Raw genomic sequence first — 144,179 nt, 5'->3', positions numbered from 1 at the left:
GATGAGTTTGTGTCGTTTGTAGGGACATGGATGAATCTGGAAAACATCATCCTCAGCAAACTGACACAAGAACAGAAAATGAAACACCGCATATTCTCACTCATAGGCGGGTGATGAAAAATGAGAACACATGGACACAGAAAGGGGAGTACTAAACACAGGGGTCTATTGGGGGGGAAAGGGGAGGACCAGTGGGAGGGGGAGGTAGGGAGGGATAGCCTGGGGAGAAATGCCAAATGTGGGTGAAGGGGAGAAGAAAAGCAAAGCACACTGCCAAGTGTGTTCCTACGCAACTGTCCTGCATGCTCTGCTCATGTACCCCAAAACCTAAAATCCAATAAAAAATTTAAAAAATAAATAAATAAAATAAAATAAAATTTTCTGAAAATTGAGTTTATGAAGGAAAATATTCTTTCTGAAAATAAACATTGAGATAAAATAAATGTGCAAACATCTAAATAAATATAAACTAATTAACACTGTGTCAAATTATATACAATGTGTGATATATCCATATGAAGCACACTTATGGATGAATAAAAGCAAATGTTATCCCAAGGGTTATTTTAAATAAAAGAAAAAATTTGGTAATAGATGAGCAACTTATTTTATGTCACTAGAATGTGTATTTAAGGGATTTCTGTCACTGAATTCTTAAATATTTAGTGTATATTCAATATACTGTTTGAGCAATACTGACTGTCATTTCATCAGCAAAGATCGGCATTGAAAAATTGAATCTTGCATAGCCACTGATAACAGCTCCTGGAACAACAGGAGTATTGAATTATTAATCCTGTATATGGCCAATGATCACAGGAGGAGGAAATCTACCCAGTACATCACCAAAAAGCAACTCACCAGCAGCTTATTTCTCTGGAGAGACTCTTAAGAGAGTGGCCGCTGCTATAGAGATGCTGAGACCGCCTTTTGTGCCAGAAGGAGAGAATTAATACATGTGCATTTGAGAGTATCACTGTTCCTCCAAAGAAGACATTTCTAAATGCTGCTAGTGTGAAAAACAAGCTTATGTTTACATAACCCCTGGGGGAAGAAAAACAGTAATAAATAAGAATAATAATTCTGGCCCAGGTTACATTTTGTTTAGCTTCAGTGGGTTAAAGCCAGTCACTACTAATACAGAAGTTGAGAATCCATGAGAGGAAGACAAAATATAGTGTATAATTTAGGTAGGTGAGTTTGAAATTCGCTGACCATTAGGATCTGGGATTAATGACAATAGCCTGTAATATACTCAAAGTGCAGGTCGTGCATGTGAAGAAACTGCTCATTATCCTGTTAAGGTAGACAGCAGGCTTCTATTTGAGGACACTCTAGAGAACATCTTCCCAATATGTGTCTGAAGAGAACAAGTTTGCATGGTAGGAGCATCACTGTGTAGATGAAAGTCAAGTTACTAATGCTCAGGTCACAGGACCTGGGCCTGTAATCTAAAAATACAGAAGACAGGAAGGAAGATGACAGAGATTCCAATGCCAGCTCTGGATTATAAAGCACTTTTATGTCACTATTATTTAAAGATGTGCTCTCTATCAAAAAAGTTAACACATATACAGGAAAACAAACAAGAGAAAAAACAAAGTCTCTTCTTAGGAAATCTTCTCTGTGATTATGCCAACCATGACCACCACTCTCTTCAGTGATTTCCATCATTGGACCTCAATCAGAAAGTCCTGATTCATCCCTAGCTATCCCATAAGCACCATCCCCTTTCGTTCACTTCCCATAAGCACCAAATCATAAGCAATGATGCCACGGAAGCTTCCTCTTTTTGTGCTCTTATTGTCTTCACACTTTCTGAACAATTATAAGTTCCATGTGTCCTGGAAGTTTTTAGTTTATTTGTATATCTTCCCTTAAATTCCACAAGATAATGAACAACGACTTATGAACATTTGTGTCTGCACACCTGGTACAGTGCTAGGTTAATGTTTTTAAAATAAAGGTTAAGGACTGGAGATAAGCAGACAATCAGTTGATCAGCTTGTTTCATTCTAATAATTAATATGAAGTGGAGGGAAGTTATAATGTGTAATTGACCAAATTTTCTTCATCAATCTTTTTAATAAAAGCAGTAATCTATTTATGAGGATAGAGAGCTCTCCTGATCTAAACACATCGCAAAAGACCACATCTCCCAATTCTGTTGTTTGGAAATTAAGTTTTGACATAATTTTCTAAGAAAAACAAAAACATAAAAACCATGCCTCGTGTTGCCAATTTATTTTTTCTCTCACACTAAATATAATCACTCCATCTATTAGTTTCTATAATTTTTAGCTTATCTCAGAATAAACTTTAAAATCTAACTCCAAAGTCTTATTAAAAGCTCATTTTAGCTGTGCTTCTATGGCATCTATCATGTTATGGTTTTGCTTTGTTATTTTTATTTTGAGATGGGGTCTCACTCTGTAGCCCAGGCTGAAGTGCAGTGGCATGATCTTGGCTCACTACAATCTTAGCCTCTCAGATTCAAGTGATTCTTCCATGTCAGCCTCCTGAGTAGCTGGGATTACAGGCATGCACCACCACACCCAGCTAATTTTTGTATATTCAGTAAGACAGGATTTTACTATGTTGGCCAGGCTGATTTCGAACTCCTGACCTCATGATCTACCCACCTTGTTCTCTTAAAGGACTTGGATTACAGGCGCGAGCCGCAGCACCCAGCCCATGTTATGTGTTCTTGAAATACAACGGTAGGAAAGGCAAAGGACAGACGTTGCTGTTTCAAAAGGGAGAAATAGGCAAGAAAAAAATAAATAACAAGTCTCAAGTATGTTAAAGAAACAACAAGGTAGGACAGGAGTGGTAGCTGACAACTATAATCCCAGCACCTTGGGAGGCCAAGGCAGGTGGATCACTTGAGGTCAAGAGTTCAAGATCAGCCCAGAAACATAGTGAAACCCTGTCTCTACTAAAAAAAAAATTATAAAAGTTAACCAGGCATGGTTGTGCACATCTTTGGTCCCAGCTCCTTGGGAAGCTGAGGCAAGAGAATCAGTTGAGCTCAAGAAGCAGAGGTTGCAGTGACCTGAGATTGCACCACTGCACTTGAGCCTGGACAACAGTGGGAATCCATCTCAAATAAATAAATAAACAAACAAAATGGGTAATAACTGCTCAAATATGAAGAAAGAAATAAACAAGCAAACCTGAGAAATTCAATGGACTTCAACCAGTATAAATTTCAAGAAAACAAAAGTGAGACACATTATAAAACTGTTACATATCTCATAGAAAAAATTTAAGAAAAAAGATTAAACACATACAATTTAGTCTCGCTAGTATTATCTACAGATATCTTTAAAAATATTTTGCAATTCGGAGTGTGGGATGGTAAAGTACAAAAAGAAAAAAAACTACCAGTTGGGGTGGGGGGGTGCACCAAGATGGCCATGAAGAGGCAACACCACAGTGAAGCTCCCAGTGAATGAAACACAGAGGACTAGAGGACTTCACAATTCCAAGCAAGGTGCTGGGTTCATTTCAGTGGGACTGGTAGGACACTGAATAGCCCAGGGATGGCAAGCCAAAGCAGGGCAAGAGCAGCCCAAGGAGGGCAAACCAAGATAGGGTGAAGCACGTCCCCACCTGGAATGTGCAGCTGTCTCAAAGGGTTGGGAATTTCACCCATTTGGTGCTCCAGTTTGGATCCCCTGTTTCTCTTATCCCTCCTGAGACCCACAGTCCACGAGAGCCCCACCAAACTGAGGTTTGCTATGGATTGTTGATACAAATCTGAGCTATGGCTCTTGCTTGGTGCCACAACTTGTTGGCAGGGACCTGGGGGGAAGTTTGGACTAATGCCAGCAGGATAGAACTACTTGTTCCACAGAAAGAGGCAGAGTTGAAAGCAGTGAAACAAGCCATACAGCCTGGCAAGACCCACCCCCAACAAAACTCAAACTGAAGCCCACACACTAGAGAGCTTCACAGCAAATACACCAGTTTAACCCCAACCAGAAAGATCAAGTTCAAGGAAGGAAAGATGCCATTGGGAAGGTGGGGCTAATCTCACCTGCATAAACAAACTCCAAGGAGGACCACCCACCAAGAAGCCTGACTGAATCTGACGCAGCCTAGGAGCACCTCTACAGGCCAATAATGATATAGCTCCAATCTCAACAGAAAGGACGTCCACTCAGAGATTCCTCCCGAAATCACCAACTTCAAAGATCAAAGGGAGATAAATCCATGAAGATGGGAATAAACTAGCACAAAAAAGATGAAACCATCGAAGATGAGAACACCTCTTCTCCTACCAGGGATCACAACTCCTCACCACCAAGGGAACAAAACAGGACAGAGACTGAGTGACAAATTGACAGAAGCAGACTTCAGAAGGTGGGTAATAACAAACTTCTCCAAGTTAAAAGACCATGTTCTAACCCAATGCAAAGAAACTAAGAACCTTGAAAAAAGGTTAGATGAAATGCTAACTAGAATAACCAGCTTAGAGAATAACATAAATGATGGAGCTGAAAAACACAAAATGAGAAATTAGGGAAGCATACACAAGTTTCAATAACCAAATTGATCAAGCAGAAGAAATGATATCAGAGATTGAACATCAAATTGATGAAATAAAACAAGAAGGCAAGATTAGAGAAAAAAGAGTGAAAAGAAATGAACAACGCCTCCAAGAAATATGGTATTATGTGAAAAGACTTAATCTATGCTTGATCGGCATACCGGAATGTGATGAGGAGAATTAATCCAAGCTGGAAAACACTCTTCAGGATATTATCCAAGAGAACTTTCTGAACCTAACAAGACAGTCCAATATTCAAATCCAGAAAACAGAGAACACCACAAAGACACTCTTCAAGAAGAGCAACCCCAAGACACATAATTGTCAGATTCACCAGGGTTAAAATGAGGAAAAAATTCTAAGGGCAGACAGAGAGAAAGGTCGAGTCACCCACAAAGGAAAGACCATCTGACTCACAGCAGATCTCTCAGCAGAAAACCTACAAGCTGGAAGGAAATGGGCGCCAATATTTAACATTTTTAAAGAAAAGAACTTTCAACCCAGAATTTTATATCCAGGCAAACTAAGCTTCATAAGTGACGGAGAAATAAAATCTTTTATGGACAAGCAATTGCTGAGAGATTTCATTGCTACAAGACCTGCCTTACAAGAGCTCCTAAAGGAAGTACTAAACATAGAAAGGAACAATCAGTACTAGCCACTGCAAAAATGTACCAAATGTTAAAGATCAATGATGCAATGAAGAATCCACATTAACTAACAAGGAAAACAACCAACCACTAACAAAATGGCAGAATCAAACTCAAACATAACAATATTAATGTTGAAGGTAAATAGACTAAATGCTCCCAATCAAAAGACACGAACTGGGAAACTGGATAAAAAATTAAGACCCATCAGTGTGCTGTGTTCAGGAGACCCATCTCAAGTGCAAAGACTAACATAGACTCAAAATATAGGGAAGGAAAAAGATTTACCAAGCAAATGGAAAGGAAAAAAAAAAAAAGAATAGCAGAGGTAGCAATCCGAGTGTCTGATAAAACAGACATTAAGGTGCCCGCGCCGCCGCCACCGTGCCTCGGCCTCAGCCTCAGCCTCAGCCTCATCCCGCCATGGAGGTACATGAATCCCGACACCAAGCCCTGCTCGCGCACCTGCTGGGCCGACCTGGACGAGCGTGAGGTGTTCTGAGAGAGCGAATTCGGAAGCAGGTATATTGTGATGGGCCACATCTACCATAAGAGATGGCAGCTCCCTGCAGCTCTGCTCCAGGTCCTGAGAGGGCGCCTCCATCCAGGGGATGGACTGCTGAGGAGCAGCAGCAGCTATGTGAAAAGGTTTAACCAAAAAAGAAAAGGGCAAGTTCAAGGTGCAATTCATACCCAATGCATTTGAAAAAACTCTCCTGGCATTTCTAGATCACAAGAGACTCGGACATCAGCAACGACATGAAAGGTACATCTTCATGTAATGGGTCCACCTTTAGAAGAGAGCCCACAGCTACTCTATGAATGACTTGCATAGTTCCAACTGTAATCTCCAAGGTGTCACTTTGTTATTTACAAGATGCTTCTTAAATGGGCTGCTCCTGAGCTCACTGTCAAGGTTATTCAACTGTAGTGCCAGATAGTGATTTACGCAGCTCAGATAATTGACCTGTCCAGTTAACAGATCACTGCTTCATGTTAAGTTTTTAAATTATTTTAATTTAATACATTCTTTAGTAGAAATAGTCCACAAAAACATACACTTAAATTTAAATATACAACTTTTATATCATGTATCAAACCAGATTTTATATGCAAACTATTACATTTTAAATTATGTACATAACAGTAAGTGCACTCGTCAAAAGACATTTATGTATGAAATGTCATTTAGATCAAACACAAGTGTCAAAGCCTAGGACAAGTATTAAAATTTTACACCTCAAGAGTATTAAAGGGCCAGTGTGCAGATGGTGGATTAAAAAAATAAATAAAATTTAAAGATCATGCTAAAGGGCTTACTGGCAAAAGTGTTCCTGATGAACCAAAAAGTAAAATATAGTTTGTTTTCATTGCCTCCCTGCTCCTAATAGTGTATGTTTTATGCTGAACTGGCAGCTATCCCAATGCGAAATGTATTCTGGGTGTATCTGATGTCATTTTTCTATTAAGACCAAGTGTAATGTTTGTTCGTAAAGCAATACATCTTGCCTTGAAATCAGAAAAAAAAACAGACATTAAACCAACAAAGATCAAAAGAGATGAAGAAAGGCATTACATAATGATAAAAGGATCAATGCAACAAGAAGGGGTAACTATCCTAAATATATATGTACCCAATGCAGGAACACCCAGATACATAAAGCAAGTTCTTAACGACCTACAAAGAGACTTAGACCTCCACACAATAATAGTGGGAGACTTTAACACTCTACTGACAACACTGGGCAGATCAACAAGACAAAAAGTCAACAAGGATATCCTGGACTTGAATGCAGACCTGGACCAAGTGGACCAAATAGACATTTACAGAACACTCCCCCAAAATCCACAGAATACACATTCCTCTCAGCACCACATCACACCTACTCTAAAATTGATCACATAATTGGGAGTAAATAACTCCTCAGCAAATGCATAAAAATGGAAATCATAACAAACAGTCTCTCAGACCACAGTGCCATCAAATTAGTACTCAGGATCAAGAAAAGCACTCAAAACTGTACAGTCACATGGAAGCTGAACAACTTGCTCCTGAATGATGAATAGAGAAACAATAAAATGAAGGGAGAAATAAAAATGTTCCTCAAAACCAACGAGAATGGAGACACAAAGGACCAGAATCTCTGGAACACATTTAAAACAGTGTCTAGAGAGAAATTTATAGCAATAAATGCCAACATGAGAAACAAGAAAAGATCTAAAATTGACACCCTATCACCAAAATTTAAAGAGCTAGAGGAGCAAGATCAAAAAAACTGAAAAGCAAGCAGAAGACAAGAAAAAACTAAGATCAGAGCAGAACTGAAGGAGATAGACACACACACACACACACACACACACACACACAAACACTTCAAAAAATAAGTAAATCCAGGAGCAGGATTGTTTTGAAAAGATCAACAAAATAGAAAGACTGCTAGCTAGACTAATAAAAAAGAAAAGAGAGATGAATCTAACAGATGCAATAAAAAATGATAAAGGGGAGATCACCATCAATTCCGCAGAAATACAAACTACCATCAGAGATTACTACAAACAGCTCTATGCACATAAATCAGTAAATCTGGAAGAAATGGATAAATTCCTGGACACTTACACCCTCCCAAGACTAAGCAAGAAGGAAGTTGAAACCCTGAATAAACTAATAACAAGGTTTGAAATTGAGGCAGCAATTAATAGCCTACCAACTAATAAAAGTCCAGCTCCAGACAAGTTCACAGCTGAAATCTACCAGTTGTACAAAGAGGAGCTGGTACCATTCCTTTCGAAAGTATTCCAAACAATATAAAAAGAGAGAATTCTCCCTAACTCTTTCTGTGAGACCAACATCATCCTGATACCAAAACCTGGTAGAGACACAACTGAAAAAGACAACTACAGGCCAATATCCATGAAGAAAATTGATATAAAAATCTTCAGCCAGATACTGGCAAACCAAATCCAAGAGCACATCAAAAATCGTATCCACCATGATCAAGTAGGCTTCATCCCAGAAACGCAAGGCTGGTTCAACATACACAAATCTATAATCCACCACATAAACAGAACCAAAGACAAAAACCACATGATTATCTCAATAGATGCAGAGAAGGCCTTCAACAAAATTTCTCAGCCTTTAATGCTAAAAACTCTCAATAAACTAGGTTTTGATGGAATGGACCTCGAAATAATATAAGCTATTTATGACAACCCACAGCCAAAATCATACTGAATGGGCAAAAACTAGAAGTATTTCCTTTAAAAATTGGCTCTAGACATTGATGCCCTCTCTTACCATTTCTAGTCAACATAGTATTGGAAGTTCTAGCCACAGCAATTAGGCAAGAAAAAGAAATAAAGAGCATTCAATTAGGAAAAAAACGGTCAAATTGTCTCTATTTGCAGATGACATTATCATATATTTAGAAGACCCAATCGTCTCAGCCCAAAACCTCCATAAGCTGATAAGCAACTTTGGCAAAGTTTCAGGATACAAAATCAGTGTGCAGAAATCACAACCATTCCTATATACAAATAACAGGCTTAAAAAGAGCCAAATCAAGAATGAACTGCCATTCACAATTCCTACAAAGAGAACAAAATACCTAGGAATACAACTAACAAAGGATGTAAAAGAACTCTTCAAGGAGAACTACATACCACTGATCAAGGAAATAAGAGAAGACACAAAGAGATAGAAAAACATTCCATGCTTATGGTTAGGAAGAATCAATATTGTGAAAATGGCCATACTGCATAAAGTAATTTATATATTCAAAGCCATCCCCATCAAGCTACCATTGACCTTCTTCACAGAATGGGGAAAAACCACTTTAAACTTCATATGGAACCAAAAGAGACCTTTTGTAGGCAAGACAATCCTAAGCACAAAGAACAAAGCCAGAGGCATCATGCTACCTGACTTCAAACTATACTACAAGTCTACAGTAATCAAAACAGCATGGTACTGGTACCACAACAGAGATATAGACCAATGGAACAAAACAGAGTCCTCAGAAGCAATGCCACACATCTATGACCATCTGATCTTTGACAAACCTGACTAAAACTAGCAATGGGGAATATATCTCCTGTTTAATAAATGGTGTTGGGGAAACTGGCTAGCCATATGCAGGAAGCTGAGATTGGACCCCTTCCTTACACTTTATACAAAAGTCAACTCCAGCTAGAATAAAGACAAACATAAGACCTAACACCATAAAATCTCTAGAAGAAAACCTAGGCAAAACCATTCAGGACATAGGCATAGACAAGGACTTCATGACTGAAACACCAAAAGCATTGGCAATGAAATCCAAAATAGACAAATGGGACCTAATCAAACTCCACAGCTTCTGCACAGCAAAGAAATAGCCATTAGAGTGAACTCGCAACCAACAGAATGGGGAAAAATTTTGCAATCTACCCATCTGACAAAGGGCTAATATCCAGAATCTACAAAGAACGAAAACAGATTTACAAGAAAAAACAAACAAACCCATTTAAAAGTGGGTGAAGGAAACGAACAGACATTTTTCAAAAGAAGACATATATGAGGCCAATGAACATGAAAAAAATGCTCACCATCACTAGTCATTAGAGAAATGCAAATCAAAACCACATTGAGATACCATCTCACACCAGTTAGAATGGCCATCATTAAAAAATGTGGAGACAACAGATGCTGGAGAGAATGTGGAGAAAAAGGAGCACTTTTACACTGTTGGTGAGGGTGTAAATTAGTTCAATTATTATGGAAGACAATGTGGCAATTCATCGATGATCTAGAAATAGAAATTCCATTTGACCCTGCAATCCCATTACTGGGTATATACCCAAAGGCTTATAAATTGTTTTATTATAAAGACACATGCACACATATGTTCCTTGTGGAGCTGTTTACAATAGCAAAGACCTGGAACCAACCTGAATGCCCATCAGTGATAGACTGGACAAAGAAAATGTGGCACATGAACACCATGGAATACTATGCAGCCATAAAAAATGACACGTTCATGTCCTTTCTAGAGACATGGATGAATCTAGAAGCCATCATTCTCAGCAAACTGCCAAAAGAACATGAAACCAAACACTGCATGTTTTCACTCATAGGTGGGTGATGAAAAATGAGAACACTTGGACACAGGGAAGGGTACAACAGTCACTGGGCTAGGTGGGGTGTGTAGAGGAGGCAGGAGGATGGCTTGAGCTCAGGGTTTGAGATTAACCTGGGCAAGATAAAAAGATTTCTTCTCTATCATATATATATATATGTAAAAATAAAGGGAGAAATGTACACCACCACGAAAATGATAGGAGACTGAAATACTCATCTTTAATAATGGAGAGGACAACCTGACAGACCATCATGAAGACAGAGGATTGAGCAAGGATTGTATCAACCAAATCCAATGGACTTACAGAAACAGTTGCCCACTGTGGTGGCTCATGCCTGTAATCCCAGCACTTTGGGAGGCCGAGGCGGGTGGATCACAAGGTCAAGAGATTGAGACCATCCTGGTCAACATGGCGAAACCCCATTTCTACTAAAAATACAAAAATTAGCTGGGCATCTGGGCAGGTGCCTGTAGTCCCAGCTACTTGGAAGGCTGAGGCAGAAAAATCTCTTGGATCCGCAAGGCAGGGGTTGCACTCCAGCCTGGCGATAGAGCAAATCTTTATCTAAAATTAAGAAAGAAAGAAAAAAGAAAAAAAGAAACAATCTATTCAAAAAAATATCCACGTTTCTCAAACGCACATGGAGCATTGTTTACACAATATCACATATCAGACCACAAAGAAATAAACTCAAGAAAATTAAAATCATACAAAGTATTATTTGCAACTAGAAATTAATAGCAGTAGAAAAGTTTAAAAATTAACAAATACATAAAAATCAAGTAACATGCTTCTACACAACATTTATGGGTTAAAGAAAAAAATCACAGTAAAAATTTCAACATAACTGGAGAAAAAAGCATATTGAATGCATCTGGAGCCTGTATTCAATTGCAGTAGTAAATGTGTACATTAAAAATCTATCTCAATTAACTACTAAATGTTATCAAACATAAGAAAAGAATAAGGAATTCAGCAGTTATAAATAAATAGCAAACGCCATAGAAAAAGCAAATAAAATTGTTTTATTAAAAAGATTAAGAAAATTAAGTTAGATTTAAAAAAGAAAATAAGATATCTCAAATAATTAAATTCAGAAATAAAAAAGGACCTATTACTACTGATACCACGAAAATAGGGAAAGAAAAGATTATAAAAGTTTAAGTCCAAGTATGTATAAAAAAATGTGATAAGTTAAAAGAAATAGACAAATGTCTAAAAATATAGAATATATTAAAAATAAACCTAACAACTTCCCCTCAAAAATCCCAGGCCCAAGTCACTTCACTAAATATATATTTTTTCAAAATGTTAGTTAACACCAATTATTCTAAAACTACTTCAGAAAAATAAAAAAGAAAAAACCATTTTCAACTTATTTTATAAGCCCAGCATTAACATAACACTAAAACTCACAAAAAGAAAATAAAACTAGAGACCAATTTTTCTGAAGACTTTTGATGGAAAATTTCTCCTTGAAACATTAGGACACATAATTCAATAACATATTGCAAGGATTATACACCATGACCAAGAGGGAGTTATCTCTTTAATTAAGTGTTGTTCGACACATGTAAATCAATCAATTTAATATATTAGATAAACAGACTAAAAGATACAAGCCATACAATCATCTCAAATAATGCAGGAATGTCCATTGACAAAATTAGCCATTTTTTGTAAGAAAAAAAAACACTCAGCAAACTAGAAACAAAAGGAAAGTACTTTAACATAATCAAAGACATATAAAAAATTCATCACCAATCAGGTGCAAAAGCTCATGCCTCTAGCCCCAGAACTTTGGGAAAATAAGAGGTGAGTAGATGATTTGAGACCAGGAGTTCCAGACCAGCCTGACCAACATGGTGAAGTCCCGTCTCTACTAAAAATAATGAAATTAAATCCCAGCACTTTGGCTGGGAGGCTGAGGCAGGTGGATCACAAGGTCAAGAGATTGAGACCATCCTGGTCAACATGGTGAAAACCCATCTCTACTAAAAATACAAAAATTAGCGGGGCATGGTGGTACACACCCATAGTCTCAGCTACTTGGGAGGCTGAGGCAGGAGAACTGCTTGAACCCAGGAGGTAGAGGTTGCGGTGAGCCAAGATCGTGCCATTGCACTCCAGCCTGGGTAACAAGAGCAAAACTCCATCTCAAAATAATAATAATAACAATAATAATGAAATTAGCTGCTCATTGTGGCATATGCCTGTAATCCCAGCCACTAGGGAGGCTGAGGCATGAGAATAGCTTGAACCTGGGAGGCAGATGTTGGAGTGAGCCCAGATCATGCCACTGGACTCCAGCCTGGGCTACAGAGCAAGATCCTGTCTTGAAACAAACAAACAAACAAACAAACAAGAAACAACTCATTCCTAACATTATACTGAAGTGCTAAAAGTTTATCCTCTAAGGTTAATAATAAGGCAAGATATTCACTGTTCCCCCATCTATTCAAAAATAGCAGTGAAAGTCCTAGCAAAAGAAATTAGGCAACAACAGAAAGAAGAAAGAAAGAAGGAAAGAAAGAAAGAAAGAAAGAAAGAAAGAAAGAAAGAGAAAGAAAGAAAGAAGGAAAGAAAGAAAAATCCAGATTATAAAGAAAGAAGTAAAATTATCTGTTATGATATTATATATATACATATACATATAAAATCCTAAATGCTGAACACAATACATTTTAGAACTAATAGTTGCATTTAGAAAAATTGAGAATGCAAAACTTAAGTGTTTTTCTCTTCAGTACAATGCACAATCCAAGTTTTAAATATTCCATTTAAAACAGCATTAAAAAGAGTATACTTTGGAATCAACAAGCAAAGAGATGTAAGACTTGTACAATAGAAATTACAAGATGTTGCTGAAATAAATTGTCACAATTCAAAGAATATTCTATATTTGTAGATTAGAAAATTGAACAGATATCTCATATTCATAGATTAGAAGACAATATTCTTGTCTATACTAATGAAATAAAAAACAGATTCAATGCAATAGCTATGTAAATCATAATATTTATTTTCAGAAATAAAAAATTCTAAAACCTATGGAATCTCAAGACTAAAAATACCCAATTAAACATGCAAAAGAATGTCAAATGTGGAGCCCTTACAATTTTTAAATTGAAAACTAATTGCAGTAATGTATAACTATTTTTAAATGTGGTATTTTGAGGTTAGGTTCTATGGCTCACATCTGTACCCTCACTGCTTTGAAAGGCTGAGGTAGGAAAATTCCTTGAACTCAGGAGTTCAAACCAGCCTGGACATTATAGTGAGGAATCCTCATCTCTACAAAAGAAAAAAAATAGATTGAAGCTCTTGCTGGATCCGCAAAGAGGGTGAGTCGGGGATGCATTTCCAGATGGATCTTAGTTGCCCACAGAACGGGGAAATTCCCAGGTACAAAAAAGACGCAGGATGCCAGGCAGAGGTCGCGGCTGGTGTAGCTGGCAGCTGGTGCGGCTCCGGACTGCACCGAAGTGCAGAGGCGCTCCACAGCACTCCATACAAAAGCGCACTGTTACGGGTGCCCTGTTGAACTGGAAAACTGAGACGTGAGAGGGCTGAACTTGAGACTAAATGGGATTTGGGCAGTGAGCCAGCCCAGGAAATCCCAGGGACAAAGCTTTTGGGCTAGCGCAGTGCTACAAACAAAACGGTGATTCCAAACGCTTCCAGTGACGAGGTTTTCTTAAAGTGCAGCTCCGCAGGGGAGGGGCGTCCGCCATTAACAAGGCAATCAGCCCCCACTGAGGTACACGCCCATTGCTGACGTAGCCTGCAATTGCCGAAGCAACCCGGTACAACAGAGAGACTCCGCTTCAGGGTGTAGCCCGTGGCAACAGGGCGGAGACTGCAGCAGAAGGGCAGAGCCTGCAGCAACAGGGCAAACCTCACACCAGCAGGGCGGAGCCTCGGCAGCCAAATAGTGAGTTGACTGCCTCCTACCTGGGCAGGACAGCAAGGCGGACACTCACAAGGAAAGCCTCAACCTCCCCCCCAGACAGAGCATCTGAGAAATAAAGGGTTTTTTTCAGCCTAACAGCCGTGAATGAACAAAAGAGCTCACAGTTCAACACTTCAGCTCCTACAAAGTACAGACTGTCTCCTCAAGCAGCTCCCCGACCCCTCTATATTCAAAAGACAGACATTTGGCAGGCATTGTTCAGGGACAAAGATAGCAGAAAAAGAAACTGGTAGCATCCCTTGCTTTTCAGCAGCTGCTAGAGGTGCACCCCAGACAAGCAGGGCGTGGAGTGGACCTCAGCAGTCATACAGCGAAGGGGCTAGACTGGTAGAAAAAAAACCAAGTAACAGAAATACTTCATCACCAACAATCTGGGTGTCCACTCAGAGACCAAATCGAAAAGTCAGCAACTACACAGACGACAAGTGGATAAATCCACAAAGATGGGAAAAAAACAGCGCAAAAAAAAGGAAAACACCTGAAACCATAACACCTCGCCTCCTAGAAAGAACCAAAACTCCTCACCAGCAAGGGAACAAAACTGGATGGAGAATGACTGTGATGAAATGACGGAATTAGACTTCAGAAGGTGGATAATGAGAAACTTTCGTGAGCTAAAAGAACATGTATTAAATCAATGCAAAGAAACTAAGAACCTTGAAAAAAGATATGAAAAAAGATTTGAGGAAATGATAACAAGAATGGATACCTTAGAGAGGAATATGAATGAATTAAAGGAGCTGAAAAACACAATACGAGAACTTCGCGAAGCATGCACAAGTGTCAATGCCGAATTGACCAAGCAGAAGAAAGAATATCTAAAGTTGAAGATCAACTCAATGAAATAAAATGAGAAACCAAGATCAGAGAAAAAAGTGCAAAAAGGAATGAACAAAGTCTCCAAGAAATGTGGGACTATGTGAAAAGACCTAACCTACGTTTGATAGGTGTACCAGAAGGGGACGAAGAGAATGAATCCAAGCTGGAAAATACTCTTCAGGACATCAAGAAGAAAAATTTCCCCCACCTAGAAAGACAGGCCAACACTCAAATGCAGGAAATACAGAGAACACCACAAAGATATTCCGCAAGAAGAGCAACCCCAAGGCACATAATCGTCAGATTCAACAAGGTTGAAATAAAGGAGAAAATACTAAGGGCAGCCAGAGAGAAAGGCTGGGTCACCCACAAAGGGAAGCCTATCAGACTCACAGCAGATCTCTCGGCAGAAACTCTACAAGCCAGAAGAGAGTGGGGGCCAATATTCAACATTCTTAAAGAAAAGAACTTTCAACCCAGAATTTCATATCCAGCCAAACTGAGCTTCAGAAGTGAAGGAAAAATAAAATCCTTTGCGAACAAGCAAGTACTCAGAGATTTTGTCACCACCAGGCCTGCTTTACAAGAGCTCCTGAAAGAGGCACTACACATAGAAAGGAACAACCAGCACCAGCCATTCCAAAATCACACTAAATGCTAAAGAACATCAATGTAATGAAGAATCTACAACAACTAAAGGGCAAAACAATCACTTAGCATCAAACTGGAAGTATCAAATTTACACATAACAATATTAACCCTAAATGTAAATGGACTAAATGCACCAATCAAAAGACACAGACTGGCAAATTGGATAAAAACCCAATACCCATCAGCGTGCTGTATCCAGGAAACCCATCTTACATGAAAGGATACACAAAGGCTCAAAATAAAGGGATGGAGGAAGATTTACCAAGTAAATGGAGAGCAAAAAAAAGCAGGAGTTGCAAATGTCATCTCTGATAAAATAGACTTTAAAGCAACAAAGATCAAAAGAGACAAAGAAGGCCATTACATAATGCTACAAGGATCGATACAATCAGAAGAGCTAACAATCATAAACATATATGGGCCCAATGCAGGAGCACCCAGATACATAAGGCAAGTTCTTAATGACTTACAAAGAGACTTAGACTCCCACACAATAATAGTGGGAGACTTTAACATTCCACTGTCAATATTAGACAGATCAACCAGACAGAAAATCAACAAGGACATCCAGGGCTTGAACTCAGACCTGGAGCAAGCAAACCTGATAGACATTTACAGAACTCTCCACCCCAAATCCACAGAATACACATTCTTCTCAGCACCACATCACACCTACTCTAAAATTGACCACATAATTGGAAGTAAAGCACTGCTCAGCAAATGCAAAACAACTGAAATCATAAAAAACAGCCTCTCAGATCATAGTGCAATCAAGTTAGAACTCAGAATTCAGAAACCAACCCAGAACCGCACAACTCCATGGAAACTGAACAACTGGCTCTTGAATGTTGACTGGGTAAACAATGAAATGAAGGCAGAAATAAAGAAGGTCTTCAAAACCAATGAGAACAAAGACACAACATGCCAGAATCTCTGGAACACATTTAAAGCAGGCTCTAGAGGAAAGTATATAGCAATAAGTTCCTATATGAGGAGAATGGAGAGATCCAAAATTGACACCCTATCGTCAAAATTGAAAGAGCTAGAAGATCAAGATCAAAAAAACTCAAAGCCCTGCAGAAGATAAGCAATAACTAAGATCAGAGCTGAACTGAAGGAGATTGAGACACAAAAAAACCCTTCAAAAATCAATAAATCCAAGAGCTGGTGTTTTGAAAAGATCAACAAAATAGACAGACCACTAGCCAGATTGATTAAAAATAAAAGAGAGAACAACCAAATAGATGCAATAAAAAATGATAAAGGGGAAATCACCACGGATTCCACAGAAATTCAAACCATCATCAGAGAATATTACAAACAACTCTATGTACATAAACTAGGAAACCTGGAAGAAATGGATAAATTCCTGGACTCCTGTGTCCTCCCAAGCCTAAATCAGGAGGAAGCTGAAACTATGAATAGACCAACAACAAGGGAAGAAGTCGAGGCAGCAATTAAGAGCCTACCACTCAAAAAAAGCCCAGGTCCAGAGGGGTTCACAGCAGAATTCTACCAGACACACAAAGAGGAGCTGTGACCATTTCTTCTGAAACTATTCCGAATAATCCAAAAAGAGGGAATCCTTCCCAAATCATTTTATGAGACCAACATCATCCTGATACCGAAACCCAGCAGAGACCCAACAAGAAAAGAAAACTTCAGGCCAATATCCATGATGAACATAGATGCAAAAATCTTCAATAAAATATTGGCAAGCCGATTGCAACAGCAAATCAAAAAACTTATTCATCATGATCAAGTAGGATTCATCCCAAGGATGCAAGTATGGTTCAACATACGCGTCTATAAACGTAATTTACCACATAAACAGAACCAAAAACAAAAACCACATGATTATCTCAATTGACACAGAGAAGGAATTGGACAACATTCAACAGCCCTTTATGCTAAAAACCCTCAATAAACTCGGTATCGATGGAACGTATCTCAAAGTAATAAAAGCTATTTATGACAAACCAACAGCCAATATCATACTGAATGGGCAAAAACTGGAAGCATTCCCTTTGAAATTCGGCACTAGACAAGGATGCCCTCTCTCACCACTCCTATTCAATATAGTAATGGAAGTTCTAGCCAGAGCAATCAGGCAAGAAAAAGAAATAAAGTGTAATCAAATAAGAAAGGTGAAAGCCAAATTGTCTCTATTTGCAGACGACATGATAGTATACCTAGAAGACCCCATCGCCTCAGCCCAAAAACTCCTGAAACTGATAAGCAATCAGCAAAGTCTCAGGATATAAAATCAACGTGCAAAAATCACAAGCATTCGTCTACACCAATAAGAGACTTAAAGAAAGCCAAATCAAGAACGATCTGCCATTCACAATTGCTACGAAAAGAATAAAATACCTTGGAAGACAACTCACAAGGAACGTAAGGGACCTCTTCAAGGAGAACTACAAACCACTGCTCAACTAAATCAGAGAGAACACAAACAGATGGAGAAACATTCCATGTTCATGGTTAGGAAGAATTAATATCATGAAAATGGCTATACTGCCCAAAGTAATTTACAGAATCAACGCTATCCCCATCAAGCTACCATTGACTTTCTTCACAGAACTGGAAAAAACCACCATGAACTTCATATGGAACCAAAAGAGAGCCCGCATAGCCAAGTCAATTCTAAGCAAAAAGAACACAGCGGGGGGCATCACACTACCGGATTTCAAACTATACTACAAGGCTACAGTAATCAAAACAGCATGGTACTGGTACCAAAACAGAGATATAGACCAATGGAACAGAACAGAGGCAGCGGAGGAAACACAACATATCTACAACTACACAATCTTTGATAAACCTGACAAAAACAAGCAATGGGGAAAGGATTCCCTGTTTAACAAATGGTGTTGGGAAAACTGGCTAGCCATGTGCAGAAAGCAGAAACTGGACCCCTTCCTGACACCTTACACTAAAATTAACTCCAGATGGATTAAAGACTTAAACATAAGACCTGGCACCATAAAAACCCTAGAAGGAAATCTAGGCAAAACTCTCCAGGACATAGGAGTAGGCAAGGACTTCATGAACAAAACACCAAAAGCATTGGCAACAAAAGCCAAAATAGACAAATGGGACCTAATGAAACTCCACAGCTCCTGCACGGCAAAAGAAACAGTCACTAGAGTGGATCGGCAACCAACAGAATGGGAAAAAATTTTTGCAGTTTACCCATCTGACAAAGGGCTGATATCCAGAATTTACAAAGAACTCAAATGGATTTACAGGAAAAAAACAAACAAGCCCATTCAAAAGTGGGCAAAGGATATGAACAGACACTTTATGAAAGAAGACATATATGAGGCCAACGATCATATGAAAAAATGCTCATCGTCACTGGTCATCAGAGAGATGCAAATCAAAACCACATTGAGATACCATCTCACGCCAGTTAGAATGGCGATCATTAAAAAATCTGGAGACAACAGATGCTGGAGAGGATGTGGAGAAAAAGGAACACTTTTACACTGTTGGTGGGAGTGTAAATTAGTTCAATCATTGTGGAAGACGGTGTGGCGATTCCTCAAGGCCTTAGAAATAGAAATTCCATTTGACCCAGCAATCCCATTACTGCGTATATATCCAAAGGACTATAAATCGTTCTACTATAAGGACACATGTACAGGAATGTTCGTTGCAGCACTGTTTACAATAGCAAAGACCTGGAATCAACCCAAATGCCCATTGATAATAGACTGGATTGGAAAAATGTGGCACATATACACCATGGAATATTATGCAGCAATCAGAAATGATGAGTTTGTGTCGTTTGTAGGGACATGGATGAATCTGGAGAACATCATCCTCAGCAAACTGACACAAGAACAGAAAATGAAACACCGCATATTCTCACTCACAGGCGGGTGATGAAAAATGAGAACACATGGACACAGGGAGGGGAATACTAAACACTGGAGTCTATTGTGGGGAAAGGGGGAGGGCCAGTGGGAGAGGGAGGTGGGGAGGGATAGCCTGGGGAGAGATGCCAAATGTGGGTGAAGGGGAGAAAGGAAGCAAAGCACACTGCCATGTGTGCACCTACGCAACCGTCTTACAGGTTCTGCTCATGTACCCCAAAACCTAAAATGCAATAGAAAATTTAAAAAAGAAAAAAAAAATAGTTTTAATTAACCAGGCATTGTGACATGCATCTGTAGTCTCAGCTGTTCCCAGCCTGGATGACAGAGAATCTGCCTCAAAAAACAAAAAGGAGTAAATCAAAAAAGAAACGTATTAAATAAAGACATGTAGACATAGTAAATAATAGAGACCCCCCTCCACAAAAGTCTTGTATATATGGTCAAAATTATCTTCAACAAGGGTGCAAAGGCCAAAATATGGAGAGTGAACAGCCCTTTTAACAAGCAATGGTGGGAAGACTTATAATCAACAAGTAAAATATAGAAGTCATAATTGTAGTTTATACCATATTTCTAAAAACTCAAAATTATTAAAGACCTCAATGTAAGGCCAAAAGCTGTAAAACTCCTACACAAAAATATAGGGGAAAAAAATCCAACATCATGCCACTGAATTTGGCAAAGGGTTCTTGACTGCCAGTGGCCCCACCTCCCTGGGGCATCCATCCACTCATGGCTGCCTGGTGCTGGGTCCCTGCACACCTGCTGCGCTGCTTCCTGTGGGCCCCGAGGGGCACCAGCCAGGACACCACGCTGAGCACAGGGCGTAGGCCAGTGTTCTTGAGCTATTCGCTTGCAGGCTGTCCCCACTCCCGCCTCGGGCAGGAGGGAGGACAGTCCACTTGGTGTCTGCAGAAGGAGGAATAAGCTTGTTACCTGAGCCGGCCAGGACATAGTGGGAGATTTGGGAAAGGCCAGGCTCCTGATCTCGGACTTCTCTGGTCTCCAACCGCCCCTCCCTCACCATCAAGAGCTAATGGGCCACCTGGCCCAGACTGCATTCCCTCATCCCTCTGCTTTCCCACCCAGCTCCAGCAGTGCCCTCCTGAGACAGGGGTGGAGGGACGCTCCCTCTCCTGAGGTAGCATTGCTCTGCCCTTCTCTGCACCTGCCCAGCCCCTTGAGAAGGACGCGCCTGAGCCTGCCCTCCCCCGTTCCCCAACTCCTACCCTGTCCTTGAACCTGTGATGCTGCCAACAAGAGGTGCCAGAGGCAGCAGCACAACCCGCCCAGAAGGCACCATTTCCATTCACCTGGGAGCAGGGATGCGTACCTCCTGGTAGGTAGGAGGGGTAAGATTTTTTCCTTATTTATTTACTTAAAACTGGTAGAATCTTACTATTGTGTGATGTATCCATTATTCTTTCAGTAAATTTGAGCATACGTTTAACAGTTTTTATCAGTTTAACTAGTTCTTTTGTTTGTTTATATTGTTAAGGTGAAATTTAATTTCTATCTGACATTAGTAAGATGCTTACAGAGAGGTTTTAATGGCAAGTGAGTATTTTTTGTCAGAAGGAACTAATATCTTTGAATATTTTTGTCCTCTTGCTGAGGTTTGGAAGTCAGTTATTTTATTAAAGTTTAATTTCATTGTGATAGTTAACAACTATTAATAATTCCCTGTAGTCATTGGAATGATAAATTTTGGTGCAGCGTCAGTATAACAATCTTTGGGATTTTTGAATATTCTAATTTTTCAAATTGCAGTCATGGTTTAAAAATATATGCCATAGAAATTATGTTATTTTAAAATGACATTCTTCACTATGTGAAGAAGCAGTAAATTTAGCAGCCTGGATAGCTGGCTAAAACACCCTTTAAAGGTTAAATTTTAATGACGTAGATCATCAGTGCAAAAAAAAAAACAAGTTTTTTTTTTTTTTAGTTTTTTCACTACCTGTACAAATGTTATTAGAAGAATGTTCAGAAATTAAAATTTGTGTTTGTTAAGACTTCATTCTGTTAGGGGGTTTAAAATGTAATATAAACTCAGAATAAAATTCTAAGCCCCCTAGCAACTGAACTTATTTCCTCTTGACAAGGTGACCCCAGAAAAAACTTAAAAACTGAATTCCTGGCTATGACAGTAAGAGAGGTGTTCTGTGCAGGAGACACTCAATGGGAGAAAAAAAGACACAATAACTTTATCCCATGTAAATGACAATGAAGATATAATAAGCAAATGATATAATAAGCAAATTGATAACAGTTGTTTGGCATGAGGCCCACTCATGAGAGCACTTTGCAACTGGTCTCAAGGAACACAATCAGGTCAATTTGTTTTTACAATTGTCTGTTAGTTTTCAATAACTAACGTATCAGAATAGACTGTCATAGAGATTTCTTTGAAACAGAGCTGGATAAATGCCTTAAGGGGCTCACACAACCTGTTCCAGGACTTGGTAACCATTGTTTGTGTCTATGTTCAATTGAGTTCGAATTTAATATTTAACTTTTCCTCCATATTCAGCCCCAATTTGATACTCAACTGTAGGAAAATACCCCTACAGATATATGGAGAATACACAATTGGTAAAGGTTACATAAACAGGGCAAGCAGAGGAGAATTAAAAGCACGATGAATAGAAACCACACCCACCATGGCCAACACCAATGCCAGCTGAACAGCCAATTCATGATGGCATCCTGATATTTAGATTCTGTTTTACTTGTCCTTGAATGATTTGGGCAAGGGGAGTAATATTGTGAGAACTTTCAGGGATGTACACATAATATTCAGTATTCAGCAAGGTGCAGACCCCTCCTTGGGCTGTGGTAAGCATATCTAATACTATTTGATTTTGCAACACAATGGTACACAGCTGAGCAAATTGATCTGATAACAACCTAAGTCCAGTGCTACTAGCACGAAGAGCTTTTTCCACATGTAAGCTTAATATTTTAATTTGTTGCTGAAGGAGAATTGTACCAGCAGAAGGGGAGAATACTGTGATAGGGTAACACCACCAAGGAGTCCAGCTCATTCACAAGCAACAATGTGTGTAAGCATCTAGATTGAGGAAAGAGACTGTGTTTCTCTGGGGGCAGAATAACATTAAAGGAGCCATTTACGGCCTCCAGACACAAAAAGGGCAATACAGATTTCAGCTACCAGTACAGCAGATTCCCAGTATATGCTATTCCAGGCACACTGGGTAGGATACAAAGGCCTTTGACCCATTGCAAGAGTGGATTTTGTCTTGTCAGACTTGGGCAAAATAGTCTGTTTGGTTTGTGGGGGAGGCCATTTATTTCCTGCTTAATGTTTGCTGCTAAAAGAAGTAAAATAGCAAAAAGCTGAAGTCAGGATTCAGGTGAGATGCTAAATTCACTGGCCTGGCCAAGGTGGGGCCCAAAGGCTGAGAAAATAACTCCCCTCTCTGTAACTGGTGCCTATGTTATCTATAAGTCTTGAAAATGTTGAAAAGAATGTTTTTCCTGCCCAAGGACCCTCCCTGAATTAGTACTCCATGTTTGCACAAACTAGACCCCACCTTAGGAATGTCTCTGTCACTAAGTGATTTACTGCCTTTTTTTCAACTTCTGTAACTCTTCCTCTTTTCTCCTTCCCAGGTGCTAAATGTAAATTAGCAAATCAATGAAAGCCAAAGACTGTAAGGTCAAATGTCTAGCCAATGGACAATGACTCAGTTTCATTTGTTTCCCTTCAGAGTTATATGTCTTTATAAAGGGGGGAAGTACTGCTTTTTGGGGAGCTCAGCTTTTGGTCACAAGTCTACCGGTGCTCCACAGCTGAATAAAGTCTCTTCCTTCCTCACTAAAGTGTCTCGGTTGGGGGTGGTTAGTTAAAAGAAGTACAGGTTGGATTACAGGTGCTGTATTCCTGACCTCATTGGTAATGACATAACAACTTGGAAATGTTGGTGGAGACAATTTTTCAAGGTAACTTATTCCATGAGGTCTCTGGCAATACAATGCATAGCCAGCACTGACTGCAGGTGACTTCTTTTGCAGTGGTGGCTACCCAGTTAAATTTATTCTCAACTTCAGACACAAAGATACAGGTGCTGATCATCAGTAGATAGATTATTCCCTGTAATGACAAAAAATGGAGGCGAACATGATATTGTTTCTAAACTTGTAATTTCCCCTACATTTTCTGCTTTCATATTTTGGCCCCAGGATTTAAGCTACCCACTCCAGTAGACCCAAATCCTCCAGTTCTATATGCTGTTTCTATTAGGGCAGAAATTTTCTCAAGGGTTAATTACGGACAGGTTACTACCAGCATCAGGGCGATTTTCATCCGAAGTCTTGGGTGGTATTGTGTAAAATGATTTTGAACTCTCTTTGGTAATCACTATCAATTATACCACCATACAGTATAATGCTTCTCATTGCAAGGCTTGGACATGTTGTAACCCATTTATTTAAATTTGAGTTTGTGGTTATGGTGGAAATTTTGGCCTGTTAATCTGTCTGCTGATAAAATAGTCTGTCGAGAGAGCAGAGATGCATGAGCATCAGCATAACAGTGATAATGGTAGTGTGCACCAGGATTCAGTTATCTTCCCAGTATTGTTTTTCTCAAACCTCTTAATTCTAAATTAACCATTTGTTTCATTGCCATTGAGGCATCCAAGTAGAAAGACCATTTGCTTTGGTCTTTCTGACCAAGAGTTATTATACAAGTGACAAATTTCTCTGGCCTCCTCCGGAATAGCTGGGAAGATGGCTACTAATTTAGTCAGCTGGCTGCTCCCCTCTTCCTTTGTAACAAAATTATAAGCCATGGCCTTCCAGCATTGGGTCCCACCAATGTATTTGGGGGATTCATCAGTAAACCAAGCACATTCCTGATTCTCTGGACTTAGTTCTTTAAAGGATTTGCCTGATTGGATGGGACAGCCTTCTTTCCCTATTTGCAGGACTTCCTCAGTGGCTTCCTGAGTTAACAAATTTTGTAAAAATGGTATTCTCTTTGGTCCTGGCTTAGGCCTATATGGTATATATTTTTTTCATTGTATGATGCTACTTTCTTGAGCATGCCCTATTTGGTGGGTTTTGGGGAAGCTCATGACCCAAGTCATAATAGAAATTTCAGGCTTCATAAAGACATCATGATAGTAGCAGAGGTGCCTCATTTCTAGCAAAGGCCTATTGTAAGCTAACAGTTGCTTTTTGAAAGGATTATGAGCTTTGCCAGACTCTGGCAGCTTCTGGGTTCAACACTACAAGGGTACCCACTTTCCATCTTGTTTCTGCCAAAGGCTCCAATTAGCATCCTAATCTAAGACAGGTATTTGAAGTTCTACTGGCCCATCTTGTGTGGGCTATAGATTCAGCATCAGTTGCACTGCTTGTTTATCTTGTTCAAAGGCTATATTCTCTTTCTCTATCCAGTGAAAGTTACAATGTTTTCAAGTTACTGCATACAGAGGTTGTAAGGTGTTACTCAAATGGGGAATATGATGTCTACAGACTCCAAACAAGCCAATAAATTTCTGTGCCTCCTTTTTAGTGGTATGGGTTGCAAATTCTAGTATTTTAGCCTTAGTCTTTGGTAAAATGGACTATTTCTCTGCATTCCATAGGATGCCAAGGAATTTTACATTTTGTTCAAGTCCTTAAATTTTATCAAGGTTAATTTTCCATCCCTGAGATAGGAGCTGGGTTTTTACCTGCTCCAAGCCCCAACTGACTAGTTTTTTGTTTTACCCTGACTGCATCACTCAGACAGCTGATTTTCTTTAGCAATAGGCTGTTACCTTTGAGCCTGATCAGTCAAGACATAGACCTGGCATTGGGCCAGGGATAGTCAAGAAGTCAGATTAGCATTCTTCTTTCCCAGCTTACATTTCTCTTGCAGCAACTTATCGCTATCCTTTCACATTAAATTATATGCAGTAAGCAAGGACCATCCAAACCAGGAGATCCCCTTGGCATCTCTTGCCAACTGAAATTCCCTGCAGCAATTCCCACACAGTCAAAGGTTCAAACTGCACTAATTTAGATTTTTAATTCTCACAAAGGCCAGTTCCCTGGACCATTTAATTGCCAAGGGGAGAACTGGGGGAGTTTCCATTTCTGGATGCGGGAAGTTTTCAACCTTCCAGACCTGTCCTTGCAGCTGAACAGCAAATGCTCCATAGGCTGATGAGTGTACTGTCAGACTCTGAAGCCCAGGCTGTTTCTTTCCTGTCTGGTGATGAGTCCTCCATAGTCTGGTACTTGTGTATATATATATATATATATATATATATATATATATATATATATACACATATAATCTGCATTTCCGTTTATGTGGGATAAAAGTTGCTTAACCCGTGAAGGTATCTTGTGTGTCTTTTTTTCTCCTTTCAAGCATCTCCCATGCAGAACAAGAGGTCAAACAGGCCTGTTATACTCCTTTGATTTGGTGTTTAGGCACAACAAATCACCAGCACTAATGTGAAAATAGAGATCATAAGACTGACAAAACTGACTCTGTGGCAATATGATACCAAACTATAGGCAAGTTTTAAGGCCATGAAAAGTAAGTGTTAAGCCATGCCTGAAGGTCAGTAATCTTGCTACATATCATTCCTATCACCATTTGAGTTTTAAAACTTTTATTTCTGCTAACCCCAAGCTTTAGAGAGAGCCCTACTCTAAGGGTTAACCAAGAAGTAACTAAAGCTGATCTCAGTTGATAGAGGTCTATTTGGCCAAAGCTGATTATATGCCCAGGAAAATATACAACTCAAACAAAAGACCTGTGTTTTTTCCAAAGGGGTTGTGGGAGCTTCAGTATTTAAGGAAAAATAAGAAAGCAGGCAGAAAAAAATGGAGGGTTAGTAAGCAGCAAAGCAAATTGTTACATCTTTTTGATGCTCTCATTAGCCCCATTAAATCTATATTTCACATGTGAAAATAGAGTATAGAAAAAAAGTGAATTATGCAAGCATCTCAGAGGCAGGTGGAGAGATGGTTCCTGGGTCTTCTTGTCTTTGTTCTGTGAAGATAAGCTGGTAATTAGCATTGTCAGGTGAGATTAAACAGGACTTGATTTTAGGGCTACTTTATTGAAGGGATATGTATCCTGAAAGATTTAGGAGCTCAGAAAGAATTTTCTAGTAAGCAATGTATGAGGGAGACTAGCCAGGGTGATACATGGCCTTCTATCATTGCAGGAACCAGATTTATGGATGAAGCTATGACAGAGTTGAAAATTACAACTATCTGTTTGGAAATAATCAAACAAAAACTATTGAGTTACTCAGTTCCAAAGCTTAACTTTCCCTTTGACATAGTGAGTCTGAAGGTCCCAAAATTCTATTTTGTTTTCCAACCCAATTTCAAATTCAACAATCTTTGAATCTACCTATAATCTGTAAGCCACTGCTTCAAGGTATTTCACCTCTTTGGATCAAACCAATGTATACCTGCTATGTATTAATTTATGTATTCCTCTGTAATATCTGTCTCTCTAAAAGGTATAAAATCAAGTGTAACTCAACTGCTTTGCATGCACTTTCTCAGGACTCCTTTAACCTGTAATTCCTTGTGCCACAGTGGGGGTTTATTCTAAAATTATGTAATGTAAATTATATTTAAAACATGCTAGTTGGCATTTTACCATGCATCAGTAAGTTGTCTGACAGTGATCAATGTAATTTGGACAAAATAATTGGATATTATCTTCAAAATAATAAATGTTCTTTATCCAGCACAGATTTAATACCTAAGAGATAATATTTAACATAAACATTTATTAATTATGTCATCTTCTCTACCATTATTTATGATAATCACATACTTTGAGACTTATTCTATGGAAAATAGCTTAAGGTGAAGTCACATTGATCTGCATTATCTATCTTTTTCTTCTTCTTCTTTTTTTTTGAGGCAGGGTCTTGCTCTTGTTCCCCAGGATGGAGTGCAATGGTGTAAGCTCAGCGTATTGCAACCTCTGCCTCTGGGGTTCAAGTGATTCTCCTGCATCAGTCTCTTGAGTAGCTGGGACTACAGGCACAGGCCACAACACCTGGCTAATTTTTGTATTTTTAGTAGAGACGGTGGTTTTGCCATGTTGGCCAGGCTGGTCTTGTTGCATTATGTATCTTCATAGAGTAGTCAGGGGATTCACCCTAACTTAGTTGACACTTCTTGTAGTGAGTGCTGAGGTTTCTATTCAGACTTTTACATTTGAACGTATCCATTAACACCTGATTACACTCTTTTAGACTCTAACCAAACTATATGACTTCTATAAATTTTAATTCTATCTTATTTCTTCAGGTACATACCATATTTTCCAAGACTCATAATTATTTTCATGTTGGGGCTACAATATCCAACATATAGTCATAAAGAATATACTTAAGTTCAAGATTCTGAAAAAAAGTAATAACTTTCTAATGATGTCTGCATATGTCCATGCAATATGTGTATGCAATTCTTTAAATATAAATACACTAAATTACTATCTATCATGTTTCTGAAGTTCAAATATAACTAATTGTCTTTTGTTATTTCTCAGCTTTAATCTATACAAATGCTGGTGCTCTTCTGTCCAAGCTTAGCTCCAATTACCTCCAGAGACCCAATAAAGAAAGACACCAGTTTTTGAGCTAACTACTACAATCCTAAAAATATAGATACCATTGTGTATCTTAAAGTCAATTTTTTTCTTACTATTTCTCAGTCAAAATTGACAGTAAAACACAAACAATTTGACTGTGCTGAGATACATTGGTGGCACCCATCAAATTCTTGGTTCTGGCATTGAAGACAAATATATCTATTTATGAGATTAATATTTTAGATCAAGAATAACGAAGAACGATCCAAGATGGCTGATCACTAACATCTCAGGATTGCAGCTCCAAATGAAAGTGCAGAGAACGAGAAAACACCACACTTTCAGACAAATTTTTGTCGCTCACGGAGCAGAAGATTCCCAGTGGAGGAACCCCACGGGTCGCCAGCATGACTCTTGTGGCCAGCGCAGCAGTTTTGCCTGCACCACAGTGCGGCAGCTCTTGGTGCAGAGTAAACAGGACTGGTTCCCCTTCTGACCGACGTTTGGAGCTCCGGGAAGGCAGAGTCGCCTATTACGGACTCAAGAAGGAAGCCAGACTGGAGATTCCTGGGCAGAAAAGCACCATCAGTCTTAACGCCACTGTTTTGGCTGGCGCAGTGGGTTGCTCATATTTCAGCCCTGGGAATTAACAACTTGGACGTCCACTCAGAGACCTAATTTGAAAGTTGGTCATTACAAAGATGACAGGTAGATAAATTTACAATGATGGGAAGAAACCAGCGTAAAAAGGCTGAGAATACTCAAAATCAGAATGCCTCTCCCTCTAAAGAGGATCACAGTTCCTCATCAACAAGGGAACAGGGCTTGATGGAGAACGAGTGCATCCCATTAACAGAATCAGGCTTCAGAAGATGGATAATAAGAAACTTCTGTGAGTTAAAAGAACATGTTGTAGCCCAATGCAAAGAAACTAAGAACTTTGAAAAAAGGTTTGACAAAATCCTAATGAGAATAGACAATTTAGAGAGGAATATAAGTGGATTAATGGAACTGAAGGATACAATACGGGAACTCCGAGAAGTATGCACAGGTTTAAACACTCGAATTGATCAAGCAGAAGAAAGGATATCAGAGGTCGAAGTCCAACTTAATGAAATAAAATGAGAAGACAAGATTACAGAAAAAAGGATAAAAAGGAATGAGCAAAGTCTCCAAGAAATGTGGGACTATGTGAAAAGACCTAATTTACGTTTGATAGGTGTACCTAAATGCGACGGAGACAATGAATCAAAGCTGGAAAATATTCTTCAGGATATTATTCAGGAAAATTTTCCTAACCTAGCAAAGCAGGACAATATTCAACCCCAGGTAATACAGAGAACACCACAAAGATATTCCTCAAGAAGAGCAACCCCAAGGCACATAATCGTTAGATTCACCAGGGTTGAAATGAAGGAGAAAATACTAAGGGCAGCCAGAGAGAAAGGTCAGGTTACCCACAAAGGCAAGCTTATCAGACTTACAGCAGATCTCTCAGCAGAAACTCTACAAGCCAGAAGAGAGTGGGGGCCGATATTCAACATCCTCAAAGAACAGAACCTTCAGCCCAGAATTTCATATCCAGCCAAACTAAGCTTCACAACTGAAGGAAAAATAAAATCTTTTATGAACAAGCAAGAACTCAGAGATTTTATTACCATCAGGCCTGCTTTACAAGAGCTTCTGAAAGAAGAATTACACATGGAAAGAAACAACCAGTATTAGCCTTTCTAAAAATATACCAAAAAGTAAAGAGCATCAACATAAAGAAGAATTTACGTCAACGAATGGATAAAACAGCCAGTTAACATCAAATGGCAGTAATCCTAAATTTAAATCGACTAAATCCCCCAATCAAAAGATACAGCCAAAACCCAACGGTATGCTACATCCAGACCCATTTCACATGTAAGGATACACAAAGACTCAAACCAAAGGGATGGAGAAAGATTTACCAACCAAATGGAGAGCATAAATAAATAAATAAATAAAAAGCAGGAGTTGCAATTCTCGCATCTGATAAAATAGATTTTAAAGCAACAAAGATATAGTGGTAAAAGGCTCAATGCAACAATAAGAGCTAACGATCCTAATACCCAGATACATAGAGACTTAGACTCCATGAGACAGAAATTTAATAAGGATATCCAGGACTCAAACTCAGATCCAGAACAAGTAAACTTAATAAATATTTATAGAGCTCTCCACTTAAATACACAAAATATACATTTTTGTCAATACCACATCACACCTACTCATAGGTCTAAATGAAATATTGATTGGCCATTATTAATACCCATTTTTTAGAAGAAAGCAACATTTCCATTCTCTCTCCCTCTTTTTCTTCCTCTTTCTTCCTCTCCTTCACTCCTTTTTTTCTTTCCTTCTCTCAAAAAATAAAATAAAAGTCACAAATCAACACATTCCAAATGATCTCTTTTCAAAAACAAAAAAAGAATAACAACCATTTAATCAAATATACAATTTTTATTTTATAAACTCAAATTTAGATAAAATTATTTTTTTCAAGATGGTGGACTACAGACTTTTAGCATGCCTCAGCCATGTGGACATAGCACAATATTGCATAAATGTCAATGAGCTTTAATTTAAAAAGAAGAATGGCAGTCTACCAGAATAATGAAGGACACATTAGATCCCTGTAAAAAGAATGCAAGCAACTGCTCCCATGATGGTATCCAGCTACTAAAAGTGAGTGAAGCAGCATTAAGTAAAAGAAGTAGAAAGGACCCCCTCTGTGACTCCTATTCCATTGGGATTTCAGCAATCCAGGTTGAGGAAGAGCATTTTGTTTCTCCCAAAATCAGGAACTATTTTAGGGAAAGAGGCTTAAAGATGCTGAGAGGGAAAGACATCAAAAAAAGCTGCAGACATTTTTCCAGACCTGAGATCAAGAGTAAAATGTCATTTTCAGTCCAGGCACATACAGAGTCAGCCATTATATTGTCACCCAGCAGCATGCCTATGGAGATATTTTTGTCTCCGGCCAGAGATTAAAGTATTTGCTCTTAAGCGATTTAGTATTATCCACAGCAGAATTGTGGAAAGCACTTAAGCAGTAAATACTAGAATTGTTCACTTTCCCATCCCAGTCCTGGGTCAGGAGGACAGCTGCAAAAGCTGCAGTTTCTCCTGCATGCTTACACTTTGGCAGCTAGGGCTAGATTGGTGACCTGGAACCACTCTGCATGTATCATTTCTGGGTGCCCAAGACTGTTCCTCTGAGATCATGGTACAAAAGGGCTCTTTCTACTCCACCTCCAGGCAGAACTCCAGCCATTCAGAATACATGCTTGCCTGGATCAGCAGCCTGAGCTTCCTAACATGTCCTGGGCATAGATCATTTTGCTGAGTGGTCCCCTCTACTCTATATGCAGGCAGGTCCCCTCTACTTTATATCCAGGCAGATCTCCAGGCATTCAGGGCACTAATTTCTCTGGATTCCCAGCCTGTGCTGCCCCCGAGACAGATCTACACATGCCTGGAGCATGCATCCTTCTGCATTAGAAATTTAGGCTGCCCCCTTGCTCATGCAGAGAAGGTGGGGCTGAGAGGGTTTTGCAGATCCACACCTAGGCACACCTCTGGGCACTGGTGGCCATCCACTAGATTCCACCTCAGCACTAGTGCTTGTGTCTGTCATAACAGAATCTACAGGTGGCCCTACCCAGTCTGGTCCCACTCATCTCCCAGGGATGAGAATTGAGTTTAGTTCACTGTGCACTCCATGGATCATCAGCCCATTGCCTGAGGCGACAGCAAGCTTCTGCCGGTAAACAAGGATCAAGTACGTACCTAGCCATACTGACCACAGCCAGCTCTTATCAATAAGCACCATTTACTGGCTTATGAGTCAAACTACACAGCTCAAAATGAAGCCTGCTGAAGAAAGTGCACCGGACTATATAACCAAAGCCAAAAAATCTGATACAATGTCCTCTACAGTCACATCCACTAGGAAGGGGGAAAAGGGAAGGGAGAATAAAACAATTATATTACAAGGAAAAGAGAAGAAAACAAAATTTTACCCATACACAAAAAATTACCGAAATTAGAAGTGCCACTGTCTCCAGATGAGAAGAAACCTGTTCAAGAATTCCAGCACCATGGAAAATCTGAATGTAGTGACACAATGAGAGGATGACATTAGATCTTGTATAGATCAAGATATTATGCAAAATAAAGAGCATTAAGGTATATAGTCACCAAACTGTCCAAGAACAGCAATGGCCCCTAACCAGAAAGGAAATTTAAAAGTGACAGATAAAAAAAATTCAAAGATTGTAAGAAAACTCCATTATATCAAAGACAGGGTTGAAAATCAACACACAGAAAAACTTCTAAATCAATCCAGAAAATTAGACAAAAGATAAATGTCTTTAAAAAAAACAATCAGAGCTTTTAGAATTTAAAAACTTACTCAAGAAATCTTAAAATAAAAAAACTTTATCAATAGACTGGACCAGCAGAAGAAATAATTTCAGAACTCAAAATTTTAGTCTTTCAAACTAACCTAGTCAGGCAAAATTAAACAAAAAGAATTTTTAAAAATGAACAAAGTCTTTGAAAAATATGAGATTATGTAAAGCAACTAAACCTATGAATTATTGGCATTCCTGGGAGAGCAAGAGAAAAAGTAAACAATGTGGAAAACACATTTAAGGAAATAATTTGAGAATTTTTTTCTAATCTTGCTACAGAGGTATTCATGCAGACATAAGAAACACAAAGAATACCTGCAAGTTACTATACAAAATAAACATAATCAAGGCGTAAAGTCACCAAACTGTCCAATAACAGCATTAAAAATAAAATTACAAAGGCTGCTAGAGAAGAAGGTGAGATCACAGGCAAAGAGAACCCCATTAGACTAACAGGGGACTTCATAGCAGTAACTATACAATCTAGGAGAGATTAGGGACCTCATTTCAGCATTCTGAAAGTAACCAATCTTTATAGGATATAAAAAGATATCCAGTATTTGACAGGATAAGAAATACTTGGTTAGAATCTCAAATTCTAACCAAGTTCTAAATGTTCTAAACAAGAAGCTCTAAACATGAAAAGAAACAAAAGCCTGCTACCACAGAAAATACACTTAAGTAAATTGCCCATACACACTACAATAAACCCACACAACGGAAACTACAAAGCAATGAGCTGACAACTTTATGATAGGATAAAAATCCTATGTATCAATATTTACCTTGAATGTAAATGGTCTAAATACTACACTCATTAAAAAGAACAGACTTGCAAGTTGGATTAAAAAAAAACCCAAGAGGCAGATGGGCAAGGTAGCTCACACCTGCAATCCCAGCATTTTGAGAGTCTGAGGCAGGTAGATCACTTGATGCTAGGAGTTCAAGACCAGCTTGGTCAACATGGCAAAAACCTATCACTACTAAAAACACAAAAAAGTTAGCCAGATGCTGCAGTCACACTTGCCTGTAGTCCCAGCTACTTGGGAGGTTGAGGCATGAGAATTACTTGAGCCAGGGAGGGAGAGGTTGAAGTAAGCTGAGTTTGCACCACTGCACTCCAGCCTGGATGACAGAAAGAGACCCTGTCTCAAAAGCAAACAACAAAACAAGGTGCACATATTGCTGTCCTTAAGATACTTATCTCATGTGTAATGACACCCAGTAGTACAAAATAAAGGGTTAGAGAAGGATCTATAATGCAAATAAAAAAAAAGCAAGGGTCACTGTCCTTTTGGCAGATAAAACAGACTTTAAATTAACATCTGTAAAAACAAAGAAGGGAATGACACAATGACAAAGTATTTAACTCAATAAAAGACTAAACTATTCTAAATATATATGCACCCAACAATGGAGCACAAGGATTTTTAAAACAACCACTTTTAGACCTCTGAGAAGATTTTAAATAGCCACACAATAATAGTAAGTAACTTTAACACCCCAGTGACGCTATTAGACAGATCATTGAAGCAGAAAACTAATTTTAAACGTCTGCATTTAAAGTCAGTGCTTGACCATTTGGACCTACAAAACACTTCACTCATCAACCACTGAACATACATTGGGGTATGTGCAGATGAGTATACTGCCCAAAGCAACTTAGAGATTCAAAGCTTTTCCTATCAAACTACTAATGTCATTTTTCACAGAATAGAAAAAAAATCTAAAATTTATGTGGAACATAAAAGGCGTCTGAATAGCCAAGCCAAAGCAATACTAAGCAAAACAAAAACAAAAACAAAATAAGCAAAAAAACCCACAAGGCTAGAGACATTATATCACATGACTTCAAACTATAGTAGAAGACTAAAGTAATCCAAACAACATGGTACTGGTAGAAAAACACATAGACCAATGAAACCAAATACAGAACGAGGAACTAAGGCCACATGCCTGAAACCACCTCATTGTTAACCAAGTTAACTAAGGTAAGAAATGAGGAAACGACTTTTTATTTAATAAATAATGCAGGGATAACTGGCTCCCCATATTTCACCATATACAAAAATTAATTTAGGAGGGATTAGTTAAATGTACAATCTCAATCTATAAAAAGCCTAGAAAAAAACTTAGAAAATACCCTTCTTGATAATAATAATTTATGTCTAAGTCCTCAAAAGCAATTGCAACCAAAACAAGATTTGACACGTGGGATTTAATAAAAATTAAAAGCCTCTGCACAGTAAGAGAAACTATCAAGGGAGTAAACAGATAACCCACAGAATAAGAGAAAAGATTTACAAACTAGGCATCTGACATCTATTATTCAGATTCTATAAGGAACCTAAACAAATCAACAAGCAAACAGCAAGTGACTTTATTAAAAAGTGGGCAAAGGACATGAAGAGACACTTCTCAAAAGAAGACATGGGGCTGGGCGTGGTGGCTCACTCCTGTAATCCCAGCACTTTGGGAGGCCGAGGAGGGTGGATCACGAGGTCAAGAGATTGAGACCATCCTGGTCAACATGGTGAAACCCCGTCTCTACTAAAAATACAAAAAATTAGCTGGGCATGGTGGTGTGGGCCTGTAATCCCAGCTACTCAGGAGGCTGAGGCAGGAGAATTGCCTGAGCCCAGGAGGCGGAGGTTGCGGTGAGCCAAGATTGCGTCATTGCACTCCAGCCTGGGTAACAAGAGCGAAACTCCATCTCAAAAAAAAAAAAGAAAACATGGATACAAGCACGCAAAAAAGACATGTAAAAGTGCTCATCATTATTAGTTATTAGAGAAATGTAAATCCAAACCAAAATGAAATACCATTTCACAACAGTCAGAATGGCTTTTGTTGAAAAGTCAAAAAGGAAACAAATATGGGTGAGGCTGTAGAGAAAAGAGAAAACTTACACACTTTCTGAGGGAATGTAAATTAGTTCAACCACTGTGGAAAGCAGGCTGCGGGATTTCTTTTTCTTTGTTTTTTTTTTTTGTTTTGTTTTGTTTTTAAGACAGAGTTTTGCTCTTGTTACCCAGGCTGGAGTGCAATGGCACAATCTCGGCTCACCACAACCTCAGTCTCCTGGGTTCAGGCAATTCTCTTGCCTCAGCCTACTGAGTAGCTGGGATTACAGGCACACACCACCATGCCCAGCTAATTTTTTGTATTTTTAGTACAGACGGGGTTTCACCATGCTGACCAAGATGGTCTTGATCTCTTTGACCTCGTGATCCACCCGCCTCGGCCTCCCAAAGTGCTGGGACCACAAGCGTGAGCCACCGCGCCCAGCTGGGATTTCTTAAAGAACTGAGAGTTGAACTACCATTCAACGCAGTAATTCCATTAATGGGTATATACTCAAAAGAAAATAAATATCTGACAAAAAAAGACAGATGTAGCTATATTTTTATCACAGCAGTGTTCATAATAGCAAATACATGGACTTAATCCAGGTGCTCATCAGTGGTATTCTGGATAAAGACCCATGGAATACTATACAGCCATTAAAAAAACAAAAATTATGCCATTTAAAGCAACATGAGGGCATTGTTCTCAGCAAACTAATGCAAAAACAGAAAATCAAATATAGCATGTTCTCACCCATAAGCGGGAGCTAAATGCTGGGTACATATGGCCATAATACAAAGAGTAGCCATATGTATCCAGCCTGGGAGGGGCCAGGCACAGTGGCTGACACCTGTAATTCCAGCACTTTGAGAGGCTGAGGCAGGTGGATCACCTGAGGTAGGAGTTCGAGACCAATCTGACCAACATGGTAAAATACTGCCTCTACTAAAACACAAAAATTGGCTGGGCATGGTGGCTGGTGCTGTTATCCCAGCTACTCAGGAGGCTGATTCAGGAGAATCCCTTGAACCCAGAAGGTGGAGATTGCAGTAAGCCAAGATCACACCACGTCACTCCAGCCTGGGCGACAGAGCAAAACTCCATCTCAGAAACAAACAAAAAAAAAGAGAGAGGAAGGAGGAAAAACTGATTAATAAAAACTATCAATAGGTTAATGTGGTCTCTTCCTTGGTAATGAATTTATTTATACTCCAATTTACAGCATCATACAGATAAGTGAACATAAATAATGTTACATAAGTTTATTAGAAATTTTGACTAATAACCATATAAATAAAAGCATTTTGACCAGTAAGTGGAGGTCAACCAGTAATTGATTTTCCAATATCAAATAAAAATACATTAAATGAGAAGATTTGAATGCCACTGAATTTATAAAGCAGACATTCATCAGGTTACACTTTTAAGAACTATAACGTAATAAGAGCAAATATCAATTAAAGTGCAACTAGGGTTCAGAGTACTCACCATGACACACACATGCAAAAATCCTATCAGAACTAATGAACTAATGTAGTGAAGTTGCAGGATACAATATTATCATATAAAAATTTATGTAGTAAAAAATGTAACTGAAAAAGAAAACATTTCATTTACAATAGCATTAAAAGGAATCAAATAATTAGGAATAAATTAAATGGAGAAAGTGAAAGCTTTGTATACTAAAAACTGTAAAACATTGAAAGAAATTGAAGAAGACACAAAATAAATAAGAAAATAAAAATTAATTTAAAATGAGTTAAAGACTTAAACATAAGAATTAAAATGGTGAGTCTTCTAGAAGAAAATGCAGGAGAAAAACTCTTTGACTGTATTTTGGTGATTTTTTTTAAATTGACATCAAAAGCACACGCCAAAAAAGCAAACATAATGTAGTGAGACTACATCAAATTATAAAGTTTTGCACAAAATGAAAGAAAACATTCAACAAAATAAAAAGGCATATTATGGAATAAGGGAAAATATTTGTAAACCATGTATTCAATAAGGAGTTAATATTCAAAATATATTAGGAAGTCATACTACTCAATTTCACCCCCTCAAAATAAAGAAACAAAGCAAAAGCCAATTACTTGAATAATAATTGAGCAAGTGATCTAAATTGCCTTTTTTTCAAGGACATAAAAATGACAAGCAGAAAGATAAAAACATGGCCAACATTATTATTCATCAGAAAAATGAAAATCAAAACTACAATGAGCCATTAGAATTAAAACTTGTTAGAATATATATTACCAACCAGACATGGTGGCTCACGCCTGTAATCCCGCCACTTTGGGAGGCCGAGGTGGGTGGATCACGAGGACAGGAGTTCAAGACCAGCCTGGTCAAGATGGTTAAACCCTGTCTCTACTATAAATACAAAAATTAACTGGATATGGTCGCGGGTGCCTCTAATCCCTGCTACTTGGGAGGCTGAGGCAGAGAATCACTTGAACCTGGGAGATGGAGGTTGCAGTGAGCTGAGATAGAGCCACTGCACTCCATCCTGGGTGACAGAGTGAGACTCTCAAAAAAATACAAAAGAAAAAAATAACATATACTACCAAAGTGTCAAAACACAGAAGTGCTAGTGAGGGTGCACAGAGAATATTTGTAAACTGTTGGTGAGCATGCAAACTGATGCAGTCCTTAGGGAAAACTGTGTGTTTCTGAAAAAATTTAAAACTAGAACTACCATCAGTCTCGATTCTAGGTATATATTCAAAGGATATAAATAGTATCTCAAAAGGTATTTCTATTTATTTGATATTGAAACAACCTGTATTTATCAACAGATGAATGTATAAACTGCTATATATATAAAGTTTTTAGCATGAAGGTAAAATAAAAATGAAGGTGTGAAAGACATACCTTGAAAGTATGAAATTGTGGTGGACATTGAACTGAAGAACCACATATTTTTTTGCACCAGCAAATTCAAAAATATTTTAGTATTATAAAAATGCAATTTCACATGCTTTATTGAGACCAGATAGTAAATTCTGTGCTTTTTGAATAATTTAATTGGTAATATAAAATTAATATTTAGAAAAAATTTATTGCTGACTTGTTAAAAATGAATAACACTGCCATTCAAACTGTTACAGAAAATTGATTATTCTTTTCTCAGGTCTGATTGGCACCAAAGGACTGGTAGTGGCATAGACATTGACCACAAACCTTTGGACAAAGAAGATGACAGGGACAAATACCCATAACAGAACTGAGGGGGAAAAGGTAATGAAGTCCAGTGAGTCCATAACCCAAAGAAACTCATCAGCAGCACGAAGGTCTGAGTGGCCCTTTTTTTCAGGGGAAGAACTTGAGGGGAGGCTGGTATTGTGAAGGCACTGGGATTGCTTCTGACATCTAAATAAAGGAAATACCATGTGTGCACCTGAGAGCAGCATATTACTAAAGAGGAGACATCCCTGAATATGGACAGAGTGAGAAACAATCCCTCCATGATGGAGTTCATGGGAGACACTGCATAGTGTTTACTGACATTCAGTAGATCTGGCCGGGTTATACTGGAATAATCTATAGTGTAAATAATCATGTCACTACTGAAAGGCAAATTGAGGGACCAAAGAAAAAAAAAGGTAGGATATTGTAATTTTTAAATTTACGTTTAAATCTCATCAACCAGACAGTGCTGGGGCTGAAGGTGACGGCCTGAAGCACACTCAGGATACAAACAGTGCAGGTGGAGAGGCCCCGTATCACTGTGCACATGTAAAACAGAGCCTGACAGGTGAAGTTATTCAGAAAATTGACTCAAACACATCTGGAGACAAAAATTCACACCTCTCGTAACAATTATCTTTTTCAGTGTTCAAAATGAGTACCATTATCATCTTTAAATTTCAACAATGTATTCTTGCTTAATCCTATCTCATATAAATTCTCAATTATGTACCTCCTGTAAGTTTTTAAACAAAATGACACATATAATCAACACATTTACAATTATGCACTTTAATGATATTTCTGATGAATCTCAGTTTCCCTTTTTACAAATCAAAACCCTATGATTCTGTGGTTTCTCACTTTATATTTAGTAACCAAAACAGTGACAGGAATATTAAATAAAATGGTATTTGTAAATTAAATTGACTGTGTTTTATGCAATGGGAAAAAAGTCATTAAAACAATTTTTAAAAATATCCAGGGTAGTTTTTCTCAGAATCTGTCACTTTGATACAATTTATTCTTTTTATTTTTTAATGATTTTTGACACTTGTATAACTTTTTGAGCAGTGTATTAGCAATTTGATTTTATCTACAACTGTATTTTTTCTTTGCAACAAATTTTAATGTATTCCCAGTATGTGGGAATTATAATTTGAATATTTTTTTCTTGAGGGAAGGATATTTTTCTACTTACCCAAACCTATTTTACATGTGCAAAAATTATACCTTCAATATCCATCACTAAATTAGAAAAAGTGGATATTGAAGAAGTTTTCAGCATTGGTAATAAGGCTTCAGTTGTTTATTCATTAAGTGATGGTGAATAAAACAAAATGATTCTGAATAAATATCATAATTAATAGTGAAGATGAAGATGGTGTTGTCAACACTGCAGAAAAAGTGCCTATAGATGACCTGGTGAAAATGTGTGATTAAAATGTGTGATTGGCCTCTTAGAATACTAGAGTGACTACGTTCATAACTGAAAAGAAATCATGTCAGTTTACAAAACCTGGGAGAAACTTTCAGGCAAATCTCATAAGGCAAGTAACTCTGGGGGAAAGGTTGAAAATAGCCACCAAGTAGAATGCTGCTTCATTTTTAGATGTCTCACCTCTGGGTCCCTTAACTGCTTCTGATGTTTCTTTTTCCCTAAAAAAATGCAGTGTACAGTAAACATTTAATTAAAATACAGTATTTTAGTATTATACATGAAGGCTGAAATCCTGCCATTGTTTGTGGTTGCTGTTGTTTAACAACTGATTCAGGGTATTCTGGTAATTCTACTGCACTGCTTAGTTACCATGAACACATTATTTCCTCACTCTATTAATGCTATGTCATACCTTTTATGGTTAATTACATATGTGTAAATAAGTGTGAAAAATAACTACTTATTACTGGCATGTGAATTCAGAGTCAGGGATGATGATATAAAGAAAAAACAAAAGAGACTGTCTAAATGGGTGGTTAAGATAGTAATATCTTTGTTTTCCCAGGGTTTCATGTACACAGATTTTGCTTCATGAGAGTTATTAAAATGTTTTACAAAGTTGCCCTCAGGCTATGTGTACAGGTGTATATAAAACACAAATAAATTTTGTATTTAGATTTGAGTCTTACTCATAATGTATTTTATTGTGTATATAAAAATATTCCAAAATTCAAAATAAAAATCTGAAACTCAAAACACTTTTAGTTCCAAGCATTTGGAATACTCAACCTATATACAGTAATAAATTATCTTACAGAAACACACCCAGTAACAAGTACTCACAAGAAATAACGTTACAAACCCTCATGAAGCCCCCCATATTTTCCTCTCAAATTATTGCCCTCTCTTCCCCTATGGTAACAAATATTCTAACTTATGAATTAGTTTGGCATGTTTTTAAATTTCATTTAAATAGAATTATAAATCATGGAGTCTTCTATTTCAGTCTAATTTTTTCTCTTTTTTCTTATAAGTTCAACTTTTATTTTTGATTCAGGAAGTACACATGCAGGTTTGACAAAGAAAATGTGGCATGTATACACCATGGAATACTATGCAGCCATAAAAAACGATGAGTTTGTGTCCTTCATAGGGACTTGGATGAATCTGGAAACCATCATTCTCCACAAACTGACACAAGAACAGAAAACCAAACACTGCATGTTCTCACTCATAAGTGGGTGATAAACAATGAGAACATGTGGACTCAGGGAGAGGAGCATCATACACTGGGGCAGTGAGGTGGGGTGGTAAGGGAGGGACAGTGGGGGTTGGGAAGGGTGGGGAGGGAAAACATGGGGAGAAATGCTGGATATAGTATGCACCTATGCAATGACCCTGCATGACATGCACATGTGCCCCAGAATCTAAAGTAAAGTAGATAATGGTAATTATTATAATTATACACCATGGCCAATAGAATTTTTTACAAATGCAATGGCTTAATATCTAAAAACCAATGCAATGGCTTAATATCTAAAAACCAGTAATTTAATACACAATATTAATAAACAGAAGACCATAAAATGATCCTTTTGACATAAACAGGAAAAACTTTCGGTACACACAACACTGATTCATTATAAAACCCTTAACATGCTAGGAATAAGAAACTTACTAGAACTGCAGCAAAGGATTTATAAAAATCTCCCACTAATATTACACTTGATGATTAAAGACTGGGTGCTTTTCCTCAAAGTCTGAGGACTAGATAAACATGTCTACTTTTGCTACTCTACTAAATTTGAACTAAAGGTGCTAGTCAGAAAAATTATATAATAAAAACAAAACAACTCTAAATTTATAAAACAAATTTTTATTGTAAATGACATTGACATATGTAAAAATTTCTTAAGAATTTATTAAAATCAACTGAAACTTACATAAACGATTCAACAAATCACAAGATACAAGATAAATGCCAATATTAAATTTCACTTTTGTACACTAGCTATATGCAATCTGTAAATAAAATTAGAAAAAATAATTCTACTCATTAGCTCAATGTGTAGTGGCTTAAAATTCCAAACATGTATTATTATGTCGTATTTTCTGCAGGCCACAAATTCTGACATAGATTAGTTGAATGGGTCTACAAGGTCCTCGTGAGACTGAAGCTGTGTCTTAACATATGTTTGACTGGGGAAGAATGCACTTCTGAGCTCATTCTGGTTATCCGTGGCATTATTGTTTGGATTGAGGTCAGGGTTGCTTTTTGCCTGTTGGTCAGGGCACTCCCTCCATTCTTTGTTACACAAGCCTGTAAATAGGAAAGCCCAAAACACTGAAGCTTGCTTCTCCAGAGCAAAGTATACCACAAAAGAAAGAAAGGAAGGAAGAACACAAGACAGATAAAATAAGAGCCAAGTGACAGTCTTTTCATAATTAAACATTGGAAGTGATATTCCCTATTTTCAAGTGTATTCTACTGATAAGCAGTGAGTCAGTAACCACTTACTTACTTTTTTCACATGGTATGTATGCTGGGAAATAAAAATTATTATGAGTCATCATGAAGGCTGCTCACTACGTGTGCCAAGGTAAGACAAGTGTAAAAATATCTAAATTTCATTTTTTTCAATTTCAATGACTTCATGATGGATTTTGAAAAATGATTATCAAGAGGGGAAATGACTTTCTCAAGATTGAAGTGATAAAACTCAAATATGTTTGAGAGGCGTTTATATTATGTCCCATCCCTTGTAATTTCTTTCTCTAAGTTTAGCATTAGCTATGTTTAATATCAACTCCCAAGAGTCATTAATATTGTTTTGTACATGTCTCATGAGATCCCTTGGAGCTGGATGATAGCATAATCCCCATTGTGTGGATTGAAAGACTGTGGAGCCTCTGAGAGGCACAATGACATATCTGGGATCACATAATTAATATGTTAAAAATAAAGACTTTATCAAACTTGTGACTCTGGCTGCATTCAGTTTTTTCAAGAATTGGTGCATGGGTGCTGTGTTTGCCTAAGTGAGCAAAGCTACTAGTATAACCTGGGAGAGAACAGTAAGCAGTCAGCAGTGCAGAAAAGCCTTTGCATAGGTCCTACCGAAGGAAAGTAGGTCTTATTGAAAGAAGAATAAAACCTTCAAGAAGTGACATCATTTCTTTGGTGAAAGACCCTAATAGAACTAAGGACTCTAGTAACCAAAAACTCAAGTTCTAAAGACAGTCCCCTATCGCAGTCAGTTGGCCAGAATCTCTCAAGATAGAAAGATGTTCTGCTGTATACCAACTTTTCTAAAGATGCAGAAGTTGTTTCAGTTTCTAAATCTTTTCTAAAGATGCAGAAACTGTCTCCGTTCTCAATTTTCCCCCAATGTTTTAAGCTACTGGGCAAGAGGCAACCAGAAGTAAAACAGGAGAGCCCAGAGCTGGACCATCTAACCAAGTCTTCACCTGTAAATCCACCAAGGCAGCCTCATACCCCCTCACTATCACAAATGTGTGTGTAAGAATTAGGAGCAGGAAATGAAAGGGCCCTCATTGGGAAACAGGAAGTAACGCATTGTTAAAAGTTGCAGCTCTGGTGAATCTTTTATGCTCATATCCTAGGTCACTGGTGAGACATAAAGGTAAGTCTTAGGATCCAAGTTTGTTTGCTCAGATGTTAATCCGAGGAGTCTATGCTGTCATCTAGATTCCTCTGTGGCTCAAAATCTATGTCTAATCTGGGAAGCAAGTTTTTCTAATGTGTTGTTCTGTGTGTAAAACATGCAAGGGGAGAAAAAAAAGACACACACACAATACCCTTAAGGGCAAACACTTTATCCCAAGTCTATGGCAATACAGACATAATAAGCAAATATTATGATAAGGAAATTGCATTGGGAAGGGGAGAAAGGGAAAAAGTACACACACACACACACACACACACACACACATGTTCTACCTATGTATGTGTATATATATATATATATATCACTGGATGGATTAGTTAAAACGCAATTAGATTAACTGAAAATAAATTTTATAAAATTACAAAAAAACAATGTAGCAAAGAGAAAAACAGTAGAAACTGTAAGATAGAGATTACTGGGCAGTTAAAAAAAGAGTTACAAAGCCTACACATCTGATCAGAATTTTAAAAGAAGACAGGAACTGGCAGTATTTTTAAAATAATGACTGGAAGAAGAATTTCAAATTGTTCCAATCATGACTTCTTAGTTTAAGTAAGTCTTATGTATCCTAAGCAGAAAAGACACATAAATAATAAAATTAAAATATGTGTGGGCAAGTATGATGGCATATGTCTGTAATCCCAGCACTTGGAGGAGAGTCAGGGCAGATCCTTTGAGCTCAGGAGTTAGAATTCTGCCTGGGAAACACGGTGAAGTTCTGAAATTTAAAAAAATTAGCTGGGTGTGGTGGTGCATGCTTGTAATCCCAGTTACTTGGCAGGCTGAGATAGAAGGATCACTTGAGCCTAGGTGGCAAAATTTGCAGTGAGCTGGCAGAATTTGCAGTGAGGTTGCAGAATTTGCACACCACTGCACTGCAGCCTGCACAATAGAGCAAGATGCGATTTCCATAAATAAATAAGTTCAAGTTTTAAAATAACATAATGCATGCAAACAGACTAAAGTTACCTATTCACAAGTATAAATGGTCATGTGTTTTAAAATAGTTACAACTGAGCATAAGAACAAGAAATAAAAGCCATAAACAAAAAAAAGAGAAAAAATATCCACATAGAACAAACAACAGGCTATTAGCACTTTTAGGAAAACTGATTTCAAGAAAAACCAAAAGCATCATCAGCAGTAATAAAGGTCAGTACAAAATAATATTTTAATTTGTTAGAAAAACATATTAATGTAAGTTTCTATATATTCAATAACATGAAAAAAAATGAACAAATCCAGCATAAATCTTAAAGACAAATATTAGATCATAGGCATCTCATGGTTTGGAGCTCATTTTCTGTTATAATACAACTACAGTTTTCAAAAAGGAATACATTTTTAAAATTTATAAAAATCATTTATTTATTTATTTATTTATTTTGAGATGGAGTTTCACTCTTGTTACCCAGGCTGGAGTGCAATGGCACGATCTTGGCTCACCGCAACCTCCACCTCCTGGGTTCAGGCAATTCTCCTGCCTCAGCCTCCTGAGTAGCTGGGATTACAGGCCCACGCCACCGTGCCCAGCTAATTTTTTTGTATTTGTAGTAGAGGTGGGGTTTCACCATGTTGACCAGGATGGTCTCAATTTCTTGACCTCGAGATTCACCCACCTGGGCCTCCCAAAGTGCTGGGATTACAGGCGTGAGCCACCGCGCCCGGCCAAAAATTTATTTTTTTTATTTTTATTTTTGAGACGGGGAGTTTCGCTCTTGTTACCCAGGCTGGAGTGCAACGGCACGATCTCGGCTCACCGCAACCTCCGCCTCCTGCGTTCAGGCAATTCTGCTGCCTCAGCCTCCTGAGTAGCTGGGATTACAGGCACGCGCCACCATGCCCAGCTAACTGGGGCCTCTTTTGTAGATTGAAATGGCGTTGGTGGCGGCGGCGGCTGCGGGCCACCCAAGGGTAAGCCCCTGGAGAGGAGGGAGTGGCAGAGGCCTGGGTGGGGTGCGGCCACGGCTGGAGACCCCCCGCCCCGAGAGGAAGTAGAGGAGGCCAAGGGTTTCTTGGCGCATTCCCTGCCTGCCCGACTGACTCACTCAGCCTAGGATGCTCCTGGGCCGTGCCCGAACCCGCAAGCCGCCGTGGACCCAGGTGAGGAACCCCGCATGCCCGCGTCTGCCCTGCGGCCTCCATGGGGTCCAGGTAGCCCTCTGAACGTGGGCTGGCCAGGGTGGCGGGCTGGGACTTAGCCCCCCGGCAGCACAGCCTCCGGGATCGCCCTGGCCCCAGCGTCACCAGTTCCCGCCCCAGGCTCCAGGTCCCCCCACGCCTAAACCGGACTCCAGGTCTCTGCACCCCTAAACCAGGCCCCAGGAAATGTACCTACCGACCAGAAAATGCACACTCCAGTCCCCGCCAAGGGACAGCGCCAGGCAGCACCCAGCACAGCGGGAGGTTGAACTGTCCTGAGAATAACTGCCAGCTCACCAGTTGCCCGGCACGAGAGCTCGAACTATGGCGAGAAAACCGCCAGCTCAGAAAGCGACTGTCGCGGGAGCCCGAACTCTCGCGCGAACAGCGCCCCCCCCAACTCTCGCTGCAGGAGGAGTGCGACTTGCTGGATCTCGTCTGGAGCGTCGCCGGCCTCCAGGAGGAGACAGACCCCAACTTTCAGCTTGCCCTAAACTTTGCCTGGTCCAACTTAAGGCGCAGAGTACGGCGCGGGGTGGGGCGGCGTGTGGGGCAGGGGTTCGTGGCGTGGGGCGTCGCGGCTCTGGGTGGGGGGTCGCGGGGCGGGGGTTCGCAGTGTGGGGTCGTGAGGCGGTCGCGACGAGGGGCGGGGCCGCGCGGGGCGGGGCGGCGCGGGGGGTGGAGGGGTTCGTGGCGTGGGGTGTTGCGGCTCCAGGCGCGGGTTCGCAGGGCGGTTACGGAGCGGGGTGGGGCGGTGCGGTGCAGGGGCTGGAGGCGTGGGGCGTCGCGGCTTCGGCTGGGGGGTTGTGGGGCAGTCGCAGCTCCGGGTGGTTTTGGGGGTCGAGGGGCGGTGGCGGCACCGGGCGGTGATTGGCGGGGCGGGGCGGGGTCGCGCTGCCCGCGTGGAGTCGCGGCACGGGACGTGGGGTCGCGGGGTCAGGCGGCGCGGTGCAGGTGTTCGCGGCGTGGGGAGTCGCTGCTCGGTGGGGGGGAGGTCGTGGGGTGGTCGCGGCGCGGGGTTGGGGGTCGCGGGGTGGTCGCGGTAGGGGGCGATGGGTCGCGGGCATTCGCGGCGAGGGGCGGGGCAGTGCGGGTGCAGGGTTTCGCCGCGTGGGGCGTCGCGGCTCCGGGCAGGGGGTCGCGGCCCGGTCGCGGCACGGGGTGGGTGGTCGCGGGAGGAGCGGCACGACCCAGGGGTTGGCGGCATGGCGGTCGCGGGGTGGGGCGGCGCAGCCCAGGGGTTAGCGGCATGGGGCATCACAGTTCAGGCGAGGTGTCGCGGGGCGGTCGCAACACTGGGCAGGGGTTGTGGGGCGGGGCGGCGCAGCATGGGGTCACGGTGCAGGGGTTGGCGGCGTGGGGTGTCGTGGCTCTGGGTGGGGGGTTGCGGGGTGGTCTGGTCGCCGTTCAGGGGTTCCGGGCGTGGGGCTTCTTGGCTTCGGGCCGGGGGTCGTGGGGCGGCGCCGGGCAGGGTTGGGGGTCGCGTGCGGTGGGGCGAGGGTTCCCTGGAACAGGACTCGCTAGGGCGGGGTACGGGGCTGAGGCGGACGAAGCGTCGGAGAGCCCTCGCAGGCCTTGCCAGGGCCCGCCGGACGCTGACCAGGCTCTCCTGATAGTCTCGGGGTAAGTGTGGGACTGGGTTCTTTCGGGCCGGGGTGCGCCTGCAACCGCAGGGCTCTGGGAGGCCCAGGCGGTACTCAAGACCAGCTTGGGTGATGTAATCACTCCATCTCTAAATTTTACTTTTTAAGAGATTGTATTCTCACTGATTCCTGCTCCCTTGTCAGTACAATTTCCCTCTCACTCTGTTTTCCTTTTTCCAAAATGCATATCAGGACAGTGATTTAACCTGTGATTACTGTCTCCTCTGCTTCCACTCCAGCTAGAATGCTGCATCCCTGCACAGCTCCTGCCAGGTAGCAAGGTAAGTCACCTAATACAATTGCTAATGCGGTTTCTTTTGTAACTGATTTCTTTGGTGCGTTGCGTTGCGTTGCGTTGGAGATGGAGTCTTGCTCTGTCGCCCAGGCTGGAGTGCAGTGGAGTGATGATGGCTCACTGCAACCTCTGCCTCCTAGGTTCAGGCGATTCTCCTGCCTCAGCCTCCCCAAGACACATGCCACCACGCTTGGTTAATTTGTGTGTGTGTGTGTGTGTGTGTGTGTGTATTTTTTTCAGTAGACACGGGATTTCACCGTGTTAGCCAGGATTGTCTCAATCTCCTGACCTCGTGATCTGCCCCCCCTTTGGCCTCCCAAATTGCTGGGATTACAAGCGTGAGCACCACGCCCGGTTTCTTGTAACTAATTTTTTAAGACTTCAGAGATTAGATATTCAGGTGGAGTGAGATCTCCTATTTTTCTTTATGGGAGATGTAAATTAAACAATGCTTTAGCTCATTATTCATAATGAGGTTATTAGTAAAAGAATGTTAATGTTCTGTTTAATTTCAGTAAAAATCTTCTTGAATAATGATTAGGTTTTCAAAACCTGTAATCTTGGTTACCTTAATGATCATAGCCCATAAAGTGTCTAGTTAGTTGGTTTATAATAGAAATACAGGGCTTTCAGATTGTTTTAAAAATATGCCAAGTTTCCAAAGTAGTAAATTGAATTCTTAACTGTAACTTATAAAAATATACAATGTGTGAAATAGGTTATACAGTACAGAAACTTAAATGTGGAATCCCAAGTTATTTTTGTATTAATGTTTTTAAATGACAGTAGGCAGATGTTCATAATTTTAGAGCTGGGAGAGACAGTAGAGGTTACTATTTACTTTCATAAAATGGAACACTACATTACCTGTACCTAAATTATAGGTAAAGTGGTGTTCCATTCAGCCATTTATTGGAATAGAATCAGATGTGGTTTTCAGTAGTGAAATTTTATTTCTTTTAAGTACAGATTGCTGGCTGTGATAAAAAAAAGGCAAAACGTTTTACATAGCCTATGCTGTGTACATATACATTAGTTGCATAGGCTGTGCTCTAATATTATGATGCTTTAAACCATCAGAAAAATGAATAGTTCATGTTTGCATTTTTTAAAATTGTGGCCATTTAGAATTCTAGGCCCTAGAAATTCAAAAGTGAGTAAGTTATAGCTTCTGTCTTTAAGAAAAAGACAAAAGTTAATCACAGTGTAGTATATGATAGGGATTTTTATAATTCAGGTATTTGTTAATTTGGATGAGGAAAAAATTGTACTAATCTCTAACTGAAAAGTAACATCTCCTTCCATTAGGAATGAAGGCAGAAAACCATAGGAGAAGGCGGAACACTCACCTTTGAGAATGAGTTAATTAAAATGTTAAACATTTCAGAATATCAATTTAATAAATGTTTCAATATTTTTAAATGTTTATTTGTATTTTATTTTGAGTCTTGTTAAGTCTTTTTTCCTTCAGTCTTGAGATTTTTTTCAAAGATAGATATAATAAAGCTGATGAAGTTCTTCTGTCACATTTTAGAAAAGACAGATGATTTCGACTTAGGAAAATATTTGATGAAAGGTGAAGAAATGGACATTGGTCCAGACATGGACACAGATTGACATGAGTCAATCTGTGAGTGACAGTAGTTTTGCTATTAAAAATTTAAATACACACCAGGTAATAGAGATGATTTTAATGTGTCTTTCCACCCTAGGTCAACTAAGCTAAAACAGGAACACTCTTAACTCTTAACTAATCTAGAGTCATTTATCATGGAAGTCTGGTTAGGATTTTGCACCAAATCACTAGTATTAAGAAATTACAAGGATGTGGGCATGGTGGCTCACACCTGTAATCTCAGCACTTTGAGAGGCTGAGGAGGGAGGATTGCTTGAGTTTAGGTATTTGAGACCAGCCTGGGTAACATAGCAAGATCTTATGTCTATTTTTTAAATATAGATTTTAAAGAAAGACGTTGTTTGGGCACACTAGGCACACTGGCTCACACCTGTAATCCCAGCACTTTGGGAGACCAAGGCAAGTAGATCACTTGAGGCCAGAAGTTCGAGAGAAGCCTGGGCAATATAGTGAAACCCCATCTAGTAAAAATACAAAAAATTAGCTGGGCATGGTGGCACATGTCTGTAATCACATCTACTCGGGAGGCTCAGACGTGAATATCTTGAAGGTCGAGGTTGCAGTGAGCTGAGATCATGCCATTGCACTTTGTCACCCAGGTGACAAAGTGAGAGACTATCTCCAAAAAAGAAAAAAGATAAGTTAAAAGGGTTGAGTATAAGTATCTCTTAAGGACCTGTGATCTTGGGACTTTTTGCCACCAAAAATAATTCCATTCCTTATTGTTTCAATGTTACAGAAAAAAAGAAAAAGTAATAATTATATTTCCATTCCTGTAATAGGCACTTCCAAGAGATTTAGAAAAAAAAAATTCATTTGGTTTTTGTTTTTCTGTTCCATGTTGCTTCAAAATTTTTGCTTTTCTTCAGTGTCTTCTTAGTCTTTTAATATAAATAGCTTTAAGTGTTATACTTTGTAAGGCTAAAGTGTATTTCTTTTTAAATCACAGTTGGTCTGGAGAAAGTGACGAAGAAAATGATCAACAGCCATTAAGCAGAGAGGACTCTGGAATTCAGGTAGACAGGACACCATTAGAAGAACAAGATCAAAACAGAAAACGGGGTCCTTGTATCAGTTGGAAAGGTACTGTGTGTTGTGAGGTGCTGGCATTTTCTAATAGACAAATTCCCCAGAAGAAAAGGCAAGCTTGAGATCAGTTCGATATGATCAAGGTATCGACTAAGTGGTATCATCTTTATAAAACCAATTTTTAAAACTATTAGTAATCTTTTCTGTATGGTGCTTAAGTAGTAGTACTATAGAATTAATGTTGAATTAATGCATGCAGAGTGTAATTTTGTAATTTTTTTTCCTATAGTTCTGAGAACTTTCTTAGGCCTAAATGTTTCCATTTTTTTTAATTGGAGAAGGATCGATTTTGCTAAGATTGTGCCACTACAGCAACAGAGCGGTTTAATTTTATTTTATTTAAAAAATTAAAATAAAAAACCATAAGGGAGGATATGCATAGATTATATGCAAACACTATGCCATTTTTTTATCAGGGACTTGAGCACCTACAGATTTTGGTGTCTGCAGCATTCCTGCAATCAATCACTGGTGGATATTGAAGGACAGCTGTATTTATTCCAGACTTTCTAATCTGTGCTCTTGGTGTCAATGTGACCTGGAAACAGATAGACTGTTATTTATGTGGCTTTATAATAATATGTCTTAATACGTAGATGGCAGGTTTCCTCTCAGCTGCTTGGGAAGCTGAATCAGGAGAATCACTTTGCCCTGTTTTCCTTTCTTTTTTGTTTTGGAGACAGGGTCTCACTCTGTTGCTCAGGCTAGAGTGCAGTGGTACAATCTTAGCTCACTGCAATATTTGCCTCCTGGGCTCAAGCAATCCTCCCACCTCAGCTTCCTAAGTAGCTGGAACCACAGGGGAGTGCCACCACACCAAGCTATTTTTTGTAGAGACAGGGTTTCACCATGTTGCCCAGGCTAGTCTCAAACTCCTAGACTCAAGCAATTCACCCGCCTCTGCCTCCCAAAGTGCTGGGATTACAGGTGTGAGCTACTGTGCCCAGCCCACTTTGCTTTTTTTTCTCCCCTTTCAGCTTCCCCAAGTAGCTGGAATTACAGACATACACCACCACATTCAGCTAATTTTTGTATTATTAGTAGAGTGTTATTTGTATTAGTAGAGATGGGGTTTCACCATGTTGGCCAGGCTGGTCTTGAATTTCTGACCTCAACTGATCTACCTGCCTCTGCCTCTCAATGTGTGGGGATTGCAGGTGCCAATCACTACACCCAGCCCACTTTGTTCTTTTTCAAAATTGGCTTAGCTATTTGTGAACTTTTATTCTTCTGTAGACCTTTTAGAAACAAGATGGTAACTTTAAAAAAAAGGCCCACCTGGCTCCTGCCTGTAATCCCACCACCAAGGCAGGTGGATCATTTGAGGTCAGGAGTTTGAGACCAGCCTGACCAACATAGTGAAACCCCGTGTCTACTAAATATACAAAATTAGTTGCACACAGTGGCGCATACCTATAATCTCAGCTACTTGGGAGGCTGAGGCAGGAGAATCACTTGAACCAGGCAAGGCAGAGGATGCAGTGAGCCAAGATCATGCCATTATTCTCATCCTGGACTACAAGAGAAAAACTGCATCTGAAAAAAAATTCCAGCTGGAATTTTTATTGGGATTGCAGAGAATATATAGATCTAACTTGGGGAGGTTTGATTGCCTTAACATGTTAATATTTACATTTATTGTAACTCTTTATCTTTTACTAGATTTTGGAAATTTTCTTTTTGAAGATCTCCAGTGTTCTTTTGTTAATTTCTACATCTGTTACAGTTTTTATTTTTGTGAATGATACTTCTTTTGTTTATTCCTTATGTAGAGGAAATAATACTGGTTTTCTTATGTGCAGCATTTTTGTTGAATTCTGATATGAATCAAAATACTTTGTTGATTTCATTTGGTTTCTTATGTAGATGATTAGTGTCATCTGCAAATGTTCATTTTTATGTGCAAATATGGTTTTAATGTCATCTACAAATGTGGTTTTATGTCCTCCTGTTAGTTCTTATGCCTGTGTCTTCTCTGTGATGTTGTGATCAGAGATGTAGCTCACACCTGTAATCCCAGCACTTTGGGAGGCAGAGGCGGGTGAATTGCTTGAGTCTAGGAGTTTGAGACTAGCCTGGGAAACATGGTGAAACCCTGTCTCTACAAAAAATAGCTTGGTGTGGTGGCACTCCCCTGTGGTTCCAGCTACTTAGGAGGCGGAGGTGGGAGGATTGCTTTTCTCCAGCAACCTAGCCTTCTACTCCGTGGCAGAAGCAGCAGCTCATAGGGTGGGCTTCCTGGACAACTAGGTCTTATCTTAACGGGGGTTATACATGAAACTCCTCTGTTAAGTGTGGTGTTTGTTTGGTATCAGTTCAGGGTATGTAGCCTTTATCAAATTAAGACAGTATCTTTCTATTCCTTTTTTTCTGCAAGTCTTTAATCATAAATAAATGTTGAATTTTTATTAAAAGCTATTTATTTATCTGTGAGATAATCTCGTAACTTTTCTATTTTATCCTAATACATTGATAGACTTTCTGATAATTATCTTTGAATTCTTCACCTAAACTTGATCATGTTATTTTTTTAGTACATTATTAAATTGGGTTCAATTTTGGATTCACTTTTTTTTTAAGACAGAGTCCTGATCTGTCACCCAGGCTGGAGTGCAGTAGCATGATCACAGCTCACTCCAGCCTCAACCTCCTGGGCTCAAGTTGTCCCCCACCTCAGCCTCCTAAGAAGCTGGGACTTCAGGTGCATGCCACCACACACAGCTAATTTTTTTTTTTTTTTTTTTGCTTTTTTGTGGAGATGAGGTTTCACTCTGTTAGAGACCAGCCCAGGCTGGGATTACAGGTGTGAGCCACTGAGCCCAGCAGTTTAGCTCTTTTATAATGTAAGATTTTTCATCTTTATTCTTTGATGAATTCCATTTATCATGTCTTTATCTGGTTTAAGCATCACTGTTATATTAGCCTCATAAAATGTTTGGTGACTTTCTCTTTTTCTGCTTTTTTAAACGACTCATGTAAGAAAGACATCTAATCCTTCAAAATTTGGCCCCAGTGCTGAGGCTTTGGGAGTGGTTGGGAAGCTCTTTGGTTACCATTTTAATTTACTTAATGGTTGTTGGACTATTAACATACACCATTTACATCTTTATATATGTGGGACAATTTTTTTAACTTTCTATTCAATTACATTAATTAAATTTAGTATGTGTTTCTTTCTAAATGTGTTGCTGGTCTTGAACTCCTAGACTCAAGTGATCATCCCACCCTGGTTTCCTAAATGGCTGGGGTTATACACATGAGCCATAGAACCCAGCCGATATGTGTGGTTTAAAATAAATGATCATATGTAAGTAAATGTCGTTAGGTAGCTGTTATTTTTAAAAAGCCATTTTCAACTATACATTTGAATGGATCTGTAAGTCCAGATAATTGAGACCCAGTGTTTTTTGTTGTTGTTGTTGTTTTAACTATTATAACTCAAACTTACTACATTTCTTTCAAGCAGATGAGCGAGATGACCGAAGCTGGCTGGAACATTACATGGTTCATCAGTGCTAAACAGCCAGGCCTTCCCAGTTTCCTCATAGCTTACATTTGCACGCCAGTTTAGCTGCTATCTGGTAAGAAGCTAAAGTTTTCATTTAATGTGATAATAGAAAAAACTTTGATGTTTAAACATTTGGCTTTGATTTGTGACTTCAGTTCCTCTCTGAAATTTAAATTTGTTTTGGTTTTGACAATTTCTTTTTTGAACAGTCTTACTCTAGTTGCCCAGGCTGTAATGCAGTGGTGATATCGCAACTCATCACTGCAGTCTTAACCTCACCCAACGAATTTTTTATATTTTATTTTTTGATTTTTGGCAGGAGGGAGAGAAAGTCTCACTCTGTCACCCTGGCTGGAGTGCAGTGGCATAATCATGGCTCACTGCCATCTCTGCCTCCTTGGTTCCAGCAGTTCTCATGCCTCAGCCTCCCAGGTAGCTGGGATTATAGGCACACATCACCACACCCAGCTAATTTTTATATTTTTAGTAGAAATGGGGTTTCACCATGTTGGCCAGGCTGGTCTCAAACTCCTGTCCATAAGTGATCCACCTGCCTTGGCCTCCCTAAGTGCTGGAATTACAAGCATGAGCCAGCACACCTGGCCAGTGTTGAAAATTCTAGTTGAATAGTTTTTGATTATTTAATTGTTGAAAATCATGAATTATAGCATTATTTAATTATAATCTGTATTTCAATTTTTTTGTTAATTTCAAGGTAAATGGACATATTAGGTACATATTAGGGAATTATTTGATTTCTGTTTTGGTATACTTACTATAAAAATAGACATATTGTTTTCCAGAAAATAGCATCAGATAGTTGTAAACATTTGCCTAAATCAGCAATAAACGTACAATTGCAGTTGTTCTGAAAGTGTTTCTCAGGATTTTGAGTGATGTGAAAATATAGGGGGCATTTAAGCCATTTATTATGTGTACTTGCTAATTCATAGCCAGTTAAGGTTAGCACTAAATTGCAAATATTCTTTGAGATTAGTTATTTACTTACTTAGAAACCTTTCTATTGACGTTTATCTTTGCTGTCTCATAGGGACCAACACTTGTACAGCAGTGATCCATTGTATGTTCCAGGTGACAGGGTTTTGGTTACCGAGACTCAGGTTATTCCAGAAACCCTGTGGTAAGAAATATTCACTTAATTAATAGTCTTTATTTTTGATGCTTGATTACTGAAAAGCGAAACTTTTATTAAAGAAAACTATTAAAGCATTTTCACATGCAAACTAGAAATAGACCATTAGGTATAAAGTTCAGTCCAGATTTGACTGTGGAGATAGAGAGGTTTTGACATATTTACTTCATTTTTATTTTAAATGGTTTAGCATATGATTTACTTAGATTAGTCCATCACTTCTTTAACACTTGAGTTCAAAGCAAGATTTACTACCATTCTTAATAGGCAGAGAGTATCAGTGAGGGCCTGAACCCATACCTGGAAGCCAGGAATCTAATGCAACATGTGGTGCTGTTACTATTAAAATTCCAAGTCCCTGTGCTCTCACTATAAAGTATGATATTGACATGCTGGCTTTCTTAGAAATAGGAAGATCTCTTTGGGTCATCCAGTATGTGGGGGAGATGCTTTGACAATATGTCTTGGACTTCTCTCTAAGACGATGTTGAAATATCTTGAGTCATAAGGTAATCAGATGAAAAGATTGATGTCTTCCATTTTCTTATTATCTGACCTTGTTACTCCTTAATTCTCAATATTTAATAAAAATTTCCTGAAGTGGGGCATCGTGGCTCACACCTGTAATCCCAGTGCTATGGGAGGCCAAAGCGGGTGGATCACTTGAGATCAGTTCAAGACCAGCCTAGGCAACATAGTGAAACCCTCATCTCTACAAAAAATACAAAAATTAGCCAGGCATGGTGATGTTTACCTGTAGCCTCAGCCATTCAGGAGGCCGAGGGTGAGCTGTGATCACTACTGCACTCCAGCCTGGGTGACAAAGTGAGACCCTGTAAAAAAAAAATTTGGGGGGGGGGCATACTGTCATGAATATTTTTCTAGACTTAAAGTATACTCATCTTTTTAATCTAATTTTAGGTTACTTTCAGGAGTGGAAAAGCTCTTTATACTTCAGCTGATAGATCTGAAAGTAACTGTGAGAAACAATATTATAGTAACTCATTTAACACATGGAAGTTATTTGTATTTATTATTTAAGAAATGATAGGATTTATGTAAACTGTGGCAGTATAATTTTAGAACATTTTGCAATATTAAAATTAACTATAATTGAACTCGTTTGTGCATTCTTATGCAAAAAATTAATTTAAAATTATTTAATATCTAGGCCAGGCACAGTGGCTCATGCCTGTAATCTCAGCACTTTGGGAGGCCAAGGTGGGGAGATCATGAGGTCAAAAATTTGAGACCAGCCTGGCCAAGATGGTGAATCCCTGTCTCTACTAAAAAATATACAATTTAGCCAGACGCAGTGGCAGGCATCCGTAATCCCAGCTACTCGGGAGGCTGAAGCAAGACAGTCACTTGAACCTGGAAGGCAGAGATTGCTGTGAGCTGAGATCACGCCACTGCACTCTAGCCTGGGTGACAGAGCAAGAAAGACTCTGTCTCAAAAATAAATAAATATTTAATATCCAAAAAGAATCATTGAGTTGTGCATCTTGACAGTCCTTAAGAGAATTCCCTAATATTGTTTGGGACATAGTTAATTTCAGTTTGCATTGCTGCTGTTTAGATCTGTCATTCTGTATTGTAAAAGCTTTATACTGTAATTTTTTGTCTTAAGTGGATTACCTTATGTATATTTTTTAAAAATATAAGCCATAATTTCTAGTCTGTTGAAATTAATGCTCACTCCTTTTCCTTTGTGTATAAAACTATTCATCATTTTGTGACTTTGTCTTCTACTAAACATACTGTTTAAAATAATTGTAAAAGAAATATTTTACAGTGAGAGGGAAATGAATTTGAATGTTTACAGAAGATCACCTTTGAATAATTGCAGTTTGCTTCTGTCATAGAGCTGTTTACGATCTGTGCTGGAACAAATAGCAGCATATGGCCAGGTTGTATTTCGCCTCCAGGAGTTCATTGATGAAATCATGGGACACGGTTCTGAAAGCATGCTGCCTGGAAGTGGGTCTGTTCCTAAGAAGTCACCTGAAGCTCCCTTTAGAACCTACCAAGCTTTCATGTGGGCCCTGTACAAATACTTCATTGGTTTCAAAGAGGAACTTGCAGAAATTGAGAAGTGCATCATCAATAAAGGTATTAAATGTTCTTCTGTTTTACTCATACCTTTACAATAAAGGTATTAAATGTTCTTCTGTTTTACTCACATAACTCATAATTGGAATGCCATTTAGATTTTTCATTGTATAAGATTTGAAATTTGCCTGGCAAATAAGTGGTTCTCATGAATACTTCATTTTTAAAATTAAATTTGTATTTTTAACCCATTTATATTTCTCAAAATCAAAAAACTACAGAGGATTTAGACTGAAAAATCTAAATTACTCTTCCTGCACCAGTTCCCCAGCCAGTCAATTCCCCTCCCCAGAGATGGCTAGGTCCTTGGCTTCTTACACATCCTTCCAGAAAGAGTTCAACATACACAAGCAGTGCATATGTATACACCCGTACCTAACAGTCATTACACTACTCTCTTCAGATATTTCTAATTTAAATTTTGAGGATAATACCATAAAAATAGGAAGAGCTTCTTGGTTTTTTATTTGTTTGTTGTTTTTCTGAGACAGAGTCTCACTCTGTTGCCCAGGCTGGAGTGCAGTGGTGCTATCTCAGCTCACTGAAACCTCTGCCTCCTGGGTTCAAACGATTCTCCTGCCTCAGCCTCCTGAGTAGCTGGGACTACAGGCACATGCCACCACATCCATCTAATTTTTTTTGTATTTTTAGTAGAGACAGGGTTTTACCATGTTGACCAGGCTGCTCTTGAACTCCTGGCCTCAGGTGATCTGCCCACCTTAGCTCCCCAAACTGCTGGTATTATAGGCACGAACTGGGATTATACCACACGACCATGTAGGGTAGTTTCTTATAAATGGAATTGCCATGTGTGATTTTGCTGAGTTTTGCCACTTTATGGGGAGGTACAAGTAAATAAGTGTATACTCTTGTGAGCCATGTAGATGAATACCTGTTTGCTCACACTCTTGCCATCTGTGTATTGTCAGACTTTCTGGTCCTCACCATTATGGTAGATGCAAAATGGTAGCCCATGTAACTTTTTACCCTTAACTTTTACTTTGAACTACCACAGAAAATAATACAGAGAGGTCCTGTGTTCCCATTACTTTGCTTCCCCCACTGGCAAAACCTCACATAATGATAATACATGATCAAAACTGGGAAACTGACACTGGCACAGCCCATTAGCCAAGCTGCGGACCTGAAACAGTTTACCAGTGTTGCAGGAACTTGCTTTGAGCAGGGGTGGGTGTAGTATCTTCTTGTATAGTTCCAGACTGTTTTATCACATGTCTAGCTCCACACGGTGACTTCCATGTTGAGGTTCCAGCTGTGCCATCACCTCATAGAAGCTTGTGCAGCCCTCTCTAGGCACAGCCTCCCGCACTAACATTGGTCCATGGGGATGTGTTTTCTTTTACCTAGTATCATTTTAATTTGCATTCTAAGTAAGGTTGAGTGGCTTTCTGTTTGTTTTAGAACCACTCATCTTTCTTTTTCTGTGAACTGTCAGTTCCTTTATATGTTATTCTGCTGAGTTATCTTTTTCTCCATGACTTGCAGGAGTTTTTCCTTAGGGAAGTTACGTCCATGTGATGTGAGATCAAAATCCACCATCCTTCATTTTGTCCTGTCTGCCCATAAACCTGATGATTTGCCAGCATTTATGTACCACTTTAGATGCATGTGTTTTTCCTTCCTATTGACCTTGATTTGTTGATATTTGCAGATGCTGCAATAACTCTTGGGATTAAATGGTATTCGTATGGTGACTTGTCAGACAGTTCAGAGTTTTCAAATTAGGTTCCAAATTTGAGGCTGTAGGAAACTAGCTTTTCAGCTCTAATTGCCAAGATCTTCAGAAGGATGAGGCAAGGGCAAAGCAACATGTGAGAAATACCTAGCTGATGTAGATAGACGTTTACAATAATGCTTTCTTACATAAAAACTAAGTCTATTACATGAAGTATCTAAGTAGTCATATTCACAGAAACAAAGTGGAATGATGGTTACCAAGGACTGGGGAATAGGGAGCTGTTATTTAATGGGTACAGAATTTCAGTTTTATGACATGAAAAAGTTGTGGAGATTTGTCACAATGTGAATGTACTTAAAACCTCTGAACTCAAAAATGGCAGGGGGTTGGGCGCGGTGGCTCAAGCCTGTAATCCCAGCACTTTGGGAGGCTGAGGTGGGTGGATCACAAGGTTGAGAGATCGAGACCAACCTGGTCAACATGGTGAAACCCCGTCTCTACTAAAAATACAAAAAATTAGCTGGCATGGTGGCGCATGCCTGTAATCCCAGCTACTCAGGAGGCTGAGGCAGGAGAATTGCCTGAACCCAGGAGGCAGAGGTTGCAGTGAGCCGAGATCGCGCCATTGCACTCCAGCTTGGGTAACGAGCGAAACTCATCTCAAAAAAAAAATGGCAGGGGTGGGGCACAGTGGCTCATGCCTATAATCCCAACACTTTGGGAGGCCAGGGGAGTTTGAGAGTTGCCTGGCCAATATAGTGAGACCCTGTCTTTAAAAAAATAAGTTAAATTAAAATTTGAAAAAGAAACAGGTAAGATGATAAATTTTATGTTATATATTTTATATTGTATTTAAAAAATACAAATAGAGGCCAGGCATAGTGGCTCACACCTGTAGTCCCAGCTACTTAAGAGTCTGAGGTGAGAGGATCCTTTGAGACCAGTCTGGGCAGCATACTAAGACCCTGTCTTTACAAAAAAATTTTAAAAGTAGCCAGGTGTGCTGATGCCAGGAATTTGAGACCAGCCTGGCCAAGATGGTGAAACCCCGTCTTTACTAAAAATACAAAAATTAGCCAAGTATGGTGGCAAACACCTATAGTCCCAGCTACTCAGGAGGCTGAGACAGGAGAATCACTTGAACCTAGGAGGTTGCAGTGAGCTGAGATCATGCCACTGCACTTTAGCCTGGCTGATAGAGCGACACTCTGTCTCAAAAAAAGTAGCGAGCTGTGGAGTAGTAGCCATGCCTGTGATCCCAGGTACTCGAGAGGCTGAGACAGGAAGATTGCTTGAGTGTGGAAGGTCAAGGCTCCAGTGAGCCATGTTTGCACCACTGCATTTCAGCTTGGGTGACAGGGCAAGACCCTGCCTCAAACAGTATATAGATTAAAAAATCTATCTAGAGGCTGTAATTTAGAATGCTACAGTTTTATTTGGGTATGTATATTAGGTATATTTTCTAGTTTGTTGGTATAACTTTTTTCTCACCAATTTAATATTGCATTTCAATATAAAAGAGATTGATTTTCTCTCAGCACTGCCATTTTTTGTCCTCTGAGAGCTACTGGAATTAAGTAATTTCCTCACTCTTAATAGACACCTTCCTAGTAGTATGATTTAAATAGGGAAACCTTGCTCACCTGCCAGGGCTGTCTCACGTCACACCTGCCTCTGTGTCATTTTTCACTCTCAAGTTTCCCTGTCTGGACTGCAAACAATATGATTCTTCCATACTTAGGTGAGTTTTTCGTAAGGATTTTATAGCATATGTTTTTGGATTTTTTAATTTCAAGGCATTTCAGAAATGTTTAAACCTTCTTTTGTTCTATTGGCCAGGGAGCCTTGAGAGCTGTCTGTGCATACTCTCTGTCTCAGGTCTCCCTCCTGTTCTCTCCCTGGGTGGAAACAGTGTGGCCTTACCTGAAGACAGTGGATGAGTGGATCATGCATGGGCACCTATGGGACAATGCCAGGGAGTTCTTCATCATCCAGAGGTGAGTTGCAGCAGAGCACAAGGTCGCTGGGTGCTGTTGTCACCAGTTTGCTCCCTGTGAAAATCAGATCTTTTACTAGTTTCAAATGGTATTAAGAAAGTACAGTCCACATCACAGAACTTGTTGTCATCATAGGTTAGTTCTATTTCATTTATATGGAAGACATGCATAATACCAGTCGATTATTAATATCTTTGTCCAAGTTTTGTCGGTTCACAACTTCTAAGCAAATCATATTTTTGGAGATACTGTATTTATGGCTAGCTAGTATACACTGCTTCCTGTAAAATGAGTTTAGGTGATATTAGATGGTTTCCACTATTTCCAGTGTAGAATATCAGTAAAGAGATACAGAAATACTACAGAGTATGCCTGTAATACATTTATTTCCCAGAATTAGCTGCTCATGATTTTTACCTTACTATAATTTTTTTTCTGTTCTCTGAAGTGAATGAATTCATCCAATACCTTAGTATAATATTTAATAAAACAATTAAGAAAAATCTTAATCCATTTATGACAGTTTCCCTTCAGTTATTTGGATTTTTCTGAACAGAATCATATAAACTATAATGTAGAGCTATTTGTACTCTTTTAACCCAATTTTCGATGATGTGGTGTATTTAAATGTGTGGTTTCTATTGCTAGCTATCCATTGAATGCATCAGAAAGGGTAACTAAGTCCTTACTGTTCTGGAAGCATAGCAATATGTATGTGATGCTCACGTAAGTGAACTGACCTCCCTTCAACATAGTCTCTTGTCTGTCACTATTTCCTGATTCATCAGTCTCACATGAGAATATCTGTGAAAGATGGGACTCTGTTCTTGTTGGGTGATGATTGGCCATCATTTTATTGTTAAAAGCAGTCCAGTTAAGAATCTTGGTAGGGAACATGGTAGAGAACATGGTAGAGAAGTCTGCAAATTAGTTTCACAGGAGATGGTAAATGGGAAAAACTTTTATTCTACTTCTAAAGAGGGCCAAATTAGTCATATTTTAAATAATTCCAATACCAGAAACTGTTTCTACTTACTTAAATTTTACCTATACTGTTGAAAGTATTCATTCCCTTTTCTCTGTAAACTGAGATCAGATTAAAACTGCCCCATTTGTCTAAAGATTGTTTCAATTTACTAATAATTAATATTGTTACGTTTTATAATGTCTGGACAACAAACTAGAACAAGTATACTACTTTCAAGGAAGGGAAGTTAAAGTTTAAAATTATTTTGAATCTCTTTAGAAACAAAAATGTTCCAGTTAATCACAGACTTCTGGTATGCAACTTACATATTATATAGCGTGTCAGAAAAGACAGAAAGTGAAGAAAAAAATGAGTGATAATGCAAGGGCAAGTTCCGACAGTGACCAGGGGACCTCCAGCAGGCAGCACACCATGGTGTCCTTCCTCAAACCTGTCCTGAAGCAGATCTTAATGTCTGACAAGTCCATGCAGCTGCTGAAGAACCTGCAGTGTGCAGAGAGCACCAGCTGCCAGGCTGCAGCCAGACGTACCTGTTCTGTTTTCTCTGTCTTTCTCGGTGTTGGGACACCTGACCCTACTTTCTCTTGTCATCCTGATCCCTGAATATTTTATAGTTTGTAAGTCATTACACCATCTTATTTCAGTGATAATTATCAATCATGATAGAATTTTTAAAAAGATTGTCTTATTGAAAACTTTTAATGCTGTGTTTGAAAAGGCAGTGACAACAAGTTCCACATTATTTTCCTCACTCCAGATTCCTTAGGACTGGAACTTCAAAAAATAATTTCCAACTATTTGTTTTCTTTTATTGATTTTATAAACTGACATAATTGTACATATTTGTGGAGTACATAGTGGGTTTTGATACATTTATATTGATCAGTTCAGGATAATTAGCATTTCCATCACCTCAAACATTTACTACTTCTTTATGTTGGGAACATTCAGTATCCTCCTCTTAGCTATGTGCAACTCTATATTATTAACCGTAGGCATCCCATAGTGATACAGAACACTAAAACCTACTCCTTCCAGCTAGTCATTTGTATCCTTTAACAAATATCTTCCTCCCTTCCCCCTGCAAAATCCAGCATCTAGTGTCCTGTTCTACTTCTTACTAACATGAGGTAAACATTTTTTAGCTACCACATATGCATGAAAACATGCAGTGTTTAACTTTCTGTTCTTGGCTTATTTCACTTTGCATAATGTTCACCATTTCCATCAGTGTTGTTGCAAATGACAGGATTCATTCTTTTTTATCTCTGAGTTTGTGTGTGTGTGTGTGTGTGTGTGTGTGTGTGTGTACCACAGTTTCTTTACCCATTCATCTGTTGTTGGACACCTAGGTTGATTCCATATCTTGGCTGTGTGAATAGTGCTGCAGTAAACATGGGCGTGTAGATGTCTGTTTGATATCCTGATTCCTTTCCTTTGGGTAAATGCCCACTGGTGGGATTGCTATATCAGATAGTAGTTCTATTGGTAGTTTTTTGAGGAACCTTCAAACTGTTCTCCATAGTGTCTGCACTAGTTTCTATTCCCATCAACATTGTGTCAGAGTTCCCGCCTTTTCTCCACATTCTCACCCGCATTTGTTATTTTTTGTCTTTGTGATAAATAGCCATCCTGACTGGGCTAAAATGATAGCTCATTGCGGTTTGACTTGCATTTTCCCTAGTAATTAGTGATGCTGAGCATTGTTTCATCTATTTATTGGCCATTTGTATGACTTCTTTGGAGAAATGTCTGTTCAGCTCATTCGCCTTTTTTTTTGAGACAGGATTTCACTCCCATCACTCAGGCTGGAGTGCAGTGGTGTGATCATGGCTCACTGCAAGCTGTGCCTCCCTGGTTCAAGTGATTCTCCTGCCTCAGCCTCCTGAGTAGCTGGGATTACAGACACCCGCTACCACGCCCAGCTAATTTTCTGTATTTTTAGTAGAGACAGGGTTTCACTATGTTAGCCAGGCTGATCTGAACTCCTGACCTCAGGTGATCTGCCCATCTTGGCCTCCCAAAGTGCTTGGATTACAAACATGAGCCACAGCACCTGACCTCATTCATTGAATTCTTTCACTGTAAAATTTGCTTATTTGTTAAATACCTATTTTTGTTCAATTTCTCATTCAAAACATTCTTTTCCTGATTTTGTTGAATGTTTATTTGTACTCTCTTGTGTATCACTGAGTTTCCTTAAGATTTTAATTCTGAATTATTTTTCTAGCAATTCCTGTATTTCCTTATTGTAGTCTCTTACTGGAGAGTTACTGTTTTCCTTGGGAGGTGTAATGTTTCTTTACTTTTTTATGTTTGATGTATTCTACATTGATTTCCATACATCTGGTGGGAAAGTCACCTTTTCCAATTTTAAGGAGTACATTTTGTAGGGAAAGAGTTATTCACATGAATGGGTTTTGGAGTGTTGGTTCAGTGGGAATGCATTGGCCCTGGTTCTGGATGAATGCAGTAGTGCAGTCTCCATGTACTTTCTACAGTTGTAATCCACTTCACTGATGTTTCCAAGTACCTCAGTGATCTACACTGAGGGAGTCTGTGGCAACAGTGGCACAACTGGCCAGGTGCGATGGCTCATGCCTGTAATCCAAGCATTTTGGGAGGCCAAGGCAGGTGGAACACTTGAGGCCAGGAGTTTGAGACCACCCTGGCCTATATGGCACAAAACCCCGTCTCCACCAAAAATATAAAGTTAGCTGGTTGTGGTGGCACATGCCTATAATCCCAACTGCTAGGGAGGCTGAGGCACAAGAGTCACTGGAATCCAGAAGGCAGAGGTTGCAGTGACCAAAGATGATGCCACTATGCTCCAGCCTGGGCAGCACAGTAAGACTGTTCCAAAAGTAAAAGCAGCCTGGCTTTGCTGGGGTGGGGGTGACGGGCCACCCAGGGATAAGTCCCATGGGAGGAGGGAGTGGCAGAGGCCACGGTGGGGTGGGGCTGGGCCGTGGCTGGGAGAGAGGAAAGCTGGGAGGAAGAGGCCGGGCCGGGAGAGTCTCAACCCTAGGAGGAAGGAGAGGAGGCTGAGCATTTCCTGGTGCATTCACTGCCCACCTGACTGACTCACTTGGCCAAGGAAACTCCCAGGCCCCGCCCAGACCCCCAAGCTGCTGCAGACCAAGGTGAGGAACCCCACGTGCCTGTGTCCACCCTGCAGCCTCCATGGGGTCCAGGTAGCCCTTGGAACCTGGACCAGCCAGGGTGGCGGGGCTGGGACTGAGCCCCCGAGCACGCAACCTCCAGAATCGCCCTGGCCCCAGCATCCCCAGCTTCCATCCCCAGGTTCCTGGTCCCCCCACCCTTAAACTGTGCCCCCTGGGCTCCAGGTCCCTGCACCCCCTAAACCACAGCCCAGGGTTCCAGGACTTTGCAACCCCTAAACTGCTTCCCCTGGGCCCTGCACCCCCAGACTGTAGGTCTCGGCTCCAAGATCCCTTCCCATGAACTTGTGGCTCAGCACCCGGATCCCCGATTCTACTCCCGGCACATGGTCCAGCTCCTGTGGGGAAGGGGCACCTCCATGTTTCACAGTTTTCTTGTTGGAAAGTAAGGGGCAGGCAGATTGCTAGTGTTGCCCTAAGCTTGCACAGAGGGATCTGAACCCATTTTTCTTTCGTGCCCTTTGAGAACCTGAGGGACCCTGGTCTGTGGGACTGTTTTGTGCATTCTTGGAGAGAGAAGTTTTGGGCTTTGTTGAGGAGGTGCTATTGTTTCGGGGCACTGCTGTTTCACACGAGCCTTCTGAATTTTGTATTTTCAGCCTGAAATACATGAGCTTCATTTGCAGTACACTGTGGGTGTGACTAGAAGGTGGTAAGAATAATTGAAAAACGAGGTTGAAGGCACTTTTTCTTTTTAAGCCGAGAGGGGCGTTGGGACGGTGCCCACTCCACTGTGAAGTCCATCTGGAGTAGCTGCAGATGGAGCCGACCACCACTCAAGACCCCCTGGGGACTGAGGCTTGGAGCATTTGTTTTCTGGCAGCAGAGGGCACCATGGCCACCCCAGGAGTGGTGGCGTTTCCTGGAGTCATTGGGTGGACTCTGGGATGAGGTGTGGCTGGAGCCATGGGGTTGCCCATGCGGGTGTGCGTTGCTGTACCTGACAGCTTGGTGGCTGCGACAGAGCCCTGGCCAGGCCAGGACCTGCGGAGCCCCATGTGTGCTGCCCTTTGCCTGCGTTGGCCAGTGCTTTCCATGTCAAGTCTAGACCCACAGGCACGGAGCCTGGAAGAACGAGTCACGTTTGTAGGTGGGCATGGGCCATGGCAGGTGTGCACATTTAGGGTCCCTGTGACCGATGCACCCTGGAGTCCTGTGTTAAGACAAGTGTCTGTGTGCCATGCTCAAAAAAAAATGTATCCCCTAAGTTTGTATGTGTTTAAATTTACTTAAATTTACTTTTTTGTGTGCAGTTAGTTCAGTGAGCTTTAACAGATGCATGGATGGCAGTGACTACCACCACAGTCAGGATACCCAGGAAGGCAGCCTCTCTCCTCCTCTCTGCTCCTGAAGCCACCTGTCTGTTCCTTAGTCCTGCTTCTTTGCCTTTTCCAGAAAGTCACGTGTGGGCTTGCAGTCTGGCTGGCTTCACTTAGCATAAGGAGTTGGAGATTCAGCCATGCTCTGGTTTGTCCCTGAAGCATAAAGATACAAAGGTTTTAAAAGTGTGGCTCTCAGGTACAGCCTGAGAGAGAAACTAAAATTATAAAGTGATGAGAAAAATTATAAAACTATAGTTCATTAAAAATATTAAATAGTATGGAACCAATGCGTATGCTGAAAGTGAAATTCCCTTGGTACTTTTAAGTAGTATACAGTCCTTGCTGTGCATATGCAATTTTTTTGTAACATAGAGCATATTGCATATGTTATCATCATACATTTTTCACTTAATGATGTTTGTTTATTTAAATATCTTAGCAATCTTTACATGTTGGTATATACAGTGTATACACACAGCTTTCCCTTAGTCTTTTAAGTGGCTGTATAGTGTTTTGTTTTGTTTTTGAGGCAGAGTCTTGATTTGTGGCCCCGACAGGAGCACAGTGGTGCAAACTCGGCCCACTGCAACCTGTGCCTCCTGGTTCAAGCGATTCTCCCATGTCACCCTCCCAAGTAGCTGAGATTACAGGCATGCACCACCACACCTGGCTAGTTTCTGTATTTTTAGTATAGACAGAGTTTCACCATGTTTCCCAGGCTGGTCTTGAACTCCTGACCTCAAGTGATCCTCCCTCCTCAGCCTCCCAAAGTGCTGGAATTACAGGCACAAGCCACTGTGCCCAGCCAGATGACTATACTATTCTGTAGTGTGGATGTTCCATAATTTTATCAGCCTCCTGTTAATTGATGTTATTGTTATTTACTGTTTTACACCACTACAATCAGTGCTTGTGTCTGTATCTTTGTGAACATATTCACATTTATCATGCTAAAGGTGACTTTGGGTTTAAATAATAGCTAACATTTCATGAGTACTTCTCATGCTCCAGGCATTGTTCTAAGCCAGGGTTACCTGTCAAGGTCCAGGTAGTGACTGCTGACAGCCATGCAGGCCCTGTGGTCTCTGGGCTGTAGCACCCATGCAGTGTGGACAGTATGTATGAGGAATGAGTCTGGCTGTGTCCCATTGAAACCTCTGTCTAGAAAGAGGCAGTAGTCTGTAGTTTTCTGGCCACTGTTCTAAGTCATATACATCCTAATTACTCTCAGAGTCCTCCAAGGAAGGTGCAGTTACTATCCCCACTTTGTGGATGAGGAAACTGACACAGAGAAAGGAGAAGTCCAAGGTGACATGGTTGATCAATGGCTGAGCCAGGCCTTGACCCATCCATCTGACTTGCATGCTTCAAGTTTAAAGATTAGAAAGAAGCTGCCAAATGTCTTCTCCTAAATGTTAGGCCTGGTGGCCGGACCCTCAGGCACCTGCTGAACCAGTGGCCTCTGGTTCTTTGAAAACCATGTGCCAGCTAGGTTCCAATCTGGGCAGCTTTTGGATGCTGGATAGGCCAGCACCCTCTCAGCACCTATCATTGTGTGCCTGTCTATATTACTGGTTTTGATAAATGTTTCCCCAGCACTAGCTTACAGAGAAGTCTGCTCAGCCAGTGCCTGGGACCACCCATCTGGCAGGCAGGAGGAAAGACAGACCTTTCCAGCAGGGAAGATCAAGTTGGGTGCTGGCAAGGTTAACTTTCTTTGATGTCTGTTCCAGCAGTAATCACCTGAGCCCAGGTCGGCATGTTGCTTGGCCTACCATGACCCATTTTTCTTCAGTAATGTGGAGCAGGCCTGGTGCGGTGGCTCATACCTACAATCCCAGCACTTTTGGAGACCCAGGCAGGGTGAATCACTTGATGCCAGGAGTTCAAGGCCATCCTGGCCAACATGGTTAAACCTTGTCTCTATTATAACTACAAAATTAGCTGGGTGTGGTGGTGTATGCCTATAATCCCAGCTAGTTGAGAGGCGGAGGCAGGAGAATCACTTGAACCCAGGAGGCGAGCTGATACCACTGCATTCTAGCCTGGGCAACAGAGCGAGACTCTGTCTCAAAAAATAAAAATTGTGAAGACCAAATGAGATAATGTATAGAAAAAAATACTGCAAGCTGGTGCAGTGGCTCATGCCTGTAATCCCAGCATTTTGGGAGGCTGAGATGCATGGATCATGAGGTCAGGAGTTCCAAGACTAGCCTGGCCAATATGCTGGAACCCCATCGCTAATAAAAATACAAAAATTAGCCAGGCATGGTAGCATGCACCTGTAATCCCAGGTACTCAGGAGGCTGAAGCAGGAGAATCGTTTGAACCTGGGTGGCAGAGGTTGTAGTGAGCTGAGATCACACCACTGTATTCCAGCCTGGACAACAAAGCAAGACTCTGTCTCAAAAATACTGCATAAGAGACACTGTTTATGCTAAGTTTTCTAAAGATTTTATCTTTATAAAACGTGTTTTATAGTGTGAAGTTTTAACTAACATAGCCAAGTTATTTTCATTGTTTACCCTATTAAAATTCAGCCAACTTCTTGGTTATCCCTAGGTAATCTTTTGTTGGTAGCAGTAGTAATGAAATATTTCTTGAATTTTTATTTTGAAGGAATGTTGAATTTTATGTTTTTCAGCGTCTACTGAAATGATTTTTTTGCTGGATTTGCTGAATGTGATGTAGCACATTTATATATTTGTGTTTATTGAATCATCTTCGTATTCCTCAGATGAATCCCACGTCATCATGGCAGATGATCCTTTTATTGTCTTGTCAAATGCAGTTTTCATGTATTTTCTTGAGGATTTTTTATGTCTGTGTTCATCAGAGATATTTGCCTGTGGTTTTCTTTTTTGTGTCGTGCTTTGGTCTGGTTTTTGTGCCAGGGTGGTGCTGGCCTCATAGAACAAGTTTGGAAGTATTCCTTCCTCTTCATTTTTGGGCAAATATTTTGAGTAAAATTGGTGTTAACGCTTGTAAAAATGTTTCATCGAATTCATCAGTAAAACCATGATTTGATTCTTGTGTTTTTCTTTGACAGGAGACTTTTTATTACTACTTTAATTGCATTACCCATAACTTGTCTGTTCAGGTTTCTTAGCTTTCTATTATTCTAGCCATACCAGCCCAGGGATGCAGGAGAGGCCCCAACGAGTGGCCACACTAGCTGCTGCCTTTCTCTCTGTCTGCTAACACATCTGGTTTATTTCAGCATCCCCAGGTGTTCTAAAGGGGGCAGAGTATAGCCTGCCCTGGCGTGGGAATGCACAAACACAGGACCCCTAGGTGAGCCTAGAGCTGGGACTGTAGCTAGAACTTAAGGGCAAGAGAGGCCCCTGACCTCTCACTTCCTGGTCCTGGTCCTGAGGTTTCAGGAGTTCAGCCAGAGTGGGCTCACTCAATGTTGTGTAATGACAGGAGGGAAGGCAGCAGCCTTTGACACTTCACATGAAAATGTCGCATGAAAAGAACCACTGTTCAATCCAGTCTTGGCCAGAAAGTCATTGCTGTTAGAGAAAGAGCCAGTGTCTGAGTGCCTGTAGTTATGTATGTATGAAGTATATCCATATATATGTGTAATGCTTGTTGGCTTACAGTGTCTAAATATTTATCATCTAAAGCATCAAAACAAATGTTCACTTTTCCCAGTTCTGATATTGACCGTGCATGACCCTATAAAAATTTAACCACTTTTTATAACAAAAAACAATAATATTAGCTGCCATTTACTGAGGCTCAGAAACATTAAGTAACTTGCCTAAGATCACACAGCTAGTAAGTGGCAGAGCAGGATCTTACAGTGACAGTTTGGAGGAAGAGGAGAAGAAGTGATGGACTTGATTCCTGCCATGCAGATGCAGGTGGGCCCCAAGACTTCAGCTTCTCCAGGGCCTGGCTTAACTCCAGAAATGCCAGGCAGCTCTTTCACCCCATCTCTGCTCATGAGCTTGCTCTAGGATGGCTGCCAAAGCTACTTTTTAATTAAAATCCACATGAGAACACTGTGGCTAGAAACTTCTATCATCCTGGCATTTTCCTTTCCGTGGGGCATCCCAACTCAGCAGTTCCTCTGTAACATGGCTAACTCCCCTATTCTTTCCTCCTAGACTTTACCTTGTGGGATCAGAGTGGAGACTGCTGTTCCTGAGCCCTGCTGAGAGTCATTTCTGGTGTGGCAGAGTTGACAAGCCACCTGCTTCTTGACTGCTGCTGACTCATCTCTGCAGAGTAGACACACCTCACTTCTTGGACATCACTGAAGAATGTTCTGGTAAGTAAATTTTTCAGGAATGAAAGCTTACTTCTCAGAACACTCAACTTTAGAAACCTGGAACTATTTTGCCCATTAATTTTTTTTGTTTTTGAGATAGAGTCTTGCTGTTGTCACCCAGGCTGGAGTCCAGTGGCACAATCTCAGCTCACTGCAACCTCTGCCTCCTGGGTTCAAGCAATTTTGTTTTGCTAGCCTTCTGAGTTGCTGAGATTACAGGTGCCTGCCACCACGCCCAGCTACATTTTATATTTTCAATAAAGATAAGAGTTTCACTCTGTTGGTCAGGCCAGTCTTGAATTTCTGACATCAGGTGAGCCGCCTGCCTTGGCATCCCAAAGTGCTGGGTCTGTGCTATGGTCAGGTCCAAGACAGAGCCCAGCCAAGTCTAGACCCCTACCCAGGGTAGGGACAAACCTAGGGTAGGGCCGAGGCAGGGGCCAGCCAGGGTGGTGCCAAGATGAAGGCAAGGACAGGGAATGGCCAGGGTAGGGACAGGACAATGGAAAGGATAGTGCAGATTCATGGCATGGCCAGGATCCAGGGACAGGGTCAGTGCCATAGCATCACTAGCAACTGGGCTGTGGCTAGGACAGTGACAGAGCCAGAGTCAGGGCCAGAGCAGTACAAGACCAGGGTAATGCCAGGCATTTCAGGGTCAGACAGGATCAGGACCAGGGAAGGACCAGGGAAGGACCAGGGTAAGGCCTCAAGCAGGGCAGGGACAGGACCAGGATCTAGGTTAGTGCCAGGGCTGGGCCGTAACAGAGGGGCAAGGCCAAGAAAAGACCTGAGTAGGGTAAGGATCAGGACCAGGGTGGGGGCAGGGCCAGGACTGACAAGATAGGCTTGTGGCAGGGCATGGCCAGAGCTGGTTCATAGAGAAGGCAGGGCCAAAGGTAGGGCTGAGGTAGGGTCAGTGAATATGGAGGTTCAGACCAGGACCAGGGCACAACCAAGGTAGGGTAGGTCATGGCATTGGTACGACTGGGATGTTGCAGTGTCATTTCAGTGCCAGGATAGGGCAGAAAAGGAAAGACAATGGTAGGGCCAGAACAGGGACAAGCCAAGGCAGTGCCAGGTCAGTTCAGGGCCAGGATACCTCCAAGTCCAGTTCAGGACCGTGGCAGATCCAGGGCTATTGCAGAACAAAGTGTAGGACCAAGACTAGGTCTGGACTAGCGCCAGGTCCAATGCAGGGCCCAGTCAAAACAATGTTAAGGACTAAGATAGAGCCAAGTCAGGGTCTAAGAGTAGGCCAAGGGCAGGTCCAGGGCAAGGTGAAGACACGGGAAGGGTGGTTCAATACAAAGGCTATACCATGACAGAGCAGGACCAGGGCCATGGCAGAGTCAGGGCAGGAGCTTGGCAGGACCAGCGACCAGGGAAGGATCAGGATCAGGGTCAGGCATGGATAAGAGCAGGGTTATGGTCAGGGATATGGCAGGGGCAGGGTAAGGATATGATAGGGCAGATCCAGAGCCAGGCCATACAGAAGGTAGAGAAAAAGCCAAGGTAGAGTTAGGACAGATCCAGGGATCGAGCAAGACCAGGGTATAGCCAGGGTAGGATAGACCAGAGCAATGACACTACTGGGTCATGGCAGGTTCAGGTCAGTCCTGGGAGAGAACAGAACAGGCAAGGCCACGGTGGAGACAGGGCAGGGAAGGGCCAAGGCAAGGATGGGACAAATGAGTCCCATGACATGTCCAAGTACAAGTCACAGCTAGAAAAGGACCAAGAGCATGAGCATTGGGAAGCCTGGGGTCATGTCAGGACCAAAGTCAGGACAAAAGGCAGTGTCATAGTGAAGGCATGGTCAGCCCAGTTCCAGGGAAGTGGTAGGGTATGCTAGAGCCAGTGTAGTACAGGGACAAGGAAAGGGCAGGGCAGATAGGGGTCAGGGCAGGGTCAGAGCCATGGCAGAGAAGGGACAGGGAAGGGCCAGAGAAAAAGCAAGCCAGGGAGGGTCCAAGGCAAGAATGGCCAATTTAGAACCTGAGCCAGTGGAGGCCAAAGGCATGGTCAGGACAGAGCAAGACCAGAGTAGGGAGCAACATAGCAAGCCAGGGTAGGACCAGGGCAAGGTTAGGGACAAGATAGGACTGAAATAGCACAGGACCAAGGCAGGGCTAGGGCCAGGGTAGAACCAGAGAATGGCAGGGCCAGGTCAGGGTCAATTCAATGGCATGAGCAGTATCAGCACCATGCTATGGGCAGGCAGATAAATGGAGAGCCAAGGTGGGGCCAGGGTCAAAGCAGACATAGGGTGGGTCCAGTGCCAAGACACAGCAATTGCAGGGTGAGTACTTTGTCAGGGCCAGTTTAGGGACAGGTCAAGGTTGGGTTAGGGACAGGGCCAGAGCAGAGCAGGGTCAGTTAGGGTCCAGGGTAAGGGCAGAGATAGGGCAGAACCTGTACAAGGAAGAATCAAAGGTAGGGCCAGGGTAGGGTAGGGCTAGGGTAGAGTAGGACTAAGGTAGCACAGGGCCTGGCCAAAACCAGGGTAGGGCCATAGCAGAGGGAGGACAGGATCATGACCAGGGTATGCTGTGGCCAGTACAGAGCCAGGATAGAGGATGACGGAAGGATGGCTGGAGTGGGAAGGATCAGGAACATGGCGAAGTGAGGGCCATGACAGAAGTAGGGCCTGGTCAGGACCCTCATATTGGCAATACAGGGCAAGGAAAATGGCAGTGCCTAGTCAGGACTGCTAGGGCATGACTAGAACTGGGGCAGGACCAGAACTGGAACAGGGCCACAGGCAGGGCAGGAAGAGGGATAGGTCATGGCCAGGAAAAAAATCAGGGGCAGGGTAACAGCCGGGGACATGACAGGACCAAGATAAGGGCCAGGACTGAGCAGAAATAGGGCAGGGCCAGAGCCAGACAGGAACATGGCAGGGCCAGGGCTTGGGACAGGGAAGGTTCAGGATCAGCACAAGGCAGGGCAGGGATAAGGTAGTGCAGAGCAAAGGCAAGATAGGGCTAGTATAGAGCAAGGATGCAGCCAGAGGATGGCAGAGTAGGGTCACAGAAGGCCATGCTGAGGAAATGGACCAGGCAGGGTCCACAACAAAGCAGGGCCAGAAAGGGGCCAGGACAAGGGCAAAGCCACTGAAGGGCCACGGAAAAGGCAGGGCCATGGAGGAGCCAAGACAAGGACAAGGTTATGTGAGAAGCAGAGTCAGGACCAGGGAAAGGCAAAGGGAAGGTAGGGCCACAGCAGGCCAGAGTAGGGCCAGGGTAATGCCAAAGTTAAGGCAGGACTAGGATAGCACGGGATTAAGGCAGGGCCAGTGAAGGGCAAAGCCACAGCATCACTAGAGCATGGTGAGGTCCGTGGCTTGAACAGAGCAGGGTCAGTGTCATGGTATAGCTAGGCCTGGTCCAGGGACAAGGCAGGCATAAGGAGGATCCAGTGACAAGATATGGCTGCATCAAGGACAGGACCAGTCCAAGTCCAGGTCCAGGGAAGGTTCAGAGCAAGGAGAGAGCCAGGCCAGAACCAGGAAAAGACAAAGACCAGTCCAGGGCAGGGTATGGTAAGGGTAGGACCAGATCAGAGAAGGACTAAGGTAGCACAGGGCCTGGCCAAAAGCAGAGGATGGCCATTGAAGGGGAGGACTAGCAGTAGGGCCAGGGAAAACACAGGCTCAGGACATGGCAGGGCCAGGGCAGAGGAGGGCAGTGCAGGGCCAGGACTATATCATGGACAGAGTAGGCCTGGGGTTGTCATCCCAGGGCAAGTCTGATAAGAAGTCAGGGCCTGGGCCAAGACAGAGCCAGGGAAGAGCAGGACCATTTCAGGGTGAGGGAAAGGCCAGAGTTTGCAGGGGCAGGGCTATGGCAGATCAGGCCCAGGATAAGGGTAGGGCCAGGTCCAGAAATATCATAGGACCAGGGACAGCTAAGGCAAGGCAGGGAAGTACCAGAAGCAGGCCATAGGGCACAGCAAGTCCCAAGGCAAGACCAGGTGGTACCAGGGCTGAATGACAGCTCTGAGTGAAAGGTCTGAGGAAGGATCAGGGAAGGTCTGGAGCCGAGTCAGGGTCAGATCCAAGATATGAACGGGGAGGGATCAGGACCAGGGCAGGCAGGGATAGGCTGTGGGAGGACCAGGCCATGGCAGGGCTAAGTCACCACTGGGACAGGACAGGACATGACTGGAGTCACACAGGGTAAAGGCAGGACAAGTCCATTGCAGGGCCAGGGTCCAGAGCAGAACCAGAGAAGTGCTGGGACAGGGCCAGTGCAGGCACCAGGACCAGGAAAAAGGGCAATGTCAGGAACAAGGCAAAGAAAGCTCCTCAGGGTCAGAGTCAGGACCGTGGCAGGACCAGCAACAGAGCTGGGGCCAGACAGTGATAGGGCCAGAGTCAGGGCAAGGTCCAGAGAAGAGCATGTACTGGGTTAGGGCCCATGCAAATCAGGGACAGGGCCAGGCCAGTGCCATAATAAAGCCTTAAGCAGGTCAGGGCCAGGGCAGAGTTAGTACCATGGCCAGGTATAGGACAAGTCTGGGGTGGGACCGTGACTGAAAGGACCATGACCATGACAAGACCAGGGTTAGGAGCAGGGGCTAAGTGGTCAATGTCAGGGCTGGGGCCAGGTCTGTGCTAGAGTGAGGGTGAAGGACAACATAAGGCAGTGCCAGGTCAAAGGGGCAAGACTAGGACCAGGATGAGGTCAGGACCACGGAACAACTAGGGTTGGGTCAGGCAGGGCAGTGGAAGGGCCAGCCCAGGGTAGGACCACGTTGGCACTGTGGCAAGGCAGTGCCAGACCAGGATAGCACAGGACAAAGGTAGGTATGGTCCAATGAATGGACAAGTTCAAGGCAAAGAGAGCAGCACCAGGATCATGGCAGGACCAGCAACAGGGTTAGGGCCGGGAAAGTGACTGTGTGATGGTGGAGGCTCCGGCCAGAACAGCACATCAGAGTAGGGCCTGGCAAATAAGACCCAGGACAAGGTCAGGGTCCATGATAGGGCAAGACCATGACCAGGTATAGGACAAGGATGAGGGAAGGCTATGACAGGGTCAGCGCCATGGCAGTGTTAGGGTCAGGAGCAGGGGTCTGGCCTGGTTCAGGGGCAGTGTGAGGTCCAAGGAAGGGAAGGGCAAGTGGGCAAGACCAGGATCAGGGAGACATTAGCTACAGGACCATGCCAGAATTAACATAGGGCCATGGGGCCAGGCCAGGGCCAAGAATGGGCCAGGAACAGGGACAGAGTAAAGGTAGGACCACAGAGAAGGCAGGACTAGAGAGAGTCCAGAGCAAGGGATGCAAAGGCAGTTACAGGTCAGGCCAAGACCAGGTTAGTGGCAGGGCAGCGCTAGGATAGGACAGAGCACTGCTAAAAGTAGGGCAGGGCCATAGCAGGTGCAGGACTAGGAACAGGGCCAGGAAAAGCAGTGGGCCACTTTATCGTGGAACCAGGACATTGGATGACAGGGTAGGACCATGTCATGGACAGGATAGTTCCAGCATCAGCCTGGGGAAGATCCAAGGCAAGGTCAGGGAGAAGGTATGGTTAAGGTTATGGCAAGGCAGAGACCTCCAGTACAGGGTCAATGCAGGGTAAGGGCAAGGCTAGAGCGTCAAAAGGTACCAAAGAGTAAGGGAAGGTCCAGGACAGGGTTAGGGTATGGGCAGGGAAGAGCAGGGTCAAGACCTGGATCAAGGATGGTCTAGGGCCAGAGCTATGGTAGGGCCTGGGGGGCACTCTGGCTAAATAAGGGCAGAGCCAGGGCAGGTCATAGAGATGTAGAGCAAAAGCCAAGGCAGGGTCAGAGCACATCCAGGGAGCGTCTAGGGCTGGGCAATGGAGGGTAAGACTGGACAATGGCACACAACCAGTGGAGGGTAAGCCTGGGCAATGGCACACATAGGCCATTGCAGGGCTGGAAAAGACCTTGATGGACCAGAGCAGAGGCAGGTCAAGGCATGGCCAGTACAAATCAGGCTCAGGATATGTCCACGTCCAGATCAGGACCAGAACACGACCCGGACAGTGACCACTGGCAGGCCTTTGGCCATGACCAGAGTCAGCAAGGAGCATCAGGACAAGAATCAAACCATGGCCAGCACAGGTCCAAGGAAGGTACAGGGTAGCACATGGCAAAAACAGGGCTGTGTAGGGCCAGGGAAGTGGGTAGTGTAGTGCCCTGTCACAGCTGGACCAGGGCAGGACTGTGATGGGTCATGGCTAGGGAAAAACCAAGGGAAGGTCAGAGCTAGGGCAAGATAGGACCAAGACTAGGGCCAGGAGAGGGCAAGAAGAAGGCCAGAAACTGCAAAACGTCGACTAGGGCTGGTATATGACACGTCCAGAAAGGGGTCAGGAAAAGGTCATGACCAGAGAAGGCATAGGGAATGGGCAGGACCAGGAAGGGACCAAGGCAAGTGCATGGCCATTTCAGAACTAGAGCCAGGGTAGACCAAAGGGAGGACCCAGGTACGGGAAGGGCAGGATAGGGAGGACCATGGCAGACCAGAATAGCAGAAGTCCAAGACAGAAATATGGCATGGCAGGGTAAGGGCAGGGCAGTGTCAGAACACTTGCATGGACAGGGCAGAGTCAGCATTGTGCCACAGCCGGGACAGCTTCAGAGACAATGCAGGGCCAAGGAGGGGCCAAGGCAAAGGTAGGCAAAGAGTGGGTCAAGTGCCAGTGTATACCTGATGCAGGGCCAGGGTGTTGCCAGTGCTAATGTGGGCAAGGCCAAGGTTGGGGCAGGGACAGAGTTAGAGTAAGGGCAGGTCCAGGGAGGGCCCGGAGCAAAGGCAGGAACAGGGGAAAACCAAGCCCAGGATAATTCAAAGTTTGGATGAGGGCAGGATATGGACAGGGTAGTGTCAGGACAGAGGAGGATTAAGGGAGCACAGGGTATGGCCAAAAGCAGGGTAGGCTCATAGCAGGGGCAGTACTAGGAACAGGTCCAGGGAAAGCACTGGGCCTAGTGCATGGCAGGGCCAGGACGGAGGAGGGCACAGTAGGACCAAAATTGTCACAGACAGAGTAGACTTGGGGTCAGTCTAGGGCAGAGCCAGGGTAAAGCCAGAGAGAAAGCAGAGCCGGGATTATGACAGAGCCAGGGTAGAGCAGAACTAGTGCAAGACCAGTGCAGGGTGAGGGTAAGATCAGGGAACGGAACGGAAAGATCATGGAGGGTCAGGGTCAGGACAAGGGTAGGGGTATGGCCCAGAATGTGCAGGACCACAGGCTGGGCCAGAGCTGTGCCAGAGCAGGGAAGGGCAGGGCATGACTAGCCCCAGGTCATAGAGAGGGCAGAACAAGTGCCAAGACAGGGCCAGGTAGTGCCAGGGCTGAGTGACAATGAGTCATGAGTGTAAGGGCTGAGACCAGGTCAGGAAAGGTCTAGGGCTTAGTTAGGATTTGATCTGAGACACGGCCAGGGCAGGACCAAGGAGGGGTCCGTGTCAGGGTGCAACCAGGACAGCATTGGACAAGGTAATGGGAGGACCAGAACATGGTGGAATCAGTTCATCACCAAGACAGAGCAGGGCTAGTCCAGGATAGCACAGGGCAAAGGAGGGCAGGTCCAATGCATGGCAAAAGTCCAGATCAGGGCCAGAGAAGTGCTAGGGGAGGCACCTGGAAAGGGTAATGTCAGTACCAAGGCAAAGCCCGAGCAAAAGCAGGGTCAAGACCATGACAGGACCAGCAAAAGGGGTAGGGACAAGACAGTGACAGAGCCAGGGTGGGGGCTAGGGCCAGAACAATGTACCAAGGTAGATTGTGGACAAATCAGACCTAGGACAGGGTCAGAGCCATGGACAGGGTAGGGTAAGGGCAAGACCCAGGATACAGGCAAGAGCAATCTCAGGATACGGGCAGAGCTAGGGCCAGGATTATGACAGGGCCAGGGCCAAGACCCTGGCACGTCAAGGACAGGGAGATGGCAGGGCAGGGCAGGTTAGAGCCAGATCCAGGTCATAAGAGAACAGGGTAAAAGCCAAGCTACAGTCACTACTGGTCAAAAGAGGGGTTAGGGCTAATCTGGACTAGGGTACAACCAGTACCTGGTGAGACAGGGCAATGACACTATGGGGCCATGGGAATGCCAGGATAGGGTAAAACAGGAAGGGCCTTGGTTGGGCAGGGCACAGACATGCCAAGTCAGGACTGGGACAAATCAGGCCCAGGATGTGTCCAAGTCTACATTAGAGCAGAACAGCACCAGGACCACTCGCAGACCAGGGGCCATGTCAGGAGCAGAGTCAGGATAAGAGGCCAAGCCAAAGCCAAGGCAGGACCAGTGTAGGCCCAGGAGAGGGTCAGGATGGGACATGGCCAAGTCAGGGTTAGGATGGGGCCAGAGCAGGGCCAGCACAGGGGGAGGATAGGAGATGGCCAAGACAGGGTCTGGTTGGGGCCCGGACAGCCCAGGTAATGGTAAGGTTGGCCCAGGGCAGAGCACTGCAGGGCCAGGTACAAGACAGAGCAGGTTTAGGGTAGGGCCAGGCTGAATGCTAAGGCGACACTCAGAGCAGATCCATGGCAGGGCAAGACAAGGAGATGGCAGACCCAGCATCTCAGAGGGCTAAGGAAAGGCTACGGCAGGTAGGAGCAAAGGCAGGGACAGGGCCAAGATAATGCCAGGCCACAATGGGACCAGCTGATAGAAGGGAGAGGCCAGAGTTAGGGCAGGACCAGGACTAAGTTAGAATCAGGACTATGGCAGGATGAGTGGCAGTGTGAGGGCCATGGCGAAGTGAGGGCCAGGACACGGCCATGGCATAGGCAGTGTAGGACAAGGCCTAGTCAGGGCTGGACTATAGTAGGACCAGAAGTGGGGCAGGGCAAGATGCACAGTGGGACCAAGGCTGGTTCATAGCCAAGGAAAAACCAGGGGTAGAGTCACAGCCATGGACATGACAAGACAAAGACTAGAGCCAGAAATAGGGCAGGGCCAGGGATTGGGACATGGCATGGTCAAGACCAGCGCAGGGCCAGGACAGAGCAGAGATAGGGTAGTACAGAGCCAAGACCAGCAGGGCCAGTGTAGAGAAAGTAAGGACCAGGGGATGGCAGGGTAGGTGCAGGATAGCCCAGGGTTGGGACATGGACCAGGCGGAGCCCACAAGGCAAGTCTAGGAAGGGGCCAGGGCAAGAACAAGTGAAAGGCCAGAGAAGGACCAGGTAGAAGTCAGGGCCAGGGAGGAGCCAAGACAAGGGCTGGGCCAGGTCAGAATCAACCAGGGAAGACCAAAGGGAGTGCCAGGACAGGGCAAGTCAGGATAGGGAGGCCATGGCAGGCCAGGTTAGGACCAGGACGAGGTGAGGGCTGAGGCAGAACTAGGGAGGCACAGGAACAGGGAATGTGTGGGGAAAGGCAGGGCCAGGGCAGAACCAGTGCATGGTATGAACAGGAAAGGGTAGGGAAAATGCTGTGTCATATCTGAGGTAGGTCCAGGGACAGGACAGAGCCAAGGAGGGTCCTGGGAAAGACAGGCATGGGTGCAATGCCAAGGCATGGCCATTGAGGGGCCAGGGAATTTCCAGGGCCTGTGTAGGGCCATGGCAAAGTTGTGGCAGGGACAAGGCTAAAGTAAGGGCATACCTAGGGAGGGTCAAGGGAAAGGGCATGGCCAGGGCAGAACCAGTACCACATCAAGGCAAAGAAAATGCCATGGCAGGTTATGGCCAGCTTAGGATCAGGGCAGAGCAGATCTAAGGTAGCACAGGGCATGGATAAAAGTAGGGAGGGTCAGAGCAGGAGCCGGACTAGGAACAGGACCAAGAAAACACTGGTCCCAGTGAATGGTAGGGTCAGGGCAGAGGAGGGTAGGGCCTGGATCCTGGAAAAAATAAGCCTGGGATCAGCACAGTGCAGGCCTAGGGCAAGGCCAGGGGGAAGAAGGTATAGCCAGGGTAGAGCAGGATTAGTGCTAGGCCAATGTAGGGTGTGGATGAGGCCGGGACACAAAACTACAGGGTAATGGTGGGTAAGGACCAGGTCAAGGGTAGGGCCACAACTATGATTGTGACAGGAATAGAGCCAGGGCAGAGTAAGGGAAGGGCAGGACCAGAGACAAGCCATAGAGTGGGTAGAGGAATTTCCACGACAGAGCTGTGTAGTGTCAGGGCTGAGTGACACTGTGCCCTGAATCCGAGTGCTGAGGCAGGATCAGGAAAGGTTCAGTGCTGAGTCAGTGTTAGATCCAAGACAGAGCCAGGACAGGACCAAGGAGAGCTCAGAGCCTCTACTGGGCCTGGAGACAACCAGGGCAGATTTGGGCAAGGCAATGGGAGTACCAAGACATGGCAAAGCCAGGTAAACACTACCACAGGGCAGGGCCAGGCCGGATAGCATAGGTTAAAGGCAGGGCAGCTCCAATGCAGGGGCAGGGTTTAGATCAGGGCCAGAGAAGCTGCAGGGCAGGGCTGGCACCAGCACCAAGAAAGAGAAATGTCACGACAAAGGCAAAGACAGAGCAGGACCACGACCAGTGCTGTGGTAGGACCAGCCACAGAGCTAGGGCCAGGACAGTGATGGGGCCAGGGTTAGAGCTAGCACCAGAACTGTGTACTAGCGTAGGGCCCAGGAAATCAGAGCCAGGACAGGGTCAGAGCCAGACCTCGGGCAGAGTCAAAATAAGGCCATAATCAGGGGAAAGGTCAGTGGCAGGGTCCACGCCAGGGCCAGGGCAACAGCAGTGTCATGGAAGGAGGAGGGTCAGGAGCAGGGACAATCGTGGGCCAAGGTGGGGGCTGGGGCCAGGTCTGGGATAGGTACAGGGTAATGCCTGGGCAGGGCCGGGGCAAAGGGTCAAGTCTAGGTTCAGGGCAAGGTCAGGGCCATGGAAGGACTAGGATAGTGCAAGACCAACTCCAGTTCAGGACCAATGCATGGACAGGCACAGGGACACTGTAAGGGCCGAGCCAAGGCAGAGCTAGAACCAGGACAAAGCAAAAGGAGGGTAAGGGCAGATTAGGGCCATGGTGGGGCTGTTATAGCAAATGTATGGTCAAAATCAGGACAGGACCGTAGCCAGGGTAGGACTAGGAACAGGGCCAGGACAAGCACTGGGCAAGGGTCTGGCAGGGCCGTTTCAGGGCCAGGACAGAGGATGACAATACAAGACAATGGTTATGTTATATACATGGTAGGTCCAGGTCAAGGCCAAAACCAGCTGAAGGCTAGGGAGAAGACAGGGCTAGTGCCAAGGCTGTGCCAAGGCAGAGAGGGCCAGTGCAGGGTCAATGCAGGGTGAGGGTAAGGCCAGTGCAATGATCATGGGAAGGGCCAGGCTGGATCAGGGCAGGAAGATTGCAGGGAATGGCAGGTTAGAGCCCATCTAGGCCAAGGCAAAGACAGTGTTAGGGCCCAGATAAGGGCAGGTAGGGCCAGGAATATGACAGGAACAAGGCCAAGGAAGTACCATAAACAGGGTAGAACCAGGGCTAGGGCAGGGACATGGCAGGGACATGGGCTTAGATCAGGGAAATGTCAGGGCCATGACAGAGCACAGCCAGTGTAGAGCAAGGACAGGACCAGGTGATGGCAGGGCATGGACAGGGAAGAGCAGGACCAGTACATGAACAGAATATTGCTTACGATGAGCCAGGGCCAGAGAGTGGCCAGGGCAAGGGCAAGACCAGAGAAAGTCCAATGAAATGCCAGGGCCACGTTGGGTCCAAGGCAAGGACAGCAACAGGGCAGACCACAAGGCAGGGCAAGACCAGAGTAGGGAGGGTCATGTCCATTGTAGGGTCAGGGTAAGTTCAGGGCCAATGCAGGACAGTGATGACACAGAGTCATGGGATTTCTGGAGAAGGGCAGGATCAATGCAAAACAAGGATATGGCAGAGCAGGGTTAGGTCTTTGGCATGGACAGGGCAGGGTCAGCACTGTGCTATAGCCAGGAAAGGTCCTGGGACAATGCACGGCCAAGGAGGGGTCAGAGAGAAGGCAGGTATAGGGTTGGTCAAGTGCTGTCGCATATCTGGTGCATAGCCAGGACGTTTCCATGGCCAGTTTAGGGCCAGGACATGTTGGTTCAGGGGTAGGGCCAAATCAAAGGCAGTGTTAGGGAGGATCCAGGGAAAGGGCAGGTCTAGGGAAAAACCAGGACCAGTGTAGTGTAAAAGCTGGCCCAGAGCAGGGTACAGCCAGAGTAGGGTCAGAGCAGAGCAGGACTAAGGTAGCACAGGGTCTGGCCAAAGGCAGGGAAGGACCATAGCAGGGGCAGGACTAGGAGCAGGTCTTGGGCAAGCACTGGGCCCAGGGTATGGCAGCTCCAGGGCAGATGTGAGCACAGCAGACAGGGTCATGAGATGGACTGAGTTGTCCCAGGTCAGGGCCAGTGCAAGACCAGACACTTTCAGCCCCAGAGAAGGCAGGGCCTGAACCAAGGCAGCATCAGGGTAGAGCAGGAACAGTGCAAGAACAATGCAGGGTGAGTGCAAGGCTAGGGCACAGAAGGGCAGGACCAAGACAGGTCAGTACCAGGACAAGGATAGAGACAGGGCCTCAAATATGGCAGGACAAGGGCAAGATTCAGGGCTGTGTTAGGGAAGGGCAAGGGAAGGGCACGAACCAGAACCAGGTCATAGAGAGGGTATGGTGGGGCCAGTTCAGGGTCAGGGATATGGTAGGACCAGTAGGGCAAGTGCCATGGTCATTCCACTGTGTGCTAGGGCTGAATGACACAGAACCCTGAGTGCAAAGGGTGAGGAAGGGCCAGGGAAGGTCCAGGGATAAGTGAGGGTTAGATCCAGGACAGGGCTAGGGCAGGATCAAGAAGGGGTCAGGGACATGGAAAGACCATGACAAACCCAGGGTAGGGTTGGGCAACACGATGGAAGAACCAGGTCATGGCAGGGCCAGGTCAGTGCCAGCACAGAGCATAGACAGTCCAGGATAGTACAGGGCAAAGATGGCAGTTCCAGTGCAGGGCTAGGGTCCAGACCAGGGTGAGAGAAGCATTGGGGCAGGACCAGGACCAGGGACATGACTAGGACCAGGACCAGGAAAGGGAAATGTCAGGACCAAATTAAGCCACAGCAGGGCTAGGGCTAGGGCCAGGACAGTGACAGTGCTAGTGTCAGGGCTAAGGTCAGAGCAGTGTACCAGGGTAGAGCCCAGGCAAATCAGAACCAGAACAGTGTCAGGGCCAGGTCAGGGTCAGGATAAGGACTTAAGTAAGGCAGCATCAGTGCCAGGGCTTGTGCTGGACCAGGACAGGGGCAGATCTATGGCCAGGTCCAGGACACAGCTGGGGCAGGACAATGGTATGGCCAGGACAATGGCAGGACCATGATTGGGGGTAAGAGCAGTGGCAGTCAAAGGTCAGGGCTGGGGCCAGCTCTTTCGTAGGGACAGAGTGAGGGCCAAAGCAGGGAGGGTCAGGGAAAAAGGGCAAGACCAGGAACAGGGCAAGATTAAGGCCAAGGAAGGACTAGGATAGCACAGAGCTAGGCCAGGATCAATGCACGGCCAGGGGCCATGTTCTTGCCATGGACAGAGCAGGCCCCACAACAAGACAGGGCCAGAAAGGGGCCAAGGCAAAGACAATGCTAGGGAAGGGCCAGAGAAAAGGTGGGGCCAAGACTGGTCCAGGGACAGGGCCAATGCAAGGGCAGTGCCATGGAGAAGGCAGCACCAGGGAAAGTCCAGAGCAAGGGCAGGGTATGGACAGAACCAAAACAGGACAAAGGAAAGGTAGGGACAGTGCAGTAGAAGGCCAGTTTAGGGCCAGAGACAGTGCAGTACAGGGCTAGGATAGTGCAGGGCATGGCCAAAAGCAGGGCAGAGCCATAACGGGCAGGCCTAGGAATGGGGCCAGGGTAAGCAGTGGGCCAGTTTATGCTGGGTCCCGTACAGTGCCAAGATATAGAATGATAGAATAGGGCCAGTATCAGGGCAAGACCATTGAGAAGGCAGGGCCAAGGCCATGTGAAGGTAGAGAGGGCCAGTTCAGGAATGCAGCTTGAGAGCAAGACCAGGACATCAAAGAGCAAGGGAAGGGCAAGAACAAGTTTAGGGTCAAGGCTTTGATAAGGGCAGGGCTAGAGTGGGGCCAGGACAGGGCTGAAGATAGAGCAGGTGTAACAGTAGGCTGGGCCAAGGCAGGATACTGCAGAGCCAGGCTGAATGCCAAGGGCATGCTCAGAGCAGGGCCAGGTCAGAGGGAGGGTCAGGGAATGGCAGGATCAGCATAGCAGAGGGCCATGGAAAGGCAAGGGTAGCTAGGGGCCTGGGCAGGACCAGGACCAAGACAATGCCAGGGCCAGAGCCAGGGCAGAACCAGGACCAAGTAAGGGTCAGGGCTATCACAAGATGAGTGGCAGGGTAAGGGCCATGGCCAAGTCAGGGTCAGGCTCAAGGAAGGGCCCTGACATGGGGAATGTAGGGCAGGGCAGGACCAGAGTAATGGGTAGTGCAGTGCCCAGTCTGGACTGGTGAAGAGCTGGACCAGAACCAGGCAGAGCCAGAGACAGGAGAGGACTGGGGCTGGGTCATGGCCAGGGAAAAACCAGGGGTAAGGTCACAGTCCAGGTACATGACAAGACCAATTCCAGGAGCAGACCCAGGATCAGGACAGACTCAGAGTCAGGGCAGGAACATGTCATGACCAGTACAGCACCAGGGAAGGGCAGGAGTAGGGTGGCTGAGAGCTAAGGCAGGAAAGGGCCAGTGTAGAGTAAGGACATGGCCAGGGGATGGCAGTGCAGGTACATTGAAGGTCCCACAGTAAGGCAGGGCCAGAAAGGGACCAGGGTGAGGGTAAGTCCAGAGAAGGGCCAGGGGAAAGGCAGGGCCAGGAAGTGGCCAAGTCAAGGGTAGGATTAGGTCAGAACTAGAGCCAGGGCAGATGAAAGAGAGTACCAGGGTAGGGCAAGACCAGGGTAGGGAGGGACATTGCAGGCCAGGGTAGGGTCTGGGTAAGGTCAGGGGTGAGGCAGAACTAGGATAACACGGGTCCAGGGCAGAATCAGGGCATCATAGTGCCAGGGCAGAGCATGGTCAGGTCTATGACATGGGCAGGGTGAGCTCTGTACCATAACCAAGGCAGGTCTAGGGACAATGCAGGGCCAAGGAGGGGCCAGGGCAAAGGCAGGCCTAGGGTGGGTTCTGTGTCAGTGGATGCCCAGTGTAGGGCTGGGACATTGCCAGGGCCAGTGTAGCACCAGGCCAAGGTGAGGCTAGTGAGAGTTCACAGCAATGGCACAACCAGCGCAGAACCAGGACTAGGAAAAGTCAAAGGCTGGGCCAAGGCAGGATAGGGCTAAGGCAGAGCATGTCTAAGGTAACACAGGGCATAGCCAACAGCAGGGCAGTAGCATAGCAGGGGCAGGACTAGGAACAGGGCCAGGGAAGCACTGGGCCCAGCGCATGGCAGGGACAGGGCAGAGGAGGGCAGGGTAGGGCAATGGTTATGTCATGGACAGTGTAGGTCAGGTATCAGGGCAAGGCAGAGCCAGGGTAGTTCAGGACCAGTTCAAGGTCAATGCAGGGTTAGGTCAAGACCAGGACACAGAGGGAAGAGCCATGGCAGGTCCCAGCCAGGAGTAGGGCCAGGGCCAGGGCCAGGTGTATGTCAGATCAGCACCAGGACTGTGCCAGAACAGGGCAGGACCAGAGCCAGACCATAGAGATGGCAAGGCAAGTGCCAAGGCAGGGCCAGGTAGTGTCAGGACTGAGTGACACTGAGCCCAGTGGAAGAGCTGAGGCAGGATCAGGGAATGTCCTGGGCTGAGTCAGGTTTGATCCAATACAGTGCTTGGGCCTGTTCAGGGAGGATGAGGGCCAGGATAGGGTTGGGGAGGGCAATGGGAGGACCAGGACAAGGCAGGGCCAGGTTAGCACTGGCACAGGGTAAAGCCAGTCCAGGGATAGCACAGAGCAAAGGCAAGACAAAGGTAGGGCAGGTCCAATGCAGGACCAGGGTCCAGACCAGTGCCAGAGAAATGCAGGGACAGGGACAAGGCTGGGACCAGGGAAGGGCAATGTCAGGACCAAGACAAAGCCAGAGCAAGACAAGGACTATGACAGGACCAGCGACAGAGCTAGGGCCAGGCTAGTGACAGGGCCATGTATGGAGTTAGAGCCAGAACTGTGTACCAGGGCAGGGTGTGCACAAACGGAAAACGATTTGTTCTATAATAGGGATGTGGCATTTTGGAGTCCTAGCTGGGCTGGGTGGGCCATTAAGATATATAGTTTGCTCTATAATTTAACTTTGACAAAGTTATGTAATTATTTTACTAATATCTCCTTGAAAGAGTTATAGGGTTTATGGGATTGGCTTGAAACCAGTTTCTGGAGATTTGAATCCTTTCTTTTTCATTTAAGATTTTACATAGGCTGATTCTTTGAATATGTAATAAAAATGGGGGCAGCTATAAAGTCATTCTAAGTTATGATTTAATCGTTCAATGGGAAAAAGTTTCATTTTGAGAAAGAGGCTTCTCAAACTATGAAGGCTTTCAGTACCTCTGCAGTTAATGAGATGAATGAGCCTGCAGATGAAATAATATCTCATGCAGTGATGCATCGGGGTAGTTGGAATATCATCCAGTTATTCCTGACAGACCAAGAAAATGTTGTGGGAAGAAAGTTAAGTTTATACCTACAAATATAACGGTGAAGTGATTTTTAGCATAGGTTTGGTTAAGTGTGTAGCCTGAAAATAGTGGGAGCCAGTGGATAAAGCCTGCTATAATGGCAAACACTGCCCCTATTGATAGGACATAGTGGAAATGGGCTAATATATACTGTGTGTCATGTAAAATAATGTCTAAAAATGAATTGGCTAATACAGTTCCTGTTAAGCCGCCTACTGTGAAGAGAAAGATAAAGTCTAGAGCTCAGAGTATTGCAGGAGATCGTTTAATGTTGCCACCATGTGATGTGGCCAATCAGCTAAAGACTTTTACTCCGGTAGGGATAATGATACTTAGAGTGGTGGAGGAAAAATGTGCTCGTGTATCTATATCTATTCCTACTGGAAATATGTGGTGACCCCATATGATAAAGCCTAGGAAACCCGCTGATACTATGGCTCGTATTATACCTATACCCAAATGGTTCTTTTTTGGTGGTGTAGTATGTTACAATAAAAGAAATCATTCCAAAACCTGGTGGGATAAGGATTTAGACTTCAGGATGCCCAAAGAACCAAAATAAATGTTGGTATAGAATAGGGTCACCTCCACTAGCAGGATCAAAAAAGGTAGTATTAAGATTACAGTCAGTAATATAGTAATATCAGTGGTTGGAACAGGGAGAGAAAGAAGTAGAAGAACTGCTGTAATAAGGATGGATCAGACAAAAAGGGGTGTTTGGTATTGGGTTATGGCTGGAGGTTTTATATTAATAATTGTGGTAACAAAATTTATGGTTCCTAGGATAGAACAAATACCTGCTAGGTGGAGTGAGAAGATAGTTAAATCTACAGAGGCTCCTGCATGTGCCAGGCTTCCTGCTAGGGGAGGATAGATTGTTCAGCCGGTTCCAGCACCGGCTTCTAGTATTGAGGACACAAGTAGGAGTAGAAGGGTTGTGGGGAGAAGTCAGAAGCTTCTGTTATTTATTTGAGGGAATGCTATATCAGGGGCACCAATTATTAGGGGGACAAGTCAGTTGCTGAAGCCTCTGATCATGATTGGTATTACTATGAAGAAAATTATAATAAATGTGTGAGTGGTGACAATAACATTATAGATATATGGTCGTCTCCTTAGTAGGGTTACTGGCTGGCCTAATTCTGCTGGAATTAGGAGGCTTAGGGCTGTGCCTACTATTCCTGCTCATGCACTGAATAATAGATGTAATGTTCTGATATCTTTATGATTAGTTGAAAATAATCAGCAGTTGATGAACATAGGTAGAAAAAGGTAAAATGGCTGAGGAAGCATTAGATTGTAAATCAAAGGCAGGGGAAATAGGCCTCTTTTTACCAGTCCTGTGGAGATACTATCATATTGAATTGCAAATTCAAAGCAACAGCTTCAATCCTGCTGGGACTTCTCCTGCCTTTTTTTTTCCTTAGGGCAGGAGAAGTAGATTGAAGCCCGTTGATAAGTTATTTAGCTGCTAACTAAATTTTTGTGGGTTAAAGTTCCATCAATCTAGGAAGGGCTTAGTTTAATGAAAGTAGTTGATTTGTGTTCAACTGATGCGGAGTAAAGTTTTGCAGTTCATAAAATTGATACAGAAATTAAGTATAATTTACTTCCTGAGGGCTTTGAAGGCTCTTAGTTGTGATTAATATTGACAGGGTTATATGTAGAAGGAGAGTGCAAAAAATAATCAGCAGAGGAAGGAACAGTATGGGTTTTATGTTTTCAGGTTTTCATTCTATTTTTATGTTGTTGGATATAGGAAATATTGTTATTGAAATAGAGTAAATTAGGCATATGTAAAAGTATAGATTTAGAGTTATCGCTATAGTAGTTGGAATAATTGGGTTATTGTTTTTGTAAACTCTTGTTAGATTGCTTATTTAGGAAAGAATCCTATTAATGGCGGTAGGCCTTCTAGGGATAATAGAATTAGTGAAATAATAGGTATTAATCATGTTAGTTTATTTCAGGTGTGGGATAGTGATAGGGTTTTAGTATTCAAGTTTAAGTTAAGTATTATGGATATAGAAGTTGATAGAATATAGGAGATAAGTAAATTTAGGATGGTGATGTTTGGGTCATAGGTTAATAATGCTATTATTCATCCTATATTGGGTAATTGAAGCATAGGCTAGGATTTTACGTAGTTGTGTTTGATTAAGTCCTCCTCAGCTGCCAATTATAATGGTTAAAATTGAAATTAATAGGAAGTTATTTGTGTTGATGGAAAGATTTGAAGTTATATGAGATGGGAGGTAGTTTTGTCATGCGAGGAGAAGTATGGCAGGTATTAGGGGGGTTTCTCGGCTTACCTTTGGGAGTCAAAAGTGAAAGGGGGCTATTCCTTGTTTTATTGCCAGAACTATTGTTATTATTATGGATGAAAGGTGGTTAATGTGGGGAGTAATTGTTCATTGTCCGGAGAACAGGTTGTTAGAAAGAATAGCTATTATAAGAATTATGGATGTGCTTGCTTGTGTTAGGAAGTTTTGGTGGCTGCTTCTGTGGAGTGGTGGCTTATGTTTTTCATTAGGATTCGAATGATGGCTAATAAATTTATTTCTGAACCTGCGCAGATGAGGAATCAGTGTGAGCATAATACTGTAATGAAAGTTCCTGTAATGATAGTAAGGGAGATGGTGAGTTGGGCTAGTGGGTTAATTAGTACAGGAAGGATTAAAACAACATTTTGGGGGTATGGGCACAATAAGCTTGTTTAGCTGACCTTATTTTAGTGCATAGTACATAGCATGGAAAGTTTTCAATTCTCAGGTGTAGGTTGTTCAATTTCTATAGCCTTATAAGTAAGAGGATTTAAAACTCTATAATTTACTCTATCAAAGTAACTTTTTCTTCGGACACATTTCTCTTGTTTGGGGTGGGATGCTTGATATTAGAATAGGTATTAAGAGATATATCATATGCATACTGCTAGTGTAAGTGATAAAAAATTTTTTCATAATGTATTAGCTGGTCATAGGAGAACTGAGGATTCATTCGAATTCATAAAAATAGGGTGGTTAAGAGAAGGGTTTGGTGATTAAATTTATTGTGTAAAGTTCTGATGAAATTATGGTGTGGGGTGCTCCTAGAAAAATAGTGGTAGTTAAGGCATTTATTATAATAATATTTATGTATTCTGCTATAAAGGAGAGTGAATGAACCTGCAGCATATTCAATGTTGAAACCTGACACTAGTTCTGATTCTCCTTCTGTTAGGTCTAAAGGAGCTCAGTTGGTTTCTGCTAATGTGGAGATAAATCATATTATGGCTAGGAATCATGGTGGTAGAAGTCAGAAATGTTCTTGTGTTGTAATGAGTGTATATAGATTAAATTGTAGGACTGATAATGGAATGATGGCTAGGGTGACTTCATGTGAAATTGGGCTACAGCTTATAATACACCAATTGGTACACAGTTTGAATTGGGTGCTCATTCGGATCATAGAATGGAATAAATGGCCAGGCTTGATGTGGCCAATATAAATAGAAGGCCTAAGTTGAAATTGATTGGGGGATCTGGTATGGGGAGAGGAACTCATAGGAGGAGGGCAATGGAAAGGGCTAAGGTTGGAATGGTTATGTAAAGGGTTATAGTGGATGTGGAGGGTCGTAAGGATTCTTTTATGAAAAGTTTTATTGTGTTGATGAATGGTTGAAGTATTGCATAGGGACCTATGATGTTGGACCGTTTACATAGTTGTATATAGCCTAGAATTTTTGTTCGATGAGTGTTAGAAATGCTGACTAGGGCAGGAATAATTAGGAGGAGGAGGTTAATCACGAACATGCTGTTATGAAGAATTGAACCTCTGATTATAAAGCTTTGAATCTTATGTGGGTACTAGGCTCTGCCATCTTAACGAGCCCTGTGATCAGGCAGGGGAAATTGTTTGTTAGATTGAGATAATATCATCTGTTGGGTTGGGGTGCTTTGTGTAGTAGGCTCTATTTCTCTTGTTCATTCGTACTGGGAGAAATATTGAATAGATAAAAACCGACCTGGATGTCTCCAGTCTGAATTCAGATCATGTGGTACTTAAATCATTGAAAAAATGAACCGTTAATAGTGGCTGCATCATTGGGATATCCTGATCCAACACTGAGGTGGTAAACCCATTGACGATATGAACTCTGGAATAGGATTTTGCTGTTATCCATAAGGTAACTTGGTCCATTGATCAAGTTATTGGGCCAATGTGTGTTAATTTAGTTAGACTCGTGCAGTCTTAGTTTATATTGTTTGGATGTTATATTGTACACTGAGGTCACCCCAACCAAAAATTTTAATGCATGGATGATGATTATGCCTGTAAGTTTTTCGAGTGTTGTTTATATTAGGAAACTGAAGCTCCATAGGATCTCCTCATCTTATTTGGTCCTATCCACCTCTTCAGGGATAGATCAGTTTCACTGATGAAAAGTAAGAGACAGTTAGACCCTCAGGTGGCCATTCATACAAGTCTGTATTTGGGGAACAAGTGATCATGCCACCTTTACACAGTCAGGGTACCACAGCCATTGAACATGTGTCACTGGGCAGGCAGTGCCTCTAATACTGGTAATGCTTGAGGTGATGTATTTGGTAAACAGGTCGGGGTAAGTTTTGCCAAGTTCCTTTTACTTTTTTAATCTTTCCTTAAAGACATGCCTGAGTTGGGTTAACAGTTTAATAAAGTGTTTAGAATATAAGTTATTATAATTGGGCTGTTAACTGGCAGTAGTTATTCCAGTCTGACATAAGCTTATGCAGGAGAGAATGCTTTTGTTACTTATACTAACATTGTTGCCTCTATTAATATATTAGTCCACTGTGATGTTAGGGGTTCAGTAAAGTGAGTAGAATTGAAATACTTAAATATTGAGCATGAACAATTTCTTAATTGGTGGCTGCTTTTAGGTTAACTATGGTAATGAAGTTTTTTACTCTCTTTGAAAGGTTATTTCCTAGGGAGAGAAAGAGCCATCCCTCTTTAACAGTTAAACTTAACCATTAGTCATACCTCCTATTACTGGTCCAGATATACCAAGAGGCAATATTCCTGTGCTTGAATTATCCCAGAGCCATGAGCCAGGCAACTAGGGCTGACCCGTATAGCCCAACATTTACTAAAATTGTTCAAGCTAGCCAATCCCAATCTTGCCCTGCCTGTCCTTTTCTATAGAACCCCCAAAAAAGACAGTGGCCTAGATGTTCTTGCTCTTGTTTTCTGCCTTCTGACCACCTTAGTGTCTTTCCCATGAGGCCCTGTGTGGCATGCTGTGCATCTTGTTTCTTCAGCAACTCTGAATATTAAAAATCTCTTAATGGCATCAGACCCTCAGTCACCTTTGTAAATTAAGACCTGGGCACAATACAATTGCAGATTTAACAACTATTTGATTAATTAGAAAAGGACTACCCAAAACATGAGTATTCCTATGTTTCCCTTTAAAAATTGCATTAATATAGTTAGTTGTTGCTTTAGGAATAACTATACCTATGTTTAATGAATAATGAAACAATCTATGTGTACTAATGGAAAAGCTCAATGGAACTTAATCTGTATGTTCTAATTGTAAAGTTTGTGACTCTTACTCTGAAGTAGACAAAGCGATAATTTGGAGGATTTTTCCTCTCCTATGTGTGTCTGAAATATAATTTTTTAAGGAAAAGCTAGAAGTGGAATAATCAGCCAGCTGATTATAAGAGCTGGTCAGCATTGCTTCATCACACAGAATATTTTTTCATTTATTTGTAACTTTAGTTTTTTCCCATTAATGTTTTATAGATTTTAATGTGCGGAAGTTTTACCTCCTTGGTTAAATTTGTTCCTTAGTATTTTATGTTTGGATGCAATTGTAAATGGGATTGTTTTCTTAATTTTCTTTCTGGATAGTTCATTGTGTATATAGAAATACAACCCATTTTTGTATGTTGATTTTGTATCTTGTAACCTTACTGAATTTGTTTTGTTTATTAGTTTTAGTAGTTTTTGATGGAGTCGTTAGGGTTTTCTGTATATAAGAGTATGTTACCTGCAAATTGATAATTTTACTCTTTTATTTCTGATTTGCATGTCTCATATGTCTTTTTATGGCCTACTGGCTCTGGCTATGACTTCTGGGTATAATACTGAGAACTAGCATGACTTGGTTTCCTTGTTTTGTTTCTGATCTTTGAGGAAAGTTTTCAACTTTTTAACATTGAGTATGTTAGTCTATAAACTTATCATCTATGGCCTTTATTGTGTTGAGATACATACCTTCTGTATTTCATTGGTAGAGAGATTTTTAAAAATTATAAGAGGATGTTGAATTACATGGAATGCTTTTTCTGTAGTATTAAGATAGTTATATTTTTGTCCTACATTCTGTTAATTTCACATATCAAATAGTACATATTGAACCATATTTGTACCTCAGAAGTCCCACTTGATCACAGTATATAATTGTTTTAATATGCTGTTGAATTAGGTTTGCTAGTATTTTGTTGTGGATTTTTGCATCTTTGTTTACCAGGGATGTTGGCCTGTATTTTTTTTTTCTTGTAGTGTACTTGTCTACCATTTGTTATCAGGGTAATGCTGGCCTTATAAAATTAGTTTGTAAATGTTTCCTATTGTTCAATTTCTTTTGGAAGCCTGTGAGAAAGATGAACACTTATTCTACTGTAAATGCTTATTAGAGTTGGCCAGCATATCCATCAGGTCCTGGAACTAGTTCTCAGTTTTTCTTTGTTAGGAGGTTTTCATTACTGATTTCATCTCCTTTTTATTTGTCTCTTCTTAGTTTCATTTTTTTTCATGCTTTAGTATTGTAGGATGTACGTTTCTGGGAATTTATTCATTTCTTTTAGGTTATCCAATTTGTGCATAATTGTTCATAGTCGTCTCTTATGATCCTTTGCTTTTCTTTTTTTACCAGTTATAATGTCTTCTCTTACATTTATAATTATACTTATCTGAGAGTCATCTCTCCTTTTTTTCTGTTATATAACTAAAGATTTGTCAGTGTTATCTTTCCAAAATCAAATCGTAGTTTTGTTGATCTTTCTATTGTCATTCTAGACTCTATTTTATTTTTTTCTGCTCCATTCTTTGTTATTTTCTTACGTCTGCTGACTTTTTATTTTTAGTTGCTCTTTTCTAGTTATTTGAGGTATAACATTAGATTGTTCATTTGCAATATAGGCACTTTCCACTATAAACTTCCCTTTTAGAACTTCTTTTACTGCATATCATAGGTGTTGATATGTCGTTTTTCCATTTTCACTTGTGTCAAGATACTTTTGCATTTTCTTTTTTGATTTCTTCTCTGACTCAGTATTCAGGAGTATGTTGTTTAATTTCTACATATTTGTAAATTTCTGATTTTCCTCCTGTTACTGATTTCTAATTTCATTTTGTGAGTGGAAAGTATGTTTAATATTATTTCAGTCTTCTTAAATTTATTAAGGCTTCTTTTGTGGTCTAACATAGGATCTATCCTAGAAAATATTTTACGTCCATTTGAAAAGAGCATATATTCTGTTGCAGTTCATTGAAATGTTAGGTTTATATTTGATAGGTTCATTTGGTCTGTAGTGTTGTCAGCTTGGTCCTTATGGTTTTCTCTCTGGATGACCTGTATATTGTTGAAAGTGAGATGTGGAAATTCTCTACTATTATTGTATTGCCATCTGTCTCCCTTCAAATCTAGTAATATTTGCCTTATGTACTTAGGTGCTTCAATGCTGGCTGCATATACATTATAATAGTTATATCCTCCTGATGAATTGAAACCTTTGTAATTATATAATGACCTCTCTTGTGACAATTTTTGACTTAAAGTCTATTTTTTTATTTTTTATTTTTCTTTTAAATTGTACTTTAGGTTCTGGGGTGCATGTGCAGATCATGCAGGATTGTTGTGTAGGTACACACATGGCAATGTGGTTTGCTGCCTCCATCTCCCTGTCACCCACATATGGCATTTCTCCCCATGTTATCCCTCCCTGACCTCTCCAACACCCTGCTGTCCTGTCCTTCCTTGCCCCCCCGCAACAGACCCCAGTGTGTGATGCTCCCCTCCCTGTGTCCACGTGTTCTCATTGTTAAACATCTGCCTATGAGTGAGAATATGTGGTGTGCAATTTTTGTTCTTCTGTCAGTTAGCTGAGAAGGATGGTTTCCAAATTCATTCATGTTCCTACAAAGGAAATAAACTCATCATTTTTTATGGCTGCATAGTATTCCATGGTGTACATATGCCACATTTTCCTTGTCCAGTCTATCGTATATGGGCATTTGGGTTGGTTCCAGGTCTTTGCTATGGTAAACAATGCCACGTCATAGTGGCATGAACATACGTGTGCATGTGTCTTTATAATAGAATGATTTGTAATCCTTTGGGTATATACCCAGTAATGGGATTGCTGTGTCAAATGGAATTTCTATTTCTAGGTCCTTCAGGAATGTCTTCCACAATGGTTGAACTAGTTTACATGCTCAGCAACAGTGTAAAAGTGTTCCTGTTTCTCCACATCCTCTTGAACATGTGATGTCTCCAGATTTTTTAATGGTCACCATTCTAACTGGCATGAGGTGGTATCTCAATATGGTTTTGATTTGCATTTCTCTAATAATCAGTGATGATGAGCATTTTTGATATATTTCTTGGCCTCATATATGTCTTCTTTTGAAAAATGTCTGTTCATATTCTTCTACTTTTTGATGGGTTTGTTTTTTTCTTGTAAATCTGTTTTAGTTCTTTGTAGATTCTGGATATTAGCTCTTTGTCGGATGGGTAGACTGCAAACATTTTTTCCCATTCTGTTTGTTGCGGGTTCACTCTAATGATTGTTTCTTTTGCTATACAGAAGATGTAGAGTTTAAGTAGGTCCCATGTGTCTATTTTGGCTTTTGTTGCCAATGCTTTTGGTGTTTTGGTCATGAAGTTCTTGCCTATGCCTATGTCCTGAATGGTTTTGCCCAGGTTTTCTTCTAGGGTTTTTATGGTGTTAGGTCTTATGTCTAAGTCTTTAATCCATCTGTAGTTGATTTTAGTGTAAGATGTCAGGAAGTGGTCCAGTTTCTGCTTTCTGCAAACTGCTAGCCAGTTTTTCCAACACCATTTATTAAACAGGGAATCCTTTCCCCATTGCTTGTTTTTTGTCAGATTGTTAAAGACCAGATGGTTGTAGATGTGTGGTGTTGCCTCCACAGCCTCTGTTCTGTAATTTTATTTGATATGTGTATAGACACCTATGCTTTTCTTTGGTTATGTTTTTAATGGAAAATCTTATTCTATACTTGCATATTTAGCCTATATGTTTTTTATAGCTAACGTGAGTTTCTTGTAGGGAGCATAGAATTAGATATTTTTAAACATTTATTAAGATTGCAATGTTTTGTCTTTCTCTAAACACAGTAAGTTTGTACTCATGATACTTTTTACTTCTCTGGAGGACATTATTCATCAGACTACGAGTTGGTTGGAAAATACCAGATATTAACTTTACAATTGATATATGACAAGATAACAAATTCTTATATTTATATACAATTTTTCAAGTTTGCAAAGTTATTTCACATAGATGATTTATTTTATCCTCAAATAGCAAAGGAAACCAAAAGTAAAAAATACCAAGACATTGCATTTTTATTTCCCTCTTTTACTCAGTGTTATAGATTTGGATAAAATAAATAGAAAAAAGAATAAAAATAGCCACTCAATATTGTTTTATGCCAGCTCAGGAGTATTTGTAGTAAAATGAATGCCTTCTAGATCAAAAGCAAAAGAACAAGGTCTGCTTAGGAGAGAACCAAGTCGCTGACCTGTCACTCTAGCATGTCATTCTAACCTAGGTAGAATTCAATTTCTGACCTGTGAGAAATAGTTCTCAAAATTATTAATGAAAATTACTTTCAGTAGCATCCAATTTAGGAGCTGCTGTAACAAGTCCAAACTAGCAGTTGAAGGGAAAAAAACATATAAGAACCCATCAATAAAAGGGTAAATAAAATATAAGAGTGGAAGGGTTTCTAAAGGGGTTAGTCATGGAAAATTAAGGCTGACGTCAGCTCATTTCAGATGTATAATAGATACAAAACAACATTTTAAGACTAAACGTTGTATGTACTACTTTTCAGTCATTTAACATCCACACACACACACCCCTACTGAATGAATAATTGGAATACATGAATGAATGAATATAAATGAATAAATAGAAACATATTTGAATAGGTAGAAAAATAAAATCTAGTGTGCAATAATTTGCTCCTGCAAAGGAAGTTGTAAAAAATTATGTAATGAAAAACCTTCATTAAGCCAGAAGGATATGTGTTATTTTGATGCCAGTTTCTGACTCTGCAGAAGTGGCCAGATTAGAAAGTGAAGCTTCACAGAACTCAAATGATCAGATCCATGAGCCAGTGGGTAGAAATCTAGAGCAGAAATCTCAAGGCTAAGAATCACCTTAAGAATTAGAAGGGCTCTAAAAAGTCTCCTTGATGTATCAAATGTCAGAAAAATTGTGGTATAAAATTGTTTATTTCCTTCAAAACATAAAAGTTCAATGGTTGCTAATTACTGGCTTTTGTTAATAACAAAGAAAAGCATGCCTCTTGATGGCACCATACAAAAAAAGTAACAAGGAAAGCTGAGGATTGCAACCCAAGAGCATACATTCAGGTTGTCCTGAATATTCACTGATTAGAAGCACTTGCAAGTGGATTTTTAAAGGCATTAGAAGGGGGCAGGGTGTGGACTGATACAAAGTTATTTGTCAGGAAGTCTCATTAGTTTACAAAAATAACATTGATTGATGATTGGCTGTACAGGCAGTTTCAGGAAAGGAATATATAGCTCAGAGAAGGGAGTAGGGCATGATTGCTGTCTCATTTTAATGTCTCTCTGGGCCTGGTAATTAAAAGCACTTTACATTCTTCAGAGAAGTGTTTTGTTTTCTCAGAGTTTATTTAAGAGAAGGCTACAGTTGTTGACAGTGCTTGTCTATAAGACTTGTGAAATGTAGTAGGAAGAGAGGACTACTATTTCTTTGTAATATAATTTTATAAACTATTGGATCCTTTAAACTATGTGATGATAAGCAACCTCAATAAATATAAAGATAATGTAACTGAAATATAAGGAATATTATAACATATATAAAGAAAAAGATAAAATGGTTGTTTTTCTTATTACAGATTCCTAATCTGAAAATCTGAAATCCATAGTGCTCTGAAATCTGAAACTTTTTGAGCACCAACATGACACCATGTGTAAGAAATTCCACTTGTGAGTACTTAACACAAACTTTTTTTCATGAGCAATCTCACTTAAAATAGTTTGTAGAATTAACTTCAGGCTATAAGTATAAGGGACATATGAAGCATAACTGAATTTTGCATTTAGTTTGGGGTTCCATTCCCAAGATATCTCATGTATATGTAAATATTTCCAAATCTGAAAAAATCAGAAATCGAAAACACTTCTGGGCCCAAGTATTTTGGATAACGACACTCAACCTGTCAGTTGAAAATAAAATATTTTTCATTGATAGTTCTACATGCCACAGATTTTTCTGACTCCAAACAAGCCTATGTCACTCTTATCTCATGGATGGGTGATTTGAAGCTTAGCAGAAAACCTGCCTCCCACTTTTTCTAGACTGTTTTCTAGGTATAATGCAGATAACTTGTAAAATAATGTTCTAGGGTGTAACATATAAATCCTGTCTAAGCAAAAGCAAAAGGCACAGGAAAGAACTCTAGGTTTAACTTCTAACTGGCTTACTCATGCTTCTCTCAAAGAGAAAAGCCAAAAATGTGCCCCCAAGGTAGATGGCTGGTTAGGCAATTATGGGTAAGACTCTGAGCAAGACAAGAGCAACCTAAGACAGGCACAGCCATAGGGAGACGACCAAAAGCTAAAGTCATACAAAAAGCCAGTCTGCTCCCAAGAAGGAATCGAGCAGCACTAGAAGAAGATAACACCAGCAGCATAATTGACAGGCAAGTAAGTTGCGGTCAGGCCAGCAAAGGCTAAATTCATACTGAGTGCAGATGCACCAGCAGTGTAACTGCCTACTGGGAGCAAATACACCAGCAGCATACTTGACAGGCAAGTAAGTGGCCTGTGTGCCCCCCTGGTAGATGGCTGGCTAGCCAATGATGGGTAAGTCTCTCTGAAAGATGAGAGCAACCTAAGACAGGCACAGCTGCAGGGAGGCCAGCAAAGCCTAAATTTGTACTGGGAGCAGATGCATCATCTGCCTACTTGACAGGCAGGTGAGAACGTGGCCTGTGTGCCTCTCGGGTGGATGGCTGGTTAGCCAGTGACGGGTAAGACTCTCTGAACGATGAGAGCAACCTAAGACAGGCACAGCCACGGGGAGGCCAGCAAAGCCTAAATTCGTACTGGGAGCAGATGCACCAGCAGGGTACATCACAGGCAGGCAAGTAAGTGGCCTGTGTGCCCCCCAGGTGGATGGCTGGCTAGCCAATGACAGGTAAGACTCTCTGAAAGATGAGAGCAACCTAAGACAGGCACAGCTGCGGAGAGGCCAGCAAAGTCTAAAGTCATATCAAAAGCCAGTCTGCTCCCATGAAGTACACAAGCAGCGCTAGGAGCAAATATGCAGGCACAGTGATTCCCAGGCAAGCATGGTGCCTGTAAGGGGACTTAAACTCTGCATTCTGTGCATACAGAAGAAGGTAAAATATTTCTGACAATAGTATCTAGATTTTAAAAGGAAGCTTTTAAAGGGGGAAAATGTGGAAGGAAACTGAAATGAAATAGAATAGAATATAGTTTAAATAATAAGCATATAAGTGGTAGTTAAATAACAGTAAAAGTAAAGCAGACTGGGAATCCCCCTCTTTACATAGCTAAGTGCACCAGAGCACATCTTTATGTCTGCCACCAGCCCACTTCTGCAATTCCTGTTCTTCGGATCTCCCTGGATCACCTGCCCCCGTCTTTTTACCCCTTACCTCAACTGCAAGATTATAGAGTCAAATTATCAGGAAGCTGAATTTTGTAAAACCTGATGTTCTTTGTCTCAAACTGACTTTTTGCCTCAATTTCCAGCCTGAAACAGCATATAAGCTGAACTGCCTCCTTTGTTAGGCTCCCCGACTGTTTTAGGCGTGAGCCTGCTGCCATCCTGGGTGCCCAGGCATCCGTAATAAAGTTCTCTTCTGTCTTAAGGAAAAAAAAAAAGCAAAAAGACTAGTAAACTTTTATATACCTAATACATCTAGATTCAACAGTTTTCATTTTGTCATATTAGTTTTATCTATGTCTGCCTCTCTATCCATCTTTTTGACTGAACCATTTAAAAATAACTTGCAGTTGCAATAAACTTCCATTTTTAAACACTTCAGCATGTATATTTTAAGAATGTCAACATCGGTTTCGAAAGAAATCAGTACCAAACATGTTTCACTTAGTGATATAGGTAGACTGTATTAGACCCTTAGGTTGCCTGATGGTCAAATGCTTTTATCTTTCCTCCTACCATATAATACCTTCCATGTTCGTATTTTATAGTTATTGCTTGGAGTGTTCTAACGTATAAACTACATTAATGCAAACAACACTCTGAGTATAAAAGAGGCCTGCTGAGGTTTTATGCATAGGAAGAGAGCTAAGAAAGAGGATGAATGAAAACAGAACAGTGGAGCAGAGACTGTATTTGCATAGGGGAAATTTAATGATTGGATCAAGTGGTCCTTAATATGTGTGATCATAACTGATCATATGGCCTTGGAAATTGGGAAGTTGGCCAAGATTATGTTCTGAGATGGACTTTATGGACCACTTTCTTTTGTTTCTTATCCACATCTCCCACTGTAAAAAAGCAGTATTTCATTTTGTTTATATGTAACATGATTGTGATATTTTACTAATAACCTAGTAAACACAGACATGTAATTATGAGATCATGGTAGATATGGGATTTGAGTGAACATACGAGGTCTGTGTGAAAGTAGAAGGGGCTTCAAAATTACCCTGTGTGCTCTTACTGGGTTACGACTGTGTTGTTAAAGTGCTTTGCAACTTGAAAGAGCTATTGAAAATAAAGCTTGTTATGAGAGATCACTGCAGCTCATGGTTGTTAATGTGACAGTGGAGAACATGGCCTTTTGGGAATGGGCTTCCAGGGACTAATGTATGATGTATATGTTTGAAATAGGGGGAAAAATCCACAAAGTATTCAAAGTTGCAGGACAGACTGTTTTAGTTTTAATATTTTTAGTGTATTCACGTTTGGAATTAGTTTTATGTTTTTTGTTAGAGATGGGTTCTCATTCTGTTGCCCAGGCTGGAGTGCAGTGGTGTATTCATAGCTCACTACATCCTTGAACTCCTGGGATCAAGCAATCTTCTCACCTCAGCCTCTTGAGTAGCTGGGACTATATGCATGAGCCACTGCACCTGGCTAATTAAAAATTCATTATAGAGATAGGTCTCACTATATTACCCAAGCTGGTCTCAAAATCTTGTGCTCAAACAATTCTTTCACCTCGGCTTCCAGAGAGGCATGGGCCAGACACCTGGCTTTGTCTTTTATTTGGTGTTCATTCCATGTAGTCTAGGTGTTTTGGTAATAAAAATGTGAATCACCTTAACCTAACAGTTCAGGACTTGGACTTTGTGATGGATTGAGTAGTGTCCCCCACCCACCCCCAGAAAACATTCCTATGTCCACCACACTAAGAATATCAGAATGCAACTTTATTTGGAAAGAGGGTCCTTATAGATATAACTAGTTAGGTTAAGATTGTCATACTAGATTAGGGTGGGCTCTTACAGGAAGAGAAAAGGACACACAGATTCATGGAGGTATAGAGAGAATACCACGTGAAGACATTGGCAGGGATTGGAGTGATATGCCTATAAGTCAAGAAACACCAAGGATTAGTGGCAACCACTGGATATATATAGAAAGAGGTATGGAACAGATTCTCCCTCAGAAACTGCAGAGGAAACAAACCTGCTAGAACTTTGATTTTGGGATTTTTAGGTTCTAGAATTTTGAGAGAATAAGTTTTTATTGTTTTAAGTTACCTACTTTGTGATCATACATATTTTTTATTTTTAGCAGAATTTTTAAAAATTTGTACAAATTTATGGGGTACGTGTGAAATTTTATTACATGTATGTAATGTATAAGTCATTCAAGCATATTTAGGGTGTCCATCACCCGAGGACAATACATTTTTGTTAACTGTAGTCACCCTATTCTGCTATCAAGCATTAAATTTATTCCTTCTATTTAACTATATGTTTGTACACCTTAAGTCACTTCTCATCTTCCCCCTTTCTCTTACGTACCTTTTTCAATATGTTATCTTTTTCCACTCTCTACCTCCCCTCACGTTATGAAATGTTTTAGCTCTGACCTGGAGAACCTGTGATACTTGTATTTTTTCGTTTTTTCTTGAGACAGAGTCTTGCTCTGTCGCCAGGCTAGAGCACAGTGGCTCAGTCTTGGCTCACTGCAGCCTCTCCCTCCTGGGTTCAAGCAATTCTTCTGCCTTAGCCTCCTGAGTAGCTCGGACTACAGGTGCGTGCCAAACAGTGAGCTAATTTTTGTATTTTTAGTAGAGATGGGGCTTCACCATGTTGGCCAAGATGGTCTCAATCTCTTGACCTCGTGATCCAACTGCCTTGGCCTCCCAAAGTGCTGGGATTACAGGCATGAGCCACTGCGCCTGGCCAATACTTGTATTTTTGTGCCTAGCTTATTTTGCTTAAGAAAACATCTTCAGTTCCACCCATGTTGCTCTAAATGACAAGATCTTGTTATTTTTTATGGTTAATTGGCATTCCATTTGTATATACACAACTTTTTATTCACTTATTGGTGGACACTTAGGTTGATTCTGTTATCTTTGCTAGTATGAATAGTGCTGTAGTAAACATGTGAGTATAGATTTTTATTTGATACAAATTTTCTTTGGGTTAGATACTCAGTGGCATTGCTAGATCAAATGGTAATTCTATTTTTATACACCACAGAGTACTATGCAGCCATGCAAAAGGGTGAGTTTATTTCCTTCACCGGAACATGGATGAATCTGGAAACCATCATTCTCAGCAAACTGACACAAGAACAGAAAACCAAACATCACATGTTCTCACTCTTAAGTGGTTGTTGAGCAATGAGAACACATGGATACAGGGAGGGGAACATCACACACTGGAATGTGTTGGGGGTGGAGGGATATGGGAGGGATAATATTGGGAGAATATCTAATGTAGGTGACAGGTGGATGGAGGCAGCAAACCACCATTACATGGTATATTTTGTAACAGTCCTGCAAGATCTGCACATGTACCCCAGAACTTAAATTATAATAATTATAATTTTAAAACCCTGATATTGTCTGTTGTGCAGTGTCTCAGACCAGTTGATTTTTACTTTTTGTCTAGATTCACAAATGTTTATGGTAAGATTATTCCCATATCCAATTATCTGTCCTAGCCAAGACCAGAAGTCCTATCCATTGGTTTATGCACTCGCAATGTTTTTGGTCACCAGCATAGTTTCAGCAACATAGAATGGCAAATATCTGTGCTTCACCTTAGTTCCTGAGTTCATTTTTTCCTTGCCCCAGTCCTCTATAGTTTTTGAGAATGTTATGGAGATGTAATTAAATTGTATAAAAGACAGTGCTTATTTATTAGCTCTCTTTTTGAATAGCTGTTGATGTTGTTTGCATTAGTTAGTAAATGATAATCCATTTTAGCACATATTTCTCTAAGTCACAACTTTTGGTTAATCAGATAGCATTTGGGGATTATTTAGAGCAAAGACAGAAAAGAAACAAATATGTTGATGGTAGAGTCAGTCAATGCTAAATCTAAAATTTGGGTCATTTTCATGATCATCAAATCATTTCATGATCATCAAACAATCCAAATTTGGGTCATTTTCATGATCATCACTGGTTACATTTTTCTTTTCACTTGCAGGTCATTTGGGGGTTTTCAAGTAGACAATATGTATTCACCAGTTGTTTTAGAGTCACACACAGCTTTAAGTTATGCATAACAGTGCACCCTGCCAAATGACTACACAGCTGGAGGGTTCACTGGGAGTAGTAGCTGGGTGAGGATCCTCAAAAGATGGGTGTGGACTGAAGGAGTTCCCTCCTGCTTTTGTAGCCAGAAGGCTCACTATTAGCATCTTGAAAACACAAAGAAGAGGTTATAGTTTATTGTTCATTTTTCCCCATGGGGAAGCCATGTATGTTTATGCCCTAAAGATTGCACATTTGAAAGAAAAAGCCACTTTCACTGTGGAATTAACCAAATTGACTATCTTCACAGTTTGAATTCACTGGAAAACTGTTAATCCCCACTTCACGTTGTGCTTTAAAGTCTGAGCCAAAGGATTCTAAAAGCCCGAATTTTCAGGTTTTCTCATCTGTAATACAAATAGCAGTTAAAGACATAATATCATTTTGTGCTTCTCTCAAAGGGCACTGGCTAGCACTACTGCAACATTTTAATTACTAGTGCTTACAACAATTTGCAATAGTTACAGTTCATTTAGTAAGCTGGTTCTTAATTGCAAACACTGCTAAAGTAATTGAATAAAAAAGTGCATGTGTGTGTGTGTGTTTGTGTTTGTGTGTAGATAAACTATGACTAAGAAAGATGTGGGCTTACAAAGAAATAAAAAAGATTAGTGTCTTCTACTAGACCAATTTTGAAAACAGATATTAAAAACCAACTTCTAAACCGAAGACTTAGAACTGAATTCAGTCATTAGGACAAGTTATTTCATCATTTATCTATTTTTTCTTTAGTGCAATTCCTAATTCCTATGCTTGTTTATATTAAAGAAAGCTCAGTGAGTGAAATCTAATACGAATATAAGTAAACTCTCAACAAACTTCTATTTATTATCAGGTGGCAAATCTCAAATATAGAGATAACTCCTATATAAAAATAATTTTGACCAAAAAAAAAAAACACTGGAAAACTCTGCTCTTATTCATGCTTCACCTTAGTAAACACCATTATACCCTATGTAAAGTTAGATGATGTGAGGGAGAAGAAATTTTGGAGGGTGAAGACTTGAAGGAGATACTAGGAAAAGCTAAAGTGACGTGAAGGGAATGTTCAACAAGAGGGTACACACTCTTGATAAGAAAGCACCTTAGGTTCTAACTTGTTTAAATGAACACAAAGATGTTAGCTCTCTTTCAAAAACATTGATTCTTCCCCTAACACGTATTTTATTATTAACATTATGAATCTTTAGCAAATTAGTAATGTTTAAGTTTTGGTATTCTTGAAGAGAACATTTTAACTCAAGGCAATAAAACCAAACAAACAAAATAGCACCCTATTCCCCCCAAGAAGAGATTAATCTTCTAAGTAGGTGGTTTTGATTACAGGTAGCAGAAATTTGAAAAGTGATGTATCTCATAAAGTGAAAGAGGAATTTTCCCACATTAAGACAACACTGTGGTGCTTTAAGAAAGGACAAAAGAAGGACATGTTTTCCCTTAGAATCGAATGTTATAGTCACAGTTCTTAGCACTTCATCGAGCATTCATAGTATGAATGAGGGAGGTTGACCCAGTGATAAGGAGTAAGGCTGTGTGATCATGGGCAACGTATTTGTGGGTAAGATTTCTATCTGTTAAAATCAAATATTTTAATACTTCATAGTTGATTTTTTTCTTTTTGGTAAGAATTAAATACACATATATTAGTAACAACAGTGTTATTTAGCGTAAACATGTAATAAGTTATAAAGCAATGGAAGTGGTCTAAAACAAGAAGGGGATTGCATAGCTGGGAACACTAATATAGTCTGTCACTGTTTTCAAAGACCCTTTATGTTCCTTGGAGTTGTTAAAGTGTCATCTTTTTCTGAAGATAATTGAAATATTTTCCACAAAGACTTTCTTGATTTCTCCATTCAGGGGTTTATTGCTTACATCATTCATATTTCTACAGCATGTCATTACTTTTTGGTGACACATATGCAATATGCTATAATTAGATTCAATATTGTGCTGTTAACTGTCTAACATACATAACTGGAGGGAAAGGCACGTGAGTTTTCCATGTTTGCCAATTTCCATGGTGTAAGTAATCTAACATGGCTGCTTTCAAGCAACCATTCTGATATAATAAAATATAGAACTGGAAAGAGATGTGCAGTAGGAAGTAAAATAGTATTTTTCTTAGTATTATAAACATGACTGCCTGCTGAGTTAAGGACACAAGGCTAAAAATAAGATAACAAATATTGTTGGATTTTCCCAAGTGAAAAACTTTCCATATTAACAATGGGGAATCTGTTGTATATTGGCTTCTATACTGCCACACAATTTGTTTTGCCCCGACACCATGTGAAATAGCACTATATCTTGTAGCACCTAGTGAATGTACTTGCTCAAACTAGCTGTTCTGTAACTATTTCTTGAGTTAAATGACTAAATTGGAACTGGGTTTTTATAAATAGCTTTTATTTATAGTAAATAATCTTATATTAAGAATCTTATATTAAAATGAAGAGCAAACTTACCATAGCTTATATCAAGTTTGGCACATTTTAGTCTTGCATACCTCTGAACAAAACAGGTCATAAGGTTGGTTTCAGAACTTAACCATGGTTTTTTGATTCTGAGTAACACAGAGTAAGCACACTTCATCCTTATCTATCATTGAAGGCAGCTATTAATTTTTGAGAGAATGCACTGAGCTGCTGTCTAAGGCCTATGAAATATAAAGAGCAGTCAAATTGGAGAAAATCAGAATTTGGAGTCAATGACACTAGTGGTGAGTTTACCATGCAGTGTTTTTCCCTTCCAGTAACTCCCTGGCCTGGACCCACTACATCCTGTAACTTGGAAGTGGGCATTAGCATGAATAGAGAAAGCTTCAGAAGACCCTCTGGTGGCTGGGCATGGTGGCTGACGCCCATAATCCTAGCACTTTGGGAGGCTGGGGCAAGCAGATCACAAGGTCAGGAGATCAAGACCTTACTGGCCAACATAGTGAAACCCTGTCTCTACTAAAACAGAAAAAAATAGCCTGGCATGGTGGTGCACACCTCTAATTCCAGGTACTCAGGAAGCTGATGCAGGAGAATTGCTTGAACCTAATTGCTTGATTATGATTAACATCAGACACATCATAATTAAATAGCTGAAAACCAAACACAAGAAAAGTATGTGAAATTAGAGAAATATGATGTACTACTTAGAGCAGAATGGTGATTTGAATGATTGCAAAAATCTCATCTGAAGCCATGGTGTCTAGGGGAATTATAAATGCTGAAAAGAAAAGAACCATCTCCCTAGAATTTTATATCCCATGAAAATATTTCTTAAGAATTAAGATCAAATAAGCATATCTAAAGTGTGGGAAAACTAAGAAAGTTCATTATCTGAAGGCCTGCTCAAAAATAATTGTGAAAGGAAATTTTCAAAAAAAAAGGAAAATTTGATCAGAAGCTCAAAACAACTTGAAAAATAGCAAGAAACAGAAATGATAAATATGTGAATAAATATAATAGACTATACCTCTCCTCTTCAGTTTTAAAATATTATTCACAGTTGAAAGAGAAATGAAAACTTTTTGAAAAGGTTCTCAATGTAAGTATAATATGTAAGTCAGTATAACGTAGGCTATGCATGGTGGCTCATGCCTGTAAGTAATCTCAGCACTTTGAAAGGCTGAGGCAGGTGGATCACTTGAGGTCAAGAGTTTGAAACCAGCTTAACCAACATGGCTAAACCTTCCGTCTACAAAACATACTATATACATGTTGGCTGGGCATGGTGGCATATGCCTGTAGTCCTAGCTGTTCAGGAGGCTGAGGCAGGAAAATTACTTGAACCAGGAAGCAGAGGCTGCAGTGAGTCAAGATTGTGCCACTGTATTCCAGCCTATGTGACACAGTGGGACTCCACCTCAAAAAAAGAAAAAAGAAGTCAATATAACATAAAGAGAGGACAATAAAGGGACATTGAAGCAGGTAAGGTTTCTTAGAATCTTTTTGCAGTAGTTAAAAGTTAATTGTAAGTAAATTTAAAAGTTAAGTTGTATAGTATAACACCTAGAACTGACGAAAATAAAGATAAGTATATATGTTCTACAGAAAAAGTAAATATATAAAAATGGGATACTAGAGGGAAAGAGAGAAGATCAAATAGTACAAAAGAAATATGAAAATAGGGAAGGGAGAAAAGAAAAATAAACAGAAGAAACACATAGAAAAGAAAGTTAAACCTATATTTGCACATATAATCACATTCTATATAAATTGTCTGCATGCATACTTAAATGACAGAGACGTCAGAATAGATTTTAAAAACTGGTCCAACTGTGGTGGTTAATTTTAAATGTTACCTGGAGTGGACCACAGGATGCATGGATATTCTGAGTGCTTCTGAATGAGATTAACATTTGGATTGGAAGTAAATTGGCAATCAGTAAATTGCCCCCAATGTAGGTGGGTCTCATCTAAGTGGGAGAAAGGTCATCCATATGTGCATTCAACTTACAGAGATACACTGTTGCATGTATTCACCAGTTTGCAAACTCTTTCTGAGGAGAATCTGAAAACTAACATTTCCAGCAAAATCCCGTGTTATAGGAAATAGCAGTAAGACTGACTCTAAAACACAGGAGAAACATTTGTGAAACTTCTCTGGTGTGTGTGCGATCAGCTAAGAGAATTTTATCTATGTTTTGATTCAGTAGGATAGAAACGCTTTTCTTACAGAAGAGAGATTTGTTCATTTCAGATGGAAAGTGGGCATATGCTTGAATGAGTTATCTCTCACCTTCAAAACTCAAAGGAAGATTCCTGGGAGAAAGGTGGTCAACATGTGCATTCAGCGTACACAGATAACACTGTTGCGTGTATTCAGCAGTTTGCAAACTCTTTCTGAGGAGAATCTGAACACTAACATTTCCAGCAAAATCCCATGTTATAAGAAATAGCAGTAAGGCTGCCTGTTGGACGCAGAAGAAAAGTATCCGTGAAACTGCTTTGGTATGTTTGTGTTGAACTAAGAGATGCATCTATGTTTCAATTCAGCGGGTTAGAAACACTTTTCTTACAGAAGGTAATTTTTTTATTTCAGACATAAAGTGCACAGATGATGGAATGAGAAATCTCTCACCTTCAAAACTCAAAGGAAACTTTTTGTAAGAAATGGTTTCAATTTGTGCATTCAACTTAGAGGGTTATACTGTCATGTGTATTTAGCAGTTTGCAAATGCTTTCTGTGGAGAATCTGATAACTGACATTTCCAGCAAAACCCCTTGTTATGCAAAATATCAGTAAGACTTCCTGTGAAGCACAGAGGAACCGTATCTGTGAAACTGCTCTGGTGTGTCTACATTCAACTAAGAGAGTTGCATCTGTATTTCAATGCAGCAGTTTAGAAGCACTTATCTAACAGAACCTAGATTTGTTCATTTGAGATGGAATGTAGCATATACTGGAATGAGAAATCCCTCACCTTCAAAATTTAAATTATCTGGGAGAAAGGTTGTCACTGTGTGCATTCAACTTACAGACTTACATTGTTCTGTATATTCAGCATTTTGCAAACACTTTCTGTGGAGAATCTGAAAACTGCCATTTCAGGGAAAATCCCGTGTTAGTGAATGGGAGTATATGATGCAATGAGAAATATCTGCTTCTAAATCAAAAACAGAGTTATCTAGCAGAATTGTTGTCAACGTGAGGATTCAACTTACAGAGTTAAACTGATATGTGTATGCGGCAGTTTGTAAACCCTTCTAAGGAGAATCTAAAAACACACATTTTCAGCAAAATCGTGGCATACAACAAATAGCAGTAAGACTGGTCTAAAACACAGAAGTAAAGTATCTTTCAAACTGCTCTGCTGTGTTCATTCAACTAAGTGAGTTGAATCTATCTTTAGATTCAGGAGTTTAGAAAACGTTTTTGTAGAAGCTTTGGACATTCCAAAGTGAATGGGAGTATATGCTGTAATGAGAAATATCTGGTTCTAAAACGAAAACGGAGCTATCTAACAGAATGGTTATCAATGTGTTCATTCAACTTACAGAGTTAAACTGATGTGCGTATGCAGCACTTTGGAAACTCTTTCTATGGAGAATCTAAAAACAGACATTTCCAGCAACATCCAGACATATAACAAATAGCAATAAGACTGCGTGTAAAACACAGAAGCAACGTATCTCACAAACTGCTCTGCTGTGTGTTCAACTAAGTGAGTTGAATGTATGTTTAGATTCAGGAGTTAATAAAACGTTTTTTGTAGAAGCTTTGTTTGGTCATTCCAGAGTGAATGGGAGTATATGCTGTAATGAGAAATATCTGGATCTAAATGAAAATGGAGCTATTTAACAAAATGGTTTTCAATGCGTGCATTCAACTTTCAGAGGTAAACTGATGTGTATGCAGCAGTTTGGAAACCCTTTCTGTAGAGAATCTAAAAACAAACATTTCCAGCAAAATCCTGGCATATAACAAGTAGCAGTAAGATTGCGTCCAAAACACAGAGGAAACCTATCATTCAAACTGCTCTGCTGTGTGTTCATTTAACTAAGTGAGTTGAATCTACATTTAGATTCAGAAGTTAGATACACGTTTCTTGTAGGAGCTGCGTTTGGTCATTCTGCTATTTCGAATAACACGGGGTTTTCCTGGAAATGTCAGTTTTGAGATTCTCCACAGAAAGCATTTGCAAACTGCTGAATACACACAACAGTGTAACTCTGTAAGCTGAATGCACACATTGACATCATTTCTCCCAGATAGCTTCCTTTGAGTTTTTAAGGTGAGAGATTTCTCATTACACCATATGCCAAAGTTCCATCTGGAATGACCAAATCTAGCTTTTGTAGGAAAAATGTTTCTAACCTGCTGAATCGAAACATCGATGCAACTCTCTCAGTTGAACGAACTCACACCAGAGCAGTTTCACAAATAAGTTTCTTCTATGTTTTACAGGCAGTCTTACTGCAATTTTGTATAATACAGGATTTTGCTGCAAATTTCAGTTTTGAGATTCTCCACAGAAAGCGTTTTCAAACTGCTGCATACACACAGCAGTGTAACTTTGTAAGTTGAGTGCACACATTGACAAGCTTTCTCCCAGATAGCTTCCTTTTAGTTTTTCAGGTGACATATTTCTCATTACAGCATATGCCCAGTTTGCATCTGGAATGAACAAATCTGGCTTCTGTAAGAAAAGTGTTTCTAACCAGCTGAATAAAAATATAAATGCAGCTCTCTTAGTTGAATGTACACATACCAGAGCAGTTTCACAGATACATTTCTTTTGTGTTTTACAGGCAGTCTTACTGCTATTTGGTATAACATGGGATTTGGCTGGAAGCATCAGTTTTCAGATTTTCCACAGAAAGCTTGTGAAAACAGATGCATACACACGGCAGTGTAACTCTGTAAGTTGAGGGCACACATTGACAGGGTTCTCCCAGATAGCTTCCTTTTTGTTTTTAAGATGAGATATTTCTCATTACAGTGTATGCCAACTTTTCGTGTGTTATGAAGAAATCTGACTTCTATAAGAAAAGTGTTTCTGAGTTTGTCTGGAAGGCAGTTCAGTAATCCGCCTTTGTGTGAGTATAGTCAGTGATTCTGAGGAAAGCAATTGGAAGGAACTGTGCTGAAGGAAAGAAAGGAGTGGGAGACTGACAAAGCCCTGAATGAGGAATCCCCACCTTGCCATCTGGATAAGCACCCCTCATGAGGGCAGCAGAGGCTACATCCTATACGATATTTTGTCCTTTCTCCAATATCTGGATACTTTTGCTTCTCCTTTAAGGCCCACTTCCTGAACTCAGGATTGCAGCTCTCAGTGAAGACGCAGAGGGTGAGTTTGCATCGCATTTCCAGAAGGATCTTTGTTGACCACAGAACAGGGAAATTCCCAGGTGTAGGAGAGACACAGGACACCAGCACAGCTGTCTTGGCTGGCACGGCTGTTTCGGCCGGCAACACAGTGCCACGGCACACCACACAAAACGCACTGGTCGGGATGCTCTGTTAAACCGGCAATTTGAGATTTGGGAGGGCAGATTAGCATATTCATCTGATTAAACGAAACTTGGACAGTGAGCCAGGACAGGAGACTCCTGAGAAGTGAGCTGTGAACAGGCACAGTGGGTCACTGCACGGGAAATCACACAGATTCTGGTGCCCTTTCAACAGGCGACTGAAACACCTGAAAGAGAGTCAACCCATCAACTTAAAAAAACAAAAGGGCTCTGAGGCAGAGAGACAGGTGATCAGGCTCAACAAGTCCCACCCCCACAGGGGCAAACCAAATGGCGATTCGAAATGCTCAAGGTTGAGAGTTTCACAGCAGGCACAGCCGAACCCAGGATGGTGCAGCTCAGTGAGGGAGGGGTGTCCACCATTACCGAGACATTCCACCCCTACTGACGTACTCTCTCATTGCTGATGCAGCCTGCCATTGCCGAGGAAACCTGCCATAACACAGAGAATCCACCAACAGGGCGGAGCCCATGACAGCAGGGCAGAGCCCATGGCAACAGGACGGAGCCCACAGAAACAGGTCAGTGCCCACGTCAGTAGGGCAGAGCCCACGGCAGCAGGGTAGTGCCCACAGCAGCTGGGCAGAACCCACGGCAGCAAGGCAGAGCACATGGCAACAAAGCAAACCCCACAGCTGCAGGGTGGAGTCTTGGCAGGCAAATAGTGACTAAACTGCCTCCTAACTGGGCAGGACAGTGCAACAAATCTCATAAAGACCTAAACTTCTGAGACAGAGCATCTGAGGGAAAAAAAAGGGGTTTTATGAGTTCTGCTGCAGCAGACTTAAACATACTTGCCTAGCAGCCCTGAATGAACAATGGAGCTCACAGCTCAGCACCTGGGCTCCTATGTAGTACAGACCATCTCCTCAAGCAGCTCCCTGACCCCCGTATAGCCAGAGAGTCACCTCACAAAGGACTGATCAGACTGACATTTTGCGGGCATCTATCTGGGACAAAGATAGCAGAAGAAGAAACTGGTAGCACCCCTCAATGTTCCGCAGCTGCTACAGGTGTACCTTAGGCAAGCAGGGCCCGGAGTGGACATCAGCAGCCTTACAGCAGAGTGGCTAGACTGTTAGAAGAAAAACTAAGAAACAGAAATATTTTATCATCAACAATCTTGGTCTCCATTAAGAGACCCAATCGGAAAATCAGCAACTACTCAGATGACAGGTGGATAAATCCACCAAGATGGGAAGAAACTAGCGCAAAAAGGAAGAAAACACCCAAAACCAGAACACCTCGCCTCCTACAAAGTACCATAACTCCTCACCAGCAAGGGAACAATGATGGAAAGAGAATGAATATGATGAAATGACAAAATAAGACTTCATAAGATGGGTAATAAGAAACTTCCGTGAGCTAAAAGACCATGCTCTAAATCAATGCAAAGAAACTAAGAACCTTGAAAAAAGATTTGAGGTAATGAGAACAAGAATGGACAACTAAGAGAGAAATATGAATGAATTGAAAGAGCTGAAAAATGAAACACGAAAACTTCACAAATCATGCACAAGTTTCAACAGCCAAATTGACCAAGCAGAATAAAGGATATCAGAAGTCGAAGATCAACTCAATGAAATAAAATGAGAAACCAAGATCAGAGAAAAAAGTGCAAAAAGGAATGAACAAAGACTCCAAGAAATGTGGAACTATGTGAAGAGACGTAACCTAAGTTTGATAGGTGTACCAGAATGTGATGAAGAGAATGAAACCCAGCTGGAAAATACTCTTCAGGACATTACCCACGAAAATTTCCCCCACCTAGCAAGACAGGCCAACACTCAATTACAGGAAATACAGAGAACACCACAAAGATATTCCGCAAGAAGGGCAACCCCAAGGCACATAATCGTCAGATTCACAAGGCTTGAAATAAAGGAGAAAATACTAAGGACAGCCAGAGAGAAAGGTCGGGTCACCCACAAAGGGAAGCCCATCAGACTCAGAGCAGATCTCTCGGCAGAAACTCTACAAGCCAGAAGAGAGTGGGGGCCAGTATTCAACATCATTAAAGAAAAGAACTTTCAACAGAGAATTTCATATCCAGCCAAACTGAGCTTCATAAGTGAAGAAAAAATAAAATCCTTTGCGAACAAGCAAGTACTCAGAGATTTTGTCACTATCAGGCCTGCTTGAAAAGAGCTCCTGAAAGAGGCACTACACATAGAAAGGAATAACCAGTACCAGCCATTCCAAAATCACAGTAAACGCTAAAGAGCATCAACATAATGAAGAATCTACAACAACTAATGGGCCAAACAGCCAGCTAGCATCAAAATGGCAGTATCAAATTCACACATAACAATATTAACCCTAAATGTAAATGGACTAAATGCACCAATCAAAAGACAGACTGGCAAATTGGATAAAAACCCAATACCCATCAGTGTGCTGTATCCAGGAAACCAATCTCACATGCAAGGATACACAAAGGCTCAAAATAAAGAGATGGAGGAAGATTTACCAAGCAAATGGAGAGCAAAAAAAGCAGGAGTTGCAATTCTCATCTCTAATAAAATAGACTTTAAAGCAACAAAGATCAAAAGAGACAAAGAAGGCCATTACATAATGGTAAAAGGATTGATACAACAAGAAGAGCTAACCATCCTAAACATATATGGACCCAATACAGGAGCACCCAGATACATAAGGCATGTTCTTAACGACTTACAAGGAGACATAGACTCCCACACAATAATAGTGGGAGACTTTAACACTCCACTGTCAATATTAGATCAACGAGACAGAAAATCAACAAGGATATCCAGGGCTTGAACTCAGACCTGGAGCAAGCAAACCTGATAGACATTTAAAGAACACTCAACTCCAAATCCACAGAATATACATTGTTCTCAGCACATCACACCAACTCTAAGATTGACCACATAATTGGAAGTAAAGCACTGCTCAGCAAATGCAAAACAACTGAAATTATAACAAACAGCCTCTCAGACCATAGTGCAATTAAGTTAGAACTCAGAATTCAGAAACCAACCCAGAACCGCACAGCTTCATGGAAACCGAACAACTGGCTCTTGAATGTTGACTGCATAAACAATGAAATGAAGGCAGAAATAAAGAAGTTCTTTGAAACCAATGAGAACGAAGACACAACATGCCAGAATCTCTGGGAAACATTTAAAGCAGTCTCTAGAGGAAAGTATATAGCAATAAGTGTCCATATGAGAAGAATGGAGAGATCCAAAATTGACACCCTATCGTCAAAATTAAAGGAGCTAGAGGACCAAGATCAAAACAACTCAAAACCCAGCAGAAGACAAGAAATAACTAAGACCAGAGCTGAACTGAAGGAGATTGAGACACGAAAAACCCTTCAAAAAATCAATAAATTTAACAGCTGGTTTTTTGAAAAGATCAACAAAATAGACCACTAGCCAAATTGATTAAAAAGAAAAGAGACAACAACCAAATAGATGCAATAAAAAATGATAAAGGGGAAATCACCACAGATTCCACAGAAATTCAAACCATCATCAGAGAATATTACAAACAACTCCATGCACATAAACTAGTAAACCTGGAAGAAATGGATACATTCTTGGACTCCTGTGTCCTCCCAAGCCTAAACCAGGAGGAAGCTGAAACTATGAATAGACCAATAACAAGGGCAGAAGTCAAGGTAGCAATTAAGAGCCTACCACACAAAAAAAGCCCAGGTCCAGACGGGTTCACAGCCGAATTCTACCAGACACACAAAGAGGAGCTGTGACCATTCCTTCTGAAACTATTCCAAATAATCCAAAAAGAAAGAATCCTTCCCAAATCATTCTATGGGACCAATATCATCCTGATACCAAAACCCGGCAGAGACCCAACAAGAAAAGAAAACTTCAGGCCAATATCCATGATGAACATTGATGCAAAAATCTTCAATAAAATATTGGCAAGCCGATTGCAACAGCAAATCAAAAAACTTATTCACCATGATCAAGTAGGATTCATCCTGGGGATGCAAGGCTGGTTCAATATACGCAAGTCTATAAACGTAATTCACCACATAAACAGAACCAAAACCAAAAACCACATGATTATCTCAATTGATGCAGAGAAGGCCTTTGACCAAATTCAACAGCCCTTTATGCTAAAAACCCTCAATAAACTCGGTATCTATGGAATGTATCTCAAAGTAATAAAAGCTATTTATGACAAACCCACAGCCAATATCATACTGAATGGGCAAAAACTGGAAGCATTCCCTTTGAAATCCGGCACTAGAAAAGGATGCCCGCTTTCAACACTTCTATTCAATATAGTACTGGAAGTTCTAGCCACAGCAAGCAGGCAAGAAAAAGAAATAAAGGGTATTCAAATAGGAAAGGTGGAAGCCAAATTGTCTCTATTTGCAGACCACATGATAGTATACCTAGAAGACCCCATTGCTTCAGCCCAAAAACTTCTGAAACTGATAAGCAACTTCAGCAAAGTCTCAGGATATAAAATCAATGTGCAAAAATCACAAGCATTTCTATACACCAATAACAGACTGAAAGAGAGCCAAATCAAGAACGAACTGCCATTCACAATAGCTACAAAAAGAATAAAATACCTCGGAATACAACTCACAATGAACGTAAGGGACCTCTTCAAGGAGAACTACAAACCACTGCTCAACGAAATCAGAGAGGACACAAACAGATGGAGAAACATTCCATGTTCATGGTTAGGAAGAATTAATATCGGGAAAATGGCTATACTGCCCAAAGTAATTTACAGTATCAATGCTATACCCATCAAGCTACCATTGACTTTCTTCACAGAACTGGAAAAAACCACCATGAACTTCATATGGAACCAAAAGAGAGCCCGCATAGCCAAGTCAATTCTAAGCAAAAAGAACACAGCGGGGGGCATCACACTACCGGATTTCAAACTATACTACAAGGCTACAGTAATCAAAACAGCATGGTACTGGTACCAAAACAGAGATATAGACCAATGGAACAGAACAGAGGCATCAGAGGCAACACAACATATCTACAACCATACAATCTTTGATAAACCCAACAAAAACAAGCAATGGGGAAAGGATTCCCTGTTCAACAACTGGTGCTGGGAAAACTGGCTAGCCATGTGCAGAAAGCAGAAACTGGACCCCTTCCTGACACCTTACATTAAAATTAACTCCAGATGGATTAAAGACTTAAACATAAGACCTGGCACCATCAAAACCCTAGAAGGGAATCTAGGCAAAACCATCCAGGACATAGGAGTAGGCAAAGACTTCATGAACAATCCGTTTCTGTGGAGAATCTTATAACAGGTATTTCGAACAAAACTCTGGCTTATACTTAATAGCAGTACAACTTTCTTTAAAACACAGAAGAAAGGTATTTTTGAAACTGCTTTGCTTTCTGTCCTTTCAAATAAGAAAATTATATCTATCTTTTGATTCAGCAGTTTAGAAACACATTTCTTATAGGTGCCAAACTTGACATTCCAGAGTGAATGTGTGTGTATGCTGTATAAGGAAATATCTCACCTTAAAAACTAAAACAAAGCTATCTGGGAGAAAGCTTGTCAATGTGTGCACTCAACTTACAGAGTTAAACTGATGTGTGTATGCAGCAGTTTTAAAACCCTTTCTGTGGAGAATCTAAAAACAGATATTTCCAGCAAAATCCCAGCTTATACAAAATACCAGTAGGATTGCCTTTAAAACACAGAAGAAGAACATCTTTGGAAATGCTATGCTGTGTGTCTTTTTAACTAATAGGATTGAATCTATCTACTGATTCAGCAGTTTAGAAACACATTTCTTATAAGAGCAAGATTTGGACATTCCAGAGTGAATGAGAGTATATGCTGTGAAGCAAAATATCTCACTTTAAAAAGTATAACGATGCTATCTTGGGGAAAGCTTGTTAATGTGTGCATTTGACATACAGAGATAAACTGATGTCTTTATTCTACAGTTTAAAAACCCTTCTTGTGGAGAATCTAAAAACAGATATCTTCAGCAAAATCCTAACTTATACAAAATAGCAGTAAAACTTGGTTTAAAACACAGAAGAAAGATATATTTGAACCCGCTCTGTTTTGTGTCAGTTCAACAAAGACAATTGAATATACCTTTTGATTCATGAGTTTAGAAACCCATTTTCTATAGGAGCTAGATTTGGACTTTCCAGAGTGACCATGTGTACACAATATAAAGGGACATATCTCACCTTAACAACTAAAATGAAGCAGTACGGGAGAAAGTTTGTCAATCTGGGCATTCATTTTACAGAGTTAAATGGATGTGTATACAGCAGTTTAAACAAGATTTCTGTGGAGAATCTTAAAAGAAATATTTCCATCAAAATCCCAGCTTATACGAAATGGCAGTAAGACCACGTCTAAAACACAGAAGAAAGATCTCTTTGAACCTGCTAGGTTTTGTGTCCGATCAACTAAGACAATTGAATCTATCTTTTGATTCAGCAGTTTAGAAACATATTTCCTATAGGAGCTAGATTTGGACATTCAAGAGTGAAAGTGTGTACATGCTTTAAAGGGACGTATCTCACCTTCAAAACTAAAATGAAGCAGTCTGGGAGAAAGTTTTTCAATGTATGCATTCAACTTACAGAGTTATATTGATGTGTATGCAGCATTTTAAACAAGATTTCTGTGGAGAATCTAAAAACAGGTATTTCCACCAAAATCCCAACTTACACAAAATAGCAGTAAGACTGCTTTTAAAACACAGAAGAAAGATATCTTTGAAACTGCTCTGGGGTGTGTCTGTTCAACTAAGAGCATTGAATCTATACTTTGATCCTGCAGTTTTGAAACAGATGTCATATAGGAGCTAGATTTGGACATTTCAGAGTGAATGTGTGTATATGCTGTAAAGGGAAATATCTCAACTTAAAAACAAAAACAAAGCTATCTGGGAGAAATCTTGTCAATGTGTGCATTCAACTTACAGAGTTCACCTGATGTGTGTATGCTGCACTTCAAAAACCCTTTCTATGGAGAATCTAAAGACAGATATTTTTAGCAAAATCTTGGCTTATACGACATAGCAGTGAGAACGCCATTAACACACAGAAGAAAGATGTCTTTGAATCTACTCTGCTGTGTGTTCATTCAACTAAGAGGATTGAATCTATCTTTGGATTCAGCAGCTTACAAACATTTCCTATAGGAGCTAGATTTGGACAATACAGAGTGAATGTATGTATGTGGTGTAAAGGGAAATATTTCACTTTAAACTAAAACATTGCTGTCTGGGAGAAAGCTTGTCAATGTGTGCATTTAACATACAGAGTTTAACTGATACGTGTATGTAGCAGTTTAAAAATCCTTTCTGTAGAGAATCAAAAAACATATTTCCAGCAACATCCCTACTTATGCAAAATAGCAATATGACTACCTTTATCTTTAAAACTTCTCTGATGTGTGTCCATTTAACTAAGAGCATTGAATCTATCTTTATATTGAGCAGTTTAGAAATACACTTCCTATAGGACCTAGATTTGGACACTCCAGAGTGAATATGTGTACGTGTTGTAAAGAAAAATATCTCACCTTAAAAACTTAAACAAATTTTTCTGGGAGAAAGCTTGTCAATGTGTGCATTCAACTTAAAGATTTAACCTGATTTGTGTATGCAGCAGTTTCAAAATTATTTCTGTGGGGACTCTAAACACAGATATTTCCACCAAAATATCGGCTTATATGAAATAACAGTAAGTTGACCTTTAAAAACAGGAGAAAGGTATATTTGAAACTGCTCTGCTGTGTGTCCATTCAATAAGAGCATTCAATCTATCTTTAGATTCAGCAGTTTAGAAACACATTTCCTGTAGGAGCTAGATTTGGACATTCTAGAGTGAATGTGAGTAGATGCTATAAAGAGAAGTATCTCATCTTAAAAACTAAAGCTAAGCTATCTGCGAGAATGCTTGTCAATGTGTGCATTCAACTTTCAGAGTTAAACTGATGTGTGTATTCAGAGAAGGCCTTTGACAAACATCAACAGCCCTTTATGCTAAAAACCCTCAATAAACTAGGTATTGATGGAAGGTATATCAAAAAAATAAAAGCTGTTTACAACAAATCAACAGCCAATGTCATACTGGATGGGCAAAAACTGGAAGCATTCTTTTTGAAATCTGGTACTAGACAAGGATTCCCTCTCTTCATTCTTATTTAATATATTATTGGGAGTTCTAGCCAGAGTAATCAGTCTGGAAAAAGAAATGAAGTGTATTCAGTTAGGAAAGAATTAAGTCAAATTGTCTCTGTTTGCAGACTACATGTTTATATATTTAGAAGACCCCATTGTCTCATCCCAAAATCTCCTGAAACTGATAAGCAATTACAGTAAAGTTGCAGGATTCAAAATCAATGTGCAAAAATTACAAGCATTCCTATACACTAATAACAGACTTAAAGAAGCCAAATCAAGAATGAACTGCCATTCAAAATTGCTGCAAAGAGAATAAAATACCCAGGAATACAACTAACAAAGCATGTAAAGGACATCTTCAAGGAGAACTACAAACCACTGATCAATGAAATAAGAGAGGACACAAACATATAGAGAGCTATTTTATGTTCATGGTTAGGAAGACTCAATGTCATTAAAATGGCCATACTGTCCAAAGTAATTTACAGATTCGTTGCTATCCCCATCAAGCTACCAATGACTTCCTTCACGGAACTGGAAAAAAACACCTTAAACTTCATATGGAACCAAAAGAGAGCCCACATAGCCAAGTCAATTCTAAGCAAAAAGAACAAAGTGGGAGGTATCACACTACCGGACTTCAAAATATACTACAAGGCTACAGTAATCAAAACAGCACAGTACTTGTACCAAAACAGAGATATAGACCAATGGAACAGAACAGAGGCATCGGAGCCAATGCCAAACATCCACAACCATCTGATCTTTAACAAACCTGACAAACCAAGCAATAGGGAAAAGATTCTCTGTTTAATAAATGCTGCTGGGAAAACTGGCTACCCGTGTGCAGAAAGCAGAAACTGGACCCCTCCTTGATACATTGCATTAAAATTAACTCCAGATGGATGAAAGACTTAAACATAAGACCTAACACCATAAAAACCCTAGAATAAAATCTAGGCAAAACCATACAGGACATAGGCATAGACAAGGACTTCATGACTGAAACACCAAAAGCATTGACAACCAAAGCCAAAATAGACAAATGGGACCTAATCAAACTCCACAACTTCTGTGCAGCAAAAGAAACAGTCATTAGAGTGAACTGGCAACCAACAGAATGGGAAAAATATTTTGCAATTTACCCCTCAGACAAAGGGCTGCTATCCAGAATCTACAAAGAACTAAAACAGATTGACAAGAAAAAAAAAGTCCATTCAAAAGTGGGTGAAAGATATAAACAAACACTTTACAAAGGAAGACATATATGAGGCCAATAAACATATGAAAAAATGCTCATCATCACTGGTCTTTAGAGAAATGCAAATCAAAACTACATTGAGATACCATCTCACACTAGTTAGAGTGGCAATCACTAAAAAAATTCAGGAGACAGCAGAGGCTCGAGAGGATGTGGAGAAATAGGAACACTTTTACACTGTTAGTGGAAGTGTAAATTAGTTCAACCATTGTGGAAGACAGTGTGGCAATTCCTCAAGGACCTAGAAATAGAAATTCTTTCTGATCCAGCAATCCCATTACTGGGTATATATCCAACGGATTATAAATCATTCTATTATAAGGACACATGCACACGAATGTTCATTGCAGCACTGTTTACAATAGCAAAGACTTGAAACCAACCCAAATGCCCATCGATGACAGACTGGACAAGTATAATGTGGCACATATACACCATGGAATCCTATGCAATCATGAAAAATGTTGAGTTCATATTCTCTGTAGGGACATGGATAAATCTGGAAACCATCATTCTCATCAAACTGACACAAGAACAGAAAACCAAACACTGCATGTTCTCACTCATGTTGAACAATGAGAACACATGGACACAGGAAAAGGAACTTCACACAATGGGGTCTGTTCGGGGGAAATAGGGGAGGGACAGTAGGGTGAGAGGGATTAGGGAAGGATAACATGGGGAGAAATGGCTGATGTAGGTGATGAAGAAGACAGAAAACCACAATGCCAAGTGTGTACCCAAGCAACAATCTTACATGTTCTTCACATGTATCCCAAAAGTTAAAAAGCAATACAAAGTAAGATAAAATAAATTTAAAAAGTGAGAATAAAAAAACTTTTTGTGGAGAATGTCAAAACAGATATTTCCAGCAATATCCTGGCTTATATAAAATAGCAGTAAGTCTGCCTGTAAAACACAGAAGAAAGATATCTTTGAAACTGCTCTTCTGTCTGTCCATTCACCTAAGAAAATTGAATTCATATTTTAATTCAGCAGTTTAGAAACACATTTCTTAAAGGAGCTGGATTTGGATATTCCAGAGTGAATGTGAGTAGATGCTATAAAGAGAACTATCTCACCTTAAAAATTAAAGTGAAGATGCTATTAAGAGAACTATCTCACCTTAAAAATTAAAGTAAAGCTATCTGTGAGAATGCTTGTCAAAGTGTTCATTCAACTTACTCAGTTAAACTGATGTTCGTATGCAGCAGTTTAAAACCATTTCTTTTTAGAATCTAAAAACATATTTCCAGCAAAATCTCAGCTTATACAAAATAGCAGTAAATCAGCCTATAAAACACAGGAGAAAGTATCTTTGAAAATGCTCTGCTGTGTGTCCGTTCAATTAAGACAATTGAATCTATGTTTTGATTCAGCAGTTGAGAAACATATTTCATATATGAGCTAGGTTTGGAGATTTCACACAAAATGTGAGTATATGCTGTAAAGAGAAGTGTCTCACCTTAAATTACAATGAAGCTATCAGCGAGAATGCTTGTCAATGTGTGCATTCAACTTACAGAGTTAAACTGATGTGTGTATGCAGCAGTTTAAAAACCATTTCTATCAAGTATCTAAAAATAGATATTTCCAGCAAAATTCTGGCTTATACAAAATAGCAGTAAGACTGCCTGAAAAACACACAAGAAGGATATTCAAGCTGCTCTGCTGTGTGTCCCTTAACCTGAGAGAATGAAATCTATGTTTTGATTCAGCAGTTCAGAAACACCATTCTTTTTTAAATTTATTTATTTTACTTTAGGTGCATACTATATCTGTCATTTCTAACCCATGTTATTCCTCCCCACCCTCCCCAATTTCCTCAGTCCCTGCTGTCTCTCCTCTGCCCCTGCAACTGTCCCCAGTGTGTGATGCTTCTCTCCTGGAGTCCACGTGTTCTCATTATTCAATACTCACTCTTACAGGAGCTACATTTTGGGCATTCCAGAATGAATGTGAGTATGTACTGTAAAGACAAATATGTCACCTTAAAAACTAAAACGTTATCTGTGAGAATTCTCATAAATGTGTGCATTCAACTTACAGAGTTAAACTGATATGTGTATGCAGCAGTTCAAAAACCCTTTCTTTGTAGAATCTAAAAGCAGATATTTCCAGCAAAATCCCAGCTGATACGAAACAGGATTAAGACTACCTGTAAAACACAGTAGAAAGACATATGTGAAACTGCTGTGCTGTGTGTCCGTTTAATTGAGAGAATTGATCTATGTTTTGACTGAGCAGCTTAGAAACATTTATTATAGGAGCTAGATTTGGACATTCCAGAGTGAATGGGAGTAGATGCTGTAAAGAGAAGTGTCTCACCTTAAGAACTAAAATGAAACTCTCAGCGAGAATGCTTGTCAATGTTTGCATTCAACTTACAGAGTTAAGCTGATGTGTGTATGCAGCAGTTTCAAAACCTTTTCTGTGGAGAATCTCAAAATAGGTATTTCCAGCAAAATCCAGGCTTATATAAAATAGCAGTAAGACTGCCTGTAAAACACAGAAAATAGATATCTTTGAAACTGCTCTTCTGTGTGTCCATTTACCTAGAAGAATTGAATCTATGCTTCAATTCAGCAGTTTAGAAAAACCTTTCTTATAAAAGCCAGATTGCGACATTTCAGGGTGAGTGTTAGTATATGCTGTAAAGAGAAATATGTCAACTTAAAAACTAAAACGAAGCTATCTGGGAGAATGCTCGTCAATGTGTGCATTCAACTTACTTAGTTAAACTGATGTGTTTATGCAGGAGTTTAAAAACATTTTCTGTGGAGTATCTAAAAACATATTTCCAGTGAAATTCTTGTTTAAACAAAATAGCCGTGAATCTTGCTGTAAAACACAGAAGAGTTATCTTTAAAACTACTCTGCTGTGTATTCCTTCACCTAAGAGAATTGAATCCATGTTTTCATTCAGCTGTGTATAAACATATACCTTTTAGGGCTAGATTTGAACATTACAGATTCAATGAGAATTTGAATTTCACTATAAAGAGAAATTTCTAACCTTAAAAACTAAGATGAAGCTATCTGTGAGAATGCCTGTCAATATGTGCATTCAACTTGCTCAGTTAAACTGATGTGTGTGTGTGCAGCATTTAAAAAACGTTTTCTCTTTAGAATCTAAAGACAGATGTTTCCAGCAAAATCCTGGCTTACATGGAATAGCAGAAACACTGCCTGCAAAATACATAAGAAAGACGTCTTTGAAACTGCTCTGCTATGCATCCATTCAACTAAGGAAACTGAGTCTATGTTTTGATTCAGCAGCTTAGTAACAGATTTCTTACAGGAGCTAGATTTGCACGTTACAGATTGAATGTGAGTATATGCTGTAAAGAGAAATATCTCACCTTCAAAACTAAAATGAAGCTATCTGCAAGAATGATTGTGAATATGAACATTCAACTTAGAGAGTAAAACCATTGTGTTTGCAGCAGTTAAAAACTGTTTTTGCGGAGAATATCAAAACAGACATTTCCAACAAAATTCCATTTTATACGAAATAGCAGTAATACTGCTTGTAAAAAAACAAATATAACTTTAAAACTGCTCTGCCATGTGCTCATTCACCTAAGAGAATTGAATCTTATGTTTTTATTCAGCAGTTTAGAAACACATTTCTTACAGAAGCCAGATTTGGACATTAAAGACAGAAAGTGGGCACATGCTGTAAAGAGAACAGATGTGTGTATACTGCAGCTTCAAACCGCTTTCTGTGGAGAATCTCAAAACCAACCTTTCCATGAAAATCCCTCTTATATTAATTAGTAGGAAGACTTTCAGTGAAACACAGAAGAAACATAACTGTGAAACTGCTGTGGTGTGTGTTTGTTCAAATAACATAGTTGAATCTATGTTTTCATTCAGCAGTTTAGAAACACATTACTTACAGAAGCTAGATTTGGAAATTCCAGAAGGAAAGTTGGCATAGTCTGTAATGAGAAATAACTCACCCTAAAAACTAAAACGAAGCTATATGGAAGAAAGCTTGTCGATTGTGCATTCAACTTACAGAGTTAACCTGATGTATGTATGCAGCACTTTAAAAACCCTTTCTGTGGAGAATCTAAAAACAGACATTTCAAGCAATATTCTGAGTTATACAAAATCGCTGTAAGACTGCCTTTAAACACAGAAGAAATATATCATTGAAAATGCTCTGCTCTGTGTCCGTTGAACTAAGAGAAATAAATCTATCTTATCATTCAGCAGTTGAGAAACACATTTTATATAGGAGCTAGATTTATACATTCCAGAGTGAATCTGTGTATATGCTGTAAAGGAAAATATCTTACCTTAAAAAGTAAAATGAAGCTATCTGGGAAAAGCTTGTCAATGTGTGCATTCAACTTACAAAGTTAAATTCATGTATGTATGCAGCAGTTTAAAAACACTTTATGTGGAAATATATAAACATATATTTCCAGCAAGATCCCTTCTTATGCAAAATAGCAGTAAGACTGCCTTTAAAACACAGAAGAAAGATATCTGTGAAACTGCTCTGCTGTGTGTCCACTAAACTAAAAGCATTGAATCTATCTTTAGATTCAGCATTTTAGAAACACATTTTGCATAGGAGCTAGACTTGGACATTCCAGAATGAATGTGTGTATGTGGAGTAAAGGAAAATATCTCACCATAAAAACTAAAATGAAGCCATCTTGGACAATGCTTGTCAATGTGTACATTCAACTTACAAAGTTAAACTGATGTGTGTATTCAGCAGTTGAAACCCCCTTCTGTGGAAAATCAATAAACAGATATTTCCACCAAAATCTCAGCTTATACAAAATAGCAGTAAAACTGCCTTTAAAACACAGAAGAATAATATCTTTGAAACTGCTGTGCTCTGTGTCCATTCAACTAAGAGAATTGCGGCTATCTTTCTGATCAGTGGTTTAGAAACACATCCCCTAAGAGGAGCTAGATTTGGACATTCCAGAGTGAATGTGTGTATGTGGTGTAAAGGGAAATATACTACCTTAAAAACTAAAATGAAGCTGTCTGGGAGAATACTTATCAATCTGTGTATTCAATTTACAGAGTTAAACTGATGTGTGTATGCAGCAGTTTAAAAATCCTTTCTGTGAAGAATCTCAATACTGACATTTCCAGCAAAATCCCCACTTATACAACACAGCATTAAGACTTCCTGTAATACAAAGAAGAAAGATATCTTTGACACTGCTCTGTTGTGTGTTCATTTACCTAAGATAATTGAATCTGTGTTTTGGTTCAGCAGTTTATAAACACATTTCTTCTAGGAGCTAGATTTTTTACATTCCAGAGTAAATGTCAGTATATGCTGTGAAGAGGAATACCTTACCTTAAAAATTAAATGAAGCTATCTGTGACATTGCTTGTCAATGTGTGCATTCAACTTACAGAGTTAAACTGACATGTGTGTGCAGGAGTTTAAAAACCCTTTCTAAAGAGAACATAAATGGAGATTTTCCAGCAAAACCTGGCTTATATGAAATGGCAGTAAGACTACCTGTAAAACATGGAAGAAACATATATTTCTTTTTTTTCTCTTGTTTTTTTAAATTGCCCTTTAGGTTTTGGGGTACATGTGCAGAACATGCAAGACATTTGCATAGGTACACACATGGCAGTGTGTTTTGCTGCCTTCCTCCCCTTCACCCACATTTGGCATTTCTCCCCAGGCTATCCCTTTCCACCTCCCCCAGCTGCTATCCCTCCCCTCTTTCCCTCAATAGACCCCAGTGTCTGGTACTCCCATCCCTGTGTCCATGTGTTCTCATTTTTCATCACCTACCTATGAGTGAGAATATGCAGTATTTCATTTTGTGTTCTTGTGTCAGTTTGCTGAGAATGATGTTCTCCAGATTCATCCATGTCCCTACAAACGACACGAACTCATCATTTTTGATTGCTGCATAATATTGCATGGTGTGCCACATTTTCCCATCCAGTCTATTATCGATGGGCATTTGGGTTGGTTCCAGGTCTTTACTATTGTAAACAGTGCTGCAATGAACATTTGTGTGCATGTGTCCTTATAGTAGAACGATTTATAGTCCTTTGGATATATACCCAGTAATGGGATTGCTGGCTCAATTGGAATTTCTATTTCTAAGGCCTTGAGGAATCACCACACTGTCTTCCACAATGGTTGAACTAATTTACACTCCCACCAGCAGTGTAAAAGTGTTCCTATTTCTCCACATCCTATCCAGCATCTGTTGTCTCTAGATTTTTTAATGATCGCCATTCTAACTGGCATGAGATGGTATCTCAATGTGGTTTTGATTTGCATCTCTCTAATGACCAGTGATGATGAGCATTTTTTCATGTTTGTTGGCCTCATGTATGTCTTCTTTTGTAAAGTGTCTGTTCATATCCTTTGCCAATTTTTGAATGGGCTTGTTTGTTTTTTTCTTGTAAATCTGTTTGAGTTCTTTGTAAATTCTGGATATCAGCCCTTTGTCAGATGGGTGGACTGCAAAAATTTTTTCCCATTCTGTTGGCCGATTCATGGGCACCATGTTAAGACAGGGCAAGGCAAGGCACCATTGGTACTATGGTAGGGCAAGGCAAGGCAAGTCAATGAAATAAATGGCACCATGGGCAGCATGGTAAGAAAAGGCAAGGCAACATGAGCATCATGGTAAGGCAAGGCAGGGGAGAGCAAGACACCATGGAAAACATGGTAAGTCATTGCAAGGCACCATTTGCACTATGGTAAAGGAAGACAAGAAAGGCTAGTCACCATGGACACTATGTAAGGCAAAGCAAGATGGTACCCTGGGCCCATGGTAAGGCAAGGCAAGGCACCATGGGCACCATGGTAAAGTAACTCAAGGCACCATAAGCACCATGGTAATGCAAGGCAAGGTAAGGCAAGCAACGTGAGCACCATGGTATGGCAAACTAAAGCACCATGGGCACCATGGTAAAGAAAAAAGACAATGCAATGCATGGCACCATGGGCACAACGGTAACACAAGGCAAGACAAATCACCAAGGGCACCATGGTAGGGCAAGTCACCATGGAAACCATAATACTGCAAGGCAGTGCATGGCAAGGCATTCACAATAGGCACCATGGTAAGGCAAGGCAAGGCAACATGGGAACCATGGTAAAAAAAAGGCAATGCAATGAAAGGTAAGGAAAGGAAAGGCACCATGGGCTTCATTGTAAGGCAAGGCACCATAGGCATCATGGCAAAGCAAGGCAAGACAAGGCAACGTGCACAATTGTGAAGCAAGGCAGGGTAAGATGAGGCACCATGGGCATCATGGTAAGAGAAGGTAATGCAATGAAAGGCATGATGAGCACAATGATAAGGCAAAGCACCATGGACACCATGGTAAGGCAATGCAAGACAATGCACCTTAGGCACCATGGTAAGGTAAGGCATGGTATGGCAAGGCACTATCAGCATGATTGTAAGGCAAAACAGGACAAAAAAAGGTATGGCAATGCACTATAAGCACCATGGTAAGGCAAGGAAATGCAAGACAAGGCACCATAGGCACCATGGTAATAAAAGGCAAGGCAAGGCAACCTGGGGAACATTGTAGGGCAAGGGAAGGCAAGGAAAGGCAAGGACCATGAACACCATGGTAAGGCAAGGCATTCAGATACCATGGTAAGGCAAGGGAAGGAAAGCAAGTCACCATGGGCATTATTTTAAGTGAAGGCAAGGCATGGCAAGGAACAGGGGCACCATGGTAAGACCAAACAAGGCAAAGCATGGCAATGCACCATGGGCATCATGGTAAGGAAACGAAATGCAAGACAAGGCACTCTGGTCGCCATGGTAAGGCAAGGTAAGGCACCACAGGATCCATGGTAAGGCAAGGCAAGGAATGGGCACTATGGAAAGGTTAGGCTATGGAAGGCAAGGCACAATGGGCATCATGGTAAGGAAAGGCAAGTCAAGGCAAACCAAGGCACCATGGGCACCACAGTAAGGTAAGGCAAGGCAAGGTGCAATGGGCACCATGTTAAGGCAAGGCAATGCACCATAGGCACCATGGTAAAGTCATGCAAGGCAAGGAATGGGCACCATAGTTAGGCAGGGCAATGCAAGGGAAGGCAAGGCACCATAGTAAGGCTAGACAAGTGAAGTCAAGGCACAATGGGCACCATAATAAGCCAAGGCAACACAAGACAAGGCAAGGTTCCATGAACAGAATGGTAAGGCAAGGTAAGGTAAGGCAAGGCAAGGCATTATGGACACCATGGTAAGGCAAGGTAAGGAAAGACAGGGCAATGCAAGGCAAGGGAATTCACCATGGGCACAATGGTAAGGCAGGGCAAGGGAAGGCAAGTCATCATGGGTAAAATCATAAGGAAAGGAAAGGAAAGCCAAGGCAAGGCACTATGGGCACCCCTGTAAGGCAAGGGAAGGCAAGGCAAGGCACTATGGGAAGTATGGTAAGGGAAGACAATGCAAGGAAAGGAAAGGTACCATGTTAATGAAAGGGAAGGCAAGGCAAGGCACCATGGGCACTATGGTAAGGCAAGGCATGGCAAAGCAAGAAAAGGCAAGGCACAATGGGCTCCACAGTAAGGCAAGGCAAAACAAGGCACCATGGACCCATGGTAAGGCAAGGCTAGTGAAGGCAAGGCACAATGGTTATCCTCAAATGGAAAGGCAAGGCAAGACAAGGTGTCATGGGCACCATGGAAAGGAAAGGGAAGGCAAGGCACCATGGGCACCATAGGCATCATGATAAAGCAAGGCAAGGCAAGGCATGATGGGTACCATGGTAAGGAGATATAAGTCTCCATGTGCGCCATGGTAAGACAAGGCCAGGCAAAGGAAAACCCCATGGGCACAATTTAAAGGCAAGGCAAGGCAACATGGGCACCATGGTAACAGGGCAAAGCAAGTCACCATGGGCACAATGGTAATGCACAGCCAGGCAAGGCAATGCAAGGTGCATTGATCATGCTGGTAATGCAAGGCAAGGCCAAGAAAAGCAAGGCAAGACACCATAGGCACCATGGTAAGGCAAGGAAAGGCACCTTGTTCACCATGGTAAGGCAAGACAAGGCACCATGGGAATCATGGGAAGGCAAGGCAAAACACGGAAAGAAAACATGGTCACCATGGTAAGGCAACAAAAGGCACCATGGGAGCCATGGTAAGGCAAGGAAAGGCAAAGCTCCATGAACATCATGGTAAGGCAAGAGAAGGTGAGGCAAGGCAAGGCACCATGAGCAGCATGGTAAGGGAAGGCAATGCAAGGCAAGAAAAAGCACCAGGGGCACCATAGTAATGCAAGGGAAGGAAAGGCAAAAAAAGGCACCATGGGCTCCATAGTAAGGCAAGGTATGACAAAGCAAGAAAAGCCAAGGTGCGATGAGCCTCATGGTAAGGCAAGGCAAGGCACTAGAGGCACCATGGTAATGCTAGGTAAGGCAAGGCCGGGCAAGGCAATTCACCATGGGCACAATGGTAATGGAAGGCAAGGGTAGGCAAGGCACAATGGGTAAAATTATAAGGCAAGGCAAGGCAAGACACCATGGGCAACAAGATACGGCAAGGCAAGGAAAGGCAAATCACCATAGGCATAATCACAAAGCAAGGCAGGATTATGTAAGGCACAATGGGAAAGATGGTAAGGCAGGGCAAGGCAAGAACAGCACCATGAGCACCATGGTAAGGCAAGGCAAAAAATGACAAGACACCATGGGCAACATGGTAAGGCAAGATAAGGTAAGGCAAGGCACCATGTGCACCTTGTAAGGCAAAGCAAGTCACCATGGGAACCATGGTAAAGTAAGGCAAGGCAGGGCACCATGGTAAGGCAAGGAAAGTGACAGCAATGCACATCAAGGCAAGGCACAAGGCAAGGCTAGGTACTCTGGGCACCATGACAAGACAAGGCAAGTCATGGCACCATGGTCATCATTCTAAGGGCAAGGTAAGACAAGGCAAGGCATGAAAAGGTAAGACAAGGCTAGGAAAGGCACCAAGGGCAACAGGGTAAGCCCAGGAAAGACAAGGCATATACGGCAATTCAAGGCATGGCAAGACAAGACACCTTGGGAACCAGGGTAAGGCAAGGCTGGGCAAGGCATGATGGGCACCATGGTAATGCAAGACTAGGCAAGGTGAGGCAGCATGCACATCATTTTAAGGTAAGGCAAAACAAGAAATGCCTTATTTTGGCACAATGGGCACCATAGTAAGGCATGGCAAGGCACCATGAGCAACATGGTAAGGCAAGGCAAAGCAAGGCAGGGCATACTTGACACCATGGAAAAACAAGGAAAGGAAAGGCAGCATGGACCACAAGGTAAGGCAAGGCAAGACATGGCACCATGGCCACCATGGTTAGGTAAGGCAAGGAAATTAAAGACACAATGGGCACCAAGTTTAGGCAAGGAAAGACATTGCACCATGGGCACCATGGCAAGACAAGACAAGGCAAGACAACCTTGGGCTCCATTGTAAGGCAAGGGAAGGCATGACAAGGCAAGGCACCATGGGCACCATGGTAAGGCAAGTCAAGGCAGAGCACAGCAAGTCCAGGAAATGTTGGCACCATGGTAAATCTAGAGAAGACAAGGCAAGGCATCATGGAAACTATGGTGAAGCATGGCAAGGCAAGGCAACGCACCTTGGACATGGTGAGGTAAGGCAAGGGAAGGCACCATGGGCATGATGATAAGAAAGTAAAGGCAGTGTACCATGGGCACAATTGTAAGGCAAAGCAAAGCAAGGAAAAAGAAGGCAAAATATTCACCATGGTAAGGCAAAGTAAGGCAAGGCAAGTCAAGGCAACTTGGGCAACATGTTAGGCAAAGCAAGGCCAGACAAGAAAGGCATTGCAAGGCATCATGGGAAACATGGTTAGGCAAGGAAAGCAATGGAAGTCCCCTTGGCACTATGGTAAGACAAGGCATGTTAAAGCAAGGCACAGCAAGGCAAGGCAGTGCAAGGCAAAGCAAGGCACCATGGGACGTCAAATCATGGGATGGAAAGGCACGATAGGCAACATGGTAAAGCAAAGCAAGCAAGGCCCCAGGGGAACTATTTTAAAGCAAGACAAAGCAAGGCACCATGGGCACCATAGGATGGCAAATAAGGGCAAGGCAACATGGGCACCAAGTTAAGGCAAGGCAAGACAACATGGGCACCAGAATAACACAAAGGAAAGTAAGTCTAGGTAAATCAGGATAACTTGGGCACTATGGTAAGTCATGGCAATGCAAGGCAATGCACCATGATCACCATGTTAAAACAAGAGCAGCCAAAGTAATGCAAGGCAAGTCACCATGGGCATCATGGTAAGTCAGTGGAAGGCAAGGAAGGCACCATGGTAAGGCAAGGCAAGGGAAAAAAAGGCACCATGTTTATGATAGTAAGGAAAGACAAGGTGTCATGGACACCATGGAAAGGCAAAGTATGGGAAGACACCAGGGGCACCATGGTAATGCAAAGAAATGCAAAGCAAGCCACCTGGGGCACCAAGGAAAAACGAAGCAAGTCACCATGGTAAGGCAAGTCAAGACATGGCAACATGGGCATCATGTTTAGGCATGGCATGCAAGGCAAGGGACCATAGTAATACAAGGAAAGGAAAGGCAATGTATCATAGGCACCATGGTAAGGAAAGGCAAGGCAAAGCAAGGGACAGCAAGGCACCATGGGACCATGGTAACGCAAGTCGAGCAAAGCAAGGCAACATTGGCATCATGGAAAGTCAAAGCAAACCAAGGCAAGGCACCATGGGACTATGTTAATGCAATGTAAGCAAGGCACCATAGATGCTATGGAAGGCAATGCAAAGCTAGGCACTGGGCACCAAAGGAAGGCAAGTACAGGCAAGGCCACATGGGCACCATGTTTAAGTAAGGCAAAGCAAGACAAGGCAAGGCAAGGTACCATGGGCACCGTGGTAAGGTAAGGGAAAACAGAGCAAGGCAAGGCAGGTTACCATGGGAACTATGGTAAAACAAGGCAATGCAAGGCAATGCACCATGAGCAACATGGTAAGGTTAGGTATAGCAAGGAAAGTGAAGGCACTATTGGTACCGTTGTAAGGCAAGGCAAGCCAAGGCACAGTGGGCACCATGGTAAGGAAAGGAAACGCAAGAGAGGCACCATGGTAAGGCAAGACATGGAAAGGCAAGGGAAGCCACAGCAAAGCAAGGCATAGCAAGGCAAGGAAAGGCACCATGGGTAACATGGTAAGGGGGGACAAGGCAAGGCACAGCATGGCAAGGCATGGTGAGGCAAGTCAAGGCAAGGTTAGGCAAGGCAGAGTGAGGCAAGGCACCATGGGCACCATGGTAATGTAAGGCAAGGCAAGGTAAAAGGTTACCACAGTTAGGCAAGGAATGGCATGGTACTGTGAGAAACATAGTAAGGCAAGGGAAGTCAACATAGTAAAGTGATGGAAGGCAAGGCAAGACAAGGCATCATGGGCACTATGGTATGGCAAGGCAAGGCAACACACCACAGGCTCCATGGTAAGGCAAAGCAAGCCAATGCAAGGCACCTTGGGTACCATGGTAAAGCAATGCAAAGCCAGGCAAGGCAAGTTAATACACCATGGACACCATGATAAGACCAGGCACCTCACTATGGGCAACAAGGTAAGGCAAGACAAGGTAAGGTAAGGCACAATGGTGCCTTATAAGGCTCCCTTATAAGGCAAGGGTAAGGCAAGGAAAGGCACAATGGGCTCCATAATAAAACAAGGCAAGGCACTATGGGCTCCTTGGCAAAGTGAGACACCATTGGCAGCTTAGTGATGATAGTCAGGTCAAAGTAGGGCAAGGCAAGGCAAGGACCCATGGGCCTCATGGCATGGCAAGACAAGGGAGGGCAAGACACCATTGGTAAATGGTAAGGTAGGTCAAACAAGGCAAGACAAGACCCCCTTGGGCAAGATGGTAAGATAAGGCAAGGCAAGGCACCATGGGAAACATAGTAAGACAATGCAAGACAAGACAAGGAACCATGGGTACCAAGGTATGTCAAGGCAAGGCAAGGAACCATAGGCATAATGGTAATGCAAGGAAAGTCAAGGCAAAACCCCAAGGGCACCATAGTAAGGTCAGAGAAATCAAGGTAAGGCAAGCAAGACAGGGAAAGGAAAGGCAGCATGGGCACCATAATGCAGGGCAAGTCAGGTCACCATGGGCACCATGGTAAGGCAAAGCAAGGGATGCCAAGGCAAGGCAAGGCAGGGCAAGGCTCCATGGGGACCATGGTAAGGCAAGACATGGCAAGGCACCTTGGTCACTGTGGTAAGGCAAAACAATGAAAGGAAAGGCACCGTGGGCACTGTGGTAAAACATAAGAAGGCAAGGTAAGAGAAGGCACTATAAGCACCATGGTAAGGCCAGGTAAGACAAGCCACCATGGGCAAAATTATAAGGCAAGGCAAGGCAAGGCAACTCACCATGCACACAATGATAAGGCAAAGCAAGCTACCATGTGCACTATGGTGTTGCAATGCACTGCAAGGCAAAGCAAGGCAAGATGGGCACCATGGTAAGGTAAGGGAAGGCAAGGCAAGGCACCATAGCCACAATGGTAAGGCAAGTCAAGGCAAGGCAAGCACCATAAACATTATGTTAAGACAAGGCAAGGCACTATGGGCACCATGGCAAGTCAAGGCAAAGCAAAGCACCACTTGTATCATGGTAAGGCAAGTTTAGGTATTGCACCACGGACACCATGTTAGGGAAAGACAAGGCTAGACAAGGCAATGCAAAACACAGTGGTCACCATGGTAAGCCAAGGCAAGGCAAGGAAAAGAACCATGGGTTCCGTGATAAGGCAAGGCTAGGCAAGGCTAGGCAAGGCAGCATGGATGCCATGGTAAGGCATAGCAAGGCAAGGGAAGACGTGGAACAGCAAGACATGACAAGACAAGGCAAGCCACCATGGGCACCATTATAAGGCAAGGCGATGGAAGGCAAAACACCATGGGCACTATAATAAGGCAGGGCAAGGCAAGGCATGGAAGGGATGGCAAAGTAAGGCAAGGCAAAGCATCAGGAATAACATGGTAAAGCAAGACAAGGCAAGGCAAGGCAAAGCACCATAGTCACCATTGTAAGGTAAGGCAAGGTTAAAAAAAAGGCACCATGGACACCATGGTTAAGGCAAGGCAAGGTAAGGCACCATGAGCCCCATGGTATAGCAAGGCAAGGCAAAGCAATGCACCAACAGCACCATGGTAAGGCAAGATCTGGCAAGGCACCATGGGTACAATAGTAAAACAAGACAACGCAAGGCAAGGTAAGGCACCATGGTCACCATGGTAAGGCAAGACAAGGCAAGGCACGATGGGCACCTTGGTAAAACAAATACAGCATATTCTCACTCATAGGCAAGTGTTGAACAATGAGAACACATGGATACAGGGAGGGGAGCACTACACACTGGGGTCTGTTGGGGGAATAGAAGAGGGACAGTGTGGGGTGAGGAGTTGGGGAGAGATAGCATGGGGAGAAATGCCAGATATAGGTGAAGGGGAGGAAGGCAGCAAATCACACTGCCACATGCGTACCTATGCAACTATCTTGCATGTTCTTCACATGTACCCCAAAACCTAAACTGCAATTAAAAAAACACGGCAAGGCAAGGCATGACAAGGAAAGCTAAGGCATCATGGGTACTATGGTAAGGCAAGGTAAAGCACACCAAGGAAAGGCAACACATGGCAAGGGAAGGCAAGGCAAGAAAGGCATGTCAAGTAAAGGCAAGGCACCATGGTCACCATGGGAAGGCAAGGCAAAGTAAGGCATCATGGGCACCATGATGAGTAAAGGCAAGGCAAGGCAATTTGGGCACTATGGTAAGGCAAGGGAAGGTAAGGCAAAGAACAATGTACACTATGATAAGGCAAAACAAGGAAAGGCAAGAGACCAGTTTCACCATGCTAAGGGAAGACAGACACCAGTTGCACCATGGTAAGGCAAGGCAAGGCAAGGTAGCATGGGCATCATGGTAAGGCAAAGCAAGGCAAGGCAAGGAAAGGCAAGGCTTCGATGGCATCATGGTAAGGCATGGCAAGGCAAGCCAACATGAACACCATTTTAAGGCAAGACAAGATAAAGGAAGGCAAGACAAGGCAATAGTGGCACCAAGGTAAGGCAAGGCAAGGCATGGCAAGACACCAAGGGCACCTTGGTAAGACAAGACGTGGCAAGGCAAGGCAAGGTAGGGCACCATGAGTACCATGGTAAGGCAAAGCTAGGCAAGGCAAGTCAAGGAAGCATGGGCACCATGGTAAGGCAAGCCAAGGCAAGGCAAAATGAGCACCATATTAAGGCAAGGCAAAGCAAGGCAAGGGAAAACACCATTGGCACTATGGTAACATAAGGGAATGCAAGGCAATGAAAGGCACTATGGGCACAATAGTAAGGCAAGGAAAGGCCAAACACGGCATGATGGGCACCATGGTAAGGCAAGGCATATTAAGGCAAGGTACCTTGGGTGACATGGTAAGGCAAGGTAAAGCAAGAAATTGGACCATGTTAATTATGATAATGAAAGGCAAGGCAAGGTAGACAAAGCCACCATGGTCACCATTGTAAGGCAAGGGATGTCAAGGCAAGGCAAGTCAGGGCACCATGGGCACCAGGGTACAGCAAGACAAGGCAAAGCATGGCACCATGGTAATGAAAGGCAAGGCAAGGAAAGGCAACATGGGCACTATGGGCAACATAGTAAGGCATGGCAAGGCAAGGCACCATGGCCACCATGGTAAGACAAGTCACATCAAGGCATGGCACCATGAACATAATGGTAAGGCAAGTCAAAGCAACATGTGCACCATTGTAAGGCAAGACAATGCAAGGCAAGGCAACATAGGCATCAAGGAATGGCCAGGCAAGACAAGGTAATGGAAGGCAAGGCACCATGGGCACCATAGTAAGGCAATTCAAGGCAAGGCAAGGCACCAATTTCACCATGGTAAGGTAAGGCATGGCAAGGCAAATACCACAAGGAACATGGTTTTGCAAGGCAAGGAAAGGCACCATGGGCAACATGGTAAGGCAAGGCAAGGTAATACAAGTCACCAAGGTCACCATTGTAAGGCAAGGCAAGACAAGCCACCATGGGCAAAATGTTAAGGAAAGGAAAGGCAAGGAAACATGCGCACCATGTTAGGGTGAGGCAAGACACCAGGGGCACCGTGACAAGGCAAGGTAGCATGGGCACCATGGGCAACATGGTAATGAAAGTCAAATCAAGGCAAGACACCATGAACATGATGGTAAGGCAAGGCACCATGGGAACCATGGTAAGGCAAGGCAAGGTAAAGTGAGACATCATGGTCACTATGGTAAGGCAAGGCAAGGCAAGGCACCATGGGCAGCATGATATGTCAAGTTAAGAAAAGGCAAAATGTCATCATAATAATGGAAGGCAAGGCATGTCTCCATGGGTCCTATGATAAGGCCAGGCAAGACAAAGTAAGGCAAGACAACATGGGCACCATGGTAAGGCAAGGCAAGGCAGGGCACAATGTGCGCTATGAAAAGGCAATTCAAGGCATGGCATGGAAAGGCAAGAAGGCATGGTAACACAAGGAAAGGCAAGGAGCCAAGGGCACCATGGTAAGGCAAGGTAAGGCAAGGCACAATGGGCACCATGGTAAAGCAAAGCAAGGCAAAGCAAGGCCCCATTGGAACTATAGTAAGGTAAAGAAAGGCATCATGGGCACCATGACAAGGCAAGGCAAGGAAAGGCACCATGGGCACAATGGTAAGGCAAGGCAAGGCTAGGTGCCATGGGCACTGTGGCAAAGCAACAAAAGGCATGGCACCATGGCCATCATGGTAATGCAAGGCAAGGCACCATGGGCCATATGGCAAGGCAAGACAACTCAAGGCATCATGGGCAACATGGTAAGAAAAGGCAAGGCCAGACAAGGCACCATAGGCACCATGGTATGGCAAGGAAAATCAAGGCAAGGCACCATGGGCACCATGGAAAGACATGGCAAGGAAAGGCAAGGCACTATGGACACCATGGAAATCAAGGCAAGGCATGGCATGGCACCATGGGAAACATCTTAGGGCAAGGCAAAACAAGGCAGCACAGGAACCATGGTAAGGCAAGGCAAGGCCAGGCAAGGCATAGCATCATGGGCACTATGGTAAGACAAGGAAAGGCAGAGCACCTTGGGCACCATTGTTAGCTAAAGCAAGACCCCATGGGCAACATGGTATGGCAAGGCAAGGCAAGGAAAGGTAAGGCACCATGGGCACCATGGTAAGGTAAGAAAAGGAAAGGCAAGGCATGACAAGGCATCATGGGCACCATGTTAAGGCAAGGCAAGACAATGCAAGGCACCTTTGTCTCCATTGTTGGTCGAGGCACTGCACCATGGGCAACATGGGAAGGCAAGGCATGGAAAAGTATTTTGAGCACCATAGTAACAGCAAGTGAAAGAAGGCACCATGGGTAACATGGGAACACAAGGTAAGGCAAGCCTATGCACCATGGACACCAGAATATGTAAGGCAAGACAAGGTACCTTGGGCATCATGGTAAGGGAAGGCTAGGCATAGCATCATGAGCACAATGGTAAGGAAAAGCAAGGCAAGGCACCATGGGCATCATGGTAATGCAAGACAAGGTAAGGCAAGACAAGGCACCATGAACACCATGGTAAGACAAGGCACCAGGGGCATCATGGTAACACAAGGTAAAGCTAGGCAAGAAAATGCACTATGGGCACAGTGATAAGACAAGGCATGGAAAGGCAAGGAAATGCACCATGGGCACCATGTTAAGGCAAGGCAAGCAAGACAAAACACCATAAGCACATGGTAAGGCAAAGCAAGGCAAGCCAAGGCAATGTGCCATGGGCATCATTGTAATTCAGGGCAATGCAAGCCTAGGCACTATGGGCACCATGGTAAGGCAAGGCATGTAAAGGCAAAGCAACATGGGCACCAAGGTAAAACAAAGGATTGCAAGACAAGGCAAATCACTATGCTCATGTGGTTTGGTAAAGCAAGGCAAGGCACCATGGGCATCATAGTAAGAAAAGGCAAAGCAAGACAAGGCAAGGCACGGCACCATGGTAAGGCAATGCAAGACAAGGCATGAAGGGCACCATGGTAAGGCAAGGAAAGGCAATGCAAAAAAAGACACTTTGGGCAACATGGTAATGGAAGGCAAGGCAAGCCAAGGTAAAGCAAGGGACCATGGGCACCACGGTAAGGAAATGCAAGGCAAGGCATCATGAACACCATGATAAGGAAAATCAAAGCATGGCAAGGCACCGTTGGCACCATGGTAAGGCAAGCAAGACAAGACACCATGGGCCACATCGGAAGGCAAGGCAAGGCACTATGTGCACCATGGTAAGGGGAACCAAGCCAAGGCAAGCCACGATGGGCAGCACTGTAAGGCAAGGCAAGGCAAGTCACCATATGCACCATGATGAGGCATGGCAAGGCAAGGTAAGGAAAGACGAGACAGCATGGGCACCCTGGTAAGCAAGAGAAGGCAGTGCAAGGCACCATGGGCACCATGGTAAGGCAAGGGAAGGCAAGGATGCCAAGGCAAGGCAAGGCAAAGTACCATGGCACTATGGTAATGTAAGGCAAAGCAACATAAGGCATGGCAAGACACCATGAGCACCATAGGAAGCAAGGCAAGGCAGCGCAAGGCACCATGGGCACCATGGTAAGACAAGGGAAGGCAAGTCAAGACAAGGCAAGGGACAATGGGCACCATGGCAAGGCAGAGCAAGTCACCATGTGCACCATGGTCATGGATGGCAAGAGAAGGAAAGGCAAGGCAAGACACAATGAGCAACATAATCATCCAAGGCAAGCAAGGCTAGGCACCATGGGCACCATGGGAAGGCAAGGAAAGGCAAGCTTAGACATTATGGACACCATGGTAAGGCTAGCCAATGCAAGGCAAAGCACCATGGGAACCATGGTAAGGCATAACTAGGCAAGGTTCTGCAAGACACCATGGGCACCATAGTAAGGCAAGAGAAGGCAAGGCATCATGAGCACAAAGGTAAGGCAAGGCAAGGCACCAAGTACACCATGGTAAGGCAAAGGAAGGCACAGCACCATGCGCACCATAATAAGGCAAAGCAAGGCAAGGCACCATGTGCAGAATGTTAAGGCAATGCAAGGTAAGCCAATGCACCATGGGCAACATGGTACAGCAAGAAAGTCACTGTAGGCACCACGGCAACACAAGACAAAGCATGGCAAAGCAAGAGACCATGGGCACCATCATAATGCAGTATGGACATGGCAAGGCAATGCACCATGGGCACCCTGATAAGGCAAGGCAAGGCAAAGCAATAAAGGTACAATAAGCACCATGTTAAGACAATGCTATGCAAGGCAAGACATCATGGGCATCATCGTAAGGCAAGGCAATGCAAAGCAAGGCAAGTCACAATGGTAAGGGAATGGAAGACAAGGCAAGGCACCTGGGCATAATGACAAGGCAAGGCAAGATAAGGCACAATGGGCACAATGGTAAGGCAAGGTAGCCAAAGGAAGGCACCATGGGCCCCATGTTAAGGCAACACAACACATTTTGCCCAGGCACCATAGGAAAATGGTAAGGAAAGATAAGGCAAGGCACCATGGGCATCATTGTAAGGAAAGGAAAAGCAAGACAAGGTAAGACCACATAGGCAACATGGGAAAACAAGGCAAGGAAAGGCACTATGGGCATGATGGTAAGGCAAGTCAAAGCAAGACATGACACCATGGGCACTGTGGTAAGGCAGGGGAATACAAGGCAAGGCACAATGGGCACCATGGAAAGGCAAGGCAAGGCAACACGTGCACCGTGGTTATGCAAAATGAGACAACATGGGCAGCATAGTAAGGCAAAACAAGTCAAGGCAAGACACAATGGGCACCATCGTAAGGCAATGCAAGGCAAGGCAAAGCACCATGGGCACCAAGGAAGGCAAGACAAGGCACTGCATTATGATGGGGAATGGACTGGGAAGGCAGCACAAGCACCATGGTAGGTCAAGGCAAGGAATGGTAAGGAAAGGCACCATAGGCATCATGGTAAGAAAAGCAGTGGAAGGCATCATGGGAACCATGGTAAGGAAAGGAAGGGAAAGGCAAGGCAGCATGGGCACAATTGTAAGGCAAAACTGGCAAGGTACCATGGGCATCTAGGTAAAGCAAGGCAAGCCCCATGGGCACCATGATAAGGTATAGAAAGACATCATGGACACCATCGTAAATCTATGTTAGCAACCATGGATACCATGGTAAAGAAACGCTAGGCAAGGGAAGGCAATGCACCATGAGCACCATGGTAAGGCAATGCAAAACAAGGCAACAAGGCACAGGCAAGACAAGGCAAGTCACCATGGGTACCATGGTAAGGCAAGGCGTAGTAATGTAAGGCGCCTTAAACACCATGGTAAATCAAGGCAACACAAGGCACCATGGGCATAATAGTAAGGCAAGGTATGCCAAGGGAATGTACCATGGGCCCCATGTTAATGCAAGACAACCCAGGCACCATGGGCAAAATGGTAAGGATAGGCTAGGCAAGAGAATGTAAAATGGGCATCATGGTGATACAAGGAAGCCACCACGGGCACCACAGTAATGCAAGGCAAAGCAAGTCAAGGCAAGGCACTATGGTCAGGGTTGGCACCATGGTAATACAAGGCAAAACAAGGCAAGGCACCAGGTACACCATGGTAAGGCAAGGCAAGACAAGGAAAGGAAAGGCAATGCACCATGGTCATGATGGTTTGGCAAGGCAAGGCAAGACAAAGCACTATAGGCACCATGGTAAGGCAAGGCAAGCCACCATGAGCATCATGTTTTGGCCTAGGCACTATGGACACTATGGCAAAGCAATGCAAAGCAAGGCAACACATGATGGGCACCATGGTGAGGCAAGAGAAGGTAAGGCAAAGCAACAAACCATGGGCACCATAATAAGGCAAGGAAAGGAAAGGCAGGGCACCATGGTCACCAGTGTAAGGAAAGGCAAGGTAAGTCATGGCACCAAGGGCACCATGGTGGGGCAAGGCATGGCAAGGCAATTCACTGTGGGCACCATGGTAAGTCAAGGCAAGGCTACACAAGGCACCTTGGCCACATGATAATTCAAGACAAGGCACAATGGGCACCATGGTTGGGCAAGAAAAGGTAAAGAAAGGAAAGGAAAGACACCATGAGCACCATTGTATGATAAAGGAAGGGAAGGCACCATGTGCACCATGTTATGGCAAGGCAAGGCACGGTACCATGGGCATCATAGTAGGTGAAGGCAAGACAAGGCACCATGTGCACCAAGGTAATGCAAGGCAAAGCAAGGCACTGTGTGAACTATGATAAGGCCAGGCAAGGCAAGTCACTGTGTTCAAAATGGTAAGGCAAGGAAAAGGAAGGCACCATGGGCACCATGATTTGGCAAGACAAGTCAATAAAAGGCAAGGAAATATGAACACAGTTGTAAGGCAAGGCAAGGCAAGGTACATTGGGCACCATGACAAGGCAAGCCAAAGCAAGGCAAGGCACAATAGACCATGGTAAGGCAAGGCAAGGCAATGCAATTCACAATGGGCAGCATGGTTAGACAAGGCAAGGCAAGGCACTACGAGCATTAAGGTAAGGCAAGGGAAGGCAAGGCAACATGGACACCATAGTAAGGAAGAAAAAGGGAAGGAAACACAAAGAAAGGCAAGGCACCATGGACACTATTATAAGGCAAGGAAAGGAAAGGCAACATGGGCATCATGATTAGACAAGGGAAAGCAAGGCAATGTAGGGCATTGTCGGGACTAACATAAGGCAAGGAAAGGCACATGGACACCATAATGATGTAAATTAAGACAAGGCACCATGGGCAGCATGGTAAGGCATGACAAGGCAATGAAAGCCACCACAATCATCATGGTAAGACAAGGCAAGGCCTCATGAGCAATGTTAAGGCAAGGCAAGGCAATGCATGGAACCATGGGCACCACGGTAGATGAAGGTAAAGCAAGGCAAGGCAACATGAGCATGAAGGTAAGGCATGGCAAAACAAGGCAATGAAAGGCAAGGCATGGCACTATGGGCACTATGGTAGGGCAATGCAAGACAAGGCACTATGGGCACCATGGTAAGGCATGGCAAGGCAACACAAAAAAAGGACACCATGGGCACCATGGTAATTGAAGGCAAGGCAAGTCACCATGGGCACCATTGTAATTCAAGGGAAGGCGAGGTAAGGCATGGCAAGAAGCCATGGGTACCCTGTTAAACAAGGC

At 42.0% G+C, this 144,179-nt stretch overlaps 2 long non-coding RNA genes across 16 annotated transcripts; one reads left to right on the top strand and one right to left on the bottom strand.

Annotated features, from left to right (window-relative positions):
- Positions 1–42,063: 42,063 nt before the first annotated feature.
- Positions 42,064–46,280, bottom strand: LOC144582304 (uncharacterized). The gene is made up of 2 exons (XR_013534772.1): positions 46,190–46,280; positions 42,064–42,482 (listed from the first exon to the last, which is right to left on the bottom strand). It is a non-coding gene; the product is annotated as an uncharacterized LOC144582304 (long non-coding RNA).
- A 95-nt stretch (positions 46,281–46,375) lies between these two features.
- Positions 46,376–136,265, top strand: LOC144582303 (uncharacterized). Of its 15 annotated transcripts, XR_013534765.1 has the most exons (11): positions 46,376–46,516; positions 47,876–47,917; positions 50,517–50,650; positions 54,123–54,237; positions 55,216–55,305; positions 56,239–57,429; positions 60,968–61,125; positions 70,733–70,896; positions 98,669–98,759; positions 108,388–109,500; positions 109,592–136,265. It is a non-coding gene; the product is annotated as an uncharacterized LOC144582303 (long non-coding RNA). The 15 variants fall into 15 exon arrangements; XR_013534762.1 differs by having other exon boundaries at positions 108,388–136,265; XR_013534764.1 differs by lacking the exons at positions 108,388–109,500; positions 109,592–136,265 and adding an exon at positions 103,491–108,381.
- Positions 136,266–144,179: the final 7,914 nt, after the last annotated feature.

The sequence above is a fragment of the Callithrix jacchus genome, chromosome 4 (assembly GCF_049354715.1).
Source record: "Callithrix jacchus isolate 240 chromosome 4, calJac240_pri, whole genome shotgun sequence".
Taxonomy (NCBI): domain Eukaryota; kingdom Metazoa; phylum Chordata; class Mammalia; order Primates; family Cebidae; genus Callithrix; species Callithrix jacchus.
Note: the sequence above shows the minus strand (reverse complement) of the source record. Positions and strands in the feature narration are given on the sequence as shown.